At 41.1% G+C, this 107921-nt stretch overlaps 11 protein-coding genes across 15 annotated transcripts; 3 read left to right on the top strand and 8 right to left on the bottom strand.

The window, feature by feature from the left end:
- Positions 1-4075: 4075 nt before the first annotated feature.
- scp2a (sterol carrier protein 2a) lies at positions 4076-21677 on the bottom strand. The gene is made up of 16 exons (XM_073491778.1): positions 21564-21677; positions 19359-19416; positions 19165-19236; positions 18860-18991; positions 18245-18309; positions 17496-17622; positions 17299-17362; positions 17119-17205; positions 16728-16878; positions 16380-16527; positions 13140-13247; positions 10668-10821; positions 9317-9413; positions 7313-7442; positions 5349-5428; positions 4076-4668 (listed from the first exon to the last, which is right to left on the bottom strand). Exons 1-16 carry the CDS (start codon positions 21615-21617, stop codon positions 4573-4575), a joined length of 1623 nt encoding a protein of 540 aa, XP_073347879.1. The 5' UTR covers positions 21618-21677; the 3' UTR covers positions 4076-4572.
- An 878-nt stretch (positions 21678-22555) lies between these two features.
- Positions 22556-24981, bottom strand: czib (CXXC motif containing zinc binding protein). The gene is made up of 8 exons (XM_073491308.1): positions 24952-24981; positions 24771-24854; positions 24449-24505; positions 24265-24346; positions 24137-24168; positions 23670-23747; positions 23056-23121; positions 22556-22864 (listed from the first exon to the last, which is right to left on the bottom strand). Exons 1-8 carry the CDS (start codon positions 24955-24957, stop codon positions 22787-22789), a joined length of 483 nt encoding a protein of 160 aa, XP_073347409.1. The 5' UTR covers positions 24958-24981; the 3' UTR covers positions 22556-22786.
- Positions 24982-25749: 768 nt separating this feature from the next.
- On the bottom strand, positions 25750-31743 carry uck2b (uridine-cytidine kinase 2b). The gene is made up of 7 exons (XM_073491540.1): positions 31597-31743; positions 29291-29450; positions 28570-28666; positions 28273-28415; positions 27884-27981; positions 27551-27599; positions 25750-27222 (listed from the first exon to the last, which is right to left on the bottom strand). The coding sequence occupies exons 1-7, from the start codon at positions 31699-31701 to the stop codon at positions 27086-27088; spliced, it is 789 nt and encodes a 262-aa protein (XP_073347641.1). The 5' UTR covers positions 31702-31743; the 3' UTR covers positions 25750-27085.
- aldh9a1b (aldehyde dehydrogenase 9 family, member A1b) lies at positions 30530-38517 on the top strand. 4 transcript variants are annotated; one of them, XM_073491538.1, is made up of 12 exons: positions 30530-30552; positions 32284-32499; positions 33248-33393; positions 34198-34327; positions 34645-34779; positions 35938-36134; positions 36303-36443; positions 36519-36707; positions 36814-36901; positions 37073-37214; positions 37410-37522; positions 37776-38517. In XM_073491538.1, the coding sequence occupies exons 2-12, from the start codon at positions 32322-32324 to the stop codon at positions 37868-37870; spliced, it is 1554 nt and encodes a 517-aa protein (XP_073347639.1). In that variant the 5' UTR covers positions 30530-30552; positions 32284-32321; the 3' UTR covers positions 37871-38517. The 4 variants fall into 4 exon arrangements, with proteins under 4 accessions (XP_073347639.1, XP_073347637.1, XP_073347635.1 ...); XM_073491536.1 differs by lacking the exon at positions 30530-30552 and adding an exon at positions 31988-32081; XM_073491534.1 differs by lacking the exon at positions 30530-30552 and adding an exon at positions 32035-32142.
- A 15-nt stretch (positions 38518-38532) lies between these two features.
- On the bottom strand, positions 38533-41556 carry zte38 (zebrafish testis-expressed 38). Its single transcript, XM_073491539.1, has 12 exons — positions 41501-41556; positions 41157-41301; positions 40232-40295; positions 40030-40066; positions 39894-39914; positions 39766-39792; positions 39577-39644; positions 39348-39496; positions 39009-39241; positions 38868-38916; positions 38747-38787; positions 38533-38615 (listed from the first exon to the last, which is right to left on the bottom strand). Exons 1-12 carry the CDS (start codon positions 41549-41551, stop codon positions 38568-38570), a joined length of 933 nt encoding a protein of 310 aa, XP_073347640.1. The 5' UTR covers positions 41552-41556; the 3' UTR covers positions 38533-38567.
- Positions 41557-42571: 1015 nt separating this feature from the next.
- Positions 42572-47356, bottom strand: prdx1 (peroxiredoxin 1). The gene is made up of 6 exons (XM_073491533.1): positions 47284-47356; positions 45517-45629; positions 45158-45311; positions 44947-45069; positions 43600-43730; positions 42572-43084 (listed from the first exon to the last, which is right to left on the bottom strand). The coding sequence occupies exons 2-6, from the start codon at positions 45620-45622 to the stop codon at positions 43002-43004; spliced, it is 597 nt and encodes a 198-aa protein (XP_073347634.1). The 5' UTR covers positions 45623-45629; positions 47284-47356; the 3' UTR covers positions 42572-43001.
- A 4099-nt stretch (positions 47357-51455) lies between these two features.
- Positions 51456-56505, top strand: LOC141016767 (nuclear autoantigenic sperm protein-like). Its single transcript, XM_073491307.1, has 14 exons — positions 51456-51557; positions 51700-51810; positions 53110-53190; positions 53328-53428; positions 53535-53810; positions 53914-53996; positions 54078-54154; positions 54259-54332; positions 54500-54688; positions 55421-55587; positions 55705-55776; positions 55879-55971; positions 56080-56215; positions 56327-56505. The coding sequence occupies exons 2-13, from the start codon at positions 51710-51712 to the stop codon at positions 56197-56199; spliced, it is 1434 nt and encodes a 477-aa protein (XP_073347408.1). The 5' UTR covers positions 51456-51557; positions 51700-51709; the 3' UTR covers positions 56200-56215; positions 56327-56505.
- Positions 56506-58827: 2322 nt separating this feature from the next.
- On the bottom strand, positions 58828-73566 carry gpbp1l1 (GC-rich promoter binding protein 1-like 1). Of its 2 annotated transcripts, XM_073491078.1 has the most exons (13): positions 73538-73566; positions 73393-73444; positions 70374-71728; positions 69707-69821; positions 66148-66277; positions 62324-62652; positions 61893-61968; positions 61592-61788; positions 61323-61466; positions 60284-60439; positions 59734-59858; positions 59542-59644; positions 58828-59460 (listed from the first exon to the last, which is right to left on the bottom strand). In XM_073491078.1, the coding sequence occupies exons 4-13, from the start codon at positions 69764-69766 to the stop codon at positions 59290-59292; spliced, it is 1491 nt and encodes a 496-aa protein (XP_073347179.1). In that variant the 5' UTR covers positions 69767-69821; positions 70374-71728; positions 73393-73444; positions 73538-73566; the 3' UTR covers positions 58828-59289. The 2 variants fall into 2 exon arrangements, with proteins under 2 accessions (XP_073347179.1, XP_073347180.1); XM_073491079.1 differs by lacking the exons at positions 73393-73444; positions 73538-73566 and adding an exon at positions 73267-73323.
- Positions 73567-73883: 317 nt separating this feature from the next.
- LOC141016975 (transmembrane protein 69-like) lies at positions 73884-75129 on the top strand. The gene is made up of 3 exons (XM_073491588.1): positions 73884-74015; positions 74195-74240; positions 74363-75129. The coding sequence occupies exons 2-3, from the start codon at positions 74202-74204 to the stop codon at positions 75065-75067; spliced, it is 744 nt and encodes a 247-aa protein (XP_073347689.1). The 5' UTR covers positions 73884-74015; positions 74195-74201; the 3' UTR covers positions 75068-75129.
- Positions 75130-76707: 1578 nt separating this feature from the next.
- ipp (intracisternal A particle-promoted polypeptide) lies at positions 76708-81764 on the bottom strand. The gene is made up of 10 exons (XM_073491187.1): positions 81711-81764; positions 80878-81299; positions 80569-80780; positions 80198-80417; positions 79920-80075; positions 79640-79807; positions 79409-79546; positions 78933-79055; positions 78092-78312; positions 76708-77993 (listed from the first exon to the last, which is right to left on the bottom strand). Exons 2-10 carry the CDS (start codon positions 81215-81217, stop codon positions 77769-77771), a joined length of 1803 nt encoding a protein of 600 aa, XP_073347288.1. The 5' UTR covers positions 81218-81299; positions 81711-81764; the 3' UTR covers positions 76708-77768.
- A 5293-nt stretch (positions 81765-87057) lies between these two features.
- LOC141016981 (phosphatidylinositol 3-kinase regulatory subunit gamma-like) lies at positions 87058-94063 on the bottom strand. Its single transcript, XM_073491595.1, has 10 exons — positions 93704-94063; positions 91633-91744; positions 91395-91493; positions 91094-91274; positions 90867-90983; positions 90593-90735; positions 90313-90489; positions 90134-90208; positions 89860-90030; positions 87058-89734 (listed from the first exon to the last, which is right to left on the bottom strand). The coding sequence occupies exons 1-10, from the start codon at positions 93756-93758 to the stop codon at positions 89461-89463; spliced, it is 1404 nt and encodes a 467-aa protein (XP_073347696.1). The 5' UTR covers positions 93759-94063; the 3' UTR covers positions 87058-89460.
- Between the last annotated feature and the right edge of the window lie 13858 nt (positions 94064-107921).

Here is a 107921-nt window from a genome sequence, read left to right as displayed (position 1 = left end):
ATGTTCCTCAGGCCATTCCTGAGCAGTTTCTGTGGTGTTACAGGGCATGAGGGTTGCCATGAGGGGGGTTGCGCCTGCAATGGTGTTTGGGTGGGTGGTGCGTGTATCAACATTGTGGCATCAACATTAATGCCAGGACCCAAGGTTTCCCAGCAGAACATCACATTTTAACGAGATGATTTATATTATCCACTTCACCCGTTGTTGCTGATTTATGTATATTCTACACATTGCACTCGCAAAAATTTGAAGGTTGCACTCCCATAGACAGCTCTTTGAAGATGCTGTAAGGTGTCATTTTCACTGGTCGCACTTCTGCTTTCACAGAAAAGCCTTCAGCAGCCTTCAGAGTAGCCTTGGAGCAAGACTGGGTTATAAATGTCAGAGAAGCACCATAACCAAGGCAACCTTGGAGAAAAAAATTACAGGAATTGTGTGTTATTGGCATCCCAACAAAAAAACATCTAGGCGATACAGACTGAAAGGAGAGTGACTGGATCTTTAAACTGAATAAGGCTCTACCTGTTTTATACCAGGTGACTGCTCATCAACCATGTCTGGCACTTCTCCCAAGTATGATATTCAAGTTGAGAATGAAAAGACAACACCCATTTTTTTGTTTTTTTTGTTTGTGTGTTTTTGTTTTCCAGTAAGTCTATGACATTACTCTCATAAACAACCCTTTTTTTTTCTTCTCAGGACTCTCAGGGGCACTAAAACTTTATAAGTCGAATATCTTCAGAGAACAGAATAGATTAAGGTCACAATGTTCTATAAAAATGTCCCCATATTGAGTAAAAATAATGTCTGTGGTGAAGCAGTGGGGTGCATGCTAACATCATATGGCAATTTATTACATGAAACATCTAAAAGAAAATCTATTGGCATAGCAAAAAGCATCAGTAAGGTTGCTATGGTTACATAACATAACATTATAATGTTTCTAAAAATGACTGCGGTGACTCCTATCGTACTATGATTCACACACCTAATCTTAGATAATTATTTTTTTGTTGAAGCACTGAAGTAAAATTAGTGATGTTTTAGATATTCAGTCTGCTTGAACTTTAAAGTGAGACTGTGTGACTTTTGAAAGGAAGAAACATCACAACCTTCCTCTGACAAATTAAGGCTGGATTAATGAGCAGTGGCACTCTTGCTCAATTCAGTACACTTTTGCTGCTACAGCCTGACTTGCTCTGGTGTGGCCACTAGCTTAGCTAATAGTTATCTGTAAGCTAGATAGCTAACGCTATCAATTTCAGTCAGATCCAATGACGATGTCTTTAAAACAGCAGCTCTGAAACTTTTTCTGGCATGCCCCTCTTCAGAAGCCGAACACGGCCAAAAATGTTTGTCAGTCATTAATAATAACTTGGGAAGCAACTGATAAAAAGGAATCCAAGTTGAATTTCAGTGAAATAAAGGTGATCATAGCTTGAGTTTGCTATCGAACAGCAGCAAACTCAAGTTCATTTTCCCTATGGAGATAATATTCATTCAACTTGGTTTCACCCTGCATGGCTGCCTTAAGTTGATCTTGGGAAATGGAGGAACATCCACTGTGCTATTACCCTTTAAATGCCACCTGTGGCAGAAGCAAACAGTCCTGGACATCATCCGTACAATTGCCTTGTGTTTTGGTGTTTAGAAGATGCCACCTCAGAAAGGTCTTTCATTGTTATAGATTTCTCTATTTAAAGATGCTTCAAAAAGGTTAGTGGGATTAGTAGGTATCCCCAGTGCTAGAGAAAATAAAAGAGGTCTCATTGTGACTTTTGTGAGGGAATTAAATGGCTATAAAGGCTGTAGTGATAACTAGAAATGTAATTGTTTCTTTCACTGTATAAAGACATTTTTTCAGAAATTGTCATAGGCAAGTTGTGAACTTAGTGGTTGCTTTTTACAAGGTATGCAGTAGTCCGATCCACTGGACGAATGACAAAGACCAGGCCTTTGCATGACTGTTGAGTCTCATGTGAATACATATGTGCACTAAACTGTTTCTTTTACTTTCTAAGAAAGCTTTGAGCCGAGGTTATTTATTCGAGCACAGGCTGAGCTACTTAAGTTGACTTGAGGTGAACCAAGCCTGAAAATCCGCAGCTAACACTGCTCAGCTTCACCTCTCCCCACCCCTTCACTCTGTGCTTGTTACAGTATATCTCCATTAGCCCACTGCTTATGGTCAGGCCAGCCCTGCAGCTTGGGCAGCATCTGAAACTGGCCATTTGGCCAGCTGGCCACCTGGCAATGGGACAGGATGGGGCCGGGCAGTAGGGAGTTGGCCAGAGCGGAGCAATTAGAAACGCAGGCTGGATCTGGCAGAAGGTGGACGGGGTGCCAACAGGCAGAGGTCTGGATCAACTCACAAATAAATAGACTAATGGAACGGAAATGGAGAAAGAGGGAAGTAGGGCACAAAGGCTAAACAAACAGAACAACTGAAATCCCTTTGTTTGTCTAACCATTGAAACCTAATAGAGACCTGTGCTGTAGTTGTAAACCTGATAGCATTTCAGTATAAGATGATAACACAATACCACCTTGTATAAAGCACTGATGCTGTTATGTGCACAAGTGCTTTCTTTTAAATCTGGTTTGTGTCTGGGATTCAAACAAATGTGTGATGGTTTTATTCCAGGCAAATAAACTCAGTCTTGTGGCATCTTTTAATCTGAAATCAGTTGGCCACAATTTACTAAGTTTTTAAAAACCTTGTCTTGTCTGGTCTTGTTTTGTTCCACACAAAATCTTCTGCTGACACTGACAAGCCAATATGTTGGGCTTTGCTCTTTGCTTAGGTTTTTGAAATGCCTAATTTTTTGGAAGTTCATTTACTACAAATAGTTAAGATATTGAGCAGATCCACATGTCATGTAAGATTTCAATGTCTGGTCAAATATTATCTATGTTTATACAGCTTAAAAAAAATTCACAGAGACTGTGGATGGCGTTCATCACCAACCCCAAGTGTCAGTATTTGACAACCTGGGAATGAGACACAACTGTCAACTGTCTTTCTCCAAAATCCATCTTTGGTACAACTCACTGGGCTTGTGTTCACATCGAAAACAAAGCTAATTTTCACTTTAGACCACAAGATCATGTGTGATCATTTGCCCCAAACAGCCAGAATATATTGCTCTACATTGGCCCTAAGCTAGTGTGTCTGTTTGAATTCAGTTCAGCCTCTGACTTAACTCAGCACTCACCAGAGGCCCCTGCTACTTCCATCCAGTCCCTTCCCCTCTCCTCTCTGTACAGTCATGAAGTGAAGTACATTTCCCTTCCAGTCAGCTGTCAGCAAGGACGAAGAGAGACTAATTATACAGACACGTTGAGAAAAGGCAGTGAATATAAATCTACTTTTTAATCACAAACTTTTAATAAAAACAAACACACTCTGAGCATTTCTTCCACCAGTAAACAATTTTGGACTATTTATGTAATCACACCACATGACAAATTTGCTTCATGTTTATTTTGTGTTTATCATTTTGACTGGACATTATGATCAGAGAGCTTTAAATGTGTCAGCCTTGAATTTTCTCAGTGAAAAACAGCCATTACTGAATAATGGAAACTGAGCAATCACAAGACAAATATAAATGGGAATCAAACTGCAAGTCAAGAATGTAAAATGTGCAGGGACATATTCGCAAGCAGAGAAAAAGTATAGAGTATAGGCACCACCTTCTGCATAAAAAATTATTAGTATCTGCAAGAAAGATTCGGCCCTTATATTTGAGCAGGAAATTGCTTAGATTTGACAGTCTGTACATGTTGAGTATACACATTAAAGAGCTTCTTGTGATTCCCCTGGCTTCATAGCCACCTATGCACAAGTTTTTGGTTAGTTTTTTGTTTTTTCAGAAATGATCAGGAAGCATTTTAAAAGCCCACCTCCACCAGAGCATCCCCCCTGTATGCTTTGAGTCTATGTTCTCCTCAGGGGGAGGTTATCAATGTCAGTTCCCACTCCCTGTAGTGCTGAGGTTGTTCTTTACTTGTGGAAGTGACAACGTCAGCGCTTCAACCAGGCCTACTTTTAAGGAAAAAAAACTTTAAAAAGTTGTTACTGTCAGGAAATTATTTATTTTTTAAAAATTATACAAGTGCTATCATTTACATATATATATTTTATATAAAGTATCCATCATAATGGTTAAGGCCAAAAATGGCTTCAAAAGATTAGCTTGATTTAATAGAAATTAGAGGCACATTGACCATTTTGAAATATGACTAATCAAACACAGAGGAGCGCCACATATTCTTTTTTAAACTTGCATTGATGTTATATATACACAGCTCCTAAAGACTCACAAGGTGTTTCAGAATATAAATCAGACTTAAAGATGAAGATAAAGAATATTAATGACACTGTATGTCCTATGATATCAAAGTAGCAGCTGAAACTTGAAACTTTATGGATTGTATTTCAAAATCCTACACCAACGTATTACCAAAGTATTCCATGAGTTTGTTGATTAGCAAATTCAGGAGGGATTACATTTTGCAACACATTTTTCCTTGAAGTGTTACTTGGAGGACAAAAGCTTGCTCCGGGTCTCACAGCTTGGCCTTGCCTGGTGCGATTTGGAGGTTCTGTAGCTTCATAGCCATACCCATGTTCCCCGTGATCTTCAGTTTCCCTTTGAAGAATGCCTGAGAGGACAGAAGAGGAAAAACATGAAAAGGTTTCCATTAATCACACTGCACTTGAAATAATTTGTCACTGAAAGATGCATTTCTGATACACAGAAAAAGAAAACTACTCAAAACATGACATTTTTTTCTCAAATATGAATCTTATTTCATACTGGAGATTCAAAGATTAAAGTGAGATTTGAAGACAATCAGAGCTCATGTCCCTCCGTTATGTCTTAAGGTAGTACGTAACTGAACACAGTTTATTTTCTTATCATATAAAATGATGATGAGCACAATACTACCACCAACTGAGTTATTACTTTTTGGTGTGCTAGATCTTTTCCCTGTTGCTGCTGGATCTGTAAGATCCTGCAGCTACTCTTACTGTGTCTGCACATTACTGTGTTGTGCTTTTACATGTAACCTGCAGCATCCAGGTACAGTATCGACTAATAAGCCTCAATCAGTTGTTTCTTTGTGAGCTCTTTATGAACACCAAAGTAGAAAAAAAAATTCCAAATGAACTGAACTGCAGGTGTGAAGGCAACCTTTGCAAAATTTGCTGGACTGTTACATAAAGAAAACTAAATGGCACTCTTATTATTATTTTACTGCAAATATGTGAAAACCTTTTTTATGTTAATGTTTTGTGTAAATTAGAAAAACAAAGATGTGATTAATACACAACTACACACCGTTTGTGGGTTCATCTGTCCTGTCATCAGATGCAGAAGGTCCTCGTCACTCATGGAAAAGGTGCAGTCCGCCTTTTTATCTAAAAGGGAAAAAAAGTAGAGTAAAAAAGAAGAGTAACTTGTTCATTACAGCTAACTACAATAATACATGTATGGGAACTAAAAATTCACATACAGAAAAAGTAAGCAATATTTGCTGTTTCTAACATACACATTAAGGAAAAATAACCCCCACTTGCTCAAAAGAGAAAAAATACAGTTTACATCTATAATGTTAAATGCTCAGGGCAAATGTTTGTCACCGTTATTACAAAACTCCAAACAGAGCGAACTCTGCATTTTGATTCAACCTTCTGTTAGTGTAACTACATTTTGTAGTCACAGTACAACACAGTTTCTCATAAGTGAAGATATGATTCAGAAAACCTTATGGCTCATCCTTCCTACATACTGACTGGAAATCAGCCCTGTTGTAGTTCAACAGCTTATCAGGAAAGACTGTACGAATGCAACCATCAGCCAACTAAAGCAGGATAGAACGATTTTTCGAGAGAATGGGGGTTTTTTTTCTATAGAAACTATGTATGTATGTTGTGAACTGCTTATTGTTGTGTCTCCAATCAGGCACAGGGACGCAGCTCCAACAAGTGAAAGTGAGTCCAACCTTCTGGTAAACCTGCAGCAGCTATCACCATGACCACCATACCAGCCTCAAAGTAAAGAAGAGAAACCGACCTGATATTGATTCTTACCACAGAATTAAAGAAGGCTCACAGCCCCTGTTCCCAGGACAGAAGATTCTGTCCTGGGAACAGAATACTGGGAAAAATATGAATCCCTGGTTCACCAGCTAGTTGCTAACTGTGTCTGTCTTGCGTTTGGTAGCGAGAAGGTAGTGTTTACTTCTCCTTTAACTTTTTGATTAAATCACCATCAGCTTCTCTCTCAGCTTTCACCACACCTCTTCCCTCTCTGCTCTGTGCAGGCACATGTGGTCCTACCTTTAGCCATTACACGTCTGTGCTCCTTTGTAAGCAGGGTTAACATGTGAGACCACCCATGTATTCAGAAGTGCATTCAGCACCACCCTGCAGCTCAGTGACATACACAGAATAAAAGTCGACACTGTACATTCAGACACTGTAACAACCATTTAGGTGTGAATAGACCGAGGTGTCAACAGACTTATTTGTCCTCTTGAGTAAAGAATCATGCTTTTACATACCTTTCTTTTTTTTTTTTTCATTCATCCCAGTACATTTTTCAAATTTGTAAAATTTCAGTACAGTTCTTTTACTTGAGAATTATTTTTTTAAGAACTCTTTTCATCCCTGGGCAATGGTTACTAAATAATGGCAATGGTTACTTTAGAAATAATGGCTTTGAGACTGTGACCATCACAGGGGGAGCCAGCCTAATGGAAACAGTCAGGGAGCTATGAGAGAGTGGGTGTATATATGTCTGTGCATCTGGGTGAATGCACACTTAGCCCAAGGTGAAGAGTTTCTCAATTTTAAAATGGTACTTATCTGACTGGATTGAACCTGTTTCTCTTTTAAGCATCAAAGATAAAGAGCCAAACTGAGATAGCTGATCCATTATGTTTTTTACTGTAAGTTTGGAACATGATTTACTTCGACAATACAGACCAAGAGTGGCACAAGCAAGGAATGTGATACACAGATATGTGTGTGCTTTCTGTAAAAAGTCAAACCACATGAGATACTTCCAGTAATCAATGACAAAAAGGGCATGAAAGGGTATGTAATTGCTGCTGCTGAGAGGCGAGTGTCTGGTAATGAGCTGAGAGAGAGAGAGTAGTCCTACACTATCCAAAAATTACAGCTCTACAAGCCTAACTATTGAAAAAAATCATCCATGAGGGAAAAAGTAGGAGAATAAAGCCCAGGATGAGAGATTGAATACTTGCCAGCAGAGTTAAAAGCCTCCATTTAGTTGCTTACCTGGGTCATTGGAGACAGAACCTTTGCCATTTTTCACATCCACGACCCAAGTCGCCTCCGTCCCACCTGGTCCATCCTTCACTTTAAAGGCAAACACTCCACCAATCTTCTTGATAAGCTGCTCTCCCTCCTGTGGGGAGTTGAGGTGGCTGTTAATAATTCTTGATATATTACGGTTGTAGGAAGGCAGTAACTGCCCACATGTTTCAAATTAAATCAGTGCTCTAGTCACATATGCTGCCATTTTTTGAGGGACGGTAACATTTTTTCCTGGTCACATTTATGCAAGTGGCTTAATCTGGGAGAAACATCACCATCCAGAGTCACAGAGCCTCTGAAGTTCTGGGTGCAGCAGCTCCAGACCTACAGTTACATAGGGTTAACCCTGTCAAAGGCATTGGTTATAAGTTACCTAACAAGGCATCAGTTAATTTGAATTTTGATGCTAACATTTTTTAACCCTATGCAATAGTGAAAAAGATATATAAATATAAAATAATTGCAAATTTTGCAGGGTGTCTTTGGCCAACATTGAGTCAAATGTCATCGTCCAAAGTAGCAGAAATAACAAGAATGATAACTATTATAATTCAAGTGTAAGGCTCATGTTTTGGGAACAACTTAATAAACTGTCTAAAGCTGGTGGCGTATAGAAGCACCACCCTGCCCAACACTAACCAACCAACCAACATGCACACCCATTTGACAAGACTCAAGCTAACTCAGCAATGGGGAATAAGAGACTCCTTTGCCTATATTTTTTACAGGGACCTGGCTCCATTACAGCATCCCGGACTCCGATTGAACAAGACTCCAAGGCAGACTCCAAACAAAAGGAGGCGGACTTTGTTTACAAAGTGGTCGGCATTTCACGACAGCATGCAAGTACATTTTGCTTCGCCAATGCTATTCTGATGGCCTCTCAGAGCTCTATATCGCTTTCTCCATTTCTGGTATGTGTCGACAGTGGCTGTTAGGTCAGCGAATACCTGACTATGCACGCAAAACCCATTTCTAGAATAATCTGTGGACACAATCACCACATTTAGCTCATTTCAGTGATAAAACTCTGAAAGAAACATATCCAAACAACAAAAACAATTCTGCGCGAGAACTAACAAGCAAGTTACCAAATCATGTCTGCTCTTAAGAAAAATGAAAGTAAGTAATTAAGTTTCTAAGTACAACTCAAAATTGAGATTCCTGCAGTTGTTCAGAGCGACAGATTTTACTTATCCACAGCCGAGCAGCACGGTAATTGTTGAGCATTACGTTGGCAAGTGCAGGGAGAGTGGGAGCCTTCTGTATATGCAGGAGCTAGAAGTCAAATCGATAACAACATATACTCCACATACATACATTATGCCGCCTTCCAGGCATTTCATAAGCCCAAAGTACCACTGGCACACATGATTAGTGTAAAGTGGCTCTCCATTACATCAGCTACCGCCATCACATTAAGCTTATAAATTATAGATCAATGACAATGACAGGCTGAAATCGTCAATGCTTTAGTGCTTTAGGATTCAACAGTGCCTGAAACAACTGGCGGTCAAACATTAATGATAAGACTCCGTAACAGTAGGAGGGTTTCTGGACTTTTGACTTCTTGAAACTGTACATTATATGCATATACAAAATATACAGAGACAGATATTCTGTATGCTATTAGGCCCTGAAGCTGTAGCGCTGAGACTGTCAGCTGTATGTTGCTTTTGTGGATAAAAGCACCATAGGACTGTAAATTGGACCCTGCCTTTAAAAAGGAAAGAAGATTACAACCACCTTTATGTATGAAATGCCTATGAACATCTGTTAGGGGCATAGGGTTGGAACGATCTGTAGACGTTTGTAGATCAGTAGTGATAGGGATAAAGGGAAACAAAGAAAATCTAAGATATGGATGCTTTTATTTGGATGCAAACATACACATCCATTAGATCAAACACAGAACGACTGGATCAAGTTGTGACAAGGACTGTTCATGACAGTGTGCCGTTTTACCTCCTGTAGTTGATTTTCAATCTCTTTGAAGACAGGGAAAGCTTTAAACCCCTCCAGACTGCTGCCTGAGCTGGTGAGAACCGCACCAACATGGGAACTGTGGGAAGTCAAAAAAGACACTAGATAGCAAAGTACACACTATGAGGAAAAAGAACTGTAGCTTTTTGATATTTTAATCTCAAACAATGTACTAAATCTACAGCAGCGAGAACTGTGTTACAACCCAGCTTGTACGAGGACCGCAAAGCAACAAAAAAAACAGGTGTTTTTGGTGAAAGACAAGTTATGTACACACAGAGCATAACAAACTGCAACAGTGGAGGACACAAGGTTCCACTGATGGTCAACATAGGACAGATAGCAATGTGGGTTAGAGTGTTAGTAAAGAATAGAGATGCACCGAGTGATCGGCCAGGGACCGGAATCGGCCAGTTGTCAACGTGACTGGTAACTGGCTGATCAGTGTCAGACATATACCGGCCACATTTACACACATACCGCCTGCCCCCTCCACCTGAACTGAAAGATAGAAACTAAACTTTTTAGGTTATTTACCTAACCTTTGTTTTGGCGGTCATTTAGAGTTACAATTTCTAATGCCTTTCTTGTCTCCTCTCCGCTGCCTTGAGTCCAGACAGACACGGAGAGGGGCAGGAACAGGGACCTTATTTGAGTTGTGATCTGGTTCTTTTTGGAAAGTAAAACATTGTAGCCAAAGGTGCTAAATTGCACATTTACTTTGAGAATGAGGATCCGTGAACAAGAGCAGCAAACGTTTATTCCGCTAATGTTGATTGCAGCACATTACAGATAGGCATCTTCCGTTTTTACCCTCCACAATAAGAGTCCAGGACATATCAGTATACACTGCATAAATGCTTATAAGAGGGAGCTAAAATTTATTTAGACATTTCAGTAGCAAGTTATTTTTATTAGTTATTTTATCGTCAGTTTTTCATTACAAACCTACAATTGAATTTTTCATTAATGAAATGTTACAAAAATACAAGTGTATACTGTTAGTTATAGTTCTTAGAAAGAAAGAAAATCAGAATTGGCCAAAAGCAGAATCAGCATGTCAGACTTTTATGAAATAGGAAATCGGAACTGGCCAAGAAAATGGCAATCGCTGCATCTCTATTAGAGAAGAGGTCAGAAAATGCTTCTTAAATTGGATCTGATTTACGTGACTAAAAAATAAATTTCTCTTCATCACAAAGGACAGACTGATACAGAAACAGATCTCTTGTGTCCTAAGTCTGCGGCCAGTCACCTGCATTTTTATTTAAAAAAATGCTACATAAAGAATCTACCTGAACAAATAACAAATCGTTGGTAACTTCGTCCTCACCTGGCCTCCTGAGGGAATCCCATCCTGTAGAGAGTGACAACCACAGCTCCTCCTAAGCCAATGTTGTGTTGCAAGGCCACTTTGGCCCCTGAGACCTGCCTCCTGTCAGCCTGCCCTCTGAGCTGCCAGCACAGCTCTGCACACTGGGCCAGACCTGGGAGAGCAGGAAGAGAAGGATAAGAGGGTGAGGGTGACTCACTGTGGGGGGGTTTGGTGTCATGTGGTATGAGGACCTGGCAATATATATTAAAATTACGAATTTAAAGTCGTGTGTAAACTCGTGTGTGATTGAAAATCATACTTTATTCACCTGTGTGTGTGTGTGTGTGTGTGTGCATGCGTGCGTGCGTGCATGTTTGACTGTTTGACCCTGCGTGTGGGCGATACTTGTTGGTCTTCTTTATAAGCAGGTAGCCACAATAATGAGGGCCCTTTAACTTAACTGGACCTTAATGAACTAGTGTGTTTTACCATCTGGGATATTAACTCATTGGTTTTCTTTTGAACATGAAAAGTTTCTGGACTTCACGGTGCACTTTTTTCATCTACTGTGTGATTAAGGAATGAAAAAGAAGCGCTGCACCAGAAAAAGGGCTCCAGGGGAGAAGAAATATGTAAATTAATTCATTAACATGAGCTCATGTGGATGGAACATAACATACTTAGTTTATCCCAGTGCCATGACAAAAGAACTACGTCCTTGTTGCTGTAAATTAAAATATCTACAAAGACGCTGAAATAATCCAAAGGGAAAATATCAAACTGACGTATACATATATCAAACAGAAATACATACATTTTTCTAGGGAAATCATCACTAAAAAAAAAAGCGACAGCATTAAATTCCGTTGTGTCTCAGTCACCAGGTGAAGACCCCGAAGTATTCAAGTGTTAAAGACAATATACCCTCAGTGAGAAGGGTGACAAATTGACCCCTAATCTGACAACTCACACCATAATCTGACTTGGGACAGCTCCTGAGCTAGCGTTATGGCTAAGTATTTCATCCCATCTGCTTAATGAGCTTTTGCATTTCTCCATTATCCCAATAAGCTTATGGGTAAAGACCTCTTCATCGAGCGCCGTTTACATTCTGCAGCACTCTCCTAATCTTCTCTGAGGGGACTTGTTTGTGTGAGGGTAATTTTGTCTAAATGGCAACTGGAACACTCACTGTAGGATCCACCAGGCTATTTATCAAAATGAACTGCCTCTGGGTATTACCTCAGGTATACAATTTATACACAAAAGGAACATTTAGACATTTTTCATTCACCAATTATTATCACAATGGTAAGTGGTAATTCACTACATACATCAAGCTCTGCATCGGTGAGGCTTCAAGGTCCCTTGTCACATCAACACATAAAAATCACGCTTGGGAGGAGGTGATTCACACTACCTCTTGCGAGAGGGAAGCTACAAAGGTCAGTCAATTAACTATTAGTATCTCTGCTTGCAGTGTTCCTGAGGCAAGAGGTTAGAGCTTTGCAACAACGATTAGGAGCAACACCATGGATCAGACAGAGCTTAACTGACTGGGACACTTGCATAGTGTGACCCAGGAGATAGAGGGAGTATTGATGATTAGTGACGGTTGAGATCGTGAGGTATGAAGAAAGGACGGCAGAGAGAACGATGATAAATTAAAGAAAAAATAAAGGTCTTTATTAAATGAAGTAAAAAGGTGAATACTGCTCTGTTTTCACCTTGTTACACGCCAGTGCGTGTTGTGTGAGCGAGGGAGTGCGCAAAAGCCTTTTGAGTCCACAGTAACTGCAAATATTATATATTTATATATATACATTTCATGCCAAGAAGAAGATGAAGGACGGATGAGTCAGCTGCAATGTTTGCTCAGTGTCATCCCTCACCAGTTTAATATGCTGAGACATTATGGAGGCGGCTTGCTAAAGCCACAGGCGGCTGCCCTCTCACATGCAGGCTTCAGCTCTCTCTTACCCCGCTGCAATCCAGATAGACATCACTGTGAGACACATGCCACCTGGTGGTAACAGTGGGAATTGTTCAACAAAGTTTGAAGAGACACACCCGTGTGTCCCTGTTTGTATGTGCTTGTCAGTTCATCTGTCGCTCAAAAAAACCTAACAAAAAACATTAGTTACAAATGCTTTCTTTCACTGACCAGACTGGCTTATGTCCTGTGTACTGTTTTTGGAGCGTTTCACAACTTCCCCAGTCTTTTGTTGCCCCAGTCGCAACTTGTTTGAAATCAGTTGCTGGCAACAGATTCAAAATAAGCATATATATACCAAAAAATAAGCTGATGAGGCAAAACAGTAAATACATTATCTTTGTAATGTTTTCAATTGAGTATATGTCAAAAAGGATGAGCAAGTCATCACGTTCTGTTTCATTAAGAGTATGTAAGAGATGCAGCGTCCCAACTTTTTTGGAATCGAGTTGGTATATGACAAGTGCGTTTCATTAAGAGTCAGAGGCTCGGTGTACCTGTGGCTCCCAGAGGATGTCCTTTAGAGATGAGACCACCACTGGGGTTGATCACAAACTTGCCTCCATACGTGTTGTCCCCTCTGTCAATCAGCTCTCCTGCTTTACCTGCAGAGGTTGTGACGCACACAAGAAGATCACAAAACTGTACAGAGTGAAATTTACAGTATAATACTGTCACATGTTAATATAATATCATCAGTGCATGCATGGTGCTAACTAAGCAGTCAAAGGATATCAACAAACGCAGCTTTGATTATATATAGTGTCTCGTTATACATCACAAATTATTTAGAACTAAAGAAATCAAATAATAAAAGTGGTTTCTGAAAATAAATAAGAAATTCTACTAATTCTATAACTTAACTTAACTGCCTGTCAGAACTACAATCATGGCTGCAAAAAAACTTTCTGAAACTAAACAGTGACAAATCTGAAATCATACTCATTGGCCCAAAACATCTCACCACAACGACCCAGAACTTCACCCTCAGCTTTGACAACATCAACCTGTCTCCCTCTCCCTCCATCCGTAACCTTGGCATCATCATGGACAGTACTCTTTCATTCGAACAGCACATCAGCCGCCTCACCCAAACTGCTTTCTTCCATCTAAAAAACATTGCCCGCCTCCGCCCACTACTCTCCTTCTCTGCAGCTGAGACTCTCATCCACGCATTTATCACTTCAAGACTGGACTACTGCAACAGCATCCTCTATGGCTCATCTTCCAAAGTCCTCAATAAACTTCAATACATCCAAAACTCTGCTGCCCGCCTCCTCACCCACACCCGCTCCCGTGAACATATCACCCCCGTACTCCAAAACCTTCACTGGCTCCCTGTCCCACACCGAATCAACTTCAAGCTCCTCCTACTCACCCATAAAGCCCTCCACAACCAGGCCCCTCCCTACCTCACGGACATGCTCCACCACCACACTCCTTCTCGAAACCTCAGATCCTCAGACGCTAACCTTCTCTCACCCCCCCTCAGGACCAAGCACCGTACCTGGGGGGATAGAGCCTTCTCCATTGCTGCCCCCTCCCTCTGGAACTCCCTCCCCAAACACATCCGTGACTGCCCAGACTCATCCACCTTCAAGTCATTACTCAAAACCCACCTCTTCAAACTCGCTTTTCATCTGCACCTGTAGCTGTTTGCTGTACTCAACCTGTTCTCCCAAAAAAAACCTACACAGATCCATATCCTCATACACTGCTCTTTTTACTACATATTTCTCCTCTATCGCACCATGCACCTGTGTTTATGCACCATGCACTTGATTTTATGTATTCTTGTATGTATTCTATTCTTGTAAAGTGTCTTTGAGAGTTTTTAAAAGCGCTGTACAAATAAAATTTATTATTATTATTATTATTATTATAAAGTTGGTCTGATGTGTGCCGTTATGTAAAATGTATCTTCAGACCCCTGAAAGACACCAATCAACATATTATTCTGATTCCTGCCTGACAGGTTTAACTGTGTTGCTGCTATTACTGTGTTTTCTATGCAATCACTCATTTGGGAGGTCAATAAAGCAGATCATGCAAAACAATCTCACAAACACTCTGTGGAAATCAGATTCTCCACAGTTCACTTTTAGTAGTTCATGTGCAATAGTCCTGTCCTGCCTGTATGGCTCAGTAAGATCCGGGCATTTCTGGATCACATCCCTCGGTGTGACACAGGGCAGGCAGCAGGTTTTATTCAGCTAATATTATCCCTTATTACTGGATCTTGAGAGAGCGCTACGTTCTGTATTTAGCCTCACAGCCAAATGTCCTCATAACCCAAAAACAAAGAGACACGAAGCTACAGGGAACATTTGTGAGAATTAACAAATCATATTTCAATTCTAGTTAATTTCACTGTACAGTTTGTAAAGCCCATTGAAGCAATATGATTGTGGTTTTGGGCTCTATAAATAAAAGTGATTTGATTCATATGCTAATTTCATACAGGTACAGCAGTGAGACAGACAGAATAATGTCACAAACCCTCCACTCAGCTCTGCACCTCTAGCCCTTTTCACACAGAGATTCTGCATTATCGCCGCAATTAAGGCTGGCCTTTACGCTGTCTTTGTTTGTTCACACTGAACCAAGCAGCGCCGGCATAAACCCGCTCCAGTGTGTCAATTCATACAGCACGCCGGTGTTGCAGGACCAAAAGAGGCGTGACTGTTAATCTTAACATGTATCTGCTGACTGTTTATAACCATATGGATGCTGTTATAAAGTGTTGTGATTGAGATCCTGACCCACCATGCATCGTGGGAAAGTGACAAAGTTAGCTTTTTTGCTCTAAATTACATAATCACATAATCGGCATCAGTAAACAGCGGACCCTGTCTGGCTCTCTCACTCGCGAGGAGCGATGCTGTTTTCTAGGGCAAAGTTCACTGAACTCTCGGTCGGGACGGCTGACTGTCGCTGTGATTTTTTCCTATACAAGTTGCCTGAGACAGTAACTACAACAACACAATAGTGGAAAGCGACAAAGACACTCTAAATCGCTTCACATAATCACCACCATTCAACAGCGGGAGCAGCCTAGCTCTCGCTGCCGGGGACAGATGCTGTTTTTTCGGGCAGAAATTAAAGTCTGTAGGACAGACAGGATGACACACACTCTTCCACGTTTTTTTCCTCTTATAAGATGCTGAAGACACGACCTACTACCACATTACTATTGTTTGGTTTTGTACGGTTGCTTCAGTGGGTTTAAGTGTGGGACATTTCTCGTTTATTTGATGAGTGAAGGATGTGTTTAACTGTCAGACTATGAACACCATCAGACCGACGCACCCCTGTCCCACGCTGACGGCATTTCCATTCACATGGACGCCGTCTCACCTCTGTTATGGTTCTGTTTCTACCTCCGCTAGTGAATCAGAGCAGAATGAAACTGTCTCCCCATTCCGCCTCTGTAACTTTTACACAGACAGCGAGGCGGGATATCGGCACAAGATTCCCGAATTGAAAAGGCAGTGTGAATGGGGCATCTGCCTCTGTGTAGGAATATCAGCAGATACATGATATTAAAAACCTTTGTATATCATTCAGGGATAAAAAACCTCAATGAGGACATTCCTAATCCTGGCTGATTTTCATGTTTGCGTACCCTCCTAAAATTAGAAACTGAGGTTCAGGTGAAAAACGGGCTGAAGAAAACTTTTTGTAAAGTTTGAAAATAACCGGAGGATGAATGAGGGTTTTAACAGGTGCATTCTTACCTTCTGGACACAGTCCCAGAGCCTCATATGTGATGAGCTCATTGGCTGAGAAGCAGTCGTGCAGCTCAACCACGTCAACGTCACTGGGCTTCAGACCCGCTGATTCAAAACACTTTTTGGCAGCCAAATGCGACATGTCATATCCCACCTGAACAGAGAAAAAATTATTTATTTAGGAAGTCATTTGAGAAGACAAATGTGTCATAATGACGTTAACTTCCAGGACCAATACAGTATAAACACAACACACAATTTTGACCCCGCTTTGTTATTCGCTTTAGGTGTCTGGTCTGTGGACGCCAATCAGCTTGACACCATTCAGTCCGTTGTCAAAGGACAATTTGTTACCATCTTAATGCAGCTGTTTTCTTCAAATGTGGAGGAGAAGTCGGTCACCATCTCTTGGGCCACAATCTCCACTGCTTGGTTCTCCAGGTGGTGCTTCCTGACGAAGGCCTCGCTGGCTAATACTGCTGCCCCAGCACCATCTGACGTAGGGCTGCAAGAGAAGAAGAGCAGGACAGACGGACATGGTCGTGTTAAGAACTGAGGCACTTATCATCAATAAATCTGCACTCTGCACAGAGCAGCTTCTGTCCTCTGAGACTCCTAAACTCATTCTTTACACTCCACCATAAATTATCTTTTTTCTGTGTAACATAAAGGAACTACAGCTTGCTTTTCATTGTGCAGCCCCTTGTTGTAGAATGATAAATTTTAAAAAAACATAAACTCTTACCAACACTGCAGTAAAGTGAGGTACTCAAACACCTTCCTGGAGTTTATCACTTGTTCCAAACTGTATTCATCCTGGAACTGGGAATACCTGACGAATGGAGACATATTCACACACTAACTTCAATAAAGATAAAGTATATTTTGAGGCAGTAATCTGTGTTTCGACTCAACTGTGTCTTACGGGTTGTTGATAGAATGCTTGTGGTTTTTCCAGGCAATTTTGGCAAAGTGTTCTGGTTTTGTGCCTAGAAGAGATTCAAACATTGCCACAAACTTTTAGTGTATATAATGGAGTTAAAAATCATGAACTCGATGTAAAATATAACCATCACCTCACACTGAAGCTGCTTCTATATATAACACATGTGAAACTTTTACCATATTTCTCCATGTGCTCCCTGCCGGCGTTTCCAAACATCTGTGGTGCTGCTGGAGCTGCCGCAATCCCGTAGCGGTTGATCATCACCTCCATGTGCTTGTCCATGGGATTGGTCCTGTCCATATACTAAAAACAGGTAGTTTTACTCGGTTTTTCATCTTGTTAGTGGGACAACTTAAAATAGAGAATTATGGCACGCAAAAACTGGGATTTCCAAAATGATTAGCAGTTCATAAACAATGGCGGCAGAAGCAAATACGGCATTAACATCTGGAGTTAGCTACCTCATCTGTACTGACATGTTAAAGTAATGCCTGTTTTGTTGATGATAGATACTGATGTTTCTATAATTTTATGATTTGTATAAAAGAGAAAATACGAGAAACTGCTCAGCCTATTTTATTTTAGAGCTCCTTATCGTGGCCACCACGGCCCTTCCTGCTCCCTGGTAATATGATAATATCAACAGCAATAAGTAGTTAATGAAAACTAATAAAAGAAAAGCACGTTCATTATTTCTTCATGTCTAGGGTGCAGCGGTGTTTATCAGTGAGGTGTATCTCTGTGTTTAACAGGGGCAGAGGAGTGCGTGAACCAGCTGATATTCAGTTTTCAGCAAGAGCAACCATGCTGCGAGCAAAAACTACAACTAGCAACACCTGTATAATGGCTTGCAAGATATTGTTCATGTCATTTTGTGACAGTCTCCTCTCCATCCAGTACAACAACATACTGTATTGATTTATACCTTGGCGCTCAAAGAGCCTCTCTCCATCTTCTCAAACCCGAGGGCGAGCACACATTCAGCAAGACCTGTGAAAGGTGAAGAAGAGTGCTTCAAAGAGAAGTTTTTACAGTTGTATTAAAAATGTATCGCAATGTATAAAAAAACTCTCCTCTGAATAATGATTTTTGCTTGATATGGTTTTTCCATACAAAATGGTATCTTGTTAAAATTCTAAAAATGACATCTACTCATTCTCCTTCATCCAATACGACATTATCTATGAATATCCAAATGTTTTCCATTTAACATGTAGTTTATCTGCTGGACATGTGAAGTCCACTCTCAGTGTATGTGCACTGGATGCTTCAGGTTTTCAAATTTAAGTTTAATATTGAATCAGGATTGGCTTCAAAACTATTTGTGATGTCATAAATCATTCCCACAGGCCCGGAATGTGAAAAGAGCCTTTTAGTGTTGAACTCTGCACATCATTCATTCAACTATAAGAACAAGAAGAAACACATATTTTTGACTTGAGGGAAACTGTAAAGAAAATAATTACCTGACTGACCACAGTCTGTCTTTAAAAAGCAAAAATTCTTAAAAGAAAAAAAAAATTATTCTGGCTTGACTCACCTCCCCTAACCATCTGGCGTGCCATGAAGAGAGCCGTGGAGCCAGTGGAGCAGTTGTTGTTGACGTTGATGATGGGGATCCCGGTCAGGCCCAAGCTGTGGTAAATGGCCCTCTGCCCACATGTGGAGTCCCCTGAAGGAATAACGTATGGGAGAATAGGTTATTTCCTATTCAATTTATTATTTTAACATGAGAGATGCATTGAGACAAGAACATGAGCGGATACACTGTATGGACACAAGGATATCAACGTTGGTGTTATTGACTATTTCAGTGACCAAGTGTATAACATTACATGGTCTCACCATAGACGTATCCTACACAGGCTTGTTCAATGGAAGAATATGGGATTCCTGCATCTGCAAGAGCCTTTTCACCTAGAACAGGATGTTGACAAACAGTAATAAGAAATGTTACACAACAAGATCCATCTCACGATATTAAGATATGGTATCTTCTGAGAGACTGAACAATGTCCATATTGCGTGAAGATAAGCACCTGCTTCCTTGGCCATATCAGGGTAATCATAGTCACCTCTGGCTCCAGGCTTGTCAAACTGTAGCAACACACAGAAAGAAAAAAAAGATGGTTAGAGTCACTCAACACGAGCATTCACATCTGTTTTTCCTGTTCTCAACTACAGGATAACATCGTCCTAGCCTTGTACTTGACTTCCAAATAGAGATAAAACATTTACTGGATTGGCTTGGATTTACAGTAACTATTTTGACAGGCCGTTAACCATCAAAAAGTGGGAAAAAAAGCCTGACATTCTGTTGTTCCTGCCTCTTAAAAAGAGAGGATTCGTTGCCTGTTTTTTGGACTGTAAGTCAGACAGAAAAAGGTATCTGAAGTGTACATAAAACGGCCCAGTCACCAGGATAAAATGTTGGCAGTCAACATCTCTGTAAACCGATTACATTTGTACATGTCAAAGGCTGCATGTCATACTGATATTTCTACAGTATGTGTTACATTATGTCGACATTACATGTTTATGACCTGACTTTCAGGTCGAGAGTTGGAAGGGATGGTGAAGGAGTCTCGAGAAGTTCGAGACTGTCTTTGTGTGAAACCTTGCGACAATTTCCAACCGTGTGTGTGGCAACATAAAACAGATATTTTTGATGTGCAATCAGGACATCTCCCACCATGTTTGTGCCACCAAAACAGCTACAGTATATTGAGACAAAACATGCTCTTTTCCTAACCCTCACCAAGTGGTTTTTGTGCCTAAACCTTACCAGATCATAAGAACAGCGTTGTCACAAACACAAAATAGAAAATAAAACCTGAAGAAACATAGAGTTGCAACACAAAGAAACGTAATGTTTCAAAATATCCGTAGTTCACAGAAATGTACGTTACCAAAATGTATTCTGGCAAAATGGAAAGGCAGAAAATATTGCATTTTGAATTTACTTTATATCATAATAATTATTTGTAATTGTGCAAAACACATTTTGCAAATCGTTCAATTCATTTTTAGTTCATACAGAAATGCATTCTAGCTTTTAATCAACATTTATTTTCGGGAAATTAGTAAATATGTGTTTAGCAAGTGTACTAATTAAGTTGTAAATTCAAGAATATTGAGAATCAAATATACATATTAAATGATCCATTAGAAAAGAAAGGACAAGGACAAGCCATAAAAGGCAGAATCAGTGGCATTTCTGGGGTGGGCAGCACATGCGTGGAGTGGAAGTGACAGCTGTAGGTATAAAAGGTATAGAGGGCATAAGAAGACAAGAGAAATATTTTCTGTACTATTCAGTGTGACAGGGGCATCAGGCTTAACTGTTACATCAATTGTAATTTCATAATGACACAATTATTCCACTTGAAGCACTGGTGTAAAAACAGTCCCATTAATGCCAAATAAAATACAGTCGCAAAGAGGGAAAAAAATGGTATTACTGAGATGGATTTGGTCAACATTCAGAGGTCTTAAAGCTTTGCAACGTCGCTTGTGAGAATACAAGACTTGAAACTAAGTAAACAGCTCTGGAGTTACACTTCATAATGTTGTGATAACCCTTGTCATACATTTCAGCACTGTTCACCATGAACTATGGACTGCAGGGGTGGCATGAGATACAGATCGAAGTCCACCAAACATTCAACCCAGAGCCAAATTTAAAGGTGCACTATGTAGTTTTGAAGAAGAAATTGTAATCAGGCGAGAAAGATCTTCATTGACTGTTTTGTTATTTCCTCAACAAACTGTCTTCGTTTTCATGACTGAATAAACAAACTGACCTTGAAGGACAACACAGTTTCATACTGTTTTACTTTGTTTATATTTGGCGGACCCTGCCACCTTTCTAGCTTCAAACAGTGTTCTGGGGACCTTATTTCTCTTGCAAAACAACAAGGTGCCCCTTTAACACTAAACACAAAAACTACAAACATGAAGTGAAACAATGTCATCATGTTTTAGGCTAACTTGGCTGGCTGGTGTTTACAGCATACTGTGTCAGCTGCTAACACAATATGAGCAAAATGTGCAGTTATTAGCTCAATAAACTGTCCGCTAACAGTGGTATTAATGAATAAAAGCTGACATCCTTTAGAGGGACGTGTTCAATGCACTGAAATCTGTTGTCAAAGTTAGCCAACTATGCTAAGTTAGCCTAAAGTCTTGCATTAGGTCGTTCTCGTCGTCTTGTGGACTGAGACAATACAAATGCATAATAATACCTTTGTCATGCCCACGCCGATGACAAACACCCTGTTGTTCCTTGCAGGTGCCATGGTGCTGTAGCTTGTCTTCAGCAGTGAACAGAGGAGGGAAGACAGGTTTGAGGACAGCAGCGGCCGCAGCAGCATCAGCAGGCTAACGCAATGTAATGCAAAGATCGTGTATATCCGAGCTGATGCCTCACTCTGAGGCGAAAAACAGTACCTCTGTCAGTGATCATGTGAGCATGCTCGAGAGAATTCCCCTAAAGACAAACATTGTTCTCCTTGAAATCTCATCATATTTATGATATCAGACTTCCGTTGTCACCAGATTTTTTAATTCACACCTTGTGTTAATTACTTTTGATTGTGATCCTTTAATTTTTCCACGTTGTTGTCCCAGAAGCAACAACTGAACCAGGGTGAGAACACTTCTCTCTCAAAGATTGTCTCCATTGATGACCTGCGTTATTTTGTCTTTTCACTAGAACTTGAACACATCATTTCACTACATGTGAGAGAAGTGTGAAGTAATGTGAGAAGTTATATAAATGTAAAGCATATAGCAATATTTTAGGCACTTGTCTGTCCTTGTTATTGTGTTTAATCAACTTTTTTAAAATTATAAATCTTATTGAGAATTTCACATAAATACACGTTTTCATTGCTCCAGTAAAGATTGTCAGACATGAGTAAAGCCTCTGGTCTTTGTCTGACACAATCCTTTCCCCATAACTGTACCTTGATAGCAATTTCCAGACAAATTAGGGTATGTTGAAATGCTGACAGAGTGAGCGCTTTCATTTCTTCTCCTTGTTCAGTCACCTGCAGTTGTTTCCAATCAGCTCATGTTGCTCTTCATTTAGTATTTGCTGAATGGTACATCTGTCCAGCATTATTGAAAAGATTGAAAAGTCTTTTCTGATGTTGGCTCACATATTTATTTTACTATGACTATATGCCAACTGACTATTGAAAGAGGCAGATAAATGTGCAAAGAAAAAGCTCAATTAGAATGTTCACTTTTCAATTTTATTGAGGCAGTGAAAAAAAAAAAAAAAAAAACCTTATCGAGTTGACCCACAACTTGTATGGGGAACCTGTCCTGTTTATCTGTTAATGTTCATCTTCCACCAGACCATGCCACCTCAGCATCTGAAGCATCCTCTGATGCCAGGAAAAAAGGCCTGTTAGGCCGCAGTGTTCATTTGCCCCACTCTGAGACTGATCACATGATGACATCAGCACTTTTTGAACTGGTGTGTGACCTCATATATTCCCACCGACTCGTTGACTTTCTCGTCGTAGTCTGTCCAGTCCTGAAATTTATAAAACGAGGGTTTGTCAAGTTGCATGGATGAAAGTCATTTTCAGAAAACAGAATAAAAGACACAAATGAATGAAATCCAACAGTGCAGTTTCAAAGATTGACTTTGTTTCAAGACAAATATTCTCCAAAAAGTGTAGACACTGTTGTACATGAGGGACAAGTTGTTCCCACTGTGTTTACTTTTTCTTGTAGGTTGACATCATTAAACGGTGCTCCAGACTCTGCTCCCTGTGCAGCGAAGCCAGCCTGGGTTTAAAAAAAACAAAAAACAGAGGAAATAGAGAACAGTCACAAGATATTATAACAATAATATTATCACATCATTCATGGATTTTGTGAACTCTCTGACTCAAGAGCAATATACTTTATTATTACTTATTATTAAGTATGTTGACTTAGTAGGGAGTACAGGTGCGTCTAATAACTTTAATTGTTTTCATTCAATTTAGGTTTGCCAGTTAGCTGTTCCAGTGTGGTTGGGCAATCGTGATTGATCCAAAATGCATTGACTTTTCAGGCAAATCTTGCAGATTGCTGTATTTAATGTCCTCGTGCTTCTGTTTTTAAACTTTACATAACTTCATGGACTAGCAGATCCACAATACTATTTGGAAGCTTTTGATTCAGGTTCCTTGTGCTCACTGATGCACGGTCATGGACATTTGAATGGAATAGAGCCATTGTTAATGTTATTAGTAACACCTGTGCCTTTCCTACAAATCAAAGTGTGTGCTGTGAGAAAGGCTCATGCTGCATGCACTGTAAAAGTCATTTCTGTTCTCAAAGATTCTCACTTGTGGTTGGAAGTCAACGGGCTCCAGACCTCGACACTCAAACTGCACCATTGTCTTGAAGCGTTCGCTGTCATCGGCCTTCAGCCCCACAAACAAACACCCAGATTAGAGAGAGGGAAACACACTGTTAATAGACAGAAAATGCAGCTGCGCTGTCATAACGTTGTTCTATGTTAGAGTTTTGATCAATCAAATCCAATTTTGGTATCGGTTGCCGATACTAGTAATACATTATTTAGATATGGGATTGATGTCACAGATTCACGTGTTAACGTAGATTTCATAATCTGGTGTTTTTATGAATTATAAATATGTAATAATGCAATTTTAAGCCCATATTCAAAATGTTGAAGCACAAATTAATTGAATAACAAATGATTGTCTCCCAGAACTCTCCTATGTGGGCTGATAGAGTGCATTAAAACAGATCGGCGACGTCTAAGTGAAGGTACAGGATGTCTGCTTACATTATAAGGTGTGATTGTGTCTCCCAGGATATCTGGAAGATAAAACATTTACATGTTATACTTCCACCTGAGTTTTCACCTTTAGAAAAATGAAGACAAAATGAGTTAAATGGCATGTTAGCTCTTACCGATTGAATTTTCCCTGGCACAAAGTTTACATTTCTGCACCATGCTGGCACTGCCTCTTCCTCCTTTTAGTGGCACACTCTCCTGTGGAATCATTACAGATACACATGGTGGATGTAGTGTGTGTGACAATGTGTGTAAATAGGTTTGCCCAACGGTATCAACAGAGATTATTTATGTCCTTACCACTAAGGTTATATACTGCCATTTATCTGGGATCTCTCCACAGTTTCCACACTTCAGCTAAATGAAGGGAGAAAGATATGAGTTTTTTGTGCTAAACTTGTGGATCAGAGCATCAGTCTGTAGGGTGGTAAACAACACATACAGTACTCTACATGTACATGTGTTTCTTCATTTAGCTAATTGTCAAGTAGGGGGTAACATGACAACATTTTCTTCTGACAACGAGCACGATTAGCTTTATTATGACCATAATGAACCACGAAGAGGAAAATGAGATGATGTATAGAAGTGAGCTAGCATGCTAGCTTGACGGCCATCCTACCTTCAGAAACCAGCGGAAGTCGTCGCCCAATGGTCTCACATTGGTGACGTTCTCCAGAGTGGCTTTAAACTGGAGCCCAAATTTCTGTCATGCATACAACAAAAGGAGAGGTTAAAAAGCACCAGCGACGAGCAAAACTGCTTCAGTGTTTACATCAGAAACGTGCTGCGGCGACACGTACCACCATCTTGACGCTTGCCCACTGACAGCTTTTGTGCTGCCTTCAGGCACTCCTCGTACATGTTGGCGTCTAGTTCATAAAGGGATTATTATGGGGAAATGTGCGTCCTGTTTGCATTACACGTTAATAAAATGGTGACCTCACACAGCATGTATCGTCATACTGTCACAATCAAACGTAGCGTGGCGGCTATTTTTAGTTTTGTTATTTTTGTTATTTTTTGTAATCAGGTTAATTACGTTCATGACAAGTGTTCACATGTCCGTCAGCATTTTAATGGAGCGTGTCTACAGTGGACAATTGCACCCTCTAGTGGACACAATGAAAACAACATGAATGACCTACTTATTGTTGACCAACGTTAACATTGATTCACTGTGAGAAGCGGTCCCATGACGTGTATGTGAATTAGGGCTCCAACTAACCATATTTTTAATTATCAATTAATCTTGAAAAAATCGATTTAAAAAAATGTGGAAAATGCTTGGCACTATATACCGGAGTCCAATGTGATGTCTTCAAATGCTTCTTTTGTCCAAAACCCCTCAGTTATTATCATAAATGACAAATGGAAGCAGTAAAACCTCACATTTAAGAAGCTGAAGCCAGCAAATGTTTGACAGTTTTCTTGTAGAATAAAAAAAATAAATAAATAAAATAAAACCTGAAATGATTATCAAAATCGTTGGCAATTATTTTGGTTTTGATCGATTAATCATGCAGCTCTAATGTAAAACTCACTCATGTGTATCATTAACTGACATTGTCTAAATAATCATACTCTTCAGACAAGGACACTGAGCTTTATCATTTTATTGACCATTAAGCAATTGACGTCATTCAGTTAGAAATCATCCAATATCCAAAACCACTCCCACATCCATACGGTACAAATCTCATGGTACAAATCATTCAATCAATTGCACTATACACAACAAATACAGCACATGGAATACAAAATTGATTCAACATTTTTTTTTTTATTATAACCTAGAGTTTGAATGGAAACTGGTTTCTAATGTGGATACTTACTGTACACGTTAACCTGAGGCAACTTTGCAGAGGCATTGTGGTGGGTCTTGATGGTTAATAGCCACACACCTGGGAAAGCAGATATTGCTGTGGCATTGAACACGCTTTTTGACATTTCAAGTCAAAATTATCAACCTGAGTATATACTTCATACGTTTATCTTGTTTAAAATGGCTGACTGTCATGTGAATGCAAGCAAAACCATCTAAATTAGGGTAGATAGGTAGATTATATATCCAAATTTGATTAAGCTTTTGATTTGTTAATTCCCGCTTAACAGGAATACTTGTATATATTTTGACTGACAGAGGGTACAAGCATTCCATAAATGTAACATTACCCACAACACTAAACTGAGTTAATACAGTAAGCAGTTGAACCATCCAGCCTTTGGCTTCATTGGTCTGGTCGTCACATTATTCTGTGTGCGACAATCAGTACTAAAAAATCGTGTAGTGCGTTACTGCTGCGGTAGACATACAGAATGAATGTGGTGGACACTTTGTGTAGTAAACAGACCTCAAGTGTAACACTTTACACTACATAATACAACAGGGGAATTTAAAAACACTGGAAAAAAAGGGCAACACCTCCAAGATTGTCAGAACAAATACAGAGTGCAATCCTGGTTTCTTCAACTCGCCTTCTAATCCACATCCTCCGCGTTTGGAACCCACCCCAAACATTTATCAAACCCCCTGGCCATTATGGGTTCAAGTTTTATCAGACATTAAAAAAAAAAAGTAAAAGGATTCCCCTCTTTTATTCATTAGCGGCATGAATTTCCATGGAGCAGCAGGGGACACAAAAAACAAAATGCAATCTGGGAGGAAAATGCATGGGGTCAATGTTAACCCATGGTCTCATCACAAGAATAACAAGAGTTTTTCTTTTACTCTCCTGACAAAAATCTAAATCTCAAGTTCAACAATTACAATGAAAGTAACTAATAACAAGAGTAGTCAGAATAATAATAATAATAAAAGGCATTTCAATTCTTTTTGCATCTCTTTTCTCTCTTAAATACAGGGATGCCAACAGGCATTATTTACAGTGCACCCCCCACACCCCTCTCCGCCCTGTGAAGAGAGGTGTGATGAGGTCAATGAGGCCGGCTGCTGGACTCTGAGGTCCGCCGCTGACGTGGAGTGCTGTGGCCGTTAATGCAGCCGTTGTGACGCTTGCTTAGGCCGCCATTCAGAATGTCTTGGATGTGCTGTACTATCAAGTTGATGGCCACTGGAAGAAACGAGAGAAAGACGGTAACACAGTGTTCAAAACCAACATCGATTTTGCATTTTACCTCCAATAACAGACCCAAAAGGATGCCTTTTAAAAATTGTATGAAAACAGAATCATGCTCTTTTTCCTCGTCAAAAAGACGAACACTAAAACAGAGTGTTCAGACACAGGGTTAATAGAGGTGCTACAGCAATGGACAAAAAGAGACAATGTGTTTTGAACCATTAAAGCATGTAAAGCTTTTCTGGTAGATACCCAAAATAAGAATATGAACTTGAAAATTGGCATAATATAGAACCTTTAGCTTTTTTATGATTGTCCTTACCCAGGTTATCTGCTCCTCGTGGAATAATCACATCTGCATACTTCTTTGTCTAGTAGGAATAAAGATAATGTTAATGCTCAAGCTACAATACTTTTCCTATAATTAGATGTGTATTGATAATATATAGATCAATAGTTTAATAAATAAAAAGAAAAAAACCCAAAGATTTCAGTACTGTTAAAATCCAATTATTCAGGAATTGTAGCCAAGATATGAACAGAGTGGGACATTTCCCAGTTAAAAACAAAACTCAGCAGTGTCGCCCAGTGGACAAACAATGTAATGACAACAGTTTCTTGATTACGTCAAATGTGTCAAAGGAAAGTCACTTACTGGTAAACAGAATTCCTCAAAGGCCGGTTTCACAAAAGTGATGTACTGGGTCAGCACCTGCTCCAGCTCTCTACCACGGTCGCTGATGTCTCTTAGAACTGAAAGCAAACAAGACAGACAATATCAAATATGGGCCATTAACATAATATTAAAAAAATATATCTAAACTCACGAGTATTCTGCAATTCATTCACTCCAGAATTGATCCATTCACTGCTGCAACAAATCCAGTTTTTTTTTTTTTTGCAGTACTGTACTGAGACTACTTTGGTTTAACAACTAGTCACATACTGAAGTTAGGTGGTGAAATGCTCTACAATTGTTACACCTATTGTGGTTGTCTGATGCTACTGACTGACTGACTGATCCATCCAACGCTTTCTACACACCTCGGCGTGAGAGCCGTGTGTCTGGATCTGTGTCAACGAACAGCTTCATCTGGAACAGGTCTCTGATTTCCTGCGAGTAGAACATGAGGATGCCCTCAAACAGGACCACATCGGCCGGATACACCGTGACAAACTCCTCTTTCCTGGAACAACACAAACAGACGAGTTTCCTCCTCTCAGCAAGCATATTTAGACACAGTGTGTGATTATACAATCAAGTTATAAATCAAATAAGAGGTTGTCATTGTAGATCAAATGTCTATTTTGCAGGAACACACAGCAGAAGGATGTGCACACCTGGAATGAGTGACAAAGTCATAAACTGGAATCTGGACCGTCTTTCCCTGCAGAATCTGTCGCAGCGTTTGCATGATGAGCTCATTGTCAAAGGCATCTGAAAACAAGAAAAGGCAAATGCTCAGTTGCAATCTTTAGGAGATGTCATGTCATTTAACCCTAGTTACACTAGCTTGGGGTTTGGCCATGGACACGTGGGACCCTACACTGCACGTTTGGTAAGATTGAATCCCTTTCGTGGAACAGGTGTTAGGTTCAGTCTCTGAGCCTTAGAGCAGCTGCCTCTGAGAAAGGCCTGCTGACGGTGGGGATTTTAAATCAGCCGAGAAAGGAAGCAGGAGCAAGAAGGGGGGGCAAAGTCTGGCTCCAAAAATGGAGTCAATGCTTCTGCCAAAAACACACTGGAAAAATTATCAACATGGCAGCAAAGCATGCAGCTGAGTACATGCATGCGTTATATATTTTTATATTAACTTGGCAATTTACTTGTTTGAGTTTGCTAGTTGTCGTCACCTAAGCCTCAATATTCAATCTGTGTAGCGCTAAAGCAGCATCAGCTCTGACTAATTCCAAGTGTCAGCTCGGATTGTGTGAAAAGGACTTTTAAGGCAACTGATATCAGTCATAAGGGTAACATGCATGTGGCTGCTGCAAGTCAAATAAGGTGTAGCTCCGCACATAGTACATGAGCTGTACCACCAACTACTCAGTGTCTGCATACCTGGATGATCAAAGTTGAACTGGCCCTTCTGTGCCTTTGCCTTCTGCTCTGGAGTTAGCACCTTGTAGAAGCTGTCCTGGCTGAGGATCGCCACCTGCCGCTGGTGGTGATCGATCTTGTTCTGGCCCAGCAGCTCCATGATTTTCTCACATACTGACGACTGCGGAAACAGATGAGAATGCAGGACTGCGTCACTTGATGGGAAATGTGATGTTTGAGCTTAAACAGTCTATATAAATAGAGACAGAAATGGTGTTAGTTGTGCAAAGTACCACTGTTTCTGAAGGTTCACTTCAACTTAATGAGTGAAATGTTCCATCCTTCCACATGGAACAGAATTAATGGTGTCAACATCCTGTCAAACCTACAGTTGTATTTGTATCAGGAAATGAGGTGGGGTGGGTAATTTCCCCACACTGTATGAGTCAGCTAACCCTGCCATAGGTGAACTGCGTGGTGGCCCAACACATTTGTCCCCACTGACCTTCCAAACTAAATGAATCTCATACCCCAATGCTGACTGGGCATTCTCCAGCTACCCGAGGCTCTGTCGCCTTTGTGTGCATATAACTGCACTGCAATGAATTTGGACGCCCCCACTCAGGAGCTGGGAAGTTGCGCCAATGCACTCGAATGCAACAATTCCGGACAAAGGGGCCTGACCTTTGAACCCATCAAAGATCCACTGACATTAAAGAGACAATTTACTGCATCATCTGATTCAGTCTTTTGACCAATAATCTATTGTTTTGGTTATTCAGCCGCTTCATTTTTTTAGTCAGACAAAGCAAAACATTTGAGCCATTTCGTACTCTTGCCACTTGCTGAGCATTTGACATTCATCTAGTTATTCTGCAAAATTAGTCCATGATTGAAAATTACCATTGATGGGTTAATGGGTGCTGAAGTTTATTAACATCCTTCTCTTCATTACTAAAAAAAAAGCATATCTATAAATTTTAATTAAGCATTAGCAGTGGAGCCAATGAAAATGCAACACAATCTGCCGCATTAATCGCTGCTGCGTTCAAATGAGTCTGAAATGACTCGGTCCAATCCATGAGCAGCCTGCTTACTAATTAAAACTCGTGTAGTCTGGCGTCAGACACTTCCTGCGGTCCCCTTGTGAGGACTTCTCCGGAAGCAAAACACTTGCTCCGTGCCAGTGTGTGGATATCTGGGACAAACTGTGACGAACAAAGTGAAGACGTGCGATTTGTAATGCAACTACACCGCACAGGAAACAGTCACCACAAGGCGAGGTACCGACGCTTAAAAAACATAATGCGATATACCGAAGCTAAAAAATACATAATGGCATTGGCGGGGAGCTTTTTCGCTCAACTCGCGGATCCGGATTAACCGATGTGCGATTTCTGGCACCACCCGCAAAATACAGTCCGCTCATAACAAAGAAATCCAATGGCGTCTTTAAAAAATAACGACGTGTCTTTCACATGGACGTGGAGGTCAGCGCTACCCACGCAGCCGCAGGAGTTAAACAAATCAGGGAGGCTGCATTTACTAGCTCGGTTAAAGTTTAAGATGATCTCGGTTAGTGTTACAGTTCACTAATCCGCCTGGTCAAAATATGATTGACTTTATTTCACTACACAGTATCCGTGTGGAACAAAGGGACGTGGGCGCGATGGCTTTCTGAGAAACCTTCCTCTGCCGTTTCCCGCTGGCGCCCGTTATGTCTGTTATCATTCGTCATGTTAGACCAACATCCAGGTTAACGTTACCCAACGTCTGCTGTTGCCCCAGATAACCCCATCTGGACAAACATCTTAACGCTACACAGCAGTTCATTAGTCTTATTAATACACCGTTTCAATGTTAGAAATATATTATGTTCAGGAAATCGAAAAGTAGTTCACATTGTTTACAAACAGAGGAGTTAAGTGAAGCTAACACCAGCCAGCTATTGTCTAGCGCACCCGGCACTGCTAGCATGTGATGGAATTTAGCTAGGCGGCTAAGCAAGCTAGCGCCACTGATCTCCACGTACTCTGAAGAAGTCAGTGGGTCCTGCTAGCGACCGCTATCCTATACGAAAAGGGGGAAATGTAAGTTAACACACAATAAGCCCAAAACAGGCGACTGACACGCATGCTAAGCTCAACCGGTGCTAGCGAAGAGCTGGGTGGCTGAACAGATGATAGAGCTGTCAATCAACGCTGCGTCGCAGAAGCCACGCGGTCACTGAGAACCCGGCTGCCGACTGACCCTATTTCGTGAATTAGGCCAAAATCTGACCATGACAGATCGCGAAACTTGTCGAATTAGGTAGCGAGGGTGCCAACCTTTCCGCTGGCGGTGCCCCCGGAGACACCGATGAGGAAGGGTTGTCGAATAATGTTGGTATTCTCGTCACGGTCCCTTAGGTGTGTTTCACTGTCCCCGGCCATTCTTGTAGTGTGCCGTCTGCTCTGCTGTGCTGGAAGATCATTGTGGCGAAGCTCCTCCCAGAACACCGACGTCACTGTTATACACTCGCATTTTTATTTACATTAATTTAATTTCATGTATTGTTCAACGTAGTGTCATCGTGACAGCTTGTATTTGATTAAATTTGTCATTTATAAATATTATCTTTTTTTTGTTTTTGACAGTGAAAATAACCAATCGGCTGATACGTTCAGGTGACCTCAGCAACGGTCGAACATTGTATGCTCCGCCTCCTCGTTGAGACTCAGCTACATAAATGTAACGTTAACCAAACATTACATGAACTCTTTTTAGATTTACAACCTAAAAAAAACTATAGAAAGTGTGAAGAATCCTGTACGTAAGTTTGCAAAGACTTAAATACACTTGTAAAACTCCACAAATGACAAGACGAGGAAAAAGTAGGTGGTGTTTTGAACACTTAGTGTAGCTAACTGGTTAGTTTACTGGAACCCCTTTAAGGTCTTCTAATGTTGGCGGCTTTGCTGCTATGAAGCGACAGCATTGCCTTGGATTTGACCTGTAGTATGTATGTCTTGCAGTTATCGGCTAAACTCCGAGCAACAGAGTAAATTTGAGTATGCTGCAGAGACTCGCTGCGTACCTGCGACGGCCCGCTGCTGCTCCTCTCGTGGCCTCAGTACGATGCGTGTCCTCGGGCTCAGTGGACATCACGGCCCCGCTGAACTTCTGGGCTGGGAAGAGACGGACCAGCCGAGAGAAACGCGACACGGAAAGTGTTTACGAGCCTGCAACGGGTAAGACACACATTTCTTTGATATTATAAAAAGCTGTCTGTCTTTTATACATTATTGACACTCGTGTTTCCCAACTGGACTTTGGTCACTGTGTTAAGGTGTCTGTCTGGTGGTTTCAGGCTTGGGAGGAACATTATCAGGCATTTGGGGTTATGACTTCCTACTTTCTACATAACACATGTCCTACATTTGACATTTACTTACCCAGGACAGTCAACTTTGCACACATGCTGTTTTTTCAGACACACGCCTGTACATGCTGACCCATATATAGTGTGTCAATTAAGTCACACTGGCCTCTTCCCTTGTGCAACCACTTTCATGTCCCCTGAGCAGCTTCAGTTGAGCAGAACCAAGTCAAACGACCATGACCTGACTATCATAGCATTCCTTGGCAGCCTGCACAGTGTATGGCTTTAAGTCATATTGATTTTAAGAAACACAACATTTAAACACAGACATATTAATTCCATTTGAGCTAGCACACAACTTGCGTACAGTCAATTCTTCAGGCACAATGATGCTTCTTATCTTATGACTAATGACATTATCAAAGAAACCTTCAACACCACAGTGTAAATGCCACCTTGAATTAAGTGTGCTGCGGCCAGATGTATATTTAACTAGTACTAAGTAAACAAAAAGCAAAGTTAGACATCCTTGCCAAATAGAAATTGTGTCACTGTTTGTTTTCTGTATTTAAGCTGTGTATTTATCTGTTGTAACCACCGTATATTTTACTTTTCAGGGCGAGTCCTGTGTCATTTGGAGCCATGTGGGGCTGTGGAGGTCAATCAGGCTGTGGAGGCTGCAAAGTCGGCCTTTGGCCATTGGAGCAAAATGTCTGGGATGGAGAGGGCGAGGATCATGATAGAAGCTGCTCATATCATTGAGGTGTCTTTTTGTGTTTTGTCATGTTTTTTTTTTGTTTGTTTGCAGGTATCTCTTTACCAGAATCTTTTCCCTCGTGATTACCATACATTTTATCAAAAACCTCAAAAGGGGATAATAGCTTCTACCTAAAATCATTTTACTGACAGTTCACCCCTATATCAAAAATATACATTTCTCCTCTTAAGTCTCATTAATGGTCAACGTTAGATGGGTAAACAGATGCGGACAGAACCCTTTAACCATAATCTGCATTCATTTCATCCATATTTGTGCACGTTTTCTTAAAGCTTGTGGATGCAGGTAAAATGGAGCAGTACCAATGGAAATTATGGGGAGCAGTGTGGCCAATCATCCAAGTGAGATGACCATAGGACACGACAAAATTTGAACTGACATATTGCTTAACATCCATGCCATTGTAAAAGACGCATGGAAGTACTCTATGTTGGTATTTACTTTTATATTGGCATATCCTTTACCTGTTAGTGCTATTAATCCATCTAAATTGTCTTTGAGTAAGTGTTCGAGTTTTGGAGATATCTGCCATAGAGATGTCAGACTTCTCTGAAATGTAGTGGAACCACATGGCATTCAGCTTGAAAAATACATTTCAAAAACTCTACAGCAGTGTCTTTTTCCAGAGATCATGACCTGGTTATTCAAGAAAGTCTGCAGACCTTGTTGTGTTCTTTCTACTGAATTCCACCAGCCAACCATATCACAGCACAGAAGGAAGCCTGCAGCATGTTGTGTAACAATCATATGAACAAAATGTATTACACTTACCCTGGCTTTCATCCACAGAGCAGGAGAGAGGAGATAGCCGAAATGGAAGTGGTTAACAATGGGAAGTCCATCACAGAGGCCCGTCTGGATGTGGACTCTGCCAGACTGTGTATAGAGTACTATGCAGGGTTGGCCAGCACTCTGGCAGGTTGGTACGATGCAGCTCTCACTCATTAGTTACAAGAGGTGCCATGATGATATTCCATATTTCTAATGTCAGGTACCAGTGACCCAGTATTTACAATTCTAAAGCCTTCTATATCGATGTTGGAAGGTATAGACAAAAAAATGGTAGTGGCCGGTAGAAATGTTCAGTGACCTGCTACAGTGGCAATCAGACCTCGATTTCCCTCATATGTGTTGGTAAAAGAAAAGACTTTAGGCAAACATGATGACATACATTATTCAGATTTACTTTTAAACCTTTATTTACCTTGTTTATACTTCTGCCTTTCCTTTGTCAAGGCCAGCATGTCCAGCTGCCTGGAGGGTCCTTTGCCTACACCCGCAGGGAGCCTCTGGGAGTCTGTGTCGGCATCGGTGCTTGGAATTATCCTTTTCAGATAGCGGCCTGGAAATCAGCTCCAGCCTTGGCCTGTGGTATGGAATATCTCTAAAGTTGTTAAGACACAAGTTATTACCTTTTATTACACCTGAATTATTTTCTCTTTTAAGGTAGGTTATTCTTTTGGCTTGTTTACTTGTTATCTAGCTGAATATCTCAAAAACTGCCTTAAATAATTCTGTGACATTTGTTGAGAAGTTAGTCAGTGGGCCAAGGAAATACATAGAGGTTTGTGAGAAATTAAATAGTTTTCCATTCAGTAATCAATGTACTGTAAAGACCATATCAGGATGTGAGAGGAGGAGGGGATAATCCTCCTTAGGTGTAAGGGTCATAAAGTCACGTGAAGGGCAATTCTCTCTGCCTGAGGTGTTTACAGGAAGGATGATAAGATGACATTTACATTTCAATAAAACAGCAAATGGTCACTGCCCTGGGAAAGATATGATCAAAACAAACACCAGGGGGTCATTGCTTTGGGAAGAAGTAATTCATGACTGTCGTAAAGTATGCAACCACTGTATTTAAGGCAGAAACATTTGGAAGACTGGAGGGAACACTTCAGGTCTTCTCTCCATGCTGCATGTATTAAAGAGATCTGATTCATCACGCTGAGTCTACAATTCTTCTGAGATTTAGCAACTCTCAACCTCACAAAGGAGAATTTCCACTACAGGTTTTAGGTTTGGCTTACCCCACAGTGCAACAATTTATAAAGCACTACAAATTGCAATCAGTCTTTCCCAAATTTGGTTCATGTGATATTGGATGATTCTGAAAATGTTTTCATTTTTCTTTCATTTTTGTGTGATTGGTTGTCAAGTTCTTGTAGGTTTGGCTTATTTGACAGACTGTCATAACTCTGAAACATATTGTGCAATTGAAGCTAAATTTAAACGACAGGTATACACAGTGTTAATGGCACTTCACCTATAGATGGCACTACAGCATCATAATGAATTTAAATGGTTTGTCTCAGTGGTCATGAGTCTGCATCTTCACACAAAGCCTCATATATGATGCTCTAACATTCATTATTTAGGTACTGTCCCAAAATCACAGCCAGTGTCTATGTCTATCACTTAGTAAAGAGGTATAGTTTATTTGCATAATTATAGTCTCTGAGTGGTTTTGAGTTAATTAAATGAGTCAAGTCTTACTTGTTTTTCTCTTGTGTCTGTCATCTAAAATAGGTAACTCTATGGTGTTCAAGCCATCACCAGTGACGCCCGTGACGGCGGTCCTGCTGGCAGAGCTGTACACCAAGGCTGGAGCTCCAGAGGGGCTGTTCAACGTGGTGCAGGGTGGCCAGGAGACCGGCAGCTTACTCTGCCACCACCCGGACGTCGCTAAGGTCTCCTTCACTGGGAGTGTGCCCACAGGCAAGAAGGTGGGAACTAAAAATTCTTAATACTGGGTCAAATTTTCTCGGTTTTCAGCTCAATCGTTAAACACTGTGGTACATACCTCTCAATTTAGGATTTGAAGAGTTAGTGGTAATGATGTCGAGGTGTGTCTTTTCCATTGATGGATATTCTTCCATGTGACTTTAACACAGATTATGGAGATGGCATCCAAGGGGGTGAAGCCTGTAACTCTGGAGCTCGGGGGAAAATCTCCTCTGCTCATCTTCCAGGACTGCGATGTGGAGAACGCTGTGAGGGGAGCTCTCATGGCAAACTTCCTCTCTCAAGGCCAGGTAGATGAGTGTTCTGCTTTTACAAATTGAGCTTGTGTTCGACTCATTTGATTGGATTGATTAAATGTGTCACAGGTCTGTAGCAACGCTACAAGGGTGTTTGTCCAGAGGGATATTCTGCCCGAGTTTGTGGAGGAGGTGGTGAGGAGGACCCAGGCGATTGAGATAGGAGACCCACTATTGGAGAGCACCCGAATGGGGGCATTGGTCAGCCGACCACACCTGGAAAAAGTCCTCTCCTTTGTTGATCAGGCAAAGAAAGAGGTAAAACTTGCTATAATTAATTATTTTGCTTTGCCAAATCAGTGTGAACAGGCTGTGTGTTTTAAGCTAAATTCAGAGCTTCATGTAAATTGTGTTTTTTTTCTAGGGAGCTACAGTGTTGTGTGGAGGTGAACCTTTTATCCCATCAGATCCTAAACTCAGAGGTGGATACTACATGACTCCATGTGTACTGGGTAAGACTTACATGCATTCCTCCATGAACACAGTGCATTCAGAAGACATATAACTTTATTTTTACTCTTTGTAGTGTTGCAGACTATTTCATTATTTTCCATAATCAAAAGGTGACTGTAAGGTTACTCCAGTGTTTCCACATTCTTGTCCTTTCTTTTTCTCTCATATAGGCAACTGCACAGATGAGATGACCTGTGTGAAGGAGGAGATCTTTGGTCCTGTCATGTCTGTGTTGTCTTTTGAATCAGAAGAGGAGGTACTACAGAGAGCCAATGACAGCACCCTGGGTCTGGCTGCAGGAGTTTTCACCAGGTAGGTTTGTGTTAAGGCATCTAGGGCCACTGCACAGGCTAATAAATGAGATTGTTAACTATGATTGTCTTAAACCTTTCTGAAAAATCTAGATTCAAGTTGAACGCAACAGATGATTGCAGAATTGTCCTTACACTTGGAAAAAAACACGAGTAAAGGAAGGATTTTTTTAAACATTTGGTTTCGTGTCTGTAGTGATGTGAGGCGAGCCCATCGTGTGGTTGAGCACCTCAAGGCTGGTTCCTGTTTCATCAACAACTATAACATCACTCCTGTGGAGGTGCCCTTTGGAGGCTTCAAAATGTCAGGTACAGTCTGGTTAATACACAGACCAGGAGCCAAACATCACTTGCCATGTTAAATGAATGATTCATGTCTGATTGCACTCAATATGTCAAAAAGAAACATTTTGAAATTGTACCCTCCTGCAGAGTCTATTACAGCACCATCACTAGACGACCATATGATAACTTTAGAGAGTGCTTCCTTATTTAAAAAAATTGCTTCAGTACTCTCCAGTCACAGAAGTGGAAGTAAACGTTTGATCTTTATATTCATCAGGTATAGGACGGGAGAATGGCCAGGTGACGATCGAATACTACTCCCAGCTGAAGACTGTGTTTGTGGAGATGGGAGATGTGGACAGCTTATTCTAAGACCCAAACATGAAGAGGATGATGGAGCTGTAACATTGATCCAGAGACTGAAACGGATGTTCTGGTCAAGAACACTTCCATCACTCAGGGAAAGAACATGAAATACTTAAAGTGCTTAAAGTGAAGGAACCTCAAGTCTGCCCTGAAAACGAGCCATGATTTTTCATTATTTTCTGAATGTGAGGTAAATGTAACACAGAGGCAATCTGAAACAAATGGCTGAGGGTCAAATCGAAGACTGTTATGATTTACTGAACCTTGATTGATTTCAGCCACCATAGCATCGATACAATATGATTTGCACTGTGTTTTCTTGCTTAATATATTAGTCATCCATGTACAGAATAACATTTTTACAGTGTTGTTTACAAGTCAAGCTTTATTTCCTCAACAATACATATCAGTATATTTTTATATACCTAATAATGAAGCACTTTGAACATTGTATTGATTTAATTAATTAGATTGTACACTTCATGTAGACTTTTTGAACAATATTGTCAAAATTCGAACTGTGACGGTATCATCCTGCCTTGTGGGGAGAGATGAGTATGTAGGGAACCTGTCTAACACATTTGCTTATAACATCAGTAGTAACCTAACATTCAACAGTGCTGAACATTGTAATAAAATGAAGAAGTAGTTCATGTTTGTGTTTACATTGCTGACAGAGCATTTGTTTTGTGTGTTGTTGTGGCTAAGTTCTTCTTTTTTTCCTTGACAGTTTTCTGGCAGCTGCATTTCTCTAAAAAAGACACAAAAAGATAATAACTTGTCAAGTTTGCATCATGACAATTCATAAGAAACTCTAATATATATTTTATCTTTCTATAATCTGCACACTCAGATGTAATCATGCCTCTAGCACAACTGTACCTTTGCCAAGGGTCTTGTAGGTTTCTTGAACTGTGCAGACTCTGTTTGAAGGACAAACAACAGTGTAAACCTTTTGATGCATTTTAGTACATTTTTGTTAACAGAAGCAACACAGACTTACCATCTTCAGAAGGTAGATCCTCTTCGTCCAAGATTTTCTTACGAGGATCCTGTAACCACGTGTACATAGACAGTTAATAAACTGGCAGCAAATTGCAGCACCTTAAAAGAACAACAGATACAAATCACCCTCTGGACCTACCTTGATCATTTTCCTCTCTGGAGAACTTCTCTGAGAAACCTGCTTGGTCTCCCTCAGGTGGTTCCCCTCTTGAAGCTTCTCCAGCCGGCCTTGTTCTGCCGACACACGCACTCTCAATGTGTGGAAGGCCGTCTGCACCTCGCCCACCTTGAAGTGCACAGCGACGCCTTCAAACCAGAGGCTGTCAGATTCGCCCTCCTTGAAGCCTGGTGGCTGGTAGTCAGCAGGGGTGACTTTGAAAGGAGAGCAGGTGGAGATGTTTAATCTCTGCAACCCAAGAAATGAACACGACTCTTACCGATTCTCATTTAGTTCAGCTGAGACATGAATGTGTCTTACTGTCATCGTAGTAGTAGAGCTTCATGGTGAGGCAGACGTTGTTGGGGAGGGTGTCCAGGTTCTGCATGAGCAGGAAGAGCTTTCTGATGAGCAGCACTGAGGCTCTCTTGGTGTCCTCCAGTGTCAGCTGCACCTCCACATCATTGTTCCTGTGTTTTCACAGAGGTTATATAATCACATGTGAAGACCCAATCCAAAACTTTGATGCAAGAATAGAGTCTACCCAAACCTGAGTATGCCCATCTCCGGTCCCTTCTCTGTGTATTTGAATTTGAACTGGTATGACTCAATGATGCACTGCAAAATGAGGAAAAGACATTGTTGATCAGACTTCACATTGGGATTATGAGTTGGCAAAAGCATGTTTCTGTTCATAATCTAAACACATAATGTTTCAGTATTTCAAGAGAGAACTTACATTAGGTTGATCTGGATTGGTGTACACCTAGATTGCAATAAAATGTTTTTACAGTTACAGTAGGCAGCGTCTCTTATGTAAGCAATGTGTTAGCTATTAATGTTGCTGTACTGACTTTATTTACTCACCCCAATGAAAACAATCTGGAGCTGTTGAGAGGACAACACTGAACATTATTGAAAGTAGTGGCAGTATCTATTGATCAAAATGGCAGAGCAGATGAAACATTACAAATTCAAAGTGTCAGTAGATGCATTAACTTACATACTGCTTCTCTAATGCATCGAAGCAGCCCATCATCCTGGAACACAAAAGATTGAACAGGATGAAAACATCAATTAGGATAGGAAATTATACCTTCAAGTCACCTAGTGGTGATTATCACTTAAGATTTTGTATTTTAAACATGGGTCTGACTTCTGGTGTTAAGTACTACTGTATTGTCTGGCAGGAATACCATAATTACCATTTCACAACTTTACTGGCTCCAGAGGTGTTGCAGTCTTCACGTAAAACTTTGATGCACAAATCTGATAAAACATATGACACGTCATGAAAAAACAGCATTTTACTTCAATGATAGAGTAATGATTCCCACCATGTGGGCTTAGTGATCAGTGTCAGAAATAGGAACATTTTTAAATGCAATTTGTGTAAACCTGCCAACCCATTTTGGTAAAAAGTAATAGAATACATAGGGTCCAAGTTGGGTTTTACAGTACCTGTATTGCCAAGTCCATGCCTATTGGGAACCAAACAGAATTGCCCGTATATATCTAAATATGATTCTGGGGTGATAAAGGCAGGAGTTGTCACAACTGCCCAAATAATCCTCAAATTGTGTAATAAACATCCTCTCCAGATCTTATAAAATGAACATGTTACAACACATGTTAGCTAGTGTCAATGATGAAGATAAGAACTTCAGATGGTTGCACTTTTTTGCTCATAGCATTGGTGGCACACTGAAATGATATAGTTATATTGCTTTAATTGTTAAATGTTTATTTTGGTTGTTCTGTACTGTATGAACATGTACCATGGGGCTTTGGATACCCTTTATCTAAAGGTAAAAGTATTGTCTGTTTGTGTACAATATAATTAACTAAATAAAAACTAGATCAAATAAATGATAACCACCATAAGCCCCCCAAATTGTGTGTCTTTTGAATGTGTTTTCTGGAACTACTTTCTGTGTTTGCAAAGTCTTAAAAGTATATTTTTTCCTGTTTAGCTGGAATTACTATGTAGAGAAACTTTCAAAAAACACTGGCTATTGTAATGAAAACAAGCTCTTACACAGCATTAGGTATTTTCCCATTAAGAGGCCTATGCAGGAATTTCCCTGGTATTCCTGCACTCTTTGGCTATCTGTGCTCATGTGTGTTTACCTTCCAGATATCTGGATCTGTAGGCATTCTCCGGAAAAATCCCTCGGAGGTATGTGATGGAGGAGATTGCCACAGCCATCATCCTCTTGACGAACACAAGGGACTCCTGCTCGGTTTTCAACTCATTCAGGAATAACCCTGTCCACTTTGAGACGCATAAACAAAGACGTCGTATACAAGGGGGAAACATCTTGTTAAGCTAATTTTGACTTGGTGGCCACACGATGTCGCAGTTCGTCAAGTGTCTTTCAGGGCAAACTTCAAAATATCAAGTTCAACATTTGGCTACTCATGAACCAAATGCTGAACATATTATCGTTGACTGGTGTGTTGTGTGGTCAAACCTCAGCAGTTTCCTCCTTGCTCTTCCTGACGCACATCTTCCCAGCTGCCATGTTCTGCTGCTCTGTTTCTGAGGGTTAGCTAGCAAGGAAACGAGTATGCTAACGATTAACTAACCTAGTTACCCAACAAGATAAATACACATGAATATTCAGTCTCGGATAATAAAGCAGACGCTGAATTAATCAACTTTAGTCACCTTTCCTCCCAGAATTATTCTAATATGTTACTCAGTTGAGGCTTTCTCAATCCCTCACAGGTCAGGCTGAGGTCAAACACTATAAATGAGTCAAACATTAGCTAGGAGATCATAACTTCTGTTTCCCGCCGAAAATAGCTACGTCCTGACGTCGTACTGTTTATTAGCTAGCTACCAAAACAGCTTTATCATTTCAATTGACTGAAATGAGTAGGAGCAGAAGTTAAATGACGTTTACCTAATTAACCTTCAATGAAATAAGCAATGGGATTTAATTAATAATACACTAATATTACTTGCTGATAAATTCAAGTGCAGTGCATTAAAACACAGCTGTAATTAATGATATTAATGATGGCTCTCTTCAAATTAGGTGTGCCAGTTACAGTGTACATTACAGGGCCCTGACACTGGGATAAAATGGGGTTTAGTTCTATTAAGCAAAAATGAAAGGTCCAGTCACCTCACACAGGTGTTTTCATTTACTTTAGCTAGTAAGACTTGTAAGTCACAAAACAACATGTCTAAAAACAGTAGAGCTGGTGAGCTGTGGACACCTGCACAGTAATGAGGACTGATCAGCCAGATTAAATTAAAAACATCTGTGTGATGCAGTGAGCAGGGAGCATTTGGCAAACAATTATGTTTAATACAGCATAAGCCTCCAGCTTGATTTATTTTGGATTATATTTTTCCACTCTTTATTTCTTTTACTATGTGTTGTAATTGTTCACTGAGGTAATTAATGTGGTAATAAATAAGGGAATCAAAATACCTCACACACAGGATACAACATGCACCTGACTTGATGCTACTCGCACCACCAAAACCAGAATAAGATGTGTGTAATGACCCCAACACCCAACACTGTAAATATGTTCCTTTAGAAGGCTGTGTAGAAGACTTTTATTCTTTATTTTGGTGAAAAAACAAGTGTTGGTCACTGTAAAAAAAAAAAAAATTGTAATGGGGAGAGGTGTTTGTGGCCTCCTTCCAATGACATTGTTTGTATGGTCCTTTGTACCTAACAATAGTACGGAATGACATGAAAGAACAAGCAGACGTTCAGCTCAGTCCGACAGTGAAAACAGCATAAATTACCACCACATAATTACACAATTATATATTCTGGTCATAAGTGCACTATTCACTCTACAGACAAGACACACAGAATGTTAGCTACAAAAACTGTCTCCTAACCACTCCTCCTCAGGCACAGCGGCTGACTTAAATATTGTTCAGTGGAAATGTAACCTCTAAATGAAATCCCCTACAGCACGCTGCAGACTCGGGCCTTGGGCTTATTATTGCTTGGAGAAGAAGTCTTTGCTCTTCTGGACGTCGGGCTTGATGGTGTCACTTCCTGGTTTCCAGCCAGCTGGGCACACTGAAAAGATAAGCCTGTAATGAGTTCTGGCCCAGTAGATGAAACAGTTAAGACTTGTGCTATTATGACACACCTGCTGTACAAAACCTCTATTGCCTTGAGTTTTAAGCAGGGAAATGCATGGAAGGTTGAGTTTCATATTGCAAAATGTATTTGAACAAGACCAAGGTCTTTTTTTTGCCCTTCAGTCATTTCTCAACCAGTTGTAAAGTCCATGTGAACCTTAGCACTGATAAGATCACCCTTTGAATTTGAGCCTTAATGTTCTTTGCCCTGACTTTCAAAACAGCCCATAGCAACTTTAGATTTAATTAATATCATGTGGTTCAAAGTACATCACATGGGTCATGGAGAGCTATGTGAGAGTAATGATATCACTCATAGTGTTGCTCATTTCAAACAGTCTTGAAATCTTTTAGTAACAGCAGTTTAATAAACTCAAGTTATATACGACAGGACAGAGTAAGATACATTAAGGTGTCAAACATCTGCAGTATGTCACTACAGTAACTGACCTTCTCCGTGCTTGTCAGTGAACTGAAAGGCTTGGACCAGACGCAGGGTCTCCTCAACAGAGCGTCCAACTGGGAGGTCGTTGATGGTGATCTGTCTCAGGATGCCCTTGTCATCGATGATGAACAGACCCCTGAAACAGAGAGCAGCAGCAATTCATGAGTCTCCGAAGACCCAGAAAGAGCATTTAGTGAAGGGAGGTATGTCCACGTTTTCAAACATCTTCAAGGTGGCACATTAAAAGGTGTCATTTGTAAAATATGGCTGGAAGTCAAATGTAGCTCAAAAAATATATCTCACCAGAGAAACCAACAGCTGCTGCTCTTTGCTAGCTGATCTTGGCTGTAGCTAGCTAGCGTTAGCTTATTAGCCCATGGCTCACTTAGCTGTGGAACCAGTGGCCCTAGAGTTTGCCTGGACTGAGACATCGGATCACAGGGGAGTCACCACAAGCAACTGGGCTCAGCTCAACCAGATTTAGCAGCCTGATAGTCACATGGCTAGACAATGAACTGGGACTGAACCAGGCCTCCACGGAGATTAGTTTGACAATAGGGGATGCAGTACAGAGGTGACTTACAGCTGCTCCAATCAGGACTATGACTCCTGGGATGAGAAGACGCAGCGGGAGGGGGCACGAGTGGTGTGCAGTCTCTCGAAAGGAGAGAGTGAGTGTCAGAATATTTTCACGTCTTACTCTGTCTTACTTTGAAAGAAAAACCGAGACCGTTTTGGTGAGTTTTATTTCTTTCATACCGAGTTTGAAGGAAGTGTGTTTTCTGATGAAGTTACGAGTCAATTAAGCTCGTCTTAGTTTGGTAAAAGAGAGAAACTTGTATTCAGAAGGTTTACGGTTGTATTTTTCTCTTTCGTAAGGAAAACAGATGTAAGAGTATTTCCTTTCTTGATATTTTGTGAGTTTATTTCGTTACAATAACAGCTAAGTGAGCTTTTGAAATGTAGCAAACTCGCTGCTAGCATATATTACTCTCTCCCAGCTGAAATTATGTAGACTATCAGACTATCGACTCTTGTGGTAAAAAGTGGTATTAGGAGACAGGACGGATCAGGGCTAGCTGGTTAGCATGCTTACTTCAGTCGACATCTCTGCAACATGTCACATAATCACTTTGACATAATGTCAACACATTCTGTTGACAATGTTAGTTAAATTTTTTACTTTTTAAACAAATATTCTCAACATATCTTACAAATTGCCCATTTAATGGCATGCTAAGACAAGTGTCTCCCTCTGGAGGCAAACCCAACGGCAAATAAAAACTGGATTTTTGGTTGGAATCTTAATCGAAGCAAACTGACACATCCCAACTCAACTTTGATAAACCCACCTGTAAGCGATGCCGTCATCCTCTTTTAGGACACCATAATCTGTGGAGATGGTACGTCTTGTGTCGGACACCAGGGGAATCTTCATGGTACCCAAACCGCCCTGCTTACGTGGTGTGTTGATCCTTTGAGAACGCAAAGCAAAAAGTGAGTTAGCAAGAGTGAATCCACATAATCACTGTAGGTGCTTAAAATACAAAGCCATGTAACTACCATGCGAAATGGGAGAAGTGTGAGTCAACAGAGGCAGCGATGACCTCACAGCCGATCTTCCTGAAATCGTCGGCAGCGTCACTGAAAGCGATGATCTCGGTCGGACACACAAAGGTGAAGTCCAGGGGATAGAAGAAAAAAACGACATATTTCCCTGCACCACAGGAAAAGAAAACAAATTAGGCTGTTTGTCATGTGATAATACACCTATGGTAATTACAAACTAATTCATTCTAGTCTTCAGTAGTGTAAATTAATGTCTATTCAATATATTGTGGCATCACAAAGCAGTGAATCACAGTCCAGAAGAGAGCGTCATCAAAGCATCTTGCACTCAACAGAGGATGGGACATGGGTACCTCTGTAGTCTGACATCTTCAGGTCCTTAAACTGTCCGTCTGGCATCACTGCTTTGGCTGTGAAGTCTGGAGCCAGCTTTCCAATTTGTGCGTTGCCTGCAGCCATCTTCAGTCTGACCAGATTACAGAAGAAGGAAACTGTTTATGTATTACACAATCAAAATCATATTCATGCATTCTTTCTTTTGTGTGTGAAATCGTGGATACACCTTAACACTTCCTCATTTACAGAACAAGGAAATTATGTCTTTCATTTAGAATATCACAATTGTTTAGTCTCTCATGAAAGCGCTGTGCATTTTAGAGCTGCAACTAATGATTATCTCCCTTATCGAATGATCTGCTGATTATCATCCAGACTAATGAAATACTTGTCATCTTGACATCTGAAAAACAGTGAAAAATCTCATTTCCAGAGCATGCTGACATATTAAAGTCGTTAGGTTTAGCTGACAAACAGTCCAAGACCCAAACATATTAAGATTATAACTTAATTAGAAAAGCATCAAAATTTGAGAAACTGGTTCCAGCAAATGTTTGCCGGTTTCGCAAAAGAAAATCGATTAATCAGTTATCAAAAATAGTTTATTTCCTGTTGATCGTGCTAACCATGTGCTACTACACAGGATGAAAAATAATGGGCATCGATTTTGATAATGAATTGATCTTTCAGGTTATTGTTAATGCTCTAAACAATACTGTGTTCCAGCTTCTCAGGTGTGAGGATTTGCTGCTTTTCTTTGTCTTATAAGTAAACGAGGTTTTATTTACTACTTAAGCATTTTATTGTATATAGTTCTTTATTGTTTCTATATTTGCCCTTGTATTTTGCTTGTATTTGTACTTGAATGTGCCCGCTGCTATGATAACCTAATTTCCCCTCGGGGATTAATAAAGCTATCTATCTATCTATCTATCTATCTATCTATCTATCTATCTATCTAAACTTTTAATATCTGTAGTCCTTGGACTCAAGTTTAATTGATCAACTCTGGTAATTAACTGTTGCAGCCAAAAAGCTGCAATATAAAGTTGTGATATAATACCTGTCTTCTTCAGAGTAAAGCCATTCTTACAGAATTATACAAATAACAGTGGCACATGGGAGGAGAAAAATGTCTGATGCTGTAAAATACACAGTAATATAACAGCTGTTATATAACCAGAACGTATATTTTTTGTTAAACTCAAAATTGAATACCACAGATTGATATTTGATGTGTGCCTAAACCTCAGCTCAGACTGGTTAAACTGGCAAACCGAAACCTTTAAACCATTTCTACTTCTCTATTTAATTTCAAAGCTGTTTCCGCAATCTAGATATTTCACACGTTTAATTTGCTGCTATAAATTCCTGGAGTGTTTCCTGAGGTCACTGGTCAAGGTGCAGTTATTACGCCCCACTGGTATTTTGGTATTTCACTGAGCTAACGTTAACACCAACTGAAGCGCTGAAATGTCGACTTTTTCTCTTGAGACTTGAGCTGAGAGTAAAGTTATAGTCCTGTCTGTGCAAGTGGAAACTTTTCAGTCGACGTAGCAACAAATTAACCATGTGCTTAATTCTCTAATATTAAAAACCTTGTCGGTTTCATGGCCAACCTCATCATCTGGTCAAAATACACTTGTTGAACATTTGTTGAACAGCTACGCGACAATAAAAACCCCAACAAACCGAACAATTCAACACTTTAAAAAACGAAAACAAACTTAAACTGCTAAACAAAATGCGAGAAAACATAAGTGAATGTATTTTGTAACACATACCTCAGCTTTGATCACACCACGCCGACAGACACACAGGGAGAGAGGAGTGCAGAGGCTGTCAGGCTCGATCGGGGAGTTTATACCGCGGCTCACTTCTCGCGATAACATCGTTCAGAACGTGACTACAGCCCACTTCAGTCCAGTCCTCCTCCAATCTCAAACACCCACTATACAGCATGACTTTGCAGTTTTCCTTATCACTTTTCTGTAAATGTTCTGCTCTTGTCAAACATATTAAATGAAAGAGTAACATATGAGGAGGCCTCCAGGCAATATTCCTCAGATAAGTTTTCTAATTATCCCCGTGGGACATATTTGACCTATATCTAATCAATTTAAACTAATCTGATGTGTAGGGCAACTTTCGCTCTCTAGATTAGGTTTATAAGACAGTTGTGTTGCGCACAAGAGAGAAGGTTTTTTAGCAGTTTGTAGTTCCCTAATCCAAGCTAGCAACCATGCATGCAGGGGTCACACAGAATCATGAGGTTTCATCATATGACTCTTAAAGGATGTGGGGGGAATCCACATTGTCATCATGAAGAGGCACCTTCACATTATTAGGGGCACATTTTCTTGGTCCTTCAACAAGTATGCCTGGCGTAATGACCAGCTTTCAAACATGCTGTTCCAATTAACGCAGGGCACCTCAGACATACTCCTGACCACATGAGCTCATGTTACATTCAAGTGTTTTTTTTACATTGCAATAGTAAATAGTCCTGAAGAGGAAACTGAAGGAACTTATGTATTAACTGTCAGAATAGAAACCATTCCCCAAAACACAAAAATAATAGCAACAGCGCACAAATATGTGTTTTTTTCTTGTAGGACAAAGTCACTATACTTCATTTTATATATATCAATATGGACCGAGTATCTTATTTCTTACCAGTGAGAAATAAGACTCCAAATTGACTATGGACTGAGACCATTGCATGTTTGAAATATTCTTTGTGCTGTTAAGCTCTGTAAGATTGTTGCAGATGCTTGCCAATTTCCTCCATGTTTCCTGGATTGTCACTTACTTCTTTGAATTTACGGTAGGACCTACTGGATTGGGCGGTGCACTGTTGCAACATCTCGTGCTTGTTCTGTGGGCTGCAGAAGGCATTTTTCACTCTCATTTCCTCCTCACCACTTCTATGTTTACTTAATGACTTGGCTGAGGAACAGCAAGCCTTTGTCTATGCATTTTTATACTGGCAGCAGTAGTCTTAGTGTCTGTCTGTCTTCTGTTAATCTTGTGCTGGTCTGGCAAATATCACGTAACTTCTGTTGATATACAGTAAGTATTGGTTTCCTGACCCTGGGAGGTAGTATCCCGTTGACTGGTTATGTCATACGAGCTCTTCCACTGTTATGATTGGCTGTTTGATCCTGATGTCACACTGAGAGATGTTATAATATCTGTTGACTCCACAGTGCAGTTGTTAAGACTCAGGATAGTGAAACCTTTCTTTAATTTTTCTCTTCACTGATTCCCAATGTGACAAGCAGCCCTGTGTGGGACAATTACTAGAGTAGAAGAGACAAAACAGTGAGGGGGAAGTGAAGCTAGTTTCTTTGATCACAGTGTAAACTGTACTGTTTTTCCACTGGTGAGAGTTGTATGTCAAACTAGCTGATGGAGGATGAGTCAGCTAAAGGGATTATCTTTTTTGTAACCTTCAGTGGACTCTAATGCCAAATTCCAAACTACAACAGTGCAGTTTTGTAGCCATCCTTATTTGACTTTATAACATAGGTTGTCAAATATTAGAATAAAGATACTGACAGATTTATTCAGTAAATTAAGCTTTATATACTGTATGTTTTAAAACCATTCTAGATAAGTGAAACCTGTGTTGTTTTTCAGTTTATATGAGTCAACTGAGTCTATGTAACCTGGACCAACCAAGACTGTCATCTGCTCAAGCAGCCCCTCAGATGTGCCTCTTTTCTCCGCTGTCACTGAGCGACATCTTTGCATGCCGTTGCCATGGGCACCTCATCAAGGGCCAGATAAGAGGGGGGAACACAATAACCTCCTGTTAGAAGCACAGCGGTGGGATGCTGATCAAACGCTGCCCTGTGTTCATCCCCTACTCACAATATGCATATAATTAATGCATCTGCTCCACTGCTGATTCCAAAGCTACTGGATGTTTGAAGGGCACTTATTTGTCCACCATCATGGCCACATTCAGCAGTGCAAATTATCAAAAAGATTTGTAAATGGATACAATTGTGGGTTGAAAAAATGACGCAAAGAATTGGTACCCTTAATCTAATATTAGTAAATTAATGCAGTCCTGTGTTTCACATGACAATGCGCTTAATGACTGTATAGTGAGTCACCTCAGCTTGGGGTTTTTTATCATGCCTAACACTCCCACCAAATGGAAGCAACAGATCTCAAAAGATATTGTGAAAGCTTTGGAGGAAACATAAATCGTAACAGGAGATAGAATAAATCATACCAGTTCAGAATCTTGATTCTATTCCTCAGTAGAGCGCATACCTCCGCCAAGGCCCAACAGTTTTCTTTTGTACTCACTTATAAATATCATACCAGCCACTTAGATACGCCTGATTTTTTTTCATCAAGATTCCCGCAATATTTCCTGAGAAATTAACGAAAACCATGGCAAAGTATGACAGATATTTTGTAAAACCCTTAATCTTCTGTAATATTGACTTTCACCTGAAAATAATTTCCCCTGAGAATAAATGCCCACTCAAACCGATTGCCTCTGATTGGAAAAAATGTGAATTAAACAAGCTGTGGTGTGTTCCTTTGGTAGAGGTTACTGGGAAATTATAGCTGTTGTGTTGAAGTGATATCACTAATGATGACAGTGTGATGATTGTTGAGTGTCATTGTCTCAGTGTGAGGCTGATTGGATGCCAGGTCCAGACTTGTCTTGACAAGGCAGCGACACAGTGGAGTCAGCAGGGGGGGCTCAGAGGGGAGCTGGGCAGCCCCTGTCCCTCACAGCAGGACATGACAGCAGCACTCTCTGTTGTGTGTAGACTACATACAGAGTAAAACACACACATACGTACACAGTACCACCACTCCCGCCTCATTTTTAGTAGATATCTTTTACCAGTTTATCAGTATTTATGTAGATAAATATTAATTATCTACATAAATACAAACAAAATATGTAGCATAACCATAACATTTTGAAAGAATCATATATATATATATATATATATATATATATATATTTTACAACTAACCATTAATATTAGTATAAGTATGATGTTTAATTCTACTTCTGTTCACAATAACAGAGATTATTGCAGGTCTGCACATTCAGACTCTAGAAATAGTCAACTTAATTGCTCTGTTTGTCCTGACTGATGGACCAACAAAAAAAAATTTAAAAAGGCAATCTCCTGTTCTATCTGCATTTCCATTTACCTTCTGCTTTTATTTTTCCTTTTAACTATTTGATTTGCTTGGTCATTTTGCTTCTCCTTTTAGCCTCTCCATTTAGCGTTTGACCTTTGGTCCTTGAGCTGGTGAAATGAGGTAAAACAATGCAAATTAGCCAATGTAAGTTATTGTCATCTGCAGATGTATAACATGCCTGGATGTGCATTTGAAACAAGCGCACTAGAGACTCCCAAGGCCTGAACCGGCTAACTTCCAGTTTAGTGCGTTGCTAACTTGAACGGGATTAAATAATTTAATCATGCGGCTCTAGACTTTCCAAATGTTATTGAGCCGAATGGCTCCAGTTATGACAGCGAAACCAGTCATTTCGCGGGGGTTACATTTTACAGACGCTTCTTTCACAATATAAGCATATGGGGAAAAGTATTTTTGGGCTGCAGTGCATCACGTGACGATGTAATTACACAGTTTGGCGACAAGGAAAACGGTCTTCAAAGCCCGGCATTTTGGTCAGAATTAACCGTGTAATTTTTAAATTCCATTATTTATTTTTAAATGATGTACTTTTTGACTGTTAAATGCTGTTTTTGTAAATCCCTTTTTAATTTATTAATGCCTATTTTCATTGTACAGTTAGTTAAATGCTTTATTACTATTTCCGTGACATTGTGGTCCTCCATAATTATCTGGCCTTCGACATTTGTTCTGGGCCTTTAAGAATTTTCCCGCGCTGGCTTACGAATCCGGAAATCGACCGGAAAGGGCAGGAATATTTCGCGCCAAATTGAAACAACGGATCAGTCAGTCTGAGCGGCGTCAGAGACGATTTGAGACGAAACCTCTAGGCTCAAGTTTTTACGTTTTCAGTCGTTGTTTCTTTGTCAACGTATGTAATTAATCTGTTAATAAGACTTTGTTTTGTAACATTCACACAGGAAGTTATCATTTGAATAGACTCACGGACTGAACCGGTGTTTGGGTTTTTGTTTTCTAAAGTCGAGTTAATAAGTTGCTTTTTCTCTGTTCAGTGTAGCTAACATGGAGGAGGCCAACAAGCTAATCGGCACGGGCAAGAAGCACCTGGTGATGGGGAAGGTGGTGGAGGCGGTGAACGTCCTGCAGGAGGCCTGCGGCATGCTGTGAGTTAACTACCACACAAAGAAACCTGACGATGTGATTACATCTGTCTTTAGAGCTGATTATGAATCTGTAATTGATCACCGTGGGAAAATCTGATATCTAATAAAGATGCAGTTGATAATCAGGAAAAATATGTCATTTTACAACCATTATTAATTTACTTGCTATCAAAAAGTACTGTGTGGCACAAAGATGGAGTTTGTTTTTTCCACAGGTGTGCAGATTAATGTAAAATAAATGTGTATCTTTAGACAGGGACAACATTATTAGTATGTAATCAGGTATGTTGTAAGACTTTACAGTAGCAGTGTTGGTATGAAGAAATTAGTCTCACAAATTAACCACTTTTTATATGAATAAAACCCTTTAAATTAATTTATTTTGCAACGATTTTAATCACCAACTTCTGTCGTATTTTTGACTGAAAAGCCAGATTGTTAGTTGGTAACACCACAACTTTTCTGAGCTAAAAAACGGCAAAATGAAATGCTGTGTTTTTCAAGGTTTTTGCAGAAAGTTTGTGGGATATTAAGCAAATGACGGGACCTGCATGCAAGTTGTCTCTCCCATATGAGCAAACCCGGTGAGCACCAGACGGGATTTTAAGGTTGTTTTATAGTTGAAAACTGGATGATATTCAGTCTGAACGTCTAAGACATGTTATTGCCCTCTTTTCAACCAACTACAGTGGGTGACACTACATCGTGTCACAAAACACAAAGTTGTCACTTTGATAATTTGTTCATTTGTAGGTTGAAAGCAAAACAATATTGATAGGACAAAGTTGAAGGACGAAATTTTAATGTTTAGTATTATGTTAATATGTAACTCTGTAGGCTGCGAGCTGCCAACAAGAAGCTTTCAAGACATCGTAATGTAAAATACGACATTGCAATTCCTGCTGCAAAGCGTTACAGCATCCTTTTACAGAAGAAATACATGTGTGGCAGGATTTGTTGTAAAGATTATTTTCATCCTCTACAATTTCCAAAGAATACCTTATCATCATTGTGGATCCTGACCGAGAAATCGGATCCACATTTCTCAGTTTGAAGCAGGTACTGCAGATCTGGGTCAAATATGGTCTAAATGTTAATGTTTAATCAGTGTTCGCAGAAAGTGGGTGATAAAACTTTTGAACCAGTCATGGACGGCTTTTTCACCGTTGACCACAACCCTTTTTAAACATCTTTTCAACTGAATGATGCTCACTGGGGGGGTGGAAAAAGTTACAGATGGTGGTTGCCGTGTGAGCTGATGTGATCTGACATGAGCACTCTACTATAATCTACTTTCAGAGCTAAGAAGTATGGGGACACAGCAGACGAGTGTGGAGAGGCTTTCTACTGGTGTGGTAAAGCTCTGCTGGATTTGGCACGGTAAGATCAGCCTTGAGTCATTGTTTAATAAATCTAGGAATAGGAGTTCAGCCTGGTCTTGTTATATTTTTGTGTGAGGTGGTGTTGCTCATTTTGTATTGAAGAAACGTGTGACCTAACCAATACACTTGTTGTAGGATGGAGAACTCGGTGCTGGGTAATGCTCTGGAAGGAGTGCCGGAGGAGGATGAAGAAAAACCCAAGGACTCCAACGTTGAGAGCACAGAAAACATTGATGGTGAGGAAATTATGCATTTCCATCCATCTACTGGGACTTGATTTTCTTTTTTTGTGTTAGGACAACGGTTTCAACAACTTCTAACCGTCCTCTCTACCTTCAACAGAGAAGACCAGAGATGAGCTGAGGGTTCAGGTGTATGACGCCATGGCGGAGAAGAAAAATGAAGACTCAGAGAAGACAAAAAATGAAGAAGGGGACAAGGGCGAAGATAAAGAGAAGAGCGGCGATGTAGAAAAGGACGAGGCTGGTGATGAGCAACAGAGCACGACAAAGAAAGAGACAGATGAGGAAAAAAAGAGTGAGGTTAATGGAAGCAAGACTGAAAGTAAAGACAAAGAGGCTGAGAAAGAATCTGGAGACAAGGAAGAGGAGGCAGAAGGTGACTTTACTTCTCCATGTCCTTTAACCACAGACTTTAATTGTGAATGTCTTTCTGACTAGTGACATGTTGCCTCGTTTATCTAAACACGTTATTGTTACAGACGGTGAGGAGGAGGAAGATGATGATGAAGAAATGGAGGGCGATGCAGAGGAGCAAGGTGAAGGAGAGGACGCAGCTGAGAAGGTACTTGACCAATCAGCTCAAGCACACATCCGAATGACCTGCGAACGTGTTATTTAACATCCGTGTTGGTGTGTTTTCCAGGACAGTGAGGATGAGGAGGTGGGGAACCTGCAGCTGGCCTGGGAGATGTTGGAAGTAGCTAAAGTCATCTACAAAAGGTAATAAACACTGATACGCGATTGTGAGGATCTCAGTTTGATAGTCACGGCGCTTAACCTTCCATGTCGACTGATTTTTGTATTGTTATTTTTTTTTAAATAAGGAATGAGTCTAAGGAGGAGCAACTCATGGCTGCCCAGACTCACCTGAAACTGGGTGAAGTTTCTGCTGAATCAGGTACGCTCTGCATTTTAATTTGTCCCCTTCCAATTCTTCTTGGGATTACACAGGAACTCATCAATACAGACCGTGCCTCAAAAGCCCAACATGCTTTACACCTGAAATTTTCCTTTTTCGTCACCTTGTTGAGACACACGGCCTTTGATTGCTGCCTCTCTCTTTAGGAAATTACACTCAAGCGTTGGAGGATTTCCAGGAGTGTCTGAAGCTGCAGGTGAAGCACCTGGACCCGGACAGCCGCCTACTGGCTGAGACTCACTACCAGCTGGGTCTGACCTACAGCTTGAATCTCCAGTACAGCCAGGCCATCGAGGAGCTGAAGAGCTCCATCTCTGTGATAAAGAGCAGGCTGGGTAAGCTGCTGCAGTGAGCACTCACTTGGATAGAAAACATGTTGTCTAGAGCTCAGCAGCACATCTGTTTTCCTGAATCGATTAAATTCAGTTTGGGTTTGGGATATTTTCTAACAATACCAATTCTTTAAATAGTACAAAGAAATCATTAACCTGGTGCATTAGTAAAAATATTAATGTTTACAGTCACAATTAAATTAAAAGGTTTTGGAGATTGGTGGTTAAAATCTGCCTATGGAGAACTGGATGAGATATTATGATTTTTTTGCATGTAATTATTGAAGATGCTGTAGTGAAAGAACAAAGTAACGACAGATGTCGGCTTAAATATTCAAGTAAAAGAAAAGAGACAGCTGAAACTTTCCTGTTCAAACAACCTTCATGCCTATTTGAATATAGATTTCTGAGTTTACAAGGTGCACTTGAATGCACCATGAAGTCCCCTTTGGCGCCCAAGCACTTTGCCTTACAAAGTGATTTCAGTATCTGAGGTGTACCTGAATGCACCATGAAATCGCTGCGCTACATGTGTTAAAAACTGTGACAGATGTCAGACGCACATCTGTATGTTATTTTGTGTGTGTGTGTGTGTGTGTGTGTGTGTGTGTGTGTGTGTGTGTGTGTGTGAAAACATTCTTTTAAAGATTTACTGACCAAACTGAAAATCTACCATCTTTTTGTGCTTCGAAAGCGTTTTTAAAGTTATGCTAACATTTCCACTTTGCCGGTCAGACAACCTGCAGAAGCTGCTGGACAAGGCGGAGGGCCCGGAGTCTCTACCTGAGGAGAGAAAGGAGATGGAGGAGCTGAAGGCTCTGCTGCCAGAGATCAATGAGAAGGTGGAGGACGCCACAGAGGGTCTGAAAACAGCAAGCACCGATGCTATGAAGGGTGTACTGGTGAGTCAGGGGTGTAAATGTGTTCGTCAAGTCCCGTCTACATTTCCTGGGTTTAATTGAGTGACCTCAGTCTACTGTATGGAAGCTTGATTTTTAACTTGATGTCATGTCTGTCAGGATGGAGGCTCCACGTCCTCTGCATTCCCTGGGTCCACTGAACAGAATGGCGTCTCTTCATCCAGTTCAAAGGTGAGCTGTGTACTCTGAGTGTGTGTACATGGTGAAGAAATGATTTAGTAAAAACGTACTGATGGGGATATGTGTATGTAATATCTTCTGTTCTCTACCCAGATTAACGGAACATCAACCAACGGAGTCAGTTCTACTAACGGACACGCCTCCACAGCTGCAGTCTCTGACATCTCCCACCTGGTCAGGAAGAAGGTGAGGGAGCCAGATGTTTCAGTTTTTTCTTAACTGAATGATAGAAATGAATTGCACAGACCTGACAATGTTACACAACACTCATTTGAATGAATCTGTGTATTTCAGAGGAAACCAGAGGAGAGTCCAGTGAAGGAGGGCGTGGTCAAGAAGATGAAGCAGGTTGCCGGTCAGACTAATGGAGCGCAGGAGACTCAGACTAACGGAGACACTAACGGACAAGCTTAAGTGCAGAAGTCGAGAGGTGAGAGATGATTAAAAACCAGACTACTTAAACATCTGAGCCCAACAAATCATGATTTTAATTACCTTGTACAAGTTTGGTTCATGTCTGACTCAAACTCTTCTCTTTCAGTAAGCGAGGCTGCCCGACTCCCCCCGGATGTTTTGTCTCCACCAAAGAAGAGTCGCCAACATGCCAAGCTCTCACTGTTGCCACACTTGTTTGCTATTGTAAATATGTGTATCTTTTTCTTTGTTAGTGTTTGTTCACATGTAACCTATGAAGTTCATTAAAAAATATTATTTGATAAACTGGTCTCACAACCAAGTGAATAGAGAAGTGAACAATGATTATTCAGAAATGATATACCATAAGCGGAGGAAGTAAGTGCCTTAGAACTTACACATACAACATCTGATGTTTTTTTTCCCATCTTGGTGGTGGTCAAAATGTTGCCTCTCATACTGCGGAGCTTTAACATCTCACCCTTAGTAATAATGTGAGTGCTGCTGTTTAACACGGAGCTAAAAATAAAACCCCTTTTTAGTCATCTGTCACCATTTGACCTGCTTGACATGTCGGCAAACTGAAGCTGTTCAGTTCCATGCTTTGACATACTGTGGGAGACTTATCAAATCATTGTTCTGACTGTCACAGTGGTGTATTCTTTCAAGTTAATAGGCCTCAATTACAACATTTTGGATTAGGGTTGTGGATTTTCACAGGAGGATAAGTGTCTCAGGAAATATCACAGTTTAAGGGTATATGGTTTTACACAATCATTAAGTGACACTTGAAGGATTGAAAGTAGGTTTTTTGGGGGGCGTTAAATGATTACAATTTTATAAAATGTGTCCTGACAGATTTAAATATTTTTAAGTTCAGTAATGTAGAAATGCAAATTTTGGCGGGGGGGGGGGGGGGGGGGGGTTAAATGTATCCTTTCAGTAGACCTAAACCCACACAACAGACATCTTGAAAAGCACAGGCATTAATATTTATAGACATTTTACAGGGTCCTGCATTGTGCATGCTGGATTACCACTGTGGTTTACACAGCCCCCTGAACGGAATTAAAGAATGAATGCACCCAAAAATGCCTCGCTTATGCCGATGGAAAGTTGAATGGAGTTTCATAGTCCACAAAACATTTCTGGAGCTTCACAGCAAAACTGTGTTGCAGCATTCTCCTAAACAACTGAAGTAGATGGGGGCTTTAAGAAGTAAATAAACCAACCCCAAAAAACAAAAAACAAAAAATACAACAGCTCGTCGTGTGTAATCCAAGTCTCTTAAAGCCCTGACATCCCAAAGTGATTTGAAAAGATGTTAGTTACACCCTCTCCTGCACCCACTACTGGCAGGTCTGTGCTAATGCCGAACAGTGAAAGTAGTTCACATACTTAACAAAATGAAATTAAGCAGTTTTTGCCAAAAAGAGATGTATAGCTACTTAAAAAGACAATGCTTTAAAGAAGCTAAAGCTCCTAAGAAGCTACAATATGTATGGTTGCAGTGACCTTTGACCACCAAAATCTAATCATTTCATCCTTGAGTCCAAGTGTGGGTTTGTGCCAAATTTGATGAAAATCCCTTAAGGCAGGAGGTTGCTGTGACCTTTGACCTCCAAACTTGAATCAGTTCATCCTTGAGTCAGAGTGGACATTTGTGCAGTTTGAAGAAAATTCCTCAAAGTGTTCATGAGAACGGCCCCGACATACATACGGACAACCTGCAAACATAACAAGTCCCCATCTACTTCAGTTGTTTAGGAGAATGCTGCAATGTTGTTTAGCGATTAAACTCTAGAAATGTTTTGTGGACTACAAAACATCACCTGACTTTCCATCTGCATGGGGGTGAGTAGATGATGACTGGATTTTCATTTTTGAGTGAACTTATCCTTTAAGCCATCTTTATTGTTATTAGTAAGAGCTGTGCCTTTCCTGCTAGAAGTCAAGATCTCTGCTGTGAAAAAGGCATTCATGTTGAAGAAACTAACATCTAGAATATTTTAAAGATAAACAGATTGTTTTTTTAGGTTGTCTACAAATTTAATCTATTAACGTGTAAGTACCTTTTCTTCTTTCAGTTTATTTTTACACCTTAGTATTTTAAAGCCTTTCCTTTCAAATCAGAATGAAATCCAAGCAATAGCTGAAAATCAGCATTACTTTGTCCTCTTTCAAAAATTAAATTGGAGGTTTTTGTTTTACAAAACCCAATTCATTCGATTTTTGTGAGTATCTTCATAAAAAAGATGTGGTTTCGTTGTTAATCTCTAAAAAAGTTTGGCTTTTTGTTGCTACACTACAAAGCAAATGTACCATTTATCTGCTTTTATTCGTAAACTAAATGGACAAATTACCCTTTTCAGAGCTACAATCCTGTCCTCAGAGCAATTCAAACACACACCACCAGTTATATTCAGCACCAATTAAAAAAACATTTTGCATGTTGTATGCTGCATCTGTTGTTCTTGGCAGAGGAGGACATAGCTGCTGTAACTTTACAAACTCATTATCTTGCCAGTCAGGCTGATGAGGATCAAGAATTTGCCTCCAAGGCAGCGTGGGATCAATGTGATCTACAGAAGTAAAATGCATGTGGACTCAAACACCACAGTAGCCAGATTCATATTGAAACATATCAGCTTGTCAGGAACCAATTTTTATTAATATCATTAATAATGTGTCATCAGCATCATCAATGAAATGAGTTAGTCTGTTTAAAGCAGAATCAAGTGTGCATTCATTGCCCTTCTTTTCTTGATGAACACTTCAGTTCCACAAAGCGAGGAAGAAAAAGGAAGTAGGAGAAGGGGGGTGGGGGTTCAAAGAGGGCAGGGACTGCAGTGAAGGAGGAAACGCAGGGAAAACGACGTCTGGCGGAGCAGGAATCTCCCCCTTCACTGGGATATGATTGGTTTTTCCCTTGTGCAAGAATGACAACAAAAAAAAAATCAAAACAAAAGGAAATTCAAAATGGTGCTCTAAAAACAAAGATGAAAGAGGAAGAGGGGGGTTGCTTGCTGGGATGTTGTGTTGGCTGTTGTGTTGTTGTTGTTGTTTTTTATTTTGTTCCGTAAAGCCACGTTAGGATTTGATGCAGTCGTCGTCATCAGAGGTCTGGCTGCTGCTACTGGTTTCGGACTCGGAACCCTCCTCGACGTTCGCCTCCGCCACACTCCTCCAGGGGGTGAAGTGGAGGGTCACACCCCGCGCCCTTGGGAGAGCCCCGTTCCTCTGCATGCCGTTCCTCTTCAGCTGGCCAAAGGACACAGTCAGTTAGTGTGTGAATGATAAGCCGTTTTCTTCTGTTATGATTTTCTTCCTGATGTTTCTCACCTGTTCAGTTTTAGTCTGGAACTCTCTCAGCTCATCCTCTGTCAGAGGCAGGAAGTTGTCATCGTTCTCTGGATACTCCTGCCAGCCCATGGCCTTCAGCAACCTAGAAAAACATGATAATTTTCTGCTTAGTTGACTGTGTGTGTGTGAAAGTGTTGGCATGTGTGTATAAGGCTGTTTGCAGCGTCCTACCGGTGCTCTGCCTCCAGGGAGCTGGACAGGTGTTCGGTGTCTGAGTCACTGAGAGAGTAGGACAGACCATTCTCGTGGCAGACTTCCTCGCTGTAGGCTTTCGGCTCTGGGGTGCTGCTTTCACCCTGAGAGCATTCACATAAGAACACGTTAAACTGGCAATTGACAACATTTTTACTTTCAATTATCCAAGAGTGAACAGACAGGCATTCACTCGATGGAGAGCGCCCGTGTTATGTCAAAGACTCTTGCTTTTTTGCTTTGCACAGTAGCTAGGCTGCTAGAAGTAGCCATGTTGCTAATGGCACCAGCAGTAATATCACAGTGAAACACTTGGAAGAGGGAAAGTTGAAAAGTTTTCTGCTTTAAAAAATGTTTTATTATTTTTTTCCTGCACCAAATGTAAAAAAACAGTATGGTTCTCTTGGGACTATGGACAGGACAAGTACTAATTTGACAGTACTTGGTCATGCAACATCCTAAATGGAGCATTTTCTGTAACTGCTGTGTTGTCCTGTGTGACAATTTAAGAAACCAGACCGCCGCCTACCTCTCCAGATGTTCCAGGGCTGCTGCTTGTCGTCAACTCTCCGGTGCCCTCGTCCTTCAGAGCTCGCAGGAACTCGCTCTTACGGTCCGGACCGCGGCGCATCAGCTTCAGCCTCGATGGGGCGATGTCTATGGGAGGAGTCGTGCTCGATGGGTGCTGTGTGTATGACATGGAAAGGCAGAGAGTGAAGGGCCAGGAGGAGCCATGAATAGAAGAAAAGTGAGTTAGCAAACTTTTTTCTCAAAATGAGAGGCCATCCATTAGCTCTGAAATCCTTTCGGCTGGTGACATTATCAAAATATCACAAAAATGATCAGCCATCTTAACTGCCTGAAGATTGAGGGAATAAAACAGTAACACTTAACACATGGCAGACAAGCCGTTCAGTTACTGCGTGATGCGCACATGTGAGTAAGCATCTCAGCCACCGACCACACTGACACATAATTACTATGTTTAAATAAAACCTGTGATTTACTTACACGAGGAAAGGCGGCTACATGTGTTACGCATGCAGCCAAAAGAACTAAGTTCAACACAGACGACTGCATCGCAATTTTAACAGTTTGCTTGCTGTGTCGTTACACATTTTACTGTGATGTCTGAGCAAACTGCATCATTTAAAAATACTGTTCCTGTTGGGGTAAGAAAATTCCCATAACATCTGCTGTAATCATGGACAAGTTTTTGTTTTTCTCACTTTTAAGGGTCTGGTCCTAAATACATCTGATTTATTGACCTGGTATGTACCCTCTCAACCAGTGAAATCTGCAGATGGAGCCCTGCTGTTTGCTCCCAGGTTAGTTTGTGACAAAGGATGATCAAGCTTTTGCTACTGGAGCCCCCACACTACAGAACTCTGCCTACTGAACTCAGATGCATAGACACACATCTAGCTTCTTTTAAAACTCTTCTTCAAATCTTTTTCTTTGTGCAAGCTTCTGAAATGTTTGACAGAAGTTTTTATTTACTGGTTTTGTTTCAGCCCTTTGTAACACTGCTACATAAAAAAGTTTATCATTATTAATTTTGTCCTCACCTCTTTCTGGGTGTTGTGCTGTGGTGCACTGACTGGGGTGCTGGGTTTGGCTGCAGAGACGGGGCTGGTGAAGACTGAATCTCGGCCTGGCATGTGAAGGCCAGACTTAGTGATCTCTCTGCCACCGGATTTCCACTGGGTGCTCTAGACGAGAGGACATATAATGAGTCTCCGTCACAAACACAGACACAGCTACTGTTTAATGCAAATGTGATTCTTGGAAAAAAGCCAGCTGTTGAAATAATGTGACACGTCACAGGAAGTCTTACTTTGGTGGGGGCCACAGCAGGCTTTGGGACCAGGTTCTTGTAGACGCTGGAGCCTGCGATGGGAGCTTTGCTGCCGTTGGTGGGCAAGGCGCCAGCAGTGGCAAACCCCGCGGAGAAGGCTGTGCTGGGGTCCTCCTTGGAAACCTTCTTGATGACCAGCATTTTGGACACCATCTGTTTGCCACTAGGGGGGTTTTCTGGAACATAATCAGTTAGCGATGAAATGTCAGAAAGGTCAGGATGAGGAACTGATCTTAAAACCTTTAACCATCTCTTGTTTATTGAAGAATTTAGATCTTACCCCACACTCCAGCATGGGGAGCCACTGCTCGCATCGTAGTCCCAGGCTTTCCAGTTGTTTCAGGGTTGAGGGAAGGCTAAAAAACAAACATTAAATGTCTGCATTAAATATCTTAGTGTTCAAATTTGTATTTTCAAGATACATTAACATCCAAGAACCTGAGCATATTGTTGCCAAAAGGTTTAAGCTGAATCAGTCAGTTTAAGGGAAGCTCTTGTGATGCATAATCCTAATGAGTTTTACATTTTTACCAGAGGGTAAATGTGGGCAAAAAATGAAAAGTTTCTGAAAATAGTTTTCATAATCTAAAATCAGGTGCAGTGTGAACAATAATCAGTATGTTCCTAATAGTGCAGTTTTGTCTTATAAGAAATATTTAATAGTTAATGGCATGTTTAGAAAGAAAAAAACAGCGACGGTGATCTACTCACAAAGTCCTCTTCCACGAACTTCAGCTTGTCGTCCTTGCCGTCTTTGCGTTCCTCGTTGGGGAACTTGTCCTGGTACGAGGCGCCCTTGCGGGGATGAAAGTTGCCATTGCGCTGCCGGTGCCCCACCTGCCTGTCCCTGTCGCCTCCTACCCGTTTGGGGTGGCGTCCCTGGTGGTGGTGGCCGTCCTGGGCACCCCGCGGAGCTCCATGCCAGCTGGGTGTTTCCTTCCAACACGAGCCCCCCGCCAGCCCACCATGCCCTCCTTTGGCCACCCCCGAGTCCACCGAGTCATGCCTCAGAAGCAGAGAGGGCTGCTGCCATCCGTCACCTGAGGAGAGAACAAACATACAGTGTGTGAATGATGTCATTTCACTTTAGTGTTGAAGTGCTGAAAATGAAATGTGGCTTACACAGATAGATAAGTGAGGATTCCCATATAACCTTTTAAAATAACATGTAAACACCTTGAATCTTAGTGGTGAACACTGTCCACTATCTAGGTCTGTCTGGTAATGAAATCCAAGAGAATCAATAGTTCTGTTTGCAGATGATTTACTGAGTGGATGTTTTTGTTACACTGGCACGCAAAAGTGGTAGCAGTTTAACATGGTCTTCCCCGCTTGCTGGTTGGGCAACTGGCATAATATTTCCAATGTGGAAAACACAAAGAAGGTGTCAGACCAAACCAACAGAGAAAAACATCAGAATATTTTATTATCCTTTTGGAAATCCTTTTTATGTTTGTGGCAATTGTAAAACAAAAACAACCACAACATTACAATAATTATAGTCTGACAGACATTTAAAAAACAAAGTGCATCACATCATCACCAACAATAAAGAACATAAATAGACCACAATGCAAGTGACACACGCCTCATACCACAAGGATTTGTTTATACTGGAAGGTATAAAGGATCTCTGGGCACAGGAAGTCCGCAAAGATGTTACCCTGTACCTCCGTCCTGATGGTAACAACTCATATTCACCATAGAGAGAATATGACACAGGTACAGGTAAATTGTTTCTTTTTAATTTATACTCTAAATCCACTCACAGTAGGACTTATTCTGTACATTCATTGCATTAAGTGTGGTTAACTAAAAGGCAGAGTTACTAAAACTACCAGGAGAAAACCTATTGCAACTAGCTAAATAAAAGCAGCAGAAGATATCAAAGTTTAAAGTCAACTATTTCTCGCTGGCATTAGGGAGCCATGATGCCTCATAGCAAATGAATGCTTTTGGCACAACAAATTCAAGAATTGATGAATTCCTTCAGATGAAGGGTAAGATGTCTAAAATTGTTTTACTCTGTCTGCTACATTATACAGACATACTGCTGTAACTTTGTCAAGGTGAGCATTAAGCTACTACAGTACGACAGAACACAGAAGAAGCTTAAAGACTACAGCAATCATAACAAGGTTAATGTTGAATGCTGGCAAACCAGCCACATCCCTGACAGCTTGCCAGTTAGTGTCAAGACTACAGGCAGAGACATTTCCGAAGAAGAAGTTGAAGATTTTGTGCAACATTTCTGGATGGCACGGCACACCAAAAGCATGCAGAGACACATTAAGCTGCATTTCTGCTTAATTGTGAGGCAAAGTGAGGGACAATGGTAAGACATCCCCGGGACCACAGATTGAAGATTCATCCAGAAGAACAACACTGCAGAAACTGGGACGAATCAGCACTGAGACTGTATGAAAACACAGCAAGTTGGTGGATCTTCAGCATCAATTTAATAAAAATGGAAATAAGCAATAATGAATTGAAACTGGCAACACAAGACGAGCATTCATTCATCAGTGGGACAGCACTGTTTAAGTGAAGTGTATAGACATTGATCTGAACATTGGTGACCCAAATAATGTACATATTCTAAATGAGAGGACAGATGGTTTGAATGAGATGTAAAGAAAGCCTTACAGGACTCCAACGCCACCTGTCTGCCACTTAAAACCCTACTACAACACAGCTGCCTCCATCACTGTCTGCAGAGCAGGTGGCCTCAATTATTTCCTCATCCACTACAGGGACCTGAATTATATACTCCTTCAGGAGAGGTTTGCCTCTTTCCATCATCTTTAACTTAACACAATGAAAGCCCAGCAGAATCATTTCACAAAGACTTTGCATAACTGATTTAATGTCTGAAACACACACAGTGTTTTTACCATCCGGAAGGCTTAGAAAAAGATAAAGGACCATTTAATTAGTCTCCACATTCCACCTGTTCAGTCTCCACGCAACCACTTTTGTCAGTGTGTCAGCTAATAATAAGGACCAGCTTTGATAGAAAGCTGGCCACCTCTGGAAGTGGCTTCAGATGCATTCTAGCCACAGGTAGAAATGCTGTAAATGCATCCGTCTCTCCCAAACACATATGTAACCTTTACTCATCCCATAGAGTAACTACGTCAGTAGCAGTCAAACAAAGTGGCCACTGAATGTATGTGACAGAATGTAAATGAAATTATCTTGAATGCCATCTGGATTTTATCCAAATAAGAGACTGAAGTGTATATGGGGCCTGTGACAGACAACATCCCACCTTCAAGTCTAGCAAGTTAATTAAGTGATATATTTGGCAGCAGATTTTAATCATGAGTTGGATTTTAAGCTGCTACACATCCAAAGTCCAAATCACGCAGGTGTTTCCACTCATGTCTGATCAGACCTCTTCTCAGGACTGTGTTGATACATACAAACTGCATTTCACTGACATCTCTGTTATCCCTCTGTTGGTTTTGCTGCACTTATAAAGCAGTACAACTTGAACTATTTTCATTCTTATTCGTCCACATAATTGGGTGACATTAAGGGTGCTCAGACTGATCGGGCACTGATCGTTATCGGCTGATATATATTGTAAAAAGTTCCATCGGTGGTCTCTATAGAACCTGATCAAAAGAGCCGATCAATAAGCACAGGAGACAGTTTCTCTATGCGCTACTAGAATGTCACAGCCACACACACCACAGGACTCTGCTGCTCACTGGCTAACTAACTCTCCTCCTGCCAATATCAATACGGCTTTTCGGTGCCCTCTTGGTTTACACAGCGCAACATATTGGCAAGGTCCTGCCAGCAAGCCGTTTGTGACTGAGGGGATAGATGGACCTGTACTGTGTAACAATTCTCATAACGTTAGGTCTCGCGTTGAGTGGCCAGCCAGTGATTATAACTAGCGCTGACACAGCGCTGTGGAGAGAGATAACTACGGTAACAGCAGGAGAAGACGTGCTCTGCTGGAGTCAGAAGTTGTCTGTTCAATTTATGATTTGGGATTATCTGTTTGTGATAAGTATATATTCTGTTGTCCCACATGGGAGGAAGAAGCGACGCCGTTTGTTTCGAGCCTTACAGAATGAGAGCTGACTGAGCTAACGGCTAAAAGCTGACTGAGCTAACAGCTCACTGCAGTACCGAGTGTTTCTGTTCGCAGCAACATGAAGTGTTAAACAGTGAACTGCGGTTTAGTGTGACATCACAACAAGTTTATACTTAATAAATTTACTGAAGTAGAGTACTTTTGCTGAATACAGTTGACTTTGAGAAACTAGAAACTTTATATGACAAAGTAAAGAAACGTCATTTTCATCAGCGATGTGATCGGCCCCAAATATCGGAGCACCCTTAGGTGACATCACATTATTGCTAGTAATTTTAGTGATTATTTTGTTGCACTACACTGTGCTGTGCTACATCAGCACTTCGTGTTCAGTTACTAAAGTCATCATGGCTCCTTTCTTTTTGTACATATTCAGTTAGGCTCTGTAATAAATAAGGATGCGATAACTGCTCTGCGCTGTTACCTGATGGGGCGCGCAGGGAGCCGTTGTTGAAAAAGCCATCAGAGGAGTTGTGGCGGCGGCGGCTCACAGCAGTTCTGCCGTCTCTGTGGAGGTGGGGCTCACCTTGTTTCTCAAGGTTGGCAGCAGGGGACTGGAGGAAGACAGAAAGAGGACAAGGTTAGTCAAAGTGGGACTCTACACTTAAATGGTGGACAATGAATCTCATGACTCTCTTCCAGGGTTAACTGACAACACATAAGAACAGAAAACTACAAAACAGAAATTAACCACAGACTATTTTTCAGGACATTCTTTTCTCTCTACTCTATCCTTGTCCTTGTGAAGACACTTAGATTAGCATGAATCCTCTCCATACTCAGAGTTCCTTTCTTACTCCCTCAGATAGCTAAAATAACTCTGTTCAAAACGTGTCAATGTAGGGATCTATTCTTAGGGGAATAAAGCAAACAAAAACCGACATCATAGGACCTCAAAACAATCTTGGAATACTTTATCATAAGAAATGTGCTGCTATGGAAGCCAGTAAGTAGAGAAAAACACAGTGTACATAATTCTTAGTGGTGAATCCTGAAGTCACTGCATTGGCACAGCTGTGTATTTAACACTGCTGACTGCAAATGCTTAATTCCATCTGAATCATATCCTTGTCATCAGCAGAGGTTCAAAGATCAAATTTGACTGTGTTCTTCAGCCTATCCCTGCAAGCGCCATCTCAAGAAATTTGACGGTGTACAGCGATTCAATGCAGAAAAAACCTAGGAGAAGGACTTGGGAGCTCAAACCCTGAGAGCGTCTGCAGGCTAATCCCTAAAGACAAATGACATTGAGGTGAAGTCATGTGTCAGCAGGACAGTGACTGTGCACTTATTTCTCCATCTTGACTCTTGATTTCACGGACAGGACACTTAGCTGGGCAACTTCCTGACTCAGAGATTACACTGAAACTTGACAGGAGAAACACAATTACAACCTCAGATGGACAGTCCGACAGATCCAACACTTTTTTAAAACGAAGGACAAAAATCAATCCCATCATTCACCTAACATCCATCCTTCTTCAATTGCCAATCCCAAGTGTTACTTTAAGAGCCAATATTTGAATGACATTTTGCATTCTCGTATGATATTCAAACTAAAATGCAGCAGAAACAGCCTTGTTCCAGACTTCTCAACTGTAGCCACAGCCCAAATTCTGCCCAGTAATTAAAATAATGTTGCCTCTCTGAATTGCTGTCTCTGCTGATGGAGTCAATTCAAGCTTTTGTTTGTGAGAATAAAGTTGGTGACATTACTGAGCTGTGACAGACAGTCTGGGACAACTTAAACACAGGCCAACAGGTCAGCACAGTCCAGTTTAATCAGTGCTCATGATATTTTAAGTGCTTGTCACTACAGATTAAAAACAAATTCAGACAAATGCTACTGAAGACAGCCAGGCCATGCACTGCTTGCTAGCTACATAAGCTAAAAACTTTTTAAAACATTTCCTTATATCTTAAGACCCATCTTTGCTGAAATGTCCTTGTGAGAAACCACCAAAAACATGACAACTATTCAGCTATGCCAGCAAATGTTGTCCAGCCAGCCTGGATGTCCAGCCAGCCTGGATGTTGCTCAACATCTGCTGAACAGAGAGCACACAAGCTAGGTTGAGTCGTCACATTCTTCAATACTTCCTCTAAAAGGGGCTCAAACATTTCTTCTGCGCTAATTAAACACAACCCCCCCCTTTGTTTCATTGATTAGTGTCCATGCAATAACTATGATAATGCTTCCTGATACAGGAAAACAATGGAATCAATAAAGGAAACTGCCCGTTAGTTTCCTATATTGTGATATCCAATCATGTGTTATATAATGCAAGATGTAACCGCGACTGCCATTTTCTCTTAAATTCGTCATAACAGCCAACACTGGTTCAGTGTTAAAGCGGCTCGGTGGAACTTCTGTGTTGTGCTGGAAGCCAGTCAGTTTTGTTAGCCGACTCCATTTCTAAACTAACATAAGCTGCTGCTGCTCTATGTTAGCAGAGCGGAGAGAGGCACTGTGGAACGTGCATAAAGTCACACCCTTTGGACTGACCCGAGTCCTTCAAAAAGCAATCCACAATCCAGCAGCATTAAACAATTTAAACAGATCGTTCACAGGCTTGCATAAGCAACTGAGAGAGACGGGGGAAGGTCTCATTTTCCATGTCACAATCTGCTCACATACAGCCAACAGAAAAGTGGTTAATACAGGTAAATTGCTACAAAATATAACAAAGAGCTTGAAAAAAAAAAACATTGATGTTAGATCTAGGTGCTGTATCGTAGGCAACTGGACTTGTTTCAGTTTCTCGAAGACGTTTCACCTCTCATCCAAGAGGCTTCTTCAGTTCTAACTAACTGGAGAGGAGTTGGCTAGCTTTTAGAGGTGAAATGTCTTCAAGAAACTGAAAGAAGTCCAGTTGCCTACGATACAGCACCTACATTTACCATGACCTGGATGACTGAGAACCTTCATCAACATTGATGTAAGAGTCACTAGGTATGCTAGTCACTTAATATTAGTGAGGGTAAAAAATAAAATCATCATCCAACAAAAAACATAAAAAGTCAGTCTGACTAATGAAATGTTAAGAATATGTTAGAAAGATACTATGGATATGACAACAGAGCAGGTTGACTATCTGTTGTCCATTTCACTCAGCTATAGCTTCCCTTCACTCCACTGTAAAGCAGCTTTTGGCAAGGCCACATTTAAACATTGTCATGTTAGGAGAATAAAAATTTCTAGTCACTAGAGATGGGTATGATAGGATTTTATTGATACTACTACTCTTATTGATACTCTATTTGTTTGGTTCTTTGTCAAGACTCTTATCATTTTTTTTTCATTACTAAATAATCACTTTTTAAAATACATCATCTTAAAAAAGAATGACATCAGAACAGTAATAGAACTGAATGTTTCAACTATAACGACATTGTTTCTAGAGTAGCAAAGGTAATGTTTACAACGGCAAAATCACTTTAAACTCAATATCTCACAAAATAAAAATAAAAATCTAAATCGACAATAAAATAAATAAATAAATATCCTGACATCAAAAAACAGAATGAAGCTTAGAAAGAATGAACAAAGCAAAATCATATATCTCTTTTGTTTATCAGCAAGAACCTGCAATTTTGTCCAATCTCTAACAAAAACAGGGATAATTGCCATATGGAAAATAAAACATTGCAGCTTTAGTTAGCTTGAATGCTCCATGAAATCCTCCTTTTCTATCATCTGTCTTTTTCATGAAGGTACACAATGTCTAGGTGAGCCTCTGCTGAACCATGTACTGACTGTGCTGTCAGTCCCCGTGGGTGACTCGTCGCTGACTGCACACACACCAACACACATACACTCAGGTGTACCTGACGCACATTCACTAAAAGGTATTAGAGCAGTGACTCTGACAGTTATAATTTCAAGCTCTGTCTATCTCAATCTCTGTTTTATCCTGCAATCATATGAAACACACTCAAATACATACAGTGCACTGCACATGCACACACACTCAGGCACGCACCTTGGCAGGCTGGGGCGTGGAGAAGTTAAGCCAGGCAGGGACAAAGTCATGCTGCGCCATTTAGGTCCAGTGTTTCCGGTCAGTGGATCGAGGCATCAAACCTCATGGCCAGGATCTACCAAAAGAAGAGTGACATGTTTTTAAATTCAGATTTTTTTGTGATGTTTCAAGAAACACAAATCTCTGACACACTATCCAAATCCCTCTTATGCCTATCTAGCTTTGATTTCATGTCATTTCTTCCAAGTGTTGTTGTCTACCATCAGTTATTCTGAAATTCACTGCATAAAGGTCTCCCTCAAGACGAGCCAAAAAAGAGTCCTATTCTTAGCAGAAAACAACAAAGCTCGACTTGCTGCAGCTGTGCCTGTGAAGCTGATAACTGGTTGACAGTCTGGATGGAAAACATTTTGTGTAGCAGGATACAAGATTTACTTTGCAATGTGTGTATGTGATACATTTATATAGCTCATCATGCTTGATTTTGCTCAACTTTCTAATTTGGCTTTAAAACTATCATGTGTTCATGGTGGAAAATTAACACCTGCTACCCACACAATGTTGACAAATTACTTATAAAGGACCAAGCTACTACAGCAATTAATTTAATGGTTATGGCATGCATGTTTGCCCTAGCCAAGTCAGTCGGGTGTAACTTTATCATTACCCCAGAGTCTTTGGCTCTGAAGTCCTCTGCCTCCTCTCTCAGTCCGGCTGGGCTCGTTCCTCAGGCCTGATGGCACTGATCACAGAGTGCGTGCACTGACAGAAGGGGAGCAGCAGCACACCGACGACCCCCTCTCCACCTCCGCCAGGACAGCACAGCCCCTTTCCCCAGAGGCAGATCCCTTCGTCCAGGGTGAAACACTGGGAGATGGGTCAAAAGGTCGCAGGAATGATCTGGAATGATGATCCAGCGAACTGGCCAAACAGGAAGTAGATTTGAAAGCAGTAGCGGACCGATTCTTCCTTCTTGAACCAGATTCCCAAGCAGTTCGTGCGCCGGTCACGTCTCTGATGAATTCTGAGTGCTACTGTATTGTTTTCCCCCGGCAGGCTGAATCTTTCACCAATTTATTTGAACCATTTGCAAAAGATGACTGTCAGGAGTAAGACTCAAAATCCGATTGGACTTTATGCTGATTGGCAAACTGAAGTGATTTGACAGGTGATTTGTCCCAATGATGAGGAAGAGCCAGGTTGTCTTATTATCAACACAAGGAAGCAGTCTATGGAAGTCCTCTATCGTGGAATATGGACAGCAGCTTGTGTAGCAGTCCCACTTTGACACCAGATGGGTGAAAGAGACAGGTGTTGTCCTGCCACACTGCGTGCCAGTATGTTTTCACGTCGACTCACTTTTACCGAATCATTTTAAGATCTACTGAAACGCATGCAGAAAAAGAAAATAAGTTCATGGACAGTCTTTCACTGGCAATGGAGGTCACCGAAAACCACTGCTCACCTCATTAAACTGATGAAAAAGACTGTCTGACCTTGAAGAAAACAATGCTGAAAGGTTCAAAGTCACATGACAATGAAGGAAGTAAAGCCCTATGTTACATTGCAGTCATTTTCAGTTTGGGTTAGTGAAATAGAGATGCTGCTGGATGATGCATTATAATGGCGTTTTTATCTTTAAATGTTTTAATATCACATCTGGAAGATGCCCATTTAATTATTTGGGGTTTTCTGATTAGAGTAGATATAGGGTATAACTCTGATTTCATAGATATGCAAGCTCAAAAGCTAAACAAAAATCTTCTGCGCTTCAAAAAGGTCTTTGTGTCCTTCAACAAAACTTAAACATGTCCAAAAAGAAATCCTCAAGAAAGCTCAATCAACTTATTGCTCTCGGGGTGAAAAAGCGGAGGTTGAAAAATAGCATGCGTCCCAAAATTTGTCATGTGGTTCTTTTCAATTCCTCTTGAATCAGTTTTTCTCAATAATAAGGTTTCAGTGCAGGTTTTTTCTGTTTTCTTGCTGAGGCTTCACTGGTATCTGCACAGGAACGGACTGGACCTGCAGTAAACACAAACAATGTTAGCCCTAATTGTGGGGGAAAAAAAATCTCAAAGCTCCAGGTTCAAAGCACACATGCCAAACTCAGCCGTCGGTTTATTAGGTAGGCATACCTTAGCTACAACTGATAATGAGACAGTACAGCAATAAATCCTAAAAACTAAAGTTTGCTTGCTTATAATAGAAACTGTTTTAAAAGAGGTGCTGGTGCTGTGCGTTTATGGTGCTGTTGAACTGTTAACAATATTTTGTCAACCAAATGTAATATTGATGGAGTGGACGAAACATCGCTCAAAGTTTTGGGACATACATCTCAGTGTAATACAATAAAATGTAACTGCATCACAAAGTACAGCTTCCAAAATGGCCATTAAGTTGGATCAAAACCTCTCTGTAAGTGCTGTATCAGACTCATTGTTTTCTATGTGTACCTAGTAAAGTGGCTACTGAGAAAACAGAGAAATTAAACTTAAAGCAACATTTCCCCCATAAAAGTATCTTAGATATTTGCATAGATGGTGCAAATATGTAAGATATTATGAAAGATGCTCCTCCTTCACCTAACGCCAACATAGCTTACAATTCAAGAGACAACCTTAAAAGAAACTGCGTTTGACACTTAAGATACATTTTGAGAGGTACCAGAGAAAAACCATGACTCAGTGATCCAAGAACCATTTCATGCTGAAAGCTGGCTCTTTTATGAAATTGTGTCGTCTTTGGTAAATGAAATATTTATACCAGTGTAAAAATAACTTTCTCCCCAGACTGCTGCGAATCTAAACGGGCCTGGCGGTGAGTGCAATGCTGGACGGAACTGAGGTGTACAGTCACAACAGGGATTCCTTCACCCTTTCAAGCGAGCCATTTCATTCATCTTCAAACCCTGTATGAACAAACTCAGAGCTACCATGGGCTCGTTATCGTATCCCTACTGAACTATTATGTAACAACTCAACATCAATGAGTTTGCCACGGACACGGGCTTCAATGTGCAGCACGTATATTTACCTCAATGTGAAACAACACAGATGAATAACGGCGAGGAAAATACAAAAATGCTAATTTTGCAAAGTAAAACACTTTATCGTTATGCAGTGTGTGAAACGCACATGTCCACAAACACTGCAGCAAACCAATTCAACACAGTAACGCTGGATGCACGTTTCACCATGCTAACAAGCTGAGTAATGTAATGGATTAAAGTGCATCGAAATGAATTAAGACGCATAGCGGCTATGTTGTTAGCCTACAAGTCAACGTTAATCCCAAACTAATAACGTTATCAGATGTGTCCTAACTCTGCTGCTAGCTAACTCTGTTTATTAGTTAACTAAGGTTAACGTTAGCGTAGCAATCGTTAGCTAGAAGCTCGCGTTACCCAGGCTGTTAACTACCCCGCTAACACTGCGAGGTGGTTTGAATAAATTAGGACGGTTACAGGGCATAGCAAAGCAAAAACGCATTTAATATGCTCAGGGTGGTCAAAACTGTCTATTTAAGCAGCTGTCACGAACATACAAAAGAGGTAAACAGACCTGGCTTCGTTGGAACAACACAGTTTCAAAATGGCTACCTTAGCAGCGGCAGCACACATTCATCAGCTTGCTAAGTGCTAGCGAGCTAACTTGCAGTGTTTCATGACGGTGCCGTGTAGCTGTTACCTTCTCCTGAGCAAGAGAGCCTCCGATGGAGAATTAGTCAGATATATTTAATCTGCAAAACAAAAGCGAGATAACAATTTTCCGTAACTATAAACTTCTTTAATAATGCGCTATTGGTGTTTGTTTGGGTTTACGGAGCGCTTACCACTGGCGCTGGCACTGAGGGATTCGAACAGCCTAAACGATGTTACGTTCAAGACCCCTCGTGATTATGCAACTTGACGAGGTTACACTGTGTTTTTAAAGTCGGGTCGGCTTAGCGGCGATGCTTCGGTACATACATTTCTTTTCAATTGAAACGAAAAGTCCCCACTTGAAATTCCTTCACGACAATTGTCAAAATATTCACAGAACACAGTGTTGGAAGCACGTATGTTGGGCTTTTGCCATATTGAATATAACTTAATACCTCCCCCGTCACGGACAGCCAAACCAGTCGATATCAGAGCCAGTCTCATTCAGCTTGGGAAGATCAGGAGACAGGCATTTAATCGAGCAACGATAGAATTGTAGCAACAAACGACCTTAAGTTTAGCTAGTTAACGTTAACTTTGTAGCCATTCATTGTATGTAACCGTGCCTGCAGTGGCGTTACAACCTATTAAATGACAGACAAGTAAAGGGTAAGGTTTAGTTAACCACAACATCTGTAGTTTATAGGTTGTTACAGGAAGATCCTCTATATTGCGTCAGGTTAACCAAGAGGTTGTATGCTAGTAGCACGTTAGCCTTGCTTGGTTATATCAGAGTGAATATGTTGTGGGGAGTGTTATAATACTTATTAATTACGTATATTTTTCAGATTTAAAATGATTACATTTGCATCTGGAAGAAGCATAATTTCTGGGGTAAGACCAAAAAACAATTTGAAAGTTCACTACTTGCTTACAAATAAATACAGAAGCATTGTGCCAGCATTATATGGATATAAAATGATGTTTATGCACTTTTGTGATTATTATGTTCTCAGGTTCCAGTATGGAGATGCCTTCAGCAGATAACTAGAGCACCACCACCAACAAAAGCTCAGCTGCTGCTTCACACTCAAGCCTCCTCAGTGTTAATGCCGCCCAGACTAACATGCAACAACAGGTTGTTGAGCATCAGGCCCGTGAGCTGGCCTGCATCGCGTCTCTGCCATGAGGATTCCCGAGGCCCCTCAGAGAGAGCTGACAGCAAAGGGGGTTTCAGTTTGAGGGCCCTTGCCCACTCTCCAAAACCAGCTCTGTACCTTGGTTTCTCTGGGCTCATCCCCTTCATATCTGCCCCTCTCCTGATGGCTGCCACACAGACCTTCTACCCTGAAGTGGCATATGCTCAAATGGTTTACGGAGCCTCTATAGTCTCCTTCCTCGGTGGTGCCCGCTGGGGGTTTGCCATCCCTGAGGGTAGTCCTGCTCAGCCTGACTGGATGAACTTGGGCAACAGTGTGGTGCCGTCACTTTTGGCCTGGCTGGCACTGCTCTGCAGGGACAATATCGCAGAGGGTGCCCTGGTAGTTATTATGGGACTGGGTCTCTCACTGCACTATGACATGACCATGCTGCCTGGCTACCCCTCCTGGTTTAAAGCCATGCGGACTGTCCTCACTCTGGTCGCCACCTTCTCACTGGTGGCTACCCTCGCAATTAAAAAGTTCTGCTCTGAGAAGAAGATCAAAGAGATTCAAAATTGATTTAGAAGGACTATTTGTACTGTCAGCCACACTGACTCAATAAAAATGTTACATCAAGTGCAGATCTGCAGACAGTCTGGTTTGTTCCTGCTGTACACCAACTCACAGCAGCTATATTGTTACTTATCTAATTCAGTCAGGGACCCTCTCGTCCTAGGTTTAACCATTTATTGCAACAAATAGAATACAGTTATGCTTGGCGCTGACAGCTCCGCTCTTAAGATGCACCCTGAAATGACCAAGCAGAATGCTAAACCAAAACAAGGAGCGCAATGAAGAAAACCCCCAGTGTACAAAAGAGTGAGCCATGAGGAAGACAATACTTATACTGTTATAATACTGTTTTTTAACCTTGAGCCCTGATAGGACTCTACTTAAAAAAAAAAAAGAAAAAAAAAAGTGGAGGCCGGGGTGGTGGTGGCAAGCTTTCCAGCAGCAGCAGTGTGTGGCAGCTTTTGAGTAGGAGCAGTTATGAGTGAGGAGGGAGCCATATTTAGATGGACCGCCTTGTGGTGAGAATAGCTTTGATTGGTGTGAGACTGACTGGTAACGATGACTCGATTGGCAGGCTGTCAGCTGATTACAGCTGGGGCGTATGACTTCCATGTCCTGCATGAACTAATGCTAAGCTTCATTAGTTTGAATAACAGTTTGCAAGTTTCAAAACGGGCATGGAAATGTCTAACTTGTGAGGGTTTAGAGTAAAATATCCAAATGTAGGCAGACTTTGAAATTATTAACCATTTATCAGAAAACATTTGCACAATCACATTTTGTGCTGTGAAAGGTGTCCCTGAATTTAATGTTTGAGCATATTGATGTTACTTGTGCAAATTTGCAATTTTGCATTATTATTTGCATACCTCTCCTTTTCATTGTTGTGTATCTCCAGACTGATAGTCAAAACCACAGCTAAATGATGCAATGTTATGCTTGAGTTTTTCTGCTACCTTCCTAGGTTGTTAAAGATTAATTATGCAGTACAGCTCTGTTACTATAGGAACTGTTCCCAAACATCTGTGAAGCTAAAGCATATGATACAGAGACTTAAATATTTAAAAGATGTAAAGATGGAGACTGACATGAAATGTTAATGTTGAGTGTAAATCCATAAATCCTAGTTTTAGTGGCGGAGGTCTTGCCTTGAACATATGCTGCATCAATAGCGAACAACCTTGCTACTCTACAGTAGCAGACCTCATCCACACAGATGATTGCAGAACCTAATAAGGATGCTAGACAGTCGAGTACAAGAGACAAACTGTACTAAGAAGTACACTTTTTCATATAGGGAGGAGCCACTAATCCAGTGAGATGTCAAATGTAATCAGAGCAAGTGTTGTCACTGTAGTTTGCTTGTTTGCAAAGTGCAGGAAATCCTCTCTTACAAAGTGTGTACAGTCAACTGACGATGTTTGCCATGTACAAACTCAGTGTGATGTTTACAGTGGAGAGTACCTTATACTGTAATTTCTAAACAACAAAGCAACTTTACAGAGTTTTTGGGCAAAGACTGAAAACATCAGTCTAATCTGTCATAACAGACCCATCACACATTCATACCATCACTTAGTACATCCTGGAGACATTGTGAACTGTCTTGTTAATCTTAAACAAAGACCAAGGGGGATACAGGTTCATTTCAAACCCAGCACACACGACTCTTATCAAATTTATTGAGAAGAAGCAACCAAGAAAACGTTTTATTACTATTGTGTGACAATTAATTAACAATCAATTTACAGTACATGATAGGGAATATTGTCACTGTGCAACGGCTCCACTCAGTTTGCAAATATAATGAGCTCCAACATCTAGAGAGAAAAAACTTACCATAAAGAAGGTAAATACATCCCTTAAATTGTGCATTGTCTTGTAGTTATGTTGTTTATCTCAACATCAGAAAGATGAAATGGAAATTGCAGTAATTTCAGGTGCCACTAATGAGTGAAATGATAGGGTACTCTTCACTTGCTTGGATTTCAGTGTAAATAGTGACCAAGAGGCACTATTATTTATAGTATCATATATACAAAAAGGATCCAGTGAAAATTACTGCGCGATAACTGCACCGATGTGACAACAGTGGTGTACTGTTCAAGTAACTAATTATTTACAGAAATCACTTACTATGGAACATTGGTCCCATTACTGAATAGGCTCAAGTGGTTTGATAAATCTTCCAAGTAGCAACGCACTCACCTCAAACATTTCTCTTAAGAACAATAAACTATAAAAACAGTGTTTTCAAATCTTATCCAAGTTCATTCAAGTTGAAAAACTCTCTGGTCCATCCGAGGTAGAACCTCTCCACTGTGAAAAATATCCTTATCACAAGGATCGATGTGTCTTTCAAATACACAAAAGAGAAAAACGAGTCCGTTGGCATGCTGATAGTCTTGTGAAATGAAGTGAGTTGAAAATAAAGACGTAAGTGAGTCATATAACAGTGTGATCGGAAGCGGTTTTGGCAGTTTTTCCAGTTTTAAATAGGCGTAATCTTATGTTTAATAAATGTCAAATGTTCTGGACAAGTAAAATAAAAAGAAACATGTCTAATCCATGTATAAATAACATATATGATAATGTGAAAGCCTACTTGAGACAGAAACTTCTTAAGGTGCAGCTTTTCTTCAGTTTATGCAGTTTTGGGATGATTCAGGTGCTGATATGGATGCTCACAAGCTTAATATTTCGACTGTCAGAGCACAGCCAGCCCGCCGTCACAGCGGCTGGTGATCATGTTGCCAACTTCGGTCCAGGTGTCCAGGTGCGGGTCATAGATTTCCACAGAGTCAACGGTCACCGGGGCAGAGAAGTCTCTGCTGGCAGCTCTGCCCCCAACAGCATACAGCAGCCCATTAACTGCTGACACTGACACGCCTGCACGAGCTGTGGACATTGGGGCCACCTCGACCCATTTCTCCTGTAGACAGAGGTAAGGAGAATGTTAGGACACAGGTATTACTGAAAACTGACTGAAAATTAAATCATCACTGACAGCAACACCTCCCCCCACTCTACCTCTTCTGGACAGTACTTCTCAACTGTCTCCAGCGCACCCAACGCCTCATTCCAGCCGCCCACCGCGTAAATGCAGTTACTGAGGCAGGCGACTCCTACATAGGCCCGACGTGTGACCATGACGGGCAGGGCGCTCCATCGATGGGAGATGGGGTCATATACCTCGGCGGAGCGCAGCTCCATTCCTTCGTCACTGATTCCTCCAATCACATAAATAAACCCTGAGAGGAGATGACAGCATTTACTTCAGAGCACCTTCACTGAGTGTTCAAGTCTTGATGTCAAGAAATAAACTGTAATAAACCCAGGAGAGAAGGGGAGTTCAGTAGTGTGTGTAATTGTGTATGGAAAAAGGACTTAACTATATGTAGAAGTTACACTGGAGTATACACATTTACTTTTCAAGAAAAAGGGAGGACCGCACAGGGTTCCCACATCTTCTTAAAAACATCAAATTCAAGGACTTTTCAATGACTTTGCAGGTCCAATTTCTTCGAAATCAAGGACCAAGGTTGAGATGCAGGACAAGGTTATTTACTGTTACAACAATGAGAATGTTTATAATGAGAACTAGCAGGCTTTACAGAAGCCACAATTAAAAAGAGAGAGAGGCTTCAATGTGTGCTGCTGTGTTACAGTGACAGAAGAAAACTGCTGGTGACACACATGCAGACAAAGAAAAGATAGCCTCTTTACTAACGGTAAGTCAAAATATATGAAAATAATATCAATATATATAAATTCAAGCACTTTCAATGACCCATGTTTATTTATGTGTATGTGTATATTTAATTCAAACATTTTCAAGGATTTCAAGGATCAGTGGGAACCCAGAACACACCTTGTAGCTCACAGCAGCCAAAGTAATAACGAGGAACGGCCATGCTGCCGATGACCTCCCACTTGTTCTCCTCTGGGTCGTATCGCTCCATGGTCTTCCCAATCTCAGAGCCAATCCAACCACCTTAAGAAACACAATGCAATTATCAGGTGGTGGTTATTTTGACTGACATTTCCCAAAATGCTGATTCTAGTGGGGACAAAAGTCCAAAAACACTGGATCCTACATTTGCCACAATGCAAATGACTATTTACCCTCAAAAACTGGCATATGCCCACATCTTTCATGTGTGCGGTTTTCAATGCAAGGTTTCTGTTATACATTTTTAGTAGACATTTTAGACAACTGTTTTTAGGCTGTGTTGTACAAACCATGATCAGCAAACTGATATTCAAATAAGAAATCTGTGAAGTGCCCCTTCAACTAATGTACGAGTTTGTGCTGTATGTATTTTGGTTAAACATGGGGATATTTACCAAGTGCGTACAGAGCTCCGTGGCAGGGGCAGACGCCAACTCCACAGCGGGGATAATTCAGAGATGCCACAGCAGCCCACTGCTTGGTCACTGGGTCGTACCTCTCCGTGCAGTCAAAAATCATTGAGTCTTTCTCACCTAGTGAAAAAACAAAAAACACAACTGAATATTGTTGAGGTTCTTTTATACTTGGGCTCGATCATGAACACAAGATGGGCTCAGCTGTTTCACCTCCAACCACGTAGATCATGCCCTCCAGCACTGCGACCCCCAACCCACTGCGTGCCTGGTGCAGAGACGACACAGTGGTCCAGTACTGGTTAAAGGTGTCGAAGCGCTCCACACAGCTCAACGCCCGGCTGTCACTCCAGCGGCCGCCCTGCAGCCGAGTGTAGCCTCCTGCCAGGAGGAAACAAGTAAAAGTGTGAGCTTTAATGGCATCTTTGATTTTTCTTCTTTGGAATTCATCAAGTTACTTTTCTATGCTAGAGAGAGTGATTTGAAACCGAACCTATGGCATAGAGGTATTTCCGGGCTTTTCTTCTGGGTCTCATCTTAGCTGGTTGGAGCTGACTGTACATCTTATTTTCTTTGGGTGACTTTGAGACTTCAGTGTATTCCTTCAGCAGAGTCTGCAGTGCCACCCGCAGGCTGAAGTCGGTGATACCTTTATTGAAAAATATAAGATGTTGTTTACAATGTGTCATCTCATCATCTTCACAGCAATATTGAGAATATAAACCATCAAATATGTAAAATATAAAGGGCAAAATTGGGTGTTTTCCTTACCCTCTATGTACTTGAACAGTCTCTGTGGGGAAAGCAGAGGGAAGCGAACTGGTTCCAAAACCTCCACTATATGTTTTTTCCTCTTTGCCACATCTTGGAGAACCCAGTCCATTGCTGCAGTGAATACCTGGTACTCATCCTCAATTCTCAGCTCTTCACTTCTTAGCAGCCTCACCAGCTGATCCTTCGACAGGCCCTTAAACTCATCTGTGACACACACCTAAAGGGAGACGGAGACTATCTGTAGGCATAAAGCTGATGGGCTTGTTTTGAGAACAGATTTCATGCACATCCAGCTTTTTCAACTTACCAGGTAAACACAGAACAGCTGAGATATCAAATGACATACAGTGCCTTTGACTGTTTCCTACCTCCAGAAAGTGAACATGAATGTAGTTCTCGGTGAACTCCAGCATATCCATGCAGGCAATCTGCTCCAGGAACTGAAAGATGCCCACACAGTTGATCGGGTCCATGTGGCCCTTGAGAAACTCTCCACAGATAGACACCACCTCGTTCAGCTGCAGCATGTCTGCTGCCACCATCAGCTCCTGGACGTTCTCCACTGTCACACTGATCCCGCCTGATAAGACAGGGGGCACATATCCATTCAGAAAACCGTACACAATTATGCAGATTTGATTGAACATGATGGTGGAAATGTCAGGATCTATGCAGACCTGTGTATATGAAGTCCAGCAAAACCTCAAAGACTTCAGTCTCCACTCCGAGGATCTGCACCTCCTCTTTATCCGCCTCCCGCATCCCCCCGGAGAACAGAGCAGCGAAGTACGGGCTGCTGGCAGCGAGCACCAGCCGGTGGACCCTGAATACCCGGCCGCCTACATTCAGCCCCACGTCACAGAAGTCGGTGCGGAGCCGCATCTTGTTCATCTGGGCCAGGATGAGTCTGGCGTAGCGGTCTGAGGCCAGCAGAGCCTGCTCGGACGCCTGCGTAGCCATGGCAGCATCACCACCACCACCACAACAAGTGGATGTTGACACAGAGATGGAGGACATGGCAGCGGGGGCAGCTCTGTGTTAACATGGGGGCCAGTATTCCCAAACCCTCGTCTCTACTGAGTCTCGGCATCAAACAGGCCTGAAAGACACGAGCTGATTGCATAAACACCAAAAAACACTGAATTCATTGTTGTGTAACAACACAGAGCTGAGGCTATGGCGGCAATAACAAGAGATAAACGTATAAACACGGACTTTCAGGACAGGCTCTTGGTACAACACACTGGTGCTGTCAATGGTGACTTGCTGTCAATCACTCGTTTGCTATAATGGCAATAAAAATAACACCTGCCGTCGCCGTTAGCCAGGCATGCTAGCCAACACACAGCTCACCAGGATGGACTCAACCATCATACTCATTAGTATTATGCTCAACTGTAACAAACAACCTTACCGCTCGACCAAATCTCAGAGTGTCAATTCACAGAGAAGTACGCAGTTTAAAGGGTAAAACATGTCCAAATTTAGCTTGTTTTTAGCAGCGACTTACCCATAACTTTACTGATGCAGGATGCAGGCAACTTCCGTCGCCCTGCAGACTGTCAATCCTTTTTTCTGGATCGACTGCACTCGTCTGGCCGATGAATCTCCAGTCATAATGAATCAATGCCCGATAACGTTGCCTTTTCTGTGAGTTTGTGTCGTCAGCGACCATCATCGTCTCTCTTGACAAACAGAACCTCAAATTACACGAAGGTACTGCTTACTTCGTGCCTTTGAATAATTTTCATATGATTGTTTCTTATTTTTCCGCTGTTTACCGAATAATTCACGCCAGGTTGGTCAAAACACACAACGCCAGATGGCAGTGTTGCCTTTGAACAAGCAGCTAAAAAAAATGGAAGGCCTTGACAACAAGCCACAGAAACCTACCATGTGAATTATCATAGTATTCTTAGCATGTCAGCCCCCAGCAAAATGGTAATTTTAGACGTAGCTATCCTCCACTGTGTTGGCTGCAACCTCTTCCACTGGAGACTTGACCAAGCCTTCAACCTTAGCCTACTCTTAGACAGTGGCAATGGGTAGTCCAGTTTGTTTTAATCAGTAGCTTGACTTCAAATTAGTTTAAATATTACGTTGGAAACCTGTTATTACATACAGAAATCCACTGCTCGGTCCCATTAGACCTGTCTGGTCCACTGAACTGAGGTGAAAATCGTCTGTGACAGTTTCAGGAAAAAGTCTGAGGTGAAAATCGTCTGTGACAGTTACAGGAAAAAGTCCTGCAACTGTCACTTGACTTGAATTTCCTGCTATTTCAACGTGTCACCCAGATTTTAACAGCCAGGAGAGCTTGTGTTGGCACCAGTGTTGGCCAATTAAAATTCAGACATAGATATGTGCCAACCTGGCTACCCTTTGTCCTACGCTGTTGGTTGGGTTTCCCTCTTGTTGCCCTATATTCTTGAATTTCCAGTGTGTCTCGTTACCCTAAAGGGCAGCCACCATGGCCATTATCTCAGACGGACAATTAGCTTATCGGATACAGCCTAAACACACTCTTAGTAAGCCAATATAAGGTGGAGCTCACCTTTTGAACCGAGTGAGCTTTAAAAAAAACCAAAAAAACCTGTCTCTTCAACGTTCATCTTCTTTTGCAGTGTCATATCTTGGCAGGGATTAAAAAATATAACCTGTAATGTGTATCGTTCCATTAAAATGCTGCTCAAATAGTCTTAACATGTTCATCAGAGAAACAAAAAAAATCTGGAAGGACAATGTATTCTTCATCCTTGAATAAGATTAATTATTTCCCTATAGTGGCCTGATCACTGTCACTTTCCACGCAGCCTGAGTTATGTGTTAATCACATTGTGTATTTTTAGCAGTCGTGCATTATCCAAGCTGTTTAGTGATTCAAGAGCCTCATTGATGTTTCATTGTAGAGTGACAACAGCCTTCTTTCAGTCAATGGATGGTACATGCTGGTGAGGGACAACATACACGTTCTCTTGTCCAACATGACAATGTGTCCATGAGAGGTTGGTTTAAATAACTGATAAAGACATTTGTTGATGGCTGTTCATGGCTATTGACGAGAACAGGTCTCTGCTAAATTCTTTAAATGAATCTTAATGACAGAATTTTCATTCATCATCTGTAGTGTTAAGGCTTTTTACGTTTCATTTGTAAAATGAAAGTGTCTCTTTTTCTTTGTCTTTTGTTCTTTATGCTGCTGCCTGGGCAGGTGTCTCTTGTAAAACAGGTTTTGATAAGTAGGTGAGGTGCTAAAAGACAGACTTCTTTCAGCGAACTTGGCTCTGTTACAGTGTGATTATGCTTTTTTTTTTTTAATAAGGCATGGCTGTAGTCTAGACTTATTTCTCCTATAGGCAATGTTTTGCTTGTCATGAACATGACAATTATGTTCACTGATCATCATGTCTCTCCATTGTGGTGATACGAAGCAGGGGGTTTGCCTTGCTCCAAGAATCTCCCATGTAGTTGGAGAAAAAGTAAATAGTGTGAGGGTCTTCCTATGGAAAGTGGTCACCATAATTACCGTTCTGTTTTAAGTGCAGGGTATGTCTGACTTTTTCGTCAGGGCTCTCTGTCTTCTGGCAAGACGTTGCTTTCACCAGGAAAGAAAAACATCATGAGTTGAAACTGACAGCTTAAGGGTTCTTATAGGAGTAACTAGAGTTCAGAGTTTTGTGAGCCCTTATGATTGGCTTTTAATCATACTAGATAATGCAAAACAAGCAAGAACCCTATGGTAACAGTTTTATTATTATTTCCAAAACTTTGGCCATTACTAATACAGTAAAAATAATGTATTTTGTGTTAATAATACTATTTCCTTGACATTACAAAGACATCGTAGTTGCAAACCCTGTATCATCGACATGTTTGTTCTTATATTGCCAGACAAGGCTCCTGTCCTCGCCTGACAGGGCTTGTGAACTGCGTAACCCTTCCTTATCTTAGCTCAGTTCATTGCCTACAGTGTAAAGACAGTATTATGCTTTTAGACCAAGCAGGATTCTGATTTGAACTCTGAAGCTTCTCTGCCATCTGCACCGGAGCCGGTGTCTATCAGGCCCGTGCCACATTGGTTTGCTGGCCGCGTGCCCGCTGGTTCTTTTTTAATCTATTTGAGAGCTGAACTCCTCCAATGAGATTGTCCTGAGAGCTTGACGGTTGCTGAGGTCCTTTACTCATTACAGCCAAAATCTTTAGTGAGGATTTTTTTTTTCTCCTTGAGAAATAGAAGTACAATGTAATATGTGCGTCACAGGTCGAATTGGGAGGAAATCATACAAATAGTTGTAATTTTATATTATATATACTTATATTTTAGAGTTTAGTCCTGTTTTACCTGTTTCAAGGAGGTGGGATCCTTTTACATGCATGGGCTATGATCAGGTATTGTGCCAATCTTATTTAGTTGTGTATCTGGATTGGCAGTTCTCCTGAATAGTCAGCAAGCAGTTGTATGTTATGCCCCTTACTCTAATCACTATTAACAGAAGTCACTTATAATACTTTTTGGAAGCATCCTATGAACTATATGATCTGATGCCACTCTGTTGTTATTCTTCATCTTATCATTTACTTTGTTTGGTACTTTGTTTCATTCAGTTTGTCTTTTATTTTAGTGAACCCACAGTACAGTTACTACAGTTTTCAGTAAAGCATGAGACCTCAGGCAGGATTGATTGGGCCACCAGACATATGGCCTCAAAATATTATCCTAAATATTTTGTTGAATATGTATAATATTCACTGTAGAGTTAAAGGTGTTGTCTTGCCACTACTGTGGCTTGAGGCTTGGTTACAGTAGGCAATCAGACATTTGTTATTAAAACAAGAAGAAAAAAAAAACATTGATTAGCCTACAAACTTTCGCATCATTTTCATTGTGAAACTTGATTAAGTGTAAGTGTCTGTGTATTTGCTACAATACTTCCAGGACTGGAAACATTTCTCCAGCTCCATTTTCTAGCTTTTCCTGAACAAACCCTGTGACCCTAAATTCTTAAACATTCATACTCATATAAAATACATATACAATACACAGAAAGAATGTTTGGCTTTTGTTTGTGGTGTTCCTAGAAAGGCTTCAAAGAGGCTGGTAGTGGTTCAGCCTGTAGCCTAGTGCTTGGCAGGCAACAGTGTCTGTTGCCTTCAGCCTATAGCCAGCTATAATGTGAGCTAGTAAAAAAAAAAGAGGAAAAAAAATCCCTCTTATCGATTCTGCCTCCAACATAGCAACTGCTCGCTGATTGGACGACGCGCTGCACGTTCTCGGCCTCCCATTGGCCGGTCGGGTAGCGTGGAGACGGTGGAGTCGGACGGAGACAGAGGGGAGGAGAGACGTGATTGGCTGCCGCTGCACTGAGAGCGAGAAAACCTCTTTTTCTGAAAGCCTGCGAGACAGTTGATGGTGTGTGTGTTTTAGGCGTGACTCCAGAGGTAATTCATCCTGCCAGCCCCCCCCCCCCCTCCACCCTTCAGCCAGGACGTATTTAAATTGAGAACTATAAAGCTAAATGACTATGAATTTAAACGAGCGAGGTCCACGGCTGAAGTGTGCCGACAACGACGGAGAAAGGGAGGAAAGTAGAGACGGTGTGTATGTATGAGCAAGAAAAACACGTGAGGGCTGCTGTTTCTTGTTTTGTATTTTTCTTTTAGCTTCACATAGATTAAAGTAAGATTCAGGGAGTTTGGGAAAATTCAACTGAGCAGCCAGTGTAAACGAAACTGCTGTCAGAGCAAATAGCTTTGGGGTAAAGCCAGGTGGGAGTGTACTTCAGGTCAAAGGAGATGCAGCAGAGGCCCAACTTGACCTTTCCAGCCTTCATTTTTTATACCATCCTGTACAGGAGATAGAAACATTTTGAGCACTTCTTCCTGTCCCTCCTCTTTTCCTGTCTGTCCACCCCACACACTTTCTCTACCCACTCGCTCTGTCTTTAGGACATTCATGCAGCAGCCTGAGTGTGACTCAGCGCTGGTACAGTCTGTCCTATCTATCTATCTCCCTTGCATCTGGTCCATCCCGAGCAGAACACACATGCTGCCTGTCCACCAACTCTCTATGCTGACACAGGTAAGAGGGAGTAATCCGTGGCCTGGAACTGAGGCTCTGCTCCAGTACATCCCCGCCCTCTGCTCGTCATTAATCCCTACCTAACGCAGACCTTATGTGATGGTTGAAACACGCCACCTGTTGCTCTGGTCACCGAGGGCCAATGGTGGCGTCGCCCAGGGTGAGCATCATCACCATTGGTGGCCACAGTATGCTGTGTTTCTGTGTCAGCGGTGCAATAGTGGAAAATTTGGACCACGTTGATGTTGTGTACTTATCGGATAACAATGGTGTTGAGTGTGATAAGTTCTGGAAACTCAAGCTGGCTGGTACCAAGTATTTACAGCTGAGCTACATTCCTTTCACAAGAGCTTCCAAAAAGCTTGTTTGAAATGACAGAACGTTCATAGTGAGGTATGTCCGATAGATTGTTTTCTAGTGACTCCACAGCGGCCAGACTGTGAAGGGAAAGGGCCTGCACATATCCTGCTATTGTCTTTATCGCTTCCTTTCTCTTCCATCTGTCCACAGTGTGTCCTCCAGTACCCCCGCTGCCTCCTATCTCTGCTGACCCGAGGATAAGCTCATCAGACGACAATGGCTCCACTAGAGACAGACGGTATATTTTAGATAACCAGCACTTTCTATGCTTTGTATTTGGTCATTATTCTACCCATGGTATAGAAATGTCAACATTACTTGGAAAGAAATAGCTCCTGAAATCTTTTTACATGGCTATAAACACTGTAGACTGTGAAAGCAATCAACTGTTCAAAGAAAAAGCAAAGGATTATGCAAGTTGACAAAACCCTCATCAGTTTATTGTCTTTCAGCAAGAAAAAAAGGTCAGGATCTCACATTGCTTAGCTTCATCCAAGGAGTTTCCTCAATCCCCCAGTGGAGTTATATTTTTATAAGAGGCTTAATCACCCTCCTTCCATAAACAAACCTCAGAAATACATTTTACAGGTTCTCTGTACAGAGTATCTATTGTCCTCAAACTTGAAAAATGTGCCAAGTTCAACATGGATTCCTTTCCTCTTAAGCTATGTAGGTGGCATGTCATGAAAAACATTCATAGCTCGAGCAATGCCACACTTCAAGTAATGGAGGCAGGATACTTCCGGACCTCTGGCAGTTCACACAAACATCGGAGGCCACATCATACCGACACCACCAAAGAGAGTGCATTTTTGTGGCAAATGTCAACCTCTCATAACAACATTACCTTCACCACCATCATCGTCGTCGTCGTCATACATTGCAACAATAAGAAATACTGTTGGATTGCACTTTCTTCAAGCTTTCATCTTGTGGCATGTTTATAGAAAAAATATATATAGAATACAAAAAGCTTATACTTCTTTGAGTAACAGAATATAACATACAGTACTTCAGATTATGTTTTGATCAGCACATCAGCAGGTGTACATAATTTCCCCTACCTTTGCCCAAATGCAATTACCGGACTTAACAGGGATGTAGTTTTGCTCACTATTAAGTGCTTTGGTCAATGGGTTTAACATTACAATGGTATTCTACAGGATGTTAATGCTACATAATTATCCACTGTATATGAATGTCTGTTAACAAAGGGGCAAATTGTCCAGATGCACCACGACTCTTCACATATTCACACGTGGCGTTTACCCAAAAATGGTTTGGTCCACCAAACCCATATGACGGAAACAGCCTGTTTACAGAACCATTTTTCACCCTCACAAACACACTACGCAGTAGTGAACTATGGAGTTATATTTCAGCACCATTCCTGAGCACGTAATGGGAAATTGAGTACAGAATAATGGTTTTTTTTGTAAGCACATAAATTATATTTTGAAAAAAAAAAAATTAAAAAAAAGTTATATAATTCAAACAAAGATTAATTTAATTTGAAACTAAACAATTATTTTGTGCTCAATATATTTATTATAGTGTTACCTATTATCCACATAAGTGCACAATGATTGTGCTTCAGTGCAAGCCACAATACTGGAGTTGATCATTTCTGATTGGCTGTTTTGGCTCCACTCTGATTGCTAGTAATAATATCAGTTACTGTGGGTGTAAGGAAGCACTAGAACAATGGTGAGCAGCTTAACACCCCCATGTAAGTTGTATTAAATTTTGTTTGTGAGTTAGTCTAAACTTACTATCTTGGTATCTTGCAGTAAGCTAACTAAGCAAGTTGGCTTTCTTCATGATTTACAGTGACACAGCTAAGACATTGTAATGTTTAATCTAGTTCCTTGAAAAATAAAGGAACTTAAACTCCTCTGCCTCTAATTTCTTTGATTCAGTAGCACAGCTGGCTGTTACTAGTGTAGAGGCCTGAGTCTGAGTCTAATACTTAGCATTTGACTAGTTAATATACACCACCTTGTAGCACCCTCTGTACATCAAAATATGTACGATTTATTTTAATTTGAACATTAAGAAGAGGGCAATAGCTGTGTGCTTATGTAGATATTAGCAAACAGGTAAGTAAATTTACTGCGGACATAAAAATTCTCCCTCAAATTCAAGTCCTTTGAATGCTAAATAATGTCTTTGCTTAATATAACTCACATGCTTGCAAAAAAATCAGCTCCCATGGTAGAGTGTGTACCATGTCTCAAGGCTACGTTCTTACTGCTGCATGTCATCTCCCCGTCTCACTCCCCCTGCCTTTCCTGTCACTTTCCATTTTTTCGCTATCTGAATAAAGCATAAATGTGGAACAAATTACTTTAAAAAAAGAAGAAAGGAAAAGCCATTACACGCTCAGGTATGAGAAACTCCATAGTACCATATTTCTAACCTATAGGTCAAATTCTCTGAACTGAATTAATTTTAACTAGGGAAATGGACATCTCTAGCAACATCAACTCTGGTTGTAAAAGTCAAACAAAGGTGCAGCACCTGATGTCAGAGAGCAATTTTCTCATTGTCAACATCCCTACTGAAAACGGTGTCCATTAAACCAATGGCAACAAATGAAGTACAAAAAAAAATATTAAAAGCTTAAACAGTCTCTTTGAAAAAAAAAAAAAAAAAAACAACGTTCAAGCTGACATTCAAGTTCGGGGTCCCACTTCAATCTGTGAAATCCCATTCACAAAACCGATGGAATCACTGTAGTGCAAAAATTTACACATTGCACCTCGATGCAGTCATTCTCGCAGGAAACAGTAAACATGTCCTGTTGTCTCTTTCTGTTGGATTACATCTCTGGAGCTGCAGGCGGGAGTCCCGCTGTGTGTTTTGGAGTCTGTAAGAGTTTGTGTTCCTCTGCATGTTGAGAAGGCGTGCCTGCAGCGTTGGCATGTACTGGATGTGACAGCCGAACATCCAGGGCGTCATTGTGTTGGGCTAAGGAGTGCAGGCGATAGTGCAGGACAAGGTCTTTCAGTGAGCAGTGGACGTCGTAGGGCTCAGCAAAGCCATATCCGTGTGGTGTGCTGTAGATCATACAATGCTTCACTTCTTCATTCACGCTGTAATGTATGAAGAAACAGGAAAAAAAAAATCAAATCGAGCGCCACACGATTACAGCATGTGCAGCAGCAATATTGAAATTGATCCAATCTCCAGATATTAACTTCTAAAATGTAATACTCACACAACAGAGCAGGCGTAGCATCCCTGTTTGCTGCTCTCACGGATCAGGAACGTTCCAGGAGCTTTACCTTGGAGCATCTCCTCGGCCTGCGTCCGGCTAAGTTCACCAACAAACCAGTTCGTCTCATCCTGATGCGGCAAATTCTTCTCGTCTCCCTTCAACACGTATGTACTGAAAAAACAACAGTTGTATTTTAACACCAACTCTGTTTCGTTTACAAGTTATCAGCAGCATTCTTAAATATTGTTTCAACAAAGAATTTGGTGAAACTTACTCATCAAGGCTGTCACTCTGCGTCCCCAGCCAGTCATTTATGCGTTTCTGCCGTACGCCTTTGTGATTAAGCCAGCTGGAAGGAGAGATGTCAAGAGAGATTTAACATTAACATAAAATAATTAGACTGAATTATGTTTTCACCATAGATACCACAAACAATATTGTGAGGCTGCTTACTTGAGGTACTGGTCTCTGATGTTGCGTAGCTGGATGAGGTTGGGTCGCAAGCTGTTCATCTTCCTATCTGTCTCTCTGTAGTCCTCCACCTGCGTTCTCAAGTCTTCCTCCAGATGGATTTTGCTGTCGTAGATCTCCCCGAGACGACACTTCAGCTTCTCGTAATTTATCAGAAAGCTAACGAGAGAAAGCAAAGGTCACAGGTCTGAATAGAGTTCAACAGATGCGGGCTACATTTGCCCAAATCACACATTTTTTTGACCATGATGAAATTAAGTACCTCTCCAGATCTTTGTCGGCCCCCTCAGACTGATTGTTCCGCTCAAACTCCTCTCCGTAGCGTTCCTGTTCGCGACACTGCTCCTCGAAGATCAGCATTGTCTCATTAAAGGCCTCAATTGCTGTCCGCTTCATCTGGATCTCCTGCGTCACAGAGAATACATCCAGTAAGGAAAAACTCAGGACCCCCATGAACATAAATTCTACTGTTTAGAAAGGTATTGATATTTTGCTCTTAGAGACCATCAGAGCTCATTTAATAAGTTTGTTTTTACCTGTGAGGTCTTTGTGAAAGCTTCATAAAGACGATCAAACTCCTTCGTCTTCTCTTGATACTGAGTGTGAACCTCCTTGAGCTTTCTTCCAGCAACATCGACGCTGTCTTCTTTCACCTGACGACAAAAATAACACTTAAATATGCACAATACATAATCCTTTCAAAAGTGTCAGACTTCTGATCGACATTTTTATCCTAGAACATAAAGTAACAGTTGTCACTAACCTGCTGGAAGCGGGACACAGGATGGGTGAGCATCAGGTCCAGTGTGGCATTGTACTCCACCAATGGATGGTGCTGATAGTGCCAAATGAGCTCGACCACTGAAGTGAATGTGAGGGGGTCCGAGAAGCCGTACTTGCCATCACGGTGGTAGATCTTGATCAGCTTGTTGTGTCCGTCTTTCCTGTAAAAGTGAAACACAAAGCACAAAATTAGACTATTAGTGTAAAATAAACTGTAACCCCCTTTTGTTTGTGGTAGCGCTCTCATGGAAAGAATCATATTCTCTCTTTCTGCTGCTTACCTTAATGTCAGCGTAAAGTCTCCTTGCAGCTTTGTGGATGCGTCACGCACCATGAAGGAGCCATCAGGTGTGTCTCGGAGCTTCTCATTCACCTCATCCCTGAGGGAAAATCAGTTAACGGTTAACAGATCAGACATACCGATATGTCAAACAATCAACACGTATTCAGAGCACACCTTAGCGTGCGCAAGAATGACGGCATATCTGAAACAGGACTGTTAAAGTTAAGATACACTACCTGCTTATGTCTCCCCAGTACCATTCAGCGTCCTGTAGCGAATACATGGGAGGCGCAAGGCAGTTGTTGTTCATGGTGGAGGACACTGGCTTTGTGGACCTGGGAGGGAGAGCTAGACAGCAAAAGAGAAAGAGAGATAAGAGAAGGAAATGCAAACGATCCGGACGACAGTTTCTTAGAAAGAGATCTGTCTGGGATTGCGATTGCATTGATCTGTTGTGACATCAAGAGAAGTGCTGTAGACGCGACTTTCAATATTATGACTATTGCAATCAAGGATGTGTGTTATGGAAATACAGTGTTCTCAATGTATACCAACCCCCTAAACCCCCCCACTAACACACACAGTTTGTCACACCCTTGTTTGACTGAGCCTGTCAAGCTCTGAGGACAAGCCCAGGCATGTTTCCAAGAGATATCCCTCCCCTAATCATTACCAAGATCTTAAGTGTGGTCAGCACTGCTCATTTCAGAGGACTGTCAATCAACAACTATAAAACCATTTTTTTTACTTTGGGGCGTTCAATTGCCTCTCCCATTCTAGCTTCTAAAAGTTTGCAGCCGCCTCGGGCACTGTCCTGCACTGCATGAAAGGCATTAAATAAACCAGAAGTTATATTTTGAGCCCTCTTGGACCACTCCTCCCATTTAATAATGATTGCACGCTTACAGATCCTCTTAAGTTTTCCGTCAACCTTAAAGGAATAAAAAATCTGCGAGTCTGGCCGAAAGATTAAGCGCTTTCCTAAAAATGAAAAAGGAGGGCAAACCGCATCAAGAGGAGGTGAAGGGCGATATATTTCACTGCAGGACAAAAGTGCCTTTCATGAGGCAGTTAGGGAGAATACAAGAGCACCCTCAGAGAGGAGAAAATGTGGCTTTCTCCCACCATCCGCTCTCCTCTTTTTCTGACCTTAAAATAAACAAAAGGCAGGTGCAGCAGCACAGTGGCAGGCACAAAAAAAAAAAACGAAAAATCTGCGGCTCCTGAACTCAGCAAAATTAAATGTGCACACCTTCCCCCCTCCTCCTCCTCTGTCTGTGTCCTGCCAAGAAACTCTCTCCTGGCTTCCAAAACCCACATGCACATACCAGTACAGACAAGAGCCACGTAATTTAAGTGTGGAATAATAAAAAATATCAATTCAGTCACGGTGCAGCCTGGTTTGGCAGTGTGTTCAGCCCAGAAAGCACACAAGGAGTTGCCACTGAAGCATATACAACACAGACCTTATGGGAACAATACAGCTTATCTGTGTGGTTCTTATGGTGTGTCAGCAGGCTGGTATTCATTTTAAGCTCGTACTCTGTAGATATCTCGAAATAATAAATGCACGGGGCCAACAAGACGATGCAATTTCAATTTGCTCAAGTCAAAATAATTCTGCTAGCTAGGTGGTTATTTAAAAAAAAAAACCGACATAACAGCACAGAAATGCTGAACGCACAAGTGTGACACATTGCTAGGACCGTGTAATAGCTCCGAGGTCAGATGACAAATGTAAATAAAAAATGAAGTGTTGTTAGTTTAGTCATGAGACGAGCTGTCTAGTCTGCTTGCCTCTAGCCTACTTCCAGAGCTAGCACACAAATTAACCACGGCTGGCTGCAGAGGAGAACAAAGCGATCGTTTCATGCGGCGCTCATTAACACACACTCAACTTATCCCCCTTTTAAAAATGCACCCTTCACACTGTCATACACCTTCATCAGATCTGCTGGACTGTGCGAGGCTGCAAAAACCGCCATGCAATTCTTGCCCAGGTTGGTCATACGTGCTGGGACAAAAGAAAAAGAGGCAAGCCACTGCGCCTGGTCCACAGAAAGGTATTACGTAATTGGCAAGTGAATTGCGCTATGCATGCCTGGGCAATGCCACTGGGGGAGCGCAGCACTCAGGACCTGGCCATTATAACGTCTGACCGACACCTGCACAGCTTTTTTCCTCACATGTCAACTTCATTACAGACTGTACATTATACACAAGATGGAGAATAAAAGCAGAAAGCGAATAAAAAGGTTTCCCGACCCCCCGCAGATCAGACAATGGCTGCCTTTAACCCTAACTTACCTGGTGGTGATTGATCCATTTCGATGTAGAATAAACCTTCGGGAGGATAAACCATTCCTGTACTAAAAGAGTAGTCCAGGTTGCTGCTGTTGTCGTCTTTGCGCGTAATTGGGAAAAAAAAGAAAATGCACGTTTCCTTTTGCGCAAATGAACCTAATTTAGGTTACTTCAATGCAGTCGCAGACGCCACGTCCTACATAGATGTGGACAAAAGGGAAATTCCTTCGATTCCGACTCCATAAAATAGCCCAAAGTCCAAGTGTGTTTTCTCAACATAGCCTGTCTAATTAGGGGGATTTTTTTGTCAGGGGGGTAGATTGTCAGTTGGTGCCTTCCCTCTGTGCGGCGGAGCTCTACTTTACTTCACCTCGGAAGTGGAGCGACTTTAAAGGGCTGTTCGTAACATCATCTTGGCGCGGTCCAACCCGCGGCTACAGTAGGGGTTTTCTTTTTCTCGCAGGATTCATTGTCACGTAAAAGACGCGCAGTTACGTTTCTGTCACACTGATGAACGAAAAGAAGCATTTTAAAGTCCAATCTGCATATGAACATTTTATGTGGTGTGTTATACACGGAGATGCCTCGTATATGCCACATCAGTACCCTCTAAAATGTAATGGTACATTCCAGACCGTTTCATTCAACTCTCCTCAAGCAGCACTGTAACAGCTGAAAAAATCCTTTCAGGGCATGAATGGAAAAGAAAAAAGCCTCTCTATTAGCTTAAATGATTAAATAAGATCATGAGCTAACTTATATCTTATGTGCTATATATTAATACGTCAAAACAAATGCAAGCATTTTCTGCCACTTTAGGGGTTTGCCCTAATGTACTGGAGAGTGAATAGGTTGCAATGAAATGACATCATACTAGGCATATAGGTTTTTCGATAATTAAACTGCCCTCAGCTGTTTGGCTGAGAGCGCCAGGCGTAAACCCTTTTGTCTGAGAGGTGACAGAGTAGCCTGTCTAGTTGGCAAGTGTGTGTGTGTTATATTCTTGTTAAGCTTGTCAAACACGTTCGGCAGCAAAAATGGCATCTTGACTGCCACCGCTCACAATTATTGCTGCTCTGAGATCATCGTTTTGCACACGTGATGGATAATAGCAGGTGTGTTAACACCTTTACACATTAGTGACCTGAAATTGAAACGGGGTGGAAAGTATTGATCGTTTTATGATGAGGCATTCTCCTGTTTCTATCAGGATTACTTTCTCCTTATGCATTCATGTTGGATGAATACATGCATTGTAGTTCATTCATGACACAGGATGACATTGTGCTATAAATTTAAACAACCAGGGCCTCCTCCACCAGCTGATGTTAGTGGCTGCAAGGAGAGTGAAACAAGGCCTGTATGGTCAGAGGTCTGTCTCTGTTGGTGTCCAGGCGTTTATGGCCGGTCCCCTTTTGACCCAAGGACAGAGAGTCAGGGAGGTAAATGGCTCCAGCATTCCCTTTTCTCATCAGTAAGATGATTCTTTCCTGTGTCCAGTCAGTGCCCCATGAAACATCCTAAACTAACTGCCATGATGCATGCATGCTGCGCCCACAGGCACACAATTTGTAGGGTATTTCAGACAAAGACATACAGTGTTTATAAAAAAAAATTAGAAAACAATTTGTATTATTAATATGTTATACCCAAAAGCAGTTAAACTTTCCAAATGGTAGTTTTGAGATGTTGGCAGGTTTCTTTTAGACATAACATCCACCGTCTGACAGGTATGTAATTGTGTGGGTGTGTTCGCACATTGGGTGAATGTGCTCACGTGTGTTTCTGTGGGTGCAATGTATAAGTGTTTGCTCGTGTGCTTTCCATGCGTTCCTTCTTTAAGAAGCCTTGAAATCCGTCACGGCATGTCACTTGGCTGCTGCCCAACCCTTCTTCCCTCCCCCCTCATCCCTCCGCCTCCCTCCCCCGTTGTCAGAAGAGCACAAAATTTGCCCCTTTAACTTCTGGGTCTGACCCCCGTGACACATCTCACTACCACCATCATCCCCTTGAGACGCAACAGCATCGGGGCTTGAGACATGACAGTGGGGGACGCTGATGCATAGGCCTGATGAGCTCTGCTCCTTGGACTTTGTGTTTGGGATATATTGCCTTTATGATCAGCATTCGAAAAAGCCAAAATATTTGGGGTGTGCTATGCGTTTGTATATGGGCCCCATTTGTGTTGTGTGCGTGAAGCAGCCAGGGAGGCTTGCAGGATAAACCTTTAGGCTTTGCACCCCAGATCCAGGCAGTCCTGATGGGATCAGTGAAGGCTAATCGTAAGATTACAGGATAGGCTGATACGGCAAGCCTGCCAGCTGCCTGCTAGCTGATGTGACTCATCTTGATATCCACTACCGCAATATGCCACTGGACTGTGGGAGTGCTGGGAAACGCTGCATGAGTTTGAAATTAATAGACAGATGTTTCTCTGTGCTAAATGAAGATAACAGTTAAACTCTAATTCTGTTAGATTTAAATGTCTGACACTGATCTGACAAACAACGACTACAGAGGGACTAATGAATGGAACAAATGTTAAAGAGATAGGTGTTAGAGACATTATAGATTGCTCATTTCTGTGGTCAGCGTCAGGAAGATAAATACACATATATAAGAGCTCAGGAGAAAGGCAAACAGGATTGGTTTTTGTGTCCTAGGGGTTATTAGGTCACTGTGGTTAAGTGTGTTTTACATGAACTCTGCAGTGAAATTATGGAAAAAGCTTTAATCCCCATATTTAAGAGTGTTAAACGTGACCATGATAGGCCTCCTGCTGTCATTCACTTAGCCACACTAAGTCTCCACAACCAGTATTTGTAGAATAAGTGGAATAATCTCCTGGCTTTTTAGAGTAATGCTTGTTTAGACTTAATTCACTAACTGTGTCAAGGAATATTATTCACCAACTGTTTTCATATTTTACTGTGTACTGCGCTGTGGGACACATTTTTATCAGGATTTGTTTTGTTTGTTGTCGATCAGAAAAAGACTCAAAGACACAACACGGAGAAACCATGTCAGGGATTAGTTCAGTTCACCAGTGTCTGTATCTGTGTCATGGTCTCGCATTGTAGCCCTGGGTGAATTGCACATCTCTCAAATCTTCTGTACTGTAGTGTGCTGCTATTCACAACCATTGAAGGGATGCATAATGGTCTTGGCAGGCCGTTCGACATTCACCATGGAGAGACTGTGGGGTTTCCCTGATCGTCGGCCAGAACCAGCACACAAAGCACGCAGCAGTCCTGCCAGAGGCAACTCAACTGTGGGCAGAGTGTAGGGCGGCTATGGTCTGGCCCCCAGGACCCTGCCATTGTGGAAATGTAAGTGGGGACAGTGTCTGAACGGTTTGAGTTGGAACAGAAAACTTTGGATGACCAAAACTATGAGCTTCAAATAGCTGGGCCCTGGGAAACATAGCTTGTTCTTTTAAGGAGGTCAAAGAGAAGCCAAAAAGAGGAAAAAAAAACAGAAAACCAATGTTTGGTGGAGGGAATGTCAAATTGGAGGCTACTGTTACTATAGACATCAGCAAAACTGACATACCGTTTTTCCAAACGCTCCAGTGTCTGTCTGCCTCTCTGTCTGTTACGGCCAGCCCTCTCCCTCTCTGTCCTCTGCATTAGCACCCAGTGGTCATACTCACCACTCATCATCTGTCACTCCATTCTGCCAGAGCCTAATCTTACTAACAGAGGTGACAACTGAGGTACTCGTGGCATGCCACTGCATAACATTTACCAGCTGAGTGTCTGAGTTATGCCGAGGATGATGATCCTGTGGTATCAGCGGCCTCTGTGTCTCCGGAGGCCTACCCCACCTCTCTGCTTGAGTGGTGCGCCAAATGAAGGCCTGACCATGACGAGTGGAAGCGGAATATATCCATGAAACGCTGTCAGTTTTTCAGGCCTTGTATTAGTTGGTACGGACCACAGGATGTTACAGGGCTGCAGCCAAGGATTATGGCATCTTTGCATTGTTTGTTTTTGTCTGACATCAATCCAAAACCAAATGATATTTAAATTGTAATGATATAAAACATAAAAAACAGCAGATTTACTTGATAAATGACTTAAAGGTTTGTTTCAGATAACAATACGCTTCTTTGGCCGCCTACCAACAGCATATCCCTTATATCCCCTTTAGTAGCTTGATGATATGTCAGTGTGAGGAAGGAAGTTTGGAACTAGCTAACTAGTTACTATATTGTTAATGTTACGGTAGCTGAAGTCACTTGCGGTTATTTTGTCAAGAATAAGAATAAATTAGCTTAATGTGAATAAATGTAAATATTCATGAATAGATGATTTTCACAACATCTCCCTTGATCTCACACTACTTCACGATGTCATCAAACTTTGTCTTTTGTTTCATTTTGATTGAGAGACCGAACAGTGGCAGAAATGACATACTGTGCGTTTAAAGCATTAATAGCTTATTAAAATCTAACTTGTAGTTTCAGGACTAGTATTTAGTAAATGCTGAAATTCCCAAATGTTCTAAAAACAAAGATTTCATTTCTGAAATAGTTAGCCCATCTGCACAATGAAATCAACAGAATGTCTGCGATGCATCTTCAGCTATGAGTCAGCTATGAGTCTTCACAGAGAGGAGTCGTGTGTGTCGGCGAGCCAAGGATTCATGGCTGGAGGCTCAGTGAAGTTAAGCTAGTAACCTTGCTCACTCACACACACACACACAAATGTACACACACACACAATCCTAGACTTTCATGCAAAGCAAAATTGAAGCTCCTGGACAGTTGCCCCCTTCATATAAAAGGACACTACTCTCCTCGGCTACGCAGCCATCACATCAGCACTATAACTCTATTAGGCACAGCTCCAGGACACACTAAGCAACCCATAGCCCACAATGGCATCATTGTCAGTGGGGATTGCAGCCATTGTCGTCCATGCTACAGGATTTATTCCCCTCCTCCCATATTGTGACCTTCACCTCTGACCCCTGGCTGCCATCTCACATGCTCTGGGAATGAGAGTTTGTGAGGCTTTATGCCTTCTACGTCTTAAACGCTCCTTTACAATGACCCAAGCCTGCTAAGTGGCTTCTCACCACAGCACCACTGTTGAGATGATTCAGGTTAGTGTCAGTGAGCAGAGAGAGAGGGGAGGGAGGGGTCGCAGTATGGAGTTGTGGTTGGACTGATTGACCCTTAGAAAAGGTCAGTTGGGAGGCATGAGAGGAGAGGAGCTGCCTAAATGGCTCTTTTCTCTCCTTTTTCTCCCCCTGGCCAGGGCAGAGGCTCTGTATGGTTATTTATGAGCGTGTGGGAGAGCGAGAGGGGCTGCAGTGAAACCCACCAGCCCCTCTTTGTTGCGAGGGCTGGGCTGGCTGAGGTGCCTGTCATTGGTTCGGTTCTGTCATATATACATGCACGCACACGCAAGCGCTCACACACTATTAAGAACCCCTCCCAGAGCTACAAGGACAGAGGAGAGGACTCTGTTGCGAGGCAGACTTGGAAAATGAGGTGTGCTTCACACAATAGCTGTCAGCAGTTTGATAGATGCCTCTCGGGCATCTAAACCCCATGAAACATCCTGAAACTGGAGGCCATTGACATTATACTCAATGTAAAGTGGCAGATATGTTAGGATAATGTCCATACTGTGACATAAGTCAAGTTACCATCAGGTGTTATGGTGTTTTTTGCTGAGTAACAGTTAAATTATGTCATTATATCCATGACCAATCCATAAGGATGGTGGATGGTGGAAAAAATTAATAATTTGAAATTTGTATTATTAACTATTACTACTACATAGTGGCTCTTTAATCAAACTTTAGTTAAGAGTTATTTTACTGTACAAACACAGACATGATTTATAAACCATTTATTAAGCAACTGTTCAATGGTTAATAACCACTGTGTAGTTTATCTATAAACATTGTTTGGCTGGCCCTTTTAAAGTCGCAACTGATGATTATAAACCTTTACATCGTCTTAATGAATGGTTTATAGAGCATTTCATTGTTAAGAGTGTAATAACTATTAACTAAAGTTTAATTAACTATAAATGTACTTTTTTACTTTTACATTTTTTAATTTAGATTTTTTTAATGATGGTAATTAAACATTTTTTATAAAAAAAATTATCTGATTCCCACTTCCTGAACATGAATATATTCTGGTTTCTTTACTTCTGACTGACAGTAAACCAAATATCTGTGGGTTACGAACAATCTTGAGCTTTAGGAAACAACGATTGACACCTTTAACCATTTTGTGGCATTTTATAGACCAACCAACTAATCGATTTGATTGATTAAAAATTAATAATCGACAGATAAGTGAAAATAATCAATAGTTGCCGCCCTACATCAAACATAGCCAAATTATTGTTATGTTATCTGTGCTGGTATAGAAAACTCAAAATATGTCCTGCTCTGTTCTGATCATGCACAAGCCCAGTTGTACCCCCTTCTTACTGTAAAATCACAATGTGTGTGAGATTGTCATGAGTCATATGTTTCCTGTGAGTTTGATCTTCTAGAGAATAAATTAGCTGTGCCTTCCCAGAACTGCATAAAGTTACTGTTCACACCAGTGCAGCACTCCGCCAGTGTAACACACACCACTTTTTTTTTTTCCTGACAAAGTTAAATTAAGCTTGAATTTCACGCTGAAGTCAAATGGTCATGATGTCATGGTTTGAGGACAGAATGACTCGGTTTGTCTGTTGACTGAGAAGGCCTATTCTTGCATGTTTGGGTGGGAGCGTAGCATATAATTGCAGAGCGGGATAGCGTGAGGGGATGGGGGAGGGAGAGAGTTAGCACGCAACATGAGTTTTGGCCCACAGTCGCTGGTGCGGATGCCAAACTTGTCCAGAGGGCTGCTGTGTGTATATCTGTGCGCGAGGCTCGTTTCTGCTCTGCCTCGAGGCTCGCACTGTTCCAAGACACATCTTTCATTTGCACACGCTGAATAGCTTAGGGGAGCCCAGGGCAGTTTGGACTGGGGACGGATCTGGCTTTTTGGACTTTTTAGGGGATGTTGGGTGGTTGCCTGGCTGTGTGTGTGTGTGTGTGTGTGTGTGTATGTGTATGTGTGTAGAGAGTCCGGATCTTTTCTGGACGTGCAAAATTCTTCTGAGTGTCCCTTTTCATTGCATTGTTTAGTTGTCAAGTTAGTTGTTAGGGAGCAACCAAACCGCTGTACACGTGTTGCAGCCATTTGAGGATTACACTGATCCAAAAATCTGACAGTAAAAGAAGAGAATGGAAAGCTTTGTCGGCCTTTTCATATCCTCTCAGTGGGAGGTAGAAAGGCAAGACCTCCAGACCTGGGCTTGCAGTGGTGGGTGTTAATGGGGGGGTGGTGTGAGCGCTCAACTGCCAACCAGATGGACAACCAAGCCCTGTGTATTTAGGGAGATCATATGGGATAACCTTGCAAAGACAGATTGACATTTTGCTGACAAAACAAACCACCCCTGTCCCACACGCAAGTAGCCCCCTTCCCTTTCTTTCCTCACGCACACATGTGCGTGCGCTCTCATGTATGGGCGCACAAATACTTAGAGTGGTATTTGCTTACATAGGTCTTAAGGAAGTTATTTCAGCATGTGTTAAGCACTCAGTGAGGAGCCATAACAATAAGAGGATAGGACAAAAGAATCTAGGATTACCGGTACACAACCCCTGCACAAACAATAGCGGCATCGGTGACCTGTGTAAATGAGACAACCTTGAGCCATGAGGGGAGCGAGTAAACTAATTTTCTGCGTCATGCATCGGGATTTACCTTGGTGCTTTAGGGCCTTAGGTTGGGATGTATGTGTCTGGAGGTTAAGAATGTCATCATCTATTTGACTTTACTTTGTGTCCTGGTTATCTGTGGTAATAGTATTACACCTACTCTGAAAAGGTCAAGGGTTATATGTCAGCTACAGGCTAAAGTAAGTCTATTATTCACTTCTTTTATGTTTACATTACTATATAGATGGGACAGACATTATCAGATTCCAGTATGGGCCCTATTTTCCCTCTGGTCTAGTCAAAATAATTCACTCAGTTTAGGAAAAAGTGCTGCAAGAACAAAACATTCTCTGACATTAAGGAACAGATTAAACGCGATTGAAGCTAACTCTGCCCTCTTTTCTGAAATCTCTAATCCTAACTGCAACAATACACTCTGGATGATTTACAGCACATTAACTCTATCCCTCTCTCACACACACACCACTAATTTACATTATTAATACAGCTTGTACCAATGCTGTGTGTTCCAAAATACTGATTACGTCTGTGGCCTTTTCATCACACAGTCAATCTCAGGACAAGAGCTTCTGAGCAAGAGGCAACTGTACTACAAAACTGCTGACTGCAACAGGCTGAAATAGTCATTGTGACCCAAGAAAAAAAATATGCCGGAGGCTGCTTTGTCTTTTTTCCCACAAGAATAAAAGTCAATTTTGATTTGGCTTTCTTGGCCTAGCCATAGTTAAATATAGTATTGCCAAAGCAGGTCGTTTCAGGTCTATAATATCATAAGGGTTGGGTTCAGATCACTTTGAAATGTCAGGGGTAGGGTTAGGAAATGTCAGTTACTAAATACAAATTACATGGCAATTTTTGTAATTAGTAACTTAATCCATTTGGCTACAAAAAAATGTAATGTAATGCAATTACCTATGGACTTCAAACATTGGACATTTTGCACCTTATAGTAAAAAAAATGGATGCCGCCACAAAAGGTCCACAAATATTTTTATTTCTCTTTCTATCTGAAAACATTTCCAGTTCAAATATGGTGCAAATATGACTTTTGTTTGTTGCTGTTTATTAATCAAAAGCCAGATGGAGGACTTTGCCTTTGACTCAAAATGTTTTTACCATTTTCCGTGGAAATCAGAAGGAATGAAAACTCCATTATCATCATTAAAAAACAAACCAAATATTAGTTTATTCACCATTAACACCCCTGTGAGGAGTAACTTTGATATAAAGTAGAACATATTCAGCATTCATATTCATCTTCACGAAAATAAGTTTTAGGATTGCCATATATTAAAGACATTATCAAAAATGTAATCAAGTAATCCTTAACAATATAACTTTAATTTCAATTGTAATCTGGGCAGATTGTAGATACTTTTTTATTTTTTATTTTGAATTACATGTAATCCTGAATACATGTAATCTGTTACTATCCAACCCTGAAAGTCATTAAAATAAATCTGAATGTAAGAGAAAAGAAGTTGTTAATACATTACTATACTAAAGGTGTACACATTGTACAACACTATATACAACTACAGTACATAGTATAGTATAATAAAACTAACAATTCAACCCAAATCATAAAAAAGTAGATAATATATAAGACGAGCTATAGCTGTAATTGTAATGCTGAGAACCATGGAAGAAAACAGACAAAATAAAGAATCAAAACAGAGGTATCTCTGTTCTGTAGTCTGGCACAGTTTAATGAAGAAAGTAATTAGAGGAAGCTGGCTAAGAAAGTTCAATTTTCTCACCCTTCCTAAGAGCCTACTTTGTGTTTTTATGTCCCACCACAATGGTCTGTGGTCCATATGTGGGACACCAGAATGTTCTGGTGACATCTGTGTGTGTCTGTGTAGACACAGTAATGTGAGCACAGCATGTTTCTCCTATAGAGTGGAGCAGTTGTTAAAGGGATACAGTTGGGGGAGAGACAAGAGACCGACTGAACAAGAGTAAGAGTTAGGCACTGCAGCATTGCATTTTAGCTAAATGCTAACATTAGCTAACATGCTCACAACCACAAAGCTAACATGCTGACCTGAAGTAGGTATAATGTTTCTTATGCTTAGTTCAGCATGTTAGCGGGCTAACATTTAGTTATTAGCACTTATCACGAAGTACAGCTGAGGCTGATGGGAACTTTTTCATTAGTTTTGCAGGGATTTGATCAGAAGTATTTAGAAAACCCAAAGCGACACCATCAAAAATACTCACTGATATGGAGATGCTGTATTGACGTTATGTATTCTGCTGTCCAAAGGCTAACCCCAGTACTTAGGTTTTTGTTTGAAATTGAGTTATAAATAAGAATTAATCTTGTGAGTAAGTTTCAGAGTCGAATTTGCGAACATACTAGCAGTTTGTTGACATGAAAAATCTTCACGTCAGTTTATTAGCTTAATTGACTGTTTTACATTGTCAACACAAACCGGTTAAGTTAAATATAATAACATTTCTAGAGCTATTAGGCGGCTTGAATACGCCTTGTTCTTATTGCCCCAGTCTTCCTGTAAAGCCCCTTGGAGTCAAGACTAAGATGAGCTTAGTAAATGGATTCAATCCTGTTTGGTCATCTAACGAGGATAGAGCACGCTGCTTAAAGGTCAAAGGCCTCTTAAGCTTGTATGACCACCTTTCTTTGGCAATTATGCTTGTCAGGGAGGGTTAGCTTTTATCAACACAGGAAATGTCAAAAGGTAAACAGGTCACTAGCTGCAGAAATGTAGTAGTGTAATAGGATGTTTCAGCAGACGAAGGGCCAGTCGGATAAACAAACAGACTGGCAGGCCGAGAAGCAAACACGCAGTTGTGACAAAGGAATCCTCAACATCACATGGACATGAAGATAGTTTATGTCGCATGTCGAAACCCTTCTCAGTTTGATTACACTCATCATGCTCAAATTTATGTTACCCACAGAGATTCTTGCTTGTGCTATTTTGGTAGAGGCCGTTGCTTGGGCTTGTCTCTGACGATCCAGCTCTCTCCAGCTCTGTCTTGCACTCTCTCCATCTCTCTCTCTCTCACGCACGCACTCTCACACACACACACACAAACACACACACACACAAACACACACACACACACACCTCTCTGCCTTTCTCTGTCGTTCCCTCCCCACCGCTCTAGCCACATTGCCACACTCAGTTTTCCATGGCCTCTCATTCCCGAGTGCTCTGCGAACTAAGTAAATGAACGACACAATCCGGAAATAGTGTTCCAGCCGGAGATGGTGGGAAGGAAAATCCCTTGACTGGTGCTGGCAAGCGGAAGATGGAGAGAGGGAAACAGCATTGCAGCCATTCACACTTCAGACAAGGCTTGTTCTTCTCTCCTGAACTCCAAGTCTTGACTCCTTATATAATTTTACTGTTCAGCAAGCGAAAGCACGTTTTTACTCTGGCTTCTTCAGGCAGATACTGCACATGTGCACTACAACAACAGCGTTATGAGACACCATGTTGGTAGCTTCATGACGTGGTATTGGAGGTTAGTTTATCTTTAGCGCAAGAGGTCAAAGATCAGTATTAAAAAAAGGCCAGATGTCGCTGAGGAGGCTGGTGTGGAGGAGTGGAGCACAAGGTGCTGGGTAAATGTTGTCAGGATTGGCCTGGAGTTTGGCAGAGGGGGTTGTGGTGGGAGCGGGGTGAAGACAGGAGGTGTGCCAGCAGGTTAAAAGCAGGGTCAACTCTATAATCAGAGTGTAATCTGAATACCTCTTCACAGCCGCCAATCACAATCATACCGCGGCAGCACCAGTGACAGGGATTGGATGGTAGTTCAGTCACTGCAGTCATACATGCTCAGGAAATGTTCCAGCTCTCTTGTGCAATGGCCTCTTGGTCAGGGTGGTAAAATGGTCCTCCCGCATTTGTCGGAGGATGTGGTTTAAAGCCCAGGCCGCATTTGTGAAGCAACAGTGTAACATTGTTCATCATTTTAGATCAGAATCATTTAGCTCCGGTATGTTTTTTAAGGAAGTAAAAAGGCTTTTCGTAGAATAAGCAAATAATGTCTGGTCATGGATCTTTAATTGTGTTTAACTTGGTGCCTGTTGGATGGCCAACAAATCCCTCGCTTACATCTTATGAGGGGAGGATAGCCTGCGTGAGTACATCTCACTATAACAGTCAGTAACATGAGATGGGGAACCACACAACCGCTAAATCAGTAAAATGGGAACCCAGAGTCACTGTAATTTGGGAGAGAGCTGGTTAACCACTCCTCATAATGGATGGTGTTTCTGTTTAGCCTAAGGCGTTGGAGCTGAGGTCATATGCAAACCAGGCAGATCCTTGGCCTCGGCTTTAACACGGTGCAAAAAGGTTTAGCTCCAAGTATCTGATCAGGTTCATGAGACTTGAAAATTGCCCATTTGTCTGACTACTAATAAACACCTCAAAATATGATCTGAATTGGCAACAGGAGACTCTTCAACTGAAAAGAGAATAATGTTTTGACCATTTCTTTTCCTATATAGACTTTAAGTCATTAAATATGATGTTGCTCGAGTTTAAATATTCATGCAAATTCACCTCAGACAAGGCCATAATTCCCAAAGCTTTTGTTTATTTAACAAATATGATGAAAGTGATCCCTTGAACTACCCGTGCTTGAATGAAAATACTTTTGTCCATTAGCTTAACATTACATTTTTAATAGTTCCCCTCTGCTTGCTTTGTCTGTTGACAAGTGCTTGCAAGTGATTCGGTACTTAGCATTGATGTGTCCAATTTTATCTTGCTATAAAAGACACTGAACTTAAACTTCAAACTCAGAGTTTAAATATTTACAGTATTAATGAGGTAATAATACAAACTCAGAAATATTTATTTTTTCCATAACTGAATAAACAAGCTGTTCTTAGAGGAAAATAAGGTATTCAGAACACTGTTTGAAGCTAGAAAGGTGGCAGGGTCCACCGCATAAAAAGAAATTAAAACAGTATGAAATTGTGTTGTCCTTTAAGGTCAGTTTGTTTATTCAGTTTATTCAGTCATGAAAACAAAGAGAGTTTGTTTATTTTGTTTGTTTGGGCATAAAGGAAATCAGTCAATGAAGATCTTTCTCTTCTGATTAAAATTTCTTCCCAAAAACTATATAGTGCACCTTTAATACAGATGCTGCTTATGACCGTTTGTCTTTTGTATATTACATTTTGTATTAAAAGTTCACCTGTTGCCCTTTAAAGGCCCAGTGTTTAGGATTAAGCAGCATTTATTGGCAGAGATGGAATATTATATCTATAATTATGTTTTCATAAGTGTATAATCACCTGTACCTAAGAAGTGTTGTGTTTTTGTTACCTTAGAATGAGGGAGTGGGTCCTCTCTCCATGTTGCACCACGATGTTTCTACAGTAGCCCAGAACAGACAAAACCAAACGCGGTCTGTAGAGTGGACCTTTCACATTTTTAGTGCCCACTATAAGGGAGAGTCGGTTGAGGTGTGCTCAGCTGGTTGCAAGATGCAAACACTGCTTGGTGCCACTAAATCCTACACACTGGACCTTTAAGTTATAATGCCACACATGACGATCTGTCTCTTTTCATATTAAGATTTGTATTAAATGTTCACCCGATGCTTTTAATTGGCTTCAATTCCCATCAGATTCCTGCTTGCAGCTCTATCTATCCCTTATTGCAGCCATAGAATCATACTAGCATGGACTCACATCATTATAGTAATGAAAACATCGTTCATTCATCTATGCACGTCGTGGTCGTCTCAGCGCTACAGCCTTGTATCTATTGTTACCGTTTTATATTTTTTGTGAATGTCCCTTTAAAGGATTACATCATCCTCTGTGCTCCTTTTTCTTCCCTCACCACATTTCTCAGTGTTCAGCCTTTTCTGCCCAGAGACAATTGGTTAATTCACCGGTGTATAACACTGCCACCTCCTGATCCACAATACCATCGCCGTCTGCGCAGCCGACACACCTTTCAGTGGCATGTTCAGTCTGTCATGATACTTGATATCATCCGTCACGTCTCTCTGATCAGATCATGGCGCTCACACAAACTGCATCACTGTGTTGACTGTAGTTTTCAATATCACATGTCCTTCAGCCCAAATTTTCATTAGTGGTAAGAAAACAGATGCAAGTGCTTAGCATTAATCCACCCTGAGCTGACTGGATGCTTTGAGTGTGTGCTACGGTGTGTTGATTGTGCTGTTGTGCCACCTAGTGGCAGAAAGTAAGAAATATGATCTTACTGTCGCCTGCGGTCATATTTGTGACTCCATTATCCATGAAAACTGCGACATTCTCAGCCGAAATATTCACTTCTTTGCCTCAGTGCAGCATAAAACGATAGCGAAGTGTTTTTATGAAAATCACAGGAGCATTGTGGTGTTTCTGTAGGTCTTTGTTCCTCCGACTGGCTCAGCTGACATCCACGAGTCTGTGGCTTTAAGAGACGCTCATAACAGCACTGCACAGCTTCCATGGGTACTT

Source organism: Pagrus major, chromosome 21 (genome assembly GCF_040436345.1).
Source record: "Pagrus major chromosome 21, Pma_NU_1.0".
Classification (NCBI taxonomy): Eukaryota; Metazoa; Chordata; class Actinopteri; order Spariformes; family Sparidae; genus Pagrus; species Pagrus major.
The sequence above is the reverse complement of the archived record's forward strand: the minus strand, read 5'-3'. Positions and strand labels throughout refer to the sequence as shown.

Coding starts and splice junctions, on each gene's coding strand:
- LOC141016975 (XM_073491588.1), top strand. CDS start 74,202: ATGATTACATTTGCATCTGGAAGAAGCATAATTTCTGGG. Junction 74,241..74,362: donor GAAGAAGCATAATTTCTGGG/GTAAGACCAAAA, acceptor TTATGTTCTCAG/GTTCCAGTATGGAGATGCCT.
- uck2b (XM_073491540.1), bottom strand. CDS start 31,701: ATGGCCGGGGACAGTGAAACACACCTAAGGGACCGTGACGAGAATACC. Junction 28,667..29,290: donor GTTCAACTTTGATCATCCAG/GTATGCAGACAC, acceptor TCTTGTTTTCAG/ATGCCTTTGACAATGAGCTC. Junction 27,600..27,883: donor TTGAGGAATTCTGTTTACCA/GTAAGTGACTTT, acceptor TATTCCTACTAG/ACAAAGAAGTATGCAGATGT.
- gpbp1l1 (XM_073491078.1), bottom strand. CDS start 69,766: ATGGCGCAGCATGACTTTGTCCCTGCCTGGCTTAACTTCTCCACGCCC. Junction 61,789..61,892: donor TCCCCATGCTGGAGTGTGGG/GTAAGATCTAAA, acceptor ATTATGTTCCAG/AAAACCCCCCTAGTGGCAAA. Junction 59,461..59,541: donor TCCAGACTAAAACTGAACAG/GTGAGAAACATC, acceptor TCCTTTGGCCAG/CTGAAGAGGAACGGCATGCA.
- LOC141016767 (XM_073491307.1), top strand. CDS start 51,710: ATGGAGGAGGCCAACAAGCTAATCGGCACGGGCAAGAAGCACCTGGTG. Junction 53,429..53,534: donor GAGCACAGAAAACATTGATG/GTGAGGAAATTA, acceptor TACCTTCAACAG/AGAAGACCAGAGATGAGCTG. Junction 55,588..55,704: donor ATGCTATGAAGGGTGTACTG/GTGAGTCAGGGG, acceptor CATGTCTGTCAG/GATGGAGGCTCCACGTCCTC.
- aldh9a1b (XM_073491538.1), top strand. CDS start 32,322: ATGCTGCAGAGACTCGCTGCGTACCTGCGACGGCCCGCTGCTGCTCCT. Junction 33,394..34,197: donor AAGCTGCTCATATCATTGAG/GTGTCTTTTTGT, acceptor TTTCATCCACAG/AGCAGGAGAGAGGAGATAGC. Junction 34,780..35,937: donor AGCTCCAGCCTTGGCCTGTG/GTATGGAATATC, acceptor CATCTAAAATAG/GTAACTCTATGGTGTTCAAG.
- prdx1 (XM_073491533.1), bottom strand. CDS start 45,622: ATGGCTGCAGGCAACGCACAAATTGGAAAGCTGGCTCCAGACTTCACA. Junction 45,070..45,157: donor CACTTCTCCCATTTCGCATG/GTAGTTACATGG, acceptor GCGTTCTCAAAG/GATCAACACACCACGTAAGC. Junction 43,085..43,599: donor CACTGACAAGCACGGAGAAG/GTCAGTTACTGT, acceptor TTATCTTTTCAG/TGTGCCCAGCTGGCTGGAAA.
- czib (XM_073491308.1), bottom strand. Junction 24,169..24,264: donor TGCCAGGGAAAATTCAATCG/GTAAGAGCTAAC, acceptor TTTATCTTCCAG/ATATCCTGGGAGACACAATC. Junction 22,865..23,055: donor ATGTCAACCTACAAGAAAAA/GTAAACACAGTG, acceptor TATAAATTTCAG/GACTGGACAGACTACGACGA.
- scp2a (XM_073491778.1), bottom strand. CDS start 21,617: ATGGCACCTGCAAGGAACAACAGGGTGTTTGTCATCGGCGTGGGCATG. Junction 16,879..17,118: donor CTCACTTTACTGCAGTGTTG/GTAAGAGTTTAT, acceptor CTTCTCTTGCAG/CCCTACGTCAGATGGTGCTG. Junction 13,248..16,379: donor TCTGGGACTGTGTCCAGAAG/GTAAGAATGCAC, acceptor CAACCTCTGCAG/GTAAAGCAGGAGAGCTGATT.
- ipp (XM_073491187.1), bottom strand. CDS start 81,217: ATGTCCTCCATCTCTGTGTCAACATCCACTTGTTGTGGTGGTGGTGGT. Junction 78,313..78,932: donor TGGCTGCTGTGAGCTACAAG/GTGTGTTCTGGG, acceptor ATCTCCTCTCAG/GGTTTATTTATGTGATTGGA. Junction 77,994..78,091: donor AGAAGTACTGTCCAGAAGAG/GTAGAGTGGGGG, acceptor CTCTGTCTACAG/GAGAAATGGGTCGAGGTGGC.
- LOC141016981 (XM_073491595.1), bottom strand. CDS start 93,758: ATGGTTTATCCTCCCGAAGGTTTATTCTACATCGAAATGGATCAATCA. Junction 91,494..91,632: donor TACTGGGGAGACATAAGCAG/GTAGTGTATCTT, acceptor ATTTTCCCTCAG/GGATGAGGTGAATGAGAAGC. Junction 90,031..90,133: donor CAGAGTGACAGCCTTGATGA/GTAAGTTTCACC, acceptor TTGTTTTTTCAG/TACATACGTGTTGAAGGGAG.
- zte38 (XM_073491539.1), bottom strand. CDS start 41,551: ATGGCAGCTGGGAAGATGTGCGTCAGGAAGAGCAAGGAGGAAACTGCT. Junction 40,296..41,156: donor CAGATCCAGATATCTGGAAG/GTAAACACACAT, acceptor ATGTTTTATCAG/ATTTGTGCATCAAAGTTTTA. Junction 39,242..39,347: donor GCTCTACTACTACGATGACA/GTAAGACACATT, acceptor CTCCTTTCAAAG/TCACCCCTGCTGACTACCAG.